Here is a 144,179-nt window from a genome sequence, read left to right on the forward strand (position 1 = left end):
CGCCCGCCTCAGATCGGCAAGGGGCTGTGGGTTGGAGATGGGACAGTGGATGAGCGAAGAGGTTAGGGAAACTGGAGAGTCTGCTGCCCTGCAGAGGGACGCACGAGGCAGCCCGTACATAACCCGTTTCCTCATTTCAGGTGCTTGCACGTGTACGATCTGGGAGATTCTTAACACAAACTTCCATAGGAAGACAAAAATGCTGCTCAGCCAAATTCCATCACCTAAACACAATCGTCCCCCACTTAATCTCATGCTCTCTGCCTGTGAAACAGTACGTTCTGACTCACACAATGGACCTGCACAGAGCAAGTGTGGGGACCTGATGAGTGCCTCTTACTGCCAGCACTGAATATAGGCTTTCAGTATGTGGCAACGTTCTAAAGTTCTAAGCTTCACGTTCTAAAATGAAAACCTTTAGAAGAGGAAAAAGCAAAACCTGAAATACAAACAAACCTATTCCTTTCAATTATTTGAAAAAAAAATTTTGAAATTTTTCTGATGTCGAAATGAACCCGTCAGCCATTATTTGACAAACTAGGTTTTTTTGGAGAACCGACGTATCACTGGACTTGGGGGAGTATGTTTGCCAAACCCCTGCGATCCGTGGAATAAAAGCTAAGGACACAGCGCTTCATTTCTCAGTAAAAAGGAGGACAGCAGGGAGCCGGCTCTGCGAGGCGGTGCAGGGGCCCTTGGGAAGCAGGTGAGCGCGTCCCGGGGAGGACGGCACCCAGGGCGGGCGCGGCCCAGGCGGCAGGCACGAGCCACAGAGGCGCCGGGTGTCTGCGCAGAGGCCGTGACTAAGCCTCCGCCACCGATGGCCGCGGCACCAGGCCCGCGGCGCCCACATGCGCTTGTGCTCCCTCCAGAGGGCCGGGCTGTGTCTCAGGCCCCTTCAGCTAGGTTCCAGATAACCCAAAGTCGGACCAAGCATATGTGAATCCAAACTGATGGAAAGAAATGACTGAATAAATGGGGGAGAGCAGACATTTCCTTGGAGACAGATTCCAAATTATACTCCCCCCTCTGGGAGATGCAACTTCCCTCCCTCCACCTCCACTCCTTGGGGACCGGCTAGACATAGCCAACTGCTTCCAAACAAGAGAACAGGGAAGGGGAAGAGGGTAACTGCGCGGTGAGAGGCGTGGCGAGCACTCCCCCAGCCAAGCGAGGGAGGGCCCCCTCACCAGGAGTGCCACCTGCTGTCATATACCCCTGATAAAAGTGACAAGAGAGGGACTTCACCTCTGTGGTATTTGTCCCACAGCCCATAACCCCAGTCTCATCCTGGGGAAAACATCAGATGACCCAGACTATCTGGATCCACAGCCGCCCCCTGGGGCTTGGAGGTCATGCAGATGAGAGACTCAGAACCCGTCACAGCGCAGAGAAGACTACACAGATATGAGGACTAAATGCAGTGCTGTCCCCGAACGGGAGCCTGGAAATTGGGTGACATCCCGCAGTTTACTTAGTAGTAATGTCCCAACTATTCAGGTCATGTTCTTAGTTTTGTAAAAGTTCCACGGCAGTGTTCAATGTTGATGGTGGGGGAAGGCGGGTGAGGGGGATCCAGAAACTCTGTACTGTCTTTGCAGACATTCTGCAAACCCCCAATTATTCCAAAATAAAACGTTGCGAAAAAAATTGCTCCCTAGGAAAGGAATAGGGAATTTGGGCTATGTTTTGTGTGTATATATATTCAATAATCTTACTCAAAAATTTTTTATTTTACTTTTGTTTACATTTTTGATTGAAGTATAGTCAGTTTACAATGTTGTGTCAGTTTCTGGTGTACAGTCATACATATACATACACATATTTGTTTCTGATTCAGATTTTGATTCCCCTTCCCCACACTTGATTGATTCATCGATTGATTGATTTTGCAATAGGGCATTTTGGCATCTAGAGTTTTCGTTCTTTGTATCCTTTTGAAATCAAGGTGCTCGTTCAGGCAAGTAGCGGTGGTAACCTTCAAGCAGCTGAAATATGCACAGGCATGAGACTGGGGCAAACCTAAGGAGCTGATGAAACTTTTGATTTTAAAGCATTTTAATGTGTTCTAGTTACAAATAGCTCTCCGCCTAGGCAAGTGATGCTTGCTGATAAAGGCGAGTGGCCATGAAGGCAAGAGCAGAACCTGTCCTGGCCAGAGGTCTCCCACCATCCTTCCAGAGACCCTCACAGGACAAAAAAATAGGCTGGGATGGCAGGAAGGAGAAGGAAGGAGGGATGGCAGACTGGTGTGCTCCAGCTTGGATCCCAGTCCTGCCCTGATATGCGCTTCTCAGCTTGCCTTCATCAGTCTTGAGCCTCCAGCTCCCTGGAGATCCGTGACCACTTTGCAGGCCTGCCCAGACTCTTCCCTTGAGAGTCGCTCCCCATGTCCTAGAGATGGAGGGAGCCAGGGGTCCCAACTTCTGCTGCCACGGAGGCTACTGGACAGAGTGTGATTCTGCAGCTGGAACTGGAGACACTTCTTCTCCAGAAACGATTGTAAACTTCACTTCTTGGGCACCTTACCATGGTGCTATACATTCTCATCCATTAACAGAGTAATCTATGTAGGTTCATTTGATTGCACCATTTCTCTGTGCAAATGCATTTCAAATTCTGAACCATCCATTTCTAAGATGATTGGAAACATTTAGAAGCTGAGAATTGCTTGATGAAATGAAATTATGGGCCCGAGCTATCGGAAGGTTAAAGATAAAGGCTTTGGTAAGAAAAATAAAAATCACCTCAATTTCAAAGAGGGAGGATTTAAGATGAAAAGAGAAAAGAAAATGGAATAATAAATAGGGCGATCCTTGTGAGATTAGCTCTTCCTAGCAGTAAGTTTGGCAGCAACACCAGGCAGTGGTTGAGTTATACGACATTTTAAGGTAAGGACACGGTTGGGCAGAGCATGCTTGTTTCATAGAAGTACTGGTATTGCGGGAGGTTGGAAAACGGGACTGAGGCATGGAATGATCTGGCACTCGCCTGTTGTGGTGCCTGCTTCCAAAACGGAAATTCCTGTCTTCATTTTCCTTCATGCGTTGCAACAAGAAGTCATACATTTTTCATGAGGACTGAATGGGTATGCAGATTAACATCTTCCTAGGGTTAAAGTAGGAGAATTCCAATCACATTATGAGTTTCTCTGTAGGAAATGCCTGTGAAATAGCGTCACATTCACAGTCTGATGGCGTTCATGTATGTTTGGGGATGTTAACAATCTTCATCTCGCTTTGCGGGGAGAAAGCAGCCGCAGCTGAGGAAGCCTTCTTCGTCCACCAGGCAGCTCCTTTTACATATATACTGCGCTTCGTGCTTCTGCAGCCTTCCTAGATGCCATCAGCTCAAGCTGATGGATAAAGGTCTACCCGCGTATCACGTGGAGGGAAGGTTAAAGTGCAACTTTGATTTCCTGCAAAGAAAACAGATAACAGCTATTGTCTAGGGACTGGGGACATTCGTCAGAAAGCCTCCACTGCAACCAGTTCTGTCTCAGAGCTGCCCTGGAGTTGGGCAGTGATTGAAAAATGGAGAGCTGTGAGGGGCCAATCTTCTGATCTGCTGTTTCCCCTGAGGCGGCATCGCTGCCTTCTGTATCGGAACATTGTGCTTGCCTTGCTGCTCACGCGCTATCGGGTCTGTGATGCAGTTAGCCCGCCTCCGCGCACAGCAGCTGGACCAGTATGCGTAAGAGAGAAAACCCTGCACCTCCTTTTCAGATAAGTGGGGAAACCAAATTCTCCAAACCCTTAACTCAGTCCCAGCGGGGCCCTTTAATGTGACTGCTCTGTAGCCTCACCTCTAATGGAATTAGGAAGTCCAGGGGAACAGTCCCTCGTACGTGTCTCTGCCCGGAACCTTCCGACCCACCAGGTAAACTGTTGACCCATAGCTGCTGCTCGTACAGGAGCTCCCTCCGCAGCCATGGTCTCTCCGAGATCCAGGGTAAAGGAGAAACGTTACAGGCCTGTTTCGATGCAAGAATCTGATCAGAACTTTCTGACATCATGATGCCTGCTTATATGTATTTGGGGACTGAAAGTCCTCAAAATCAGCTCACAGGCAAGCTTTTTCAAAATGTTACATGATCTGAGTCTCTCTGCACAATCGACAGGTATGCAGTGCCCTCTCCTCCTCCGTGCCTCACCACTAGCAGCCCGCCTCTGTGCAGTCACAGCGGAGCCCACTCACAGGGAAAGGAAAGGGGACGGCGTCTCTGACACTTAACGCTGGTGTTTACTCTGGGGATTACGTCCTCCTCTGAAGACACTGAAGAGATGATCATATGCATATATGCATAATTATTACATCATTTCTCAATGTCAAGGATTCTGTGAATCCTCAGCCAAATTGTGTGCAAGTAAAAGTTTTTTCTTCACGGAAGGTACATACTGTTCATCAGATTTTCAAAAGGGTCCTTTCACCAACGTTCAAGGACCATTATCGTAAGACACGCCTGTAGCTGTGATTTGTTTTGTGTCTATGGGATGTTTGTGACACACACACGTACATACCTACATGTGACATATTAGCACATATACACCTTAACTTTAGTCGTCAACACAAACTGCACGGGCCCAGCTCTCCAGCACTGCTTTCCTTCCTGATAATTCTCTCTTCTTCCCCGTCTGAAATTTTAAAGATCCACTTCACGTATGTTAGGGAGCAAACTCCACACGCATCCCTTCAGGAGACGCACGGAGGTTAAATCAGACGAGAGCCACTCAGGTGTCTGTCATCAGCTAGTTCATCGTGAAATGCTGGGCACAGTGCCTGTGCCGGGGAGTCGTGGGGATCAGAGGACGACACCGCAGGCCAGGCTGCGACGTTCTGATCCGGGAAGAGCAGGCCGGGAGGACACAGGCGTTGCTGGAATGGGTGGGGGGCGCAGCCCGCTTCCTTCTCCAGCCACCTGCAAGAGACACAGCTTTGCCTGTGCCCTTGAAAGGGGCTGTCTGCCTTTCGATAAATTCGTGTGAACCTAGGCAGGCCCTAGCCTGGTGTCGTGACAGAGTAAGTCCTCTGTGGGTCAGAGAGCAGGCTTTCTTACACTCCCTCCAAACCACGTGCGCGGCAGTAGAAGTCATTGATGGGGTATTCTTGAGAAAATAAAGTATAACTAAATAAAAAGTACTATCATTTCACAGCCTGACAGCCTTACAGACGGACTCAACACAAAAATACTTCACCGGGCCTTGTCTGTATTCCTCAGTCTTCAATTCCTTGCCTGCATGTATGGGAATGAGTGTTTTCTGCAAAGAATTGAAGAGAAACTTACTATGTAACATAAAATGGAATAATAGTCAAATTAACATGTAAATAAATAAATTCAAATTTAAGCCACATAAGTACATGAAAATACAGAACGAAACTGTGACGATTTTATAAAAGCTTCTAAGCTAAGCTTGGCTTCGGGTCTTCATGGGTGAAGTCTGCTGTAAATGGCACATACAGATATAATTAATGACACTTCAAAGAACACACTTCAAAATTTTGGACTGCAGTGTAGCAAATCTTTGTTTTTAAAATGTCGTTTAATCTCATTTTTTGAACTTGTTGAAAACTTCCTTAATTATTCAGTTACATTCAGAATCATTGATCCAAGCCCCCCCCCAAAAAGGAAGTCTTAATGAGAAATTAATAATGTAAGTGACCTTGACCACATCTGACATAACTTTGATGTCAACTGCTTTTGTGCAGGAGGGCATTCTAGTCAAAACACCTTTGAGGGAAAAATGTTCTTGGCCCAAAGCTAAACACGTAAGAGCAACTCTAATTATGTTTAATATTTTTGGCGTAGGGTCAAATTCCTGCAGTATTGAATAGCACAGCGGGGAAGCTTTTTGTCAGAGTGGTTTCTAAAACAAATGAAGTCCATACACAACAGACAGGCACACGTTGCCGTAACTTGATGTGGAGAAAAGGACTCCTCTGTCCAGGGAAGGAGGTGATGCCTCCTGCCCCAGCCCAGCAACCCGGGAGGGATCAGGAAAAAAGCCAGAGGCCCAGCCACAGGACAGTCACACCCAAAGGCAGCTGCCAAGCCAAGTGTGATGTAGGTGACCGTGGGCCCCAGGAGACCACAAACTGGTGCGACACCAGCAGCAGAAAACCCTCGTTGGCTGGTCGGTTGAGCCGTTCGCGCGTTCATTCATGGATGTCTCTCTGATTACCTCTTTTTCCTTGTCTCTTATGACATCTATTTCCCCAGTGTTCTCTCTTGCCATTTATCATTTGGCTATTTCCTGCCTTTATCTTTCACTTTCCGAAGCCCACCATTTGCCAGACCCTTACGCTCGGTGCTGGGAAACCCTAGCTGGGGGTGGAACCACCCTGCCTTATAGAGATTTCAGTTGAGTGGAAGAGGAAATGAGCCATTATAACTTAGGGTGATGAGCACTGTGATAAATTAATTGGCTCAAATCACAGCAGGGAGACCAAGATAGAAGCCTGGACAAGCACAGATCAGACACGTGACCATGAATGCCACCAGGTGGGGACCCAGCAGTGCTCACGCTCGTGCTTTATTGGCAGCCAGACTATTGGGAGCAACGTAGTAGCCTGGTGATCTTAGTGATCGTAACTCTTGACTCTGAACTCCACAAGGTCTCATTCTAAAGATGCAGTAAGAATCATGATGATCGCTACTTAGGGCATGCCAACCACAATAATTGCTAGTCATTAAGCACTAGTTATGTATCAGGAATTAGGTTAAATGCTCTAAATGCGTTATTTTACCTCATGGCTAGACACTGTGCTAGGAATTTTTTAATATATTATTTCTAAAACTTAGAAAGATTGTAAACTTGTAAGATTGTTATCATTGGCCCCCATTTCCTAGATGGGAAAACAAAGGATAAATGAGGTTTAATATCTTGTTCAAGCTTGTACATGAAAGATCCAGGATTTGCCCCTGGGCTTATAAATCCTAAATTCGTGTAAAATCCCAAATTTGTAAGGTCCCTTCACTAGACGGCATCATGTGTCAAACACGTCTGTCCCCAGCAGCGGGGGTCCGAGCCCAGAGCTGGAAAGCCAGCTGCAGGCAAATCCTGGAGAATTCAGAAGAAACGAAGCAAATGTGTGCACACATCCCTGATTCAACCAGTAGTAATGTTAACAACAAAAACAACCGTAATAGCAACTCTGATTTGGTGGGTGCGTCCTACGTACCAGTCATGGGTGACAGCAGACGTTCACACTACCAGCCTCTAGTCCCCTTTTCTCTGAGAACAGAACCTCTGAACGCCTCACCTTCTCTCAGTCCGCTGACTTCAGGCGGGGTGCACTGCCCACTGGGACTCCTGTCCCGGACTCTGGGCACAAGCCCACGACCTGGGTCTAGCCACACAATGTCATGACGGTTTTTGGAGGGTTGCCGTGTGACCAAGTTCAGGCCAGTTGAGAGCCATCTCCAGGACTTTTCCTGGTGTTATCTATGAAAGTACCCCTGCTGGACAAATAAAATACCCAACCTGGAGTTGTACTTGAGAACAGTCTGCTGGAGAAAGGCACACAGAACAAAACAGAGCTCAGAGATAGACAGACAAGGTCCCAAGGACAAATCCTGGATCATACCCACCCCACCCCTAGATTTTTTCAGTTAAGTGAGTCAGTACATTCCCAGCTTGGATCTTCGGTTGGGTTTCTGACCGTCACCGTTGAGAGCCCTTTCGAACACTCCGTTCTAACAGTGTGCGTGCACTAGTTTATGTCATCACAGCTAGTTGTTACAGGAGCCCTCGAAGGTAGTATAACCAGTACGGGTGGAGTTAGGGAACACCCGGTCCCACGTCAAAGTCAATGATCTGAACAGGTGTCTGCTACCACCATCTCTTCTATCTCCTTCTTCCTCTAGCGTCAGAATATTGTGTGATACTCACAGCTGGCATTGCTGCGCCAACTGTGTATCTTATATTTACCTCTTTGGGTTGAAAAAGGTATGATTTGATTTTAAAACAACAATGCTGTTGACTGAAGAACTGTCTCTAAATCAGGTATTTCCCTGGAGCGCTGGTCCCCTGACGTTAGCTCTTTGTAGAGGAACATGACTGTGAAATTAAGACAATGATAAGTAAGACTTGAATTAAGATCATTCATTTTAGAAATGATTGGCTTTAACAAGAAGGCAACTTCTTTTCTAAGTTTCTCCCGCCTGCTGTTCTTGTTCGTTGGGATCCGCTGCTGCAGCGTGTGTCACGTTGGAATGGGGTCCGGGCGGTCCTCAGAGCAGTCAGGAGTGAACAGAAGTCTTCGCAGTTGGAGTTTCCACACTAGCAGGTAACGGGAGCGAGCAAACTGTGTGGACCTGGGCATCTTGCAAATGTGCGCAGATGAGCAGCTTGGGGCCCCAGACCGCAAGTGCAACGCTGTCAAGGGGAACTAATGGAAACACTGGTTTGAATTCAAGAGCCCCACGGGATCTTGGTAAAAGTCACCATGAAACCACAACTGTAGGGCCGCTTGTAGGGCAAAAGTCACAGGGCAGCCTCCAGCATGCAGGGCGTTTGCAAGACTGCCAGGGAGTGTACGTATTGCCTGCTGAAGATGCAGCCACAGCTCCAAAGCACGACGCAGCTGAAAAGAAAGTCCAGAAACCTGTGATTGGGAAAAGTTGGCCCTCAGAACCAGAAATAAGTAAGCAAACAGAAAGGAACCTAAAGTGTGTGCAAAGTATTTAAAGACAGAAAAGTGACATATAAAAACAGGAAGTTCTAAAACAAGAATGAGCTGCTATGGGAAGGATGAAGTAAGGAAGCTAGGAAAAACATGGTCATTGAAATAAAAAGTTAATAAAAATAGATGGGTTAACCAATGAAGGGGACGAAGCTGGAAGGGAACCAGCTAACTGGAAGATAAACTCGAGGGATCGCCCAGGGCATAACCCAGGATGTAAATGGAAGGACAAAGGGAAGTAAAACAAACAAGATTAAAAAAGAAAGCAAGAGACAAGGCAGAGTGAGAAATTTTAACATCAAGTAGCAGTGCCCAAGGGTGAAAATAAATGGAAAGGTAATATTCAAAAAGATTCAGGCTGAGAATTTAATTCTTTCTTTGATTAATTAATTCTTTAATTAATCCTTTAATTTCCCAGAAATTAGGAAAGACAGACAGTACAGAAGGAAAAGATCTGTCTAGTAAGATACCTTTTAACCATCTACACTTAGCATAGTCGAAATGTCAGATTATCAAGGGCCAAGAGAAACTGGAAATTATCCACAGAGAAAAATCAAATCAGAAATAATTGATTAATTCAAAATTTATGAATAATTCAAATTAAGAGCATAACTTTCATCTACAGTGATATAGGCAACCGAATAGTGCCTTCAAGGTGCTAAAGAGAAATGACTGTGAACCTGGACAAAAGACTACTTACATCATGAGGGCAAAATAAAAACAACTTAGAAAAATGAAGGGACTTTAAAGTTTGCTGCCCACAGATATTTGCCGAGAAGACTACTAATAGTTGTGCCTACCCCGTAAGAAGGAAAAATAAACCAGAAAGGCAATGTGGGGTAGAGGAAGAAGAATCAAACATCATGCTCGTATTTTTAAAAATTTAAAAGAAGGGAGAAAGGAGAGACCAGATTTGGAATCAGGAGGTTGGCTGTGTGTCTCCGAGCCTTCGTTCCTCCATCTATAAAATGATGGGATTAGCTATTAACGTCACAACTTATTTGACAAACAATTGCAGTTTTCTGTGACCTGATTTTTAGTTCACTTAATGTCGCTATTTAGATTTCATATCCTCTTCCTCCCGCTGTATTTGATTGAATATTCTCTGCGTAAAATTCTTCCTGTTCGCCTAGCCTAGCCCAGCAAGCACTCATCCTCAGCATATGGTGACTTGATGGTTATGACACGGAGATGCATACACACTGGTACCCATGCCCGCATGCACACTGACAAGGGAGCTGTCCATCTCCTTGGCTGAGGCATCCAGCCTTCCAGAGTCTGTCAGTCACGACTGATTAGGTTATCCTGGGGTAGCAACCAAATGTCATTAGCTCAAAACTAGCAATGTTTATTTCTCACTCACACGTCACGTGCGTTGCTGAGAGCTCTGCTCTGCACGGTACCCCCATAGGACCTAACTTGCTTCCGCAGCCACCATCGTGGTGCAGATCCCACACCCGCTCACAACTCATTGGTCTAACAAGTCACATGACCACACCTGCCTCCACGGGACAGAGAGGGAGCCCTGCCTTACGCCTCCGAGGAGACTCAGAACTACCTGCGGAAAGCGCTAGTGACTACCGCGCGGGGTGGCGCCATTCCTCTCGTCAAATTTTGAAGCACATCCTGGGACAATCTAGCTTAATTTCCTCCTAGATGTATGTTTTCTTTCTCTCTCTCTTTTTTTTTTTTTTTGAACCTATGTTTTCTACAATAAAGGCTCTTATTTTCCATTTTCCAGGTAGTCCACTCTACCTAGAAATCTTTTTTTTTTTTCCATCCTAAAACATAGCAAAAGATAGCTCTCCTTGGCATTAAGGAAACAGACCATCTCTACCAGGAATTGGGGGCATCACCAGTGAGAAATACCTTTCATTTTCTCATGATTAACCTGTAAATTAGAAAGCAAATGTAAATAATGTCTTCATGGAATATTCTGCCTTATTAGATTCTCAGTAACCTTCTACACATTGCTATTTAAAAATCCATAAAACGCCGTATGAAAGTTTATTGGTTGTTATCAGTATCAGAACACATGACCAAGTTTTGATTAAAAAATAATTTTCATCTCATCAGTGAAATACAAAATGAACTTTATATTTTAGACTTCATTAACCCCTCATGCTTTATTTCTAAGTATTAGTGAAAATGTGTATGTATATTTTGTTTTGTCTGTGTTTTTTTTGCTTGCTAGAGGTAGTCTCTACTAGGGGTTTAGAGTCATGTAAATCTGATTTTAAACCCTGGTTTTGCGCATTAATAGCAAAGTTACGTGTGTAAGTTACAAGGCCCCACTGAACCTCATTTTCTTCACATAAACCATTGGGATAGTAATACTCTCCTAGGGGTTTTGAGAGGATTAGTTGAAGCAATGCTTGTGTGTGAAACGCCTGGCACGGTGCCTGGCTCAGTGCACAGTGACTATGAGGACTTCCGCTCTCACCTTCCATTCTGCTTGAGTAACTCTCTGCTGCCAGTTCAGATTTCATCCTGAAATAGGAGGCCTAAAACGTGCATTTCCTCTTTCAACTAATCATGGAGAAGAGTGGGTAATAAAGGAATGTAAGAGCAAAATAAATAAAATTCCTGAAGACAGTTGGTTTGCAGAATGGCAGTAAATTCAATCCAAAAAGTAATCCTTGTAAGTTCCCCTTGAGGACTGTCTGCAGAGCTCTTTAACTGCATTCCCCCCAGAAATGCACATAAATGGCAACCCACAGAGAGGTCGAGCTCCAGAACCAGGGATGTGCATCACCTACTCGGATTCCCACCGTCCCTGACGTGTGAGAGGTGACCGAGTGCCAGAAGTCACGGGGAGAAGTATCCGGAACAGGCTTCAGTTCCTTGTAGCCGCTGACTTTCCTGGCACCTCGTTCCAGGGGTGTCTTTTCTGTTTTCCACATATCGGTTCCTACTCATTCATTCTTTCTCTCTCTCCTTCCTCCCTTTTTCTAGGTCTTTGTCTCTCTGGTTGCCTCCTGTTGTCTCCTTGTCTCTTACTGCGTCTGTTTCCCCAGTTTTCTCTCTTGCCGTTTGCCATACTCCACGTCATCCCCTAACTGCCACTCTCCCCGCGATTCCCCGTTCATTACTTACTGGGAAGGGCAACACTTGGCTTAATGTGCAGTCCCAGAATCAGCGGCCATCTTTGTCCTCTGTGTGACCTACACAACGATCGTCTCTGCCGGAGCCCGCAAGTGGGGACAAGCTTCTTTCTTCAGGAGGCCCGTCAGGGAGCTCAAACACTTAGGGAGATCTTCCTCTATTTGCACTACATTTACCTCCTTGTTGCTTCTGACTGATCTCAGGTCAGTTATACCCAAGGCCTCTCCCTTGTGAGTCGTCTAAATATTTGAAGATACCAGTTATAGCTCCTTAAGTCTCCTGCTGCTGTACAAACACAGTCTCAATTTTTTTTACATTGATCCATGATTATATCCTGTGTGTATAAATGGGATGCTTTTCCTGGGCCCTGGAGCTTGGCCTAAGTTCATGCTCTGCCTCCCTCCCCCACCACGTCATGTGCTGAAAGCACGTTTTATTGCACCTGTCATCTGGGGAACTTAAAATGGTTTTGAACATCCCCAGCTCACTTCTCTCTGGCCAGTTCTCCAAAGATGCAACATCACCCTCTGCGTATGAAAGACTGAATATGCAAATGACAATGGCCAGACCATATAGAAAAACAAAGCTCTAATCAAAGTTTTCAACAACTGGATCAGGAAACCAACCCATTAATTAAAATATCAAGGCCAGGGAGCCAGCCTGCTCCCCACAAGTCAGACTTGCAGGAACAGACAACTATCTCTAGTCATACATAATCCAGGAAGCCAAACACTCACTCCTGTAACAATTGGCCCCAAATGGCCAACACCTGATTAATAATTGATATCCTCCACAATTGTTCCGATTGGTCCCAACATAGGACCAATCAGAAAAAACCAAATATGTACCCCAAACCGATCGCATAGGGTGCTCCGCGTCTCGTTAGCCTTCCTGCAACTTCCACCTGGGGCACACCTGAAGCCTTCCCGCCTTTCTGCTCTCAAGAGGACCCTCTCCTCTGCCTGCCTTTGCATCTCTGTGAAGTAGAGCTGTGGCTGACGCCCTTGCTACGGCAAACCCTGAATAAACAAGATGTGCTTGTTCTCAGTTACTTGGTCTTAGTTTATTTCCGCAGGTAGGAGCTTAATGGAACAAAGTGCCGATGTTTCCATGGGGGAAATACAGCTTTTTCACGTGGGGGAAACCCAGCAGAGAAATAAAAATAATTTTCAGATGAACACTGAGGGGCGTATGAGGGTTAATCTGGAAAGGACATGAGGCTCTTTAGCTGCAAGTCTGATTTTCTCTGCTTTGTACGAATCCCCGCTTACGGTCTTTGTATTCAGTTTCAGCCACCCCCACCTCTTCTGCCCGAGTCCGCATCTCAACTTAGGCCACGAGAAGAGACATTATAGAGAAAGTCAAACAAAAGAAGACATTCTTCTCTACTTTATTTTATAAATACTTTTTGAAAATGACTCTCTCACCCCATTTTATCCCAAAAGGTTACTGTTATTATGTGCTGAGAAAAATCTACATCAGTTTAATTTTCAGCTAAATGAGAAAGGACACTGTGAACTAGTTATTTAATCAGCTCTCTTTGACTTTTGGAAGGTTGGTAAAAAGCTCTTTTTCTTCCTGGTGATTTCTTCTGTATAAATTTATCATCACAAAGATGACTTGACAGTACAAGTAAGAGTCAATTTTATGCTCTTTATCTAGACTGCGAGCAAATCCAGAATAGCAGGGCAGGGCAGGTGGGACAGGGGAATCAAGACATGGAAGAGAGAGTAATTTTTAATCATTTTCAGACAAAAACACTGACAATGTGCATGTGGTGAGCAGGAGACAGTGATGGTGGGGTAGTTGAGGGGAGGTTCTTTCAAGGGATGCCGAGATGGGCAAGGTAGAGACGAGGAAGCTGGTCTCCACTCCCTGGGAACCTGTTGGACACGCCGCCTGGCAGGTGCCCGTCCACAGTCAGGAACCACTAGCTCTTAAGGTGCTTGCTGTTTGAGGCAGCAGTGGAAACAAGTGGGCAAGGGCTTTGATCTCTCCACACGCACGCTTATCAGTTATTTAACGTCTATCATAATCTAAACTCTGTGCTAGGGAACTTCCGCACATTATCTTATTTAATTCTTGTTTAATATCAACTCTGTGAGATCAGTACCATTAATTACTCTCATTTTATGGATGCAGAAACTGAGGCTCAAAGAGATTCCCAAACTTGCTCAAGGTTATAGGATTAGTTAATAAGAAGCAGGGCCACTGTCTGAACAGGGGTTAGCCTGGGTTCCTTGCCCTGGGGTCACTCCCAGGTGCCACTCTGCTCTGGGGAGGAGCGTCTGTGTAGGTCGGCCTTAGGGACTGATGTAAAACTGGACACCTGTCTGCAAACTAATAAAAAACAATAAAGCTGATCCTCATTTTTAACAGCATTTAAGAAAACCATTGGCATTTACATCATGGTTTTAAAGACACGACTTACAGAAAATGTACTGACATCAAGAATATCACCAACTGCGGAGTTGTTCTCTGTCTTTTGATTGCTGCCACCCCCACCGAGCAGAGAGCATCTCTGAGCGGCGGCAGTGACAGATCGATGCACAGCAGATAAAGAGCGTGCATTGTTTGTTGACAATTGCTACCCAACTTCTTTTTCAGATGCGTAGGCAGAAAGCGGTTAAGTGACTTACCAGTTTTCATTAAATAAGTCAGAGACAGAATAAGGAAGAGCGCTCGACGTTATATGTCGGGGCTGGCTTCACGTTTCCTAGGCTACACCACCTTTGTGACAGCAGATAGCAGAGTCAGCCAGAAGAGGAATATTAAATCTCTTTTAAATTTAAAAGGGAACCATCACAAATGGATCTTGGTGACAGAAACAAATTAAAGTTATTAAATAGGATGGCTTTTATCCCTCCACAGAATAAAACTGGCTGGCAGCTGTGTTTTGATTGACTTTTCCATTTGATTTTTGGTGGCTTAGTGGAATAAAGTCATGATTTCAGTCACAACAGTATATAGAAAAGATAATTTGAGAAGATAAATATGCAGACAATTGCAAGGCTGAAAAAGTGAAGCATAGTAACATTCCCATTAGATGAAACAAAGAATTATAAATACAGTGAGGCCACTTTTTTATTAATACCAATTGAAAGTACGTGTCAGATCCCTCATTGGAACAAGGGACATACATCCAGTGTCCAGGTTCCAACCTAAGAAAATGCCCCACCAGGAAGTCTCCAAGCATCAGCAGCACGTCCACTCACCTCTCCAGGAAACAGATAATATACAGATAGATGTAAATACACCATTTACAGGGAACAAAAATTCCATGGGAGAAAGAAGAGACAGTGGTGGCTGAGGAGGTCTCCTGTTCAGTTTTCCTTGTAGTGTCTGCAGGTGTGGGAAGCCCTAAGAACCTGGGGATTCGGTCTCCTTTTGAACTTTAAGCTGTAAACGCCTACATAAAACAGGTGTCATTAGCGACTTGTGTGTGTCTCTGCATCTCCAGCACGTGTAGGGACTTCCCAGACCTCAGTGTTTGAGAAGTTAAATCCTGGATGTAACGTCTGGGAGACAGGACTGAGATGTGATTATTAAAGAAGAGTTTAATTAATTAGACTCCACCCTCTTTGGAGAAAAACTGTACACATGGAAAGTACTTGGATAGAAACAGTATCCCAGGGACTCCATGCGAGCACAGGGCAGGGGAGAAGATGAGCTCCCAGGTCAACATGAGAATCCTAAACCGGTCCTCTCCGAGGGCCCGGCAGGCTTCCGGACCTGATGCTGGTTCTCCCGTGAGCCCCAAAACCACCAGGAAGAGGACCACAGTACGCCTTGTCGTGTACCTGGCAGGTCAAAGTAAGCCTCCACTTCTCTGGATGCCGATAATGCTCATCGGAAATTAACACATTACAGTCTGGTGAGTTTTAATGAAATTCTAAATCAGCTCATTGCTGGAAACGAGAAATATGTCTTCAGGCTGTGATGCTAAGGGCCAGGCTCTGGGCAGAGTTGAACTCACTAACTGAAAAGCCACCTTAGTTAGTACTCCTGGGGGTGGGGGAACAGGGAAACTCCCTAGGGACCCCCTGCCCAGTGCAAGTGCCACTAGGCTCTGTGTCAGCCTCCAGCCGCAGCTGCTCTTCAAGTTGGATGGAGAACTGGGGGCAAAGATATACAGAGAAAAGATGTGCACGGGTTAGGGGATGTTAGAGGAAATTCATAAATGGGACGCGGGGCTACTGGGAAGAGTCAGGTTTTTAAAAGTTCTCGAGTTCTTTCTCAGAAGTAGTCGTTTCAGCTCCGAGGCGCTCCTGACCTCAGCGTCTCAGAATCTAAACGATAAACAAGTGTCGCTCTTCAATCGTTTGTTATACAAATATTGATTATCTTCGTCAGGTTTTTTTCTTTTCTTTGAAGAATGTCTTTAGTGGCTTCTCCATGTTATTCCGAAGCTTCAGCTCTTTGTTAGCGCGTGGTTTTACCCTAGAACATACTGCGTTGATAATTTGTTTTTATCTTTGCTTTCTAAATTTTGGATTTATCCTTTTCATTGTTATAACCTACAAATTATTATAGATTAGCTAGTTTTCCCCTTTACCTAAAAAGGGTTTTAATCCCTTTTTACAGAGTTGGGTAAAAAACATGCAGAGTGTAGATCTGACTCGTGGAAAAATGGCTGCCTCCCTGCAAGCGTGTCCTCGTCTGTGTGATGGACCAGCCCTCAGTAAACTGTATTTGGTTTTAGTCTCAACTCCAAATTTGCCATTTCTAGTTCCTCGGAGTTAATCAGACCTCTCCGGATATTTATACCCTTAAGGGACAGATTAGAGGGCCTCACGCCTTCTAATATGTCCTAAGTAAATAGATTGTCATAATCTCTTGGGAAAGTTGTGCTCAGAGCTTTATCGAACAGACTGTGAGGACAAAAACCCAGGTAAATAAGGAGCGGAGTTCCGAGCCGCGTTCAGCAGATCCCGGACAGTGAGTGGTGACGGCAAGGCCACAGCAGAGACAGATTTATGAAGAGTCAGGAAGAGATGGACACACTTGCGTGCTTCCCCTTTGCTGGGCTTCTTTTTGGACCAGTGCCGGCCAGTTTTCTCTTCTTGACGGTGGCTCGAACGGGCACCCGGAGGAAGTGGGAGATGCATGTGGTTTCCTCATTAAGAAACCCACCGATTCCCAGCTGTTTCCTGTATTGGCACCGCCGCTTCCTGTGCTCCCGGCTCCGGGGCAGGGGATTTACCGCCCACCGTTCCGCGGGGTCTGTACAAGAGGCGCCAGCTGGGCCCTTTGTGGTGAAAAGACACAAGGTGGTCAAAATGGGTTGGTAAACAGCTAACGTGTCTGTCAGTGCGTTGGTCTTTTGATTAAGAACGTTAAAAAAACGTTCTTTGGAAGGTACTATGACATATCATAAAAGCAAGTATTGGATTTGGATTCCAATACCTCTTAAGAGGCAGTGTTTTTATGGAAATACCTTGAATGCACTGAGCTCTAATTTACTTACCAAAGACCTAGGCTTAGTAACTAGCTCAGACTGGTTTAAGTCAGTTGTATTTAATATGTAAACCATGGAACATAATCCCTCACATCAGTTAGTCCTCCAGTTAGTCCTTCAGTCTGTGTTATCTATTGTCATCACCCACAGGATACAACAATTTACCCCTCTAATTAATTCCGTCCGTCGTCACTGCCACCCTCGGTTTCAAGAACAGAGAGTGTCCTCTGTGGCTTGGAAGCCTCCTGCCCCTGGCCTGTTTTTCCCTTTCAGCCCTCGAGACTTGCTTGATCTCTATTTCCAGACCTTACTTACGTGGGACTCTACAAGAGGCATCATTTTTCATCCAATGAGTTCATTATTACTAACTCATTACTCAGAACATACCTCCTGTACGCCAGGCCCTGTGCGGGCTCTCTCTACAGCTGGTTCAAGGGCCAACCAAGGTGACCTGCCTTTCAGATTGCCATCCCCAAAGTCACTGTCACCACTGCCACCATCATCAAAGCTTAAGTGCAACAGTGTAGTTTGTAGGCGGCACCCTTTATATTAAAACTGTTGGCAATTTTATGTTGTATTCTTTTATCACATTTCTTATGATTAGGATTGCAATTGTAGCAAGTAATATTTTATCAAGTAGTGTAAGATCACAGGAAACCATAATGGGAAAAGCAAGTGCTGATTTTTACGGAAGGTGCAGAAAATATTGGTCAAAATTTGCTTCTTCCGACTATCAACAAAATAGATTTCTCATGGCTAAGTTTACATAAAACATTAGAAAGTACTCATAGTAGAGGCAAAGAGCAGCGAGTGGGAGCAAATCTGGAATTTGAGTTTCTGAGTTTGACTGATTCGGAAATTGGTTATTATTACAAAAACCGCCACTAGGCATTTCAGTATTTGGTAAACAATCTGATGGGTGGGGATAAAGGGAGGTAAATGTACGTAGTTTACACTGTGTCATTGTTGGGTTCAGTGACATGGCTCAGAATCCTCACTTCCCTTCCCAGAGAAGGTAAGAAGTTCCCCGTTACTCACGACGACCCGGGGCTCAGCTCTGCATGTATGAGAACAGGGCAACATACCGAACGCATCGCCATCCCCGGCCCCAGAGCTCTGCCTGTCGGAACGACACGGCCAGGTGTGGAATGCTAAGTGATTAAAATAAATAACATTATATATTCTGAGTGTTCAGTTGCTTTGAAACATTTTATAATCATCCAAAGCTAGGGCTAAATAGCACTGCTCCCTAGAGGCAGTGTGCCAAAGAAAGGACCCTGACAAGTGATGACGGAATTCCATTTTTATGATTTATGAACCCATCTTGTTCTCATTTAATGCACAATCATTTACTAATAACATCTTAAAACACAGTGGCCAGAATCGAAAAGAACTGAACCCTGATGTGGTCTCTCCAACATGTGGAACAGCACCAGCCTTGGAGTCAGACAGAATCTGGCTTCTAATAATTCAGGCTCCACTGCTTGAAGCTGAGTAACTTCGGCCAGACTGGATGTCTGAGCTTCAGCTTCTTTATCTGTTAAAAAAATAAGCAATAAATACTTACCTTAAGGAAATATTACCTTAACAACAAGTAATGTATAGCTGCATTAAGTGTATACCCAATTGTTTTTTTACATTTTTTATTGATTTATAATCATTTTACAATGTTGTGTCAAATTCCAGTGTAGAGCACAATTTTTCAGTTATACATGAACATATATATATTCATTATCACATTCCTTTCTCTGTGAGCTACCATAAGATCTTGTATATATTTCCCTGTGCTATACAGTATAATCTTGTTTATCTATCCCAATTGTTTTTTTGAACTACAGATTTTTTATTATGTTGTTGATGTTTTTATTTAAATTATTCACTTTTCTACTGAATGACCAAGGACCAAATACAACCCACTATCAGGTTAACATTGAATACTTAATCAACGTTTTTAAGTATGCTTGTTTAATTACTACTATTCCAACCTGATTTGATGATCATCCACCTTACCTATGTAGATAACAGGTAAATTAAAAAAAATACTATTTGAGTGTTTAAGCTCTTGAGTCAGACACGGCACGTTCAAATCCTGGCTCTGTCACCAGCTATGAGATGTAGGGAAGGGGTTTCCATGGCCCAAGGCTCAGGCTTCTCCTGGAGAAGGCAGACACGCCAGTGGTAGCAACCTGGGACCAACTAGATATTCAACAGGTACTAGGCGTTCAATATTAAAACGTCCTTAGTCTGTACCACACTGCACATCTGCCGTCAACTTGGTACGCATGCTGCCTCCCAGCACTCATATTCCTTTCAAGATGGCCATGAGCCATTTACATCTTTGAGCATAGTCATTACTGCAGCCTGGTGACCCTGAGCTAATGCAACCAAGATCGGTTGATTATCTCCTCTGCCTCTATTTATAATTCTACCCATACTGAAGCCTTGCTCACGATCTTTCATGACGTCACTTTACCCTGTTTTTACTTAGTTTGTGCTCTGGGATCGACACGTTCTCCCACACCCATCACTGCCTTGGGTAGGAGTCCCTTCACAGTCTCTGAATGAGGACACAGGCCCATAGAAACAGAAACTCCGTCATTTACGTTCATACCTCCGTCTTGCCCTGCTTATCATAGGGTCCTGAATACCTTCATGGAACAACTGAAGAACTGGATGAATGCATGTTCCAGAATTTTGTTAGAATATCTAAATCAAAATCACTGATCTAATTTTTTTAAATTCCTATCCCTTCTTAGCATTTTCCTAAAGTTTCAACTCCCTCCAAATTGCCTACTCGAGTCTATTTTTTAAAGTATATTTTATGCCAAATTTTGTATTTCTTTTTTTTTTCTTTTCACTTTCAGTTATGCAATTTTTCTTCCTACTTTTATACATGTATTTTAAATCTAAGATCGTCTGAGCGCTTCCTGTGAGGCTAAATGTGAGTTTCTTTGGCTGCCTCTACCTTCGCTTCCCAGTTGGGAACAAGTGTGATTGTGTCGTTTCATGTTCAGAACTTTACATTCCTCGTACGTGATATTTTCTGTTGAGTCTGTGCCTGGGAAGCAAACGGGATGGACCGTTGTTTGTGCTCTTTGGGAGACACCAGTGAGGGGTCCCATCACGACATGATACTCCCCTGGTGGAGAAGTCTTCCTGGGGGGAGCAGCCTCTGGATGCAGTGTGAGCCTGAGGGGGTAAGAATCGAGGGGCATCTGTCACCTGCTCTAGGCTCCCCCGACCTTCCATGGGAAGCCGGCACCACCTCCCAGCACCTCGTGATGGACCTAAGCTCACTGTCCGCTTCCCAAGTCCATCCCCCTCCTCCCCGGCTCTGTCTCCCTGCATCACTCTCTTCATCAGGCTCTGTTGACTCTCTCTCCTCTCTGTCTTTCTCTCTTTCCATCTCTGTCTCTGTTCCTATCCCTTTCTCTCTTGACTCCTTCATATCCGCACTTCTATTTCTAAATAGAAATTCTAAATAATATTTTTTCTGACTCTTTTTACTCTTGTATTTCCTTTCAGACTCTCTAGCCATGGAATCATGCCAGCCTTTTTATGAACTTCTGAAAAATCTGTTTTCCTAAAGTCTAGCGTGCACGTCTGCCGATACCCACTGCTTCCTTCCTTCACTGCTACGAATTCCAGCATGACTTGATTTCTCCCAAGGTCCGTATAACTTTTACTCCAACAATAAGCTCTTTCTTGCTGGCTAGAGTGGAATACAGAGTAGCAGTTTTGCTTGCTGCTTCCTCTACCCGCTACCAGATGGAATTGTCAATAAAGAATGTCGGGCGTCCTGCCTTCCACAGAAGGTTTCGAGTTGAACGCCTTCCACAGAAGGTTTCGAGTTGAACCCCTTCCACGCGGTTATTGCTTGCCTCTGAGCCAGTTTACAGTCTCAAATAAGACCCATCCTCCATACCTTCTACCTGGCCAGAAAGTGTGATTCAGACAATCATAACAGTGCCACTAGTTTCTCTCTCCCTTTTGTCCTCACCTGAACATTTTCTGCCATTCCTTGTGTTCATGGCATTTTATAAATTGTATGTATTCTTGGAGAAACACGATTACTCCAGTCTACTGGAGCTGTTTCTTTGGAGCAAAATTTACCTTTTCGTTGTCTTATTTCAGTCCTGAATCTCATGCCATCCATAGTTTGAGGTATTTAATTTCTGGGTTGAGAATTACTTGAGCTCAGAATCCACGTGATATTCATCTTTGTAAAATACAGAGGCTAGAGCCACCCTGGAACAGACCCAATGGGAATTCATTAAACTGAACTGATGCTTGTTTTAAAGTTACAGGTTTGTCTGACTTTCCCCCAGGCCCTGCGCATAGATACGTAAACACTTAAGTGAATTCCGCATCTCTAGATTTTTCCTGCAAATGACCTAATCTTTCTTCCACAAGTCCCCTGTGTGCTGTTCTTCATGGTATGTGGCATCAATGTTCTGTGGGCATTTTTCTCCCTGGCATTCATATTTTAATTTGAAGAGTTTTGGATCAGCCATTGATAGGTTATTACTGAGAAGCATCCTTGAGTCTGGAACTACATTAAATACTTTACATATAATATTTTAAACCTTTACAACAATCTTACCAAACAGATATTAGGGAATTAATTTTATCTGTTAGAGTATATACACATGTGTAAAAATGCTGAGACAGGTTGAGTGCCATACTCCAGCCAACATAGCTGTTAAGTAAAAGGACTCATCAAAATTAGGTCTGACTGGTTCCAAAGCCTCCGTATCTCTTCTTCTCGTACTGTCCACTCCACCTGGCTGATCGGTGAGACACTTGGCATTATTTTAGGCCACATTCGGGTGCCATGACTTTCTCAGCTTGTCTATGCAGATGAACAAATCTAACGTGAACATCAGCTTTTGGTTCTGCAATTGGATATTCTTAGAGTGACTAAAAGTACAGTGACTCCTGAAATACTGTTTTGGGAAAAGCCACGGCTGCCAGCAGGAGCGCCACGGTGGCTTTAGGAACCCATGCGTAGCTGCACACGTCACCTTCGGGCAGAAGACACAGTGACACGATGAAAAAGCAGAAGGCAGCTCACTGCATCCTCCTCCCTGTCCCAGGAAGCGGGTAGGAGACAGTGAGTCATTCGTCTCTTTGCTCCTTTGACCTTGCCTGGACTATATATAGTTCAAGGCTGTTGACACCAAGAGAAGTCCCAGCCTACTACTCAAGCATGCAAGAAAAATATGTTTGTTATTTTTATATAATTCAACCTAAGCATTCTTCTGACCTACTCTGTTGGAGGGACAAAAACTGAACTGTAGTTACGTTAAGAATTCTGATGTCACTTCCGCCCTTCTCTTAGGGCTGTGTCTAGCTTTCTGGGACGTAAATAGTACTGACATTGGCGTTGGGCAGCCTTGTGGTCCGTCTCTTCCTCCTTATCTTTTGGCCACATCAGACCTCGGTGACATGCCCCTCGCCCATCCGGTCCTCTGTCAGCAGTGACAGCTCAAAGGCCCGTGGCATCCTTCAGGTGTGGAAGTCTCTGGTAACTTTTGCTTTCCTCAGGCACTTGTGATTTACCCTGCTGCTCACACACCAGCACTGGGCGGCTTCTAAGGAACATTATGCAACCATTCCTCCTCTGGGGTCTTGCTGTCTCCCCAGGCCACACCTGGAAAATGGGTACAAAATCTCTCTGCTCTCAAACAAAAGTCATATCAGCCCGAGTGTTTCTGGAGAAGTGCCGTCTCAGGGACCCGCCAGTGCCCGGGTCTCCTCATCCCCTCCAGCTTCTCCCACCAATAATTTTTGGTTTTAAGGTCGGAAGAGGGGACGTTTGCTTATGTATACAATCCTCTCCCCCAAATCTTTATCTTCTCATTACCCGGGGTGCTTAGGTGTCTGAAACTCAAAATTCAAGGCCAACATTTCTTTTTCTCTACTCTCTGCTGTCACCTTTGCCTCCTAACGTAATCGATCCAGAATGAGCGACCTAACTGCGTGGTCGGGAGGAGAGGCTAAGCGGAAAGTGGGAAGACCTCGGGGCGAGCGGGTGCTAGATGAATGTTCTCAAAGCCATCCTCTCCCTTTCCCTTTCTTCATCTGCTCTGGGGCTGCAGGGCTGTGGGGAGAAATGTATTAACTAGCCCTGGATATCTCCAACCAAAGAGTAAGGAAAGCAGTGTTTGCTCCAGTCCTGGTAGACAAAAAGAGCAGTGAATTGGGCAACAAGACAGAAGGGACCCAAAGGAGGGAAGATTCATTCCCCCCCTGCCAAGCATCAGGCCTTGGGACTGGCGGCTTCGTTGCTCTATCTTATCTGATTGTCATGGAGTAGGTGCGCCACACCTCCTTTCCCGTATCGAAGGTGCTTAACCTCCAAGCTCACAGTTTTGAAAAACTAGCCATTTTAAAATGACACAAGCATCTTTTTAGTCCCTTTTCCATTAGCATTCACGGAGTGTCTACTGAGAGCAAAGCACAATGTGTACTCAGTCCTTTGCATAAGACATAAATGAGACAGAGGGGGCAGAGGAAGGCTGCCTTCTCCACACTGCGGGCCGGGCTCATGGGTGTTGGGGCCCAGGGGAGGGAGGCCAGTGCAGCTAGGAGAAAGCAGAGGGTGAGGAGGGAGGGGGCCCAGGCTGAGTCTGACATGTGAAGGGACAGAGCTGGTCAACAAAGAGAAAGTCAATCATCTTTACCCTAAGGCTAGCAAAGGCCACTGGGCGGTTTTACGCCTTGACTGATCTGTTCTGATTGAGATTTCTAAAACCTCCCTCTGGCTGCCTGCAGAAAATGGTCTGGAGCACAGGAAATGTTCTGGGAAAGATGGAGACCAGTCAGGAGTTCACTACAATCATCCAAGCAAGAGTGATGGTCTGTTACAGAGAAGGGAGAGAGTCAAGACATTTAGATAAAATACGCAGGCTGGATATTGATGGATACGGAGGAGGAAGGGTCCCTTTGGGAATCAGTCCTTTATTACATGCTTTTCTTTTCTGCAAGTCACGCCCAGGGCTGTGTATAACCAAACAAACAAGCCCAGGAAGTTAGTAGCCTACAATCCAGGAAGGATACATGTTCAAAGGTCGCCAACATGTATCAACACTTAATAAGTCCTAAGAGTTTGCATTTATTTACTCATCTGATCCTAAACATAATCCCAGAAGGATGATGCTAGGAAAATACATCAACTCATTTCATAAATGAGGAAACTGGGACAAAAGGAAGCGAGGTAACAGAGGCAGGTCTCACTTGAGAATTTAGCCACCATGATGAAGTATGGCTGGGGTGGTGTCACATAGGAAAGTGAATTCCCGCTGGAGCAAGAGGCTGAGCAACAGTGAGGAAGTTCTTCATAAGGTAAGAAACCTTGATTCCACTCCTGAAAGAGAAGGTAAGTGGGTCGGTGTTCCACGGGCTAGGACACAGGCATCTGAGCTGAAGAAATCACCCTTTTAGTTCACAGAACTATTGTTCTAAGCAACATTTTTGAGCAATTCAGCTGGAACAAACGAAAGGCCAAGCAGTAGGAGACAGATCCCAACTCAATTTACCTCTGATTGCTCTGTGTGTCTGCATGAGTCACGGAGTCCTTGGTAAATGAGAAAGTTCTTGAAGATTAATGAGGCTGCCTACAGTAACAGTGAAGCAAGAGCTAGGTGTCTAAATGATCTCTCTCACTGGGGTTTAAATAATACCAGAGGAAGGACGAGAAGAGGGAAATTATTTAGGTTGATGAGACATAAGACAGGGGCTGTCACATTAGGTCATGGCAGTACACCATCCTAAGGACTGGAAAAGTCCGAGAGGAGGGAGCAGTCTGCAAATTCATTTCGCTAGACCAGATTTGTTTACTAACCGTCTCCAGAACATTAGCAGACATTGGCTTTGGCTGTACAGAGCCCAGTGAACGCTGAAGTACCATTTGGGTAGGATTCAATTATTTATTAAATTCCACAGATTTCTCCCCTGACAATGGTAACAGCATTTAGTAATGTGGAAATCATGGTGCACAGAAGAAGTAAATCCGAAGGAATATTAACACAAAAGATATTCAACCAAGTTTCCTCCTCCATTGGCTATCCATCCCATCAAACTTTCCCCAATATTGTAGCTGTAAGGAAGTCTCCTAGCCTTTTCTTCCGTCCCCTCTAAACCCCTTGCTGTCTAGTTCTTCCTGCTCCCCTGTTGTCTGTTACTGAAGGACACCAGGGACCAGCAGACTACCGGACGAGATGGCCTCTCTCAGGCAGGCTCGCTGGGTTTGACTTCTCCTTCTATCCTTGCTCTAGACGTAACCGTCCTACTCTTCTGTTCTCCAGCTTTCTGTCTCTTCACATCCAAGTCATCCCCTCCGGAGACGGCCCCTGACCTTCACTCTGAAGCAGCCCCCGAGCTCTGTCCCCAGGGCTGTACCATGGCTTTCATGGGCACTATTGCCTTTGTGGTCCCTTCCCCGATAAAGGCACATTTAAACATTTTATTTTGCAACCTCATTGGTATAAAGACAAATATATATTAAACATTGTCTTTAACCTAGAAGTTTATGTTTTTCTTCTGATTTTAAAATAAATTAAAGCACTAGGTGTTCAGCCCCATGACGTCAGGGAATCCACTGCCTTATCCACGGCTGTACTCCCAGCATGCAGAAGAAAGCGTGGTGTCTTGTAAACTCTTAATTAACATTTGTTGGATGAATCAATGAATGAATGATTTTCTCTTTTTTCCTTGAGTTTCTTTCCTTGGCTTCTGTGACCACTCTTTTTCGGTCTTTCCTTTTTCTTCCTTGTTTTGCTCCTTCTTCTTCCATCTTCCCTTTACAGGTATGTTGATTTCCCTCCAGAGTTCCAGGCCAACACTTGCGGTTGCTGGGTATTTTCTCATGGTCCCCTCCCCCTCGCCATCCTCTGTGTGTAGCAGACAAACTCGCCAGCTCATCTTGTTTTCTTTAACACCACTATTAGCATCATCATCTTTGTCATTATCCGCATCTCCATAATGCTAATGCCACCATCATCTTTTGAATTTCTCATGCCTGGTAGATAGAAGTCATCTTCAGATTCCCTTTCTACTTTATAGCAGATCCAACCTGTGTCCAAAGTTTGCTGATCCTGCTCTTGCCACCTCAGGAACACCTGCTTCATCTTCCTGCTGCCGCTAGACCTTCAGTAAATCCTGGTACAAGCTCGCCCGCCTCCCAGCCGGTCTCTGTGTCTCTTGTCTTTCCCTTCCCTAGCCGAGCAGTCACACTTCTTTCTAAAAAACCCCCTTGGTTAAAGTATTCGGTTGATGCCCATTGAATACAAAGTAAATTCCAAACCCCTTAATTTGATAGTTAATGTCGTGGCTCCAGCTGAAATGGCCAGCTTTATTTCCACCACTCACACAGCCCCTAGGGCCCTCCCACAACTCTCAACCTGACAGTTCCTGAGAATGAATACTATGATCCTCTGCGTTCTTTTTTCAAACAGCTCTTTCTGTGTAGAAGGCCACCTCTTTCTCCAAATATCCGTGCATCTGAATGCGCCGCCTCAGCGCAGCACTCTGGCAGGTAGCAATTTCTCCTTGACTCCATGCCCCGCCCGCCCCCCGGGACCTACAGGGCTGTGTATGGAGGCGATACATCGGTAGATGTTTATTCAGTTGAACTTAAAATGAACAAAAGGAAAATAAACATAAAGCGCATTAACTTCTACCATGGTACCATATTTTATGTCAGAAGATGACAACTTTAACTTTTGAGGAAGAGTAAAAGCGATAACCAAACAGCAGTAGTCAATGCAGGTAAATCCACTTCCTACGTTAGCATAATTCTAAGCTTTCCAGCCATTCAGCAGGACAAACTCGGAGGCAAAGCTAATTTCAACCTGAATGAATCTTTCCATTTCAGAGCTGTAATCTAATCAGCTGGAGTAAATTAATCAGAAGCATCTGCCTTGTCTCAAGAACGGCCCTGATTACTAAACCAGCTTTAGTAACACAAACAGCTAATTACATTATGCCTCTAATACAAGACAGCGAAAGGTTAGGGTAAAGGAGGAAGAATGTGCTTTCGTGTAAGAAAACACAGGCAACGTGCAATGATAACTCCACCATCTGAGGCTTTAGAGAGGATCTTTGTAATAAAAAAGTTTTCCTCTTTTTTGCTAAATTTGAATTATTCTTATTTTGTTAAAAATCACGCATTTCCAGTAGAAATTTTGAATTGCTCAAGCAAGTTAAAGCTGTGAAAATGAGAATAGTAATCACCCCACCCCCCGGAGAGTGTCACTGTTCACAGTTTGTTGTGGAGGTTTCCAGTCCTGGCTTTTGTTTGCTCCGTGTGTGTGTGTGTGTGTGTGTGTGCACGCGCACGTGCACACACGCATGTGCACAAGTATAAGTTCATCTATTTTTTCTGTGTATAATAAAATAATTTAGATTATAGTGTATATAATATTTTTAACTTCTTTATTTTTTGACAATATGCCACACACATCTTCCCATGTCATTAAATATTTTTCTATAATGTTATTTTTCATAGTTGAATAGTAATCCATTTCATTATTATGCTATATACCCTTATACTTTATTTTATTTGTACACTATTTTTTTATTTCCTTAAAGTACATTGCTCTGTGTGAGGCTGCAAGACCAGAGACACACAAAACATTCAGTCGTTTAATAAGTATGGTCAAATGCTTCCCAAGATCTTTTTACCAAATTGCAGTGCTGCTGGCACTCCATGGGTATGTCCACATCCCCACAGTCTTATGAATAATGAATAATGACATATTTTACGGGTAAGACTGAGCTACTTAATATGCTTATTCATCATTTGCGTTTTTCTTTTGTGAACTCATTTGCAATCATTTGAAAATGTTTCAATGGGAATATTCTTCTTTGTTGATTGCAAAGAGCTTTTCTTTTTTTTATTATGAAACATTTCAAAGAAAGCATAATATAAAGCACATTTAAATCTACTATTTGCTTTATTAAATCTCAAGAATTTGAAATACTTACTCCAGTCTTTTATAATTCATTACTCATAAAGTCAAGCCCTTGTTCACCTCCGGTCTGAGACATAACTTCCTTCCTACCTGAAGGGAGTCATGTTACGTCCTCTGAACCCAAGTGCTTTTGATACTAATACTACAGTTATAGGAATTTATATACCTATAAATTATAAGGTTCAGACTGATGACATATAAATATAATCCTTGATGGATTTGCATCACTAGTGTTTAAGTTAAGACCTTGTATCTGTACTTGTAAATAAAGTTGGTTTACACAAATCTTTTCTTATGCCTTCACTTTCTGGTTTGGTGTTAAGCTTGCACTAGGTTTCATACGTCGCTTCGAATAATCGGCAGAAAGCATGGAGGGACCCTTGAATTCTTTCATGGTGTTAAGCCTAGCTTCGTGCAGCACGTTGACTACCATGAGAAACCTGGGAACCAGAGCATTTAAGGCCAGCTCGTGTGCTCACAGAAAGCACGCTGCACAAATATTGCCAGTGAACAACGGCGATAAAAATTAAAACACGTGGCCCCAGCCCGTTATGAAGAGTGCTTTTAATCATTTCTGAACAACTGGCATTCCGCTCCCAACTGCACTGTTTCCTCGTTGAACAAATAAGAATTGAGTTCTGTTTGTCTTCAAGGGGACCTAGTCCCACATTCACAAATGGCAAATTATACGCGGAAAGTCTCTTTTTCCTCAAAGGCTAATAGCCGAGTGAATCTGATTTGAATCCATTCTTTTTAAGACCACTGCTTCATAAGTATCGTATTTTAATGAGATTCACCAGGGCCTGACCTTTAAGGGCTTGAAGAACTAATCATTCTTTGAGAGAGAGAAAAGCTAAAATGACAAATCTATGAACGTAGAAGAAATTGATTTGGGAGAGTCATTTAATTTTTTCTTAATCAATTTCACATTTGGAGATATTATTCATGAAATTTTCAAATTAAAAAAGAAAACTAGTGCACATGGAGGAATAGGATCAGCCTATGTAATTTATTTTCTGGGGGTGGAAAGAGGTCTCCGGCTTTGAAAAAGAAAATCTTATCTACTCAGCTGTTCATAGCTGCTGTTTCCACCACTATGAAGTACTGCTGTGCGCCAGAGCCTTTCAGCCTGTCTTCTCTCATGAAACCTTCAGGGCCAAGCCTCGCACCCCCTGGTCTTGGTGAGGGAGAGGGAGAGAGACCTTGAGAACCAATCAGTCTACAATAGAGAAGCTACACCCTGTGTTCAAAAGTCATGCCCCTTTTCTAGACCCTACGGGACAGTGTAGGCTCTTGGTTCAAACCCAGCTGTACCAGGCGTGGTACAGAGAAGCCAGGCCTGAGAGGGAACCCCTGAGACTTCAGCCAGGGCTGGCTGTGCTCACACTGGGAGCCTGAGGTCCTGCCCCGTGGGAAGTTCAAAGTGAGGTGTGGACGTAGCAGATTATTCCCACGCTCACCCACACAGCCAGGAACCACCCTGAAGGCATCTTTTTGGAGGCAGCTAAGGAGAAGGGGGGGTTTGAGGAGGGGAGGTGGAGCCCGAGAGAGCTGTCCACACCTCCTGGACTCCCGAGGGATGAGGGGAGGAGCAGCCATTCTGCACGCTTCCCACGAGCCTGAGAAGCAGGGATGACGACTGAGAGCTGATGGCCAGAGACTCACCCACGAGAAACCTGTGTACCAGCCAAGCCCTGAAGCAGAAGCTACAGACCTGGGAGTCCCAGGTGGGGTCCAGACACAGGGTACAGTGGAGCCTTGGAAGGTCAGCACACAGCGCCGGCTGGGATGGGGCTGGGTGCAGAGACAGTCCAGGGGCCTCCCTGAGGGGCCGGACCCGCGGGAGACCTGGGATTCCTCCCCTAACACTGAGGTTCCACCGGGGGTGTGGGGGGAGGCGCCAGAGAGAGAGAGAGAGGGACTTTGGACTTAACTGAGTATTTAGATCCAGTTTAAACCAGAAGTGACTGAGTTATCTTTAGGTGGCAAGATTAAGAGGTTTTTTTTTTTTTTTGTTTTGTTTTTTTTTTTTTTGCCACCCAAGAAAATGGGAGCTTCTGAGTTAAGTTCAGAGACAAAGAAATAACAGACATTATCTGTTTGCTGTGACAGGTTTCCTCCATGAAATACTGTGTATATCACATCAGAAAGATCTTTCCCCAGTAGAAGCCGGTTTTATGGTCTTTGTAGCTCAGGAAAACCACATGGCAAGCCTCAAATATTTCTTTTATTCAGAAGTTTTTATTGAGCAGCTAATAAGTGTAATAGTTGGTGTCCTCAGGAAGATTAGTGACATGCGATTGGCAGAAGAATAAGCAGTGGGCAGCCATAGGTCCCACAGGAGCTGGTGCTATGTGAGCACAAAGGAAGGGTCGTTAAACTCTTATTAGCTAAAATAATAAAGCAGTGGGACAGATCTGTTAATTCAAATAGTGTCAAACACAAACAGAATTTAGGAAATAACAGACTGGCTTTTCAAATTAGTGGAGTAAAAATTTAATAATTACTGTTGGAACACTGGCAACCCATTTGGGAAGAAAGTTATTGGAGACCCTTATATTCCTATGTAAACTAAAAATTTCAAAACCTTTATGTATATTAAATGTTTAAACAATACAAAGATATATTGTACAACATGGGGAGTATAACCAATATTTTGTAGTAACTGTAAATGGAGTATAAACTTTAAAATTGTATTTAAAAATTAAAAAGGGAAAAATGCATCTGTAGTATTCAAGTAAAAAAATTAAAATACATAAATAAATAGTACCAAAGAATATATAAACAGTTAAAAGTGAACAAACATAAACAAAGATATAAATTTCAAAATCCTTCTTCCATATGAAAAGGTACCATAAACAAAACTGATGCTTGGATGACAAATTAGAAAAATGTTTGTAACATACAGGACAGGTCAAAAGAGAACATCACAAACAAGCTGGAAGAACATCTATTATCAAGAACCACAGAGAAAAAGTGGGTAAATCATACTTTGACTGATGGACAGCTGTGGCTACAGGTAAAACAGGGACAGTGTTATGGGCCCATTTTTGTCAGACCTTCAAAGGACAGATAACCCATTTCTTAAAGTATTTTATGGAGAAAAGGGGAGGAAGAGGAAGGAAAAGGTGAAGAGCAGCTACCCAGCCAGTGGGCGAGCAGTGGGGACTCGTGTCCACAGGAGGAAAGAGAAGATACAGGCCCCGAGAGGCAGCAAAGGGGAAGCAGAGGACACGGGGTGGGGGGTGGTGCGACAGACATAGGTCAGAGCCCAGGAAGCAAAGACAGAGGGTGCCAGCCTCAGGGGATGGAGACTTTAAATAGAGGAATGAGATGACCAGATACGTACGGAGCGGCGCAGAGAAGGAGCGGCTGGTAGGACTCCGCTCCAGGTGGGGCCCTTTGCAGCAAGTACCAGCCGCCTTGACCCGCCTTCTCCATCCCTGCCCCTTCATTTGTTTGGACGTAAATTCTTTGCAGAGAGACTTTGGTTTTTTGCTTGTTTGTTGTTTTTCTCAAAGTGACCTTTCTCGAGAACACTTAGTTAATTACAATTTATATTGAAAAAATGAAGCAGGGTTTTTTTGTGTGTGTGTGTTTTATTTTTGAGTATTTTTTAATTGCTTTTTGTTTTTTCTAGTGTGCAGCCTTAAGAGATTTCAACCTACTTCTTAGCCTTTGAGGGGCTTTGAGACGCGAAAGTTTTGCCTTCTGCATTCTTTACATAGTAGGGGAAGGATCCCGAATATTGGGTACACAGTGGATAGAGATGTCTAGTTTCTAAAATAGAGACCAGTTGGAAAATTGCCAAAAATGCTAGTGGAAAGTTTGTCCTGTTCTTGCATCTTATAAACAAGTATTTATGAACTGTGGTGCGTGTGCTACAAGGTGCCTGGAAACCCTTAGAATGTTTGGAGTTTTTCCTTCACGTCTATTTCCCTTGAGAAATATGCAGTATTAGCAAAAGGAAAGGAGGCCTGGGGCGGATGAGGGTTAAATAGAAAAACAAATGTTCTCAGTGCACCCAAAGTCTGGAAAAGGTGGTGGAAGGAAAGGATTTATCTTGCCCAGTTTGGCACAAAATCCAAGTAAAAATGTACCTTGGTTTCTCTTAAGTATGGCAGAAGCATCATTTTTTTAATTATTTTTTTTTATTGAAGTATAGTCATTTTATAATGTGTCAATTTCCGGTGTACAACATAATGTTTCAGTCATACATATACATACATATTCCTTTTCATGTTCTTTTTCGTTATAGGTTATACAATGTATTGAATATGGTTCCTTATGCTATACAGTAGAAACTTCTTGTTAACCTATTTTATTATTTTATCAAATTATTAAATTATAATCTACTTTATTTATTTTAGTAGTTAGAATCTATAAATCCTGAACTCCCAGTTTATCCCTTTCCACACCCTTCCCCCCCCGATAACCGTAAGTTTGTTTTCTGTGTCTGTGAGTCAGTTTCTGTTTTGTAGATAAGTTCATTTGGGTCTTTTTTTTTTAGATTCCACATGTAAGTGGTATCACATGGTACTTTTCTTTCTCTTTCTGGTTTACTCCACTTAGAATGAGATCCGTCTAAATCAAAACTTGAAGTAACTCTGGCTCACAGGGTTAAAGTGTGCCTTTGTCGTTTCTTTGGAGGAAGAGCTTACAAGGCAATCTGAACTGTGAGCAAGGGAAATGCTTAAGGCTCGATACCGCTTTAGGGCAATTTAGAAAACCATTTATATGTAAATTTTGTTCCTGAACACTAAACACACTCATAAATTATCCATTTATTAAAGTATTTACTTACATAGAGGTTCCCTTGCCCACCCGCCAGCATCTTCACAGAATGTACTTCATGTATTTCAAAGAAATTAAATAAAATGTCTTAATGTTCTAAAAATCAATTTTTTTCCCTTATCACATTGATGGTACCAAACTTTAATCTGCAAAGAATGTGCAGACGAGGCCACAAGAGAGATAGCGGTTGTCAGGTAAGTGAAAAAGTGCACAGCTCATCAAGGACCGTCCCGCGTGTGCAGGTCAGGGACACGCCAACCACAGCGAGGCCCGTGAGAGTCTTTTACAAAATTAACGCCACCCAGATATAAGCTGTTCTAGTCACTGGAAATAAAGACTCTTTTATTCTGTCCATAATTTTGAACTTCTGCTAAATAATAGCCCAGTTTCTGATGTCGTCAGTCTGTTGGTGAATCATCAGTTGCCAGCACTGAAAGGGACTGTGGGGAGCATGTGGTCCGAGTGTCCACCAGCCCATTGGTCATGGGTTGAAACGTGGCCCCCAAACGACCCGTCCCCAGAAACTGTGACTATTTCCCGGACATGGTAAAGGAGCGAAGACGGCCTTACATGGCCCGAAATATGTGATTCAGGACTCGGAAAGGGTTCTGCCTACGATGATCAGAGTGGGCCCTAAATCCAATGACAGACATCCTTACAAAAGGGAGGCAGAGGAAGATGACACAGACACAAGACGAGGAGGTGGTGGATGAGACCACCAGGCAGAGACTGGAGTGGCGTGGACACAAGCCAAGCACGGCCGGTGGGGGAGGTGCAGCTCGGGGGTGGGGCACGCGCCTAACCTGCACGAGGTCCTGGGTTCAATCCCCGGTACCTCCATCTAAGTAAATAATTAAACCCAATCACCCCCCCCCAAATAAAAGATGGATCCAGGATAGCCATGGCCCTCCCTTTCAGCGTAGCGGGTCGCCCCGCGGAGGCCGCAGGGTTAACTGGGGAGAAGCACCTTCCTGGAACCCCCGGTGGGCGGTGGATTTAGTGGGTCTGGGGTGAGCAGCTAAGTTGGGGCTGGCGACCAGAGGCTGCAGTGCCCTCTGCTGCGTGTCCCCTTGGCACTTGGTCCGGGGTGGGGGGGCTGTGTCCCCATTTTCACCCTGGTTGCAGGGCTGGGGCGCCTCACCCAGTCCCATACCCTGAGGCCAGGGGAGCCGGGATGGTGAGTCTTGTCTGAGTTAAGACTCCTGCTGGGAAGGCCATCATCACAGCGATTCAGTGACCAGGATCTGCTGTAAAAACCTTCTGACCTAAATGAAGGGGAGGAAGGGGTGCAGCCAGAACTCATGTCTTCCTTTAAAATCTGCCCATTTCTGTGTGTTGCGAGGCCACAGCTGAAGGACAGAATACTGAATTCACACGCGTGTATGTTTTATGGAATTTCAGATCATCACTCTTCTGCCTCACTTTCCACATGAGAACACAGGTGAGTAAGACCTTGTCAGTTTGTACAGAGACAAAGCAGAAGCACACCCCAAACTGCCTGCCTTCAAAGGCTCACCCCCCAGCACCAAATAAAAAGCAAAAACAAATCCTGTCACCCTCTGGAACCAGCTCAAATGATCCGAATGGTTTCCAAAATGATTCTTCTTGGTAAAGCTGTTTGTTTGTTTGTTTGTTTTAAGTGATTCTTCAAAACAGCCATCTGCTTTAGCTCTTTGGCCACAGACATCATCCAAATCAGTTTTATTCTCTTCAAGATTTCTTGTCTTTTTCCCCCCCCACTCTTCCTCTGCCTACTCTGTATTCTGCTAGAAACCGTGGTCACCGTGATAGCCTAGACTGGGATTAAATTAATCAGCACCTGCTCACGCTGCACCACTTCCATCCTCTTAACTGTCCCATGCACAGCTTGTAGGGCTGGAAACAATTACCCATGAAGGGATGAGCTGTTTCCCTTGGTAACAGAGCTTACTTAAAAGCAGGATTCTTCAAAGGAACTTTAAAAAGGTTATACCTGCCAAATTTCAGCCGAAGATAGAAGGTCATACCTGCGGAATTTCAACCAGCAGAAGAGGTTTATTACATTCTGTTATTTTCAGTTCTAACCTCAAGGTTTTGAAATTCAACCCCAAAAGAGGCTTGTCTAGTTGAGTACAGACAGCGATGCTCTGCTTCCCCCATGTGGTGGGGTTTGGTATTTCACGCTAAAGAAACCAGACGTGCAGCCAAAACCAAAGGAGGAAGCAAGCGAGGTCAAAAGGCTCTCTACCTACTTTACCTATCTATCTATCTATCTATCTATCTATCTATCTATCTATCTATCTATCTATCTATCTATCTATCTATCTATCTATCTATCTATCATCTGTCTATCTATCTATCTGTCATCTATCTGTCTATCATCATCTATCTATACTTTTTATTATTGTATTTTAAATTACCCGTATCATGATTTTCTTGAGCAAAAAGACTGGAGTAAAAAAGCCAATAGCTATTTTATAATATGCTTAGAGAATTTTTAAAAATTTTTCATCTACATTTCAAAAGTCAGCGCCTAGCCTACAGCTGCAGAAAAAGAGGGCAATATTTAAGGTTTCTTTTTAGCTCACGCAATGCTGAAGGGGGAGGCAGCGGTAAGTCCACACATCTTTCCAGAGATAATTGAAATAATAATAGCTATGTGAATAAAATTACATTCTTATTCATCAGAAAATGGTGTACAGGGCCTGCAGGAAATTGAAGTTTAGATAAGATCCTGGGTGTGGGGACAGCGCCACCTACCTGGGAAGTCTCTCTCCGGAGCCCCTGAGACTGAGGTCCCTTGGGGCTCTAACCCAAAATCTAGGCTGGTGGAGGGGGCAGCACTAATTGTGGGGATCCAGGGAGAACCACACAGAGATAACCCTTTCTCCTCTGAGTGTGTCTCCTGCACCTGAGGTCCCCTAGGAGCTTCTTGGAAATGTGGCGTCTCAGCCCCGCCCCAACCCTCCAGACCCAGAGTCTGCATTTTAGCAAGATCCCCGGGGAATTCATGCTCTCGAATGCTTGAGACCCACAGGGCTAGAATGACTGAACAGCCAGGACCCACTGCTGGGGAGAGAGGCGTGATGGTCAGAGAGAGCGTCTGGGGTTAAAACGTGAGCCCCAGACGAAAAGGACCAGAAACAGGGACCCCAGCTGCAGGTGGTGGCTTGCAGTCGGTTTCCCAGGGAACGCAGAAGCAGAGATTTTTACTTGATGGTGACTATTGGTTCTGCTGAGCTGCTGGACGGGCCAAGCAGGGAGGGAGGCGTCACCATGAAGAACAGCAGTGATGGGCTGATAATACCGGTGGTGCAAACCCTGGTGACACTGAGGGTTGCCAGGCCCTGTGCTGAGGGCCTGTGCATTGTTGTGCATTGCTTAACTGGATACTCAGCCATAGTTGAGGGAGTGACATTTGTGCCAGAGCGTCAATTAAGGTAAAGAGGCAATTCTCCAGCGTTAGTGTATCTAGGAAACATCTCAGAAGTGTGTTCAAATGCAGACTCCTGGGCCCCAGTGTGACACTGCTGAACTGGGGAGTCGACTGTAGGTCCACGAATCTACCTCTTAAAATGTTCTTTCCAGGTGGTTCTGAGGCAAAGGATGCAAGGATGACCCTCAAAGAAAGTCAGGGCAGAGACTCAGACCAGCCAGGGCTGTGGGTACAGGTTGCACGTGATGACTGAGGCCACTGAACTAAACAAAATCCTAATCTCTGAACAACAGAGAATAAAGGGGTACCTCCCTGGAACTTTTGATTCTAGACGTGAAGCCACTTTAAGATCGTAGAAATTGCAGATGCAGAAATCAGGAATATTAAATAGCCAAGTTCATAACTAGGTTTTTTAAAAATGCCTTTTTACCTTCTCATTATAATAGAGAATTCTTAGGATGTAGACCATTAATTTTTTTTTAAATTATTTCTAATTGTTAGTACTTTGAAAGCACAGCAACTTCGGTAGGGAGCCCAGCCCCCTGCATCTAACAGTAGTAATGGCTTTGTCTTTGAGTCCTGCGAATCTACAGAAGGAGGGTCGGGGGACTTGACAGGGATGTGGATTTCAAGCATAAAAACGGGGTGCAGTCCAACCTGTGGCTCTCCTGCCCCTCTCGACCCGATACCGCCCAGAGGAGCAAGACGCCGGGGAGTGCCGGGCGTGGCTTCAGGCAGCGGAGGGGGCCACCGCGGCTGCAGAGCTGGGGTGTTGCTGTGACCCGGGCCTCCAGTCGGGGGAGAACAGAAATGCGATGCGGCAGTGGGCGGCAGCTGCTCTTGACAGGCTCGCTGGGGATGCGCGGGCTCCCTCACCTCGTCCTCGCAGAGAAATCCTTCTTGATTGCTTTCTTTGCCCAAGCTTCCTCTTTCTTTTCTTAACAGACCCTGCCTTGCCCCTTGGACAGGGGACTTTAGGACAGGCAAGGACCTATGTCCCAACCAGATCAACCACAGCTCTTTCCAGGACTTTCTGTAAAGTGAGCGAGGAAGACTGTTGCGCATTGGGGGCTGCAGAAAGAGTGCAGGGCTCGCTAGGGGCCACGGTCCCCATTTTGTGGAAAAAGATGGGCTATCAAAGGAGGGAAATGAAACAGCACCCCAGCAGACAGAGTCCAGGGAGAGAGAGAAGCAGGAGGGAGAAAGAAGGAGAGCGGGAGGGAAAGGACCACATCATTTAAGCAGCCCGTCCTCTCTCCCTAACCTCATCTTTCTCAGGCATTTCAGCCAGTGAATCATTTTCTGTTTAGGTTCATTTGAGTTAACTGAACAAAAGCCTTCAGACCAGACAAACGTAACTGAGACTCAGAGGGGAGAGTGCACCCTTGAGGGCCATGTGACTGCTCGAAGGTCTTTCCCTATTTTGTCTCATTTCCTCCTCCTGGGCGCCCTAAGGTGGGTCCTGCTGCCACACGTCTTTACGGCGGAGAACCGTGCCCGAGACCGAGCAGCAAGCAAGACGCAGAAGGGTTTTCAAAGGGAGGCGCTGCTGCGCCCGGCCCTGGCGGTGATCTCTCTTGCTCCTTACTGTCCTCCTGGAGGAGCCCCACTCCCGTCTCTAACGCGACTCAGGCATCAGCTGTTCTTGAACAGTCGCCTGGAAGACAGCCCACCGGTTTAGCAGATCCACCTGCCACCCTCCAGGGGTCGGGGGCTGAGGGTGAGCTGTCACTGCCGGAAATTCAGCTCTTGCTTGGGGACCCAGCATCGCTCTGCTGTCTGACAGAGCACTCCATATTCAACGTTTCCTTTTGTTGCTGTATTTAATCCACTGAGGGTTCCGAGACTACTCGGCCTGCCGTCCCGAACAACTGTTTGACACACTGAAGGATGTTTTATCACTTCCCCAGAGACTGAGACGTGTATCTGAGAAAGATGGTTTTCCCCCTGCCCCGTGGAACTCCCCTGCTTACCTACCAACAGCTGCTTTAGACAAAATTACATCCACTTTTGAAAATATTTTCCATGACAATGTTCTCTTTGAAAAATCTGGTCTGGTCTTCTGCCAGTTGGAGATTTGATGTAACCGAAGATCTTAATCCAGCTAAAGAACTAAATTCACTGAAAACAGAAAGAGAAACTTTGGCCAAGCGTGCAGTTTGCATTTCCACTGCAAAATAAGCCCTAACCCAGGACGTATCTGGGAAGAACTCCCACCAGAGATGTGGAAATCTTGCTTCTCCATCGGAAATCTGGTTTGGGAAAGAAACCACTCTGCTTCCTGTCCAACAAGATGGAATCCTTTGTTTCCTGATGTTCTCAGCACGCCTGGCAGGCAGACAGCCCTGGCTGGGAGGAAGGCACAGACGTCCTAGGGAGTAGATGGAGACCGGACTCCGCCGGTGAGTTCCCTGTGGGTCCTGTTTCTCTCCACTTGCTCTGAGCTTCAAACTGTCTGAGCAAGATAAATTCAAATTTTTGCAAATGGCAAAAAACAAAACAAAACATCAGATGTGATCTCTGAAATATCGGGTGGTCACAGGGTCACCTCTTTTTAGGGAGAACTTGAATGCACTGTTGAAGCACTTTGGAAACTCTGAAATCATATTCCTGGTAGGAGCCACCCAAAAGAGGGAAAAGAGGGCAAGAAAAATTCCTGCTCATTGTTAAACAGTTGAGACATTTAAAGATGATTCTGTGCTTTCAAATACTCAAATTTTAGAAGTCTTTTTAAAATAACAGTCTACATCCCAATTTTTAAATTAGGATGCAGAATAGAATTCTCTATTATTTATTTATATGAAGAAATTAAATGCATTTTTTAAAACCCAATTATGAATTTATTTAATATGCTTGATTTCTGCATCAGCAGTTTCTAAGGTCATAAATCTCCAAAATGCAGAGACATACTGAGTTTCATGTCCATAACCAATAAATTCTTGGAGGCACCCCTTATTATCTGTTGCTTAGAAATAATTTTTTTCAGTTGGAGAGAGACTTTGTGGTCTCTGTTGCGGAGAATCCTAACCTTGGGGAGAGCCTGGCTTTGCATGTTTCACAGGACAGCCGCACACTGCTGAGATGAAAGGCCTCTGAGTATCTTCTTCCTGGTGTCTGGCACCCCCTTCCGGTGTACAGGTCTTGGTTTAGGATTCCCCGTCTGCCTGTAAGGCGCATGTCTCCACGCCAACATCTTCAAATCTCCTTGTTGACATGATACACAAACGAGAAGTCAGGGATGACCTTTTCCCACTATTTGAGTCAAATATTTAGTGCCACGACTTTTCAGGAACTCACTGTGTGTGGGGAAGGATCAGGAATCCCAGTGCCCAGACAGGTCACGTGTGAGCCATCCACACCTGAGCGCTGGACCAGGACCCGGAGCTGGGTCGCAGCTGGACACCAGGCCCCAGCACCCACGCGGCTGCCCCTGCCAGTGCCCACAGTGGGAAATTCATAAAACAGGCATCAGAGAAACATTCTTCAGCTGGTGTGCTGTAGGACTAAAGTTGCTTTAGAAGCTTCTCCCAGAAAAATGAGACGGTTGTGGACTTGATAACTTTCACAGTTCAGAAAACTTCCAGGTTAATTTTTATGTCCTCATTTTCACTTTCAACTCTACTATATGATTCTCCTAATTTATTCCTGGAGGAGGGTTCTACCACCGCCTGAGTTACCCACCCAAGCTCACAGACACATTAACAGACTGAGCCTTCAATTTACCATGCAAAATGAGAATGATTTTGAGAGAAAAAGGATGCTAAAATTGCTACAGTGATACATTTTCAAATATATTTATTGACAAATTGGTTTCATTATTATTGTGCTTATAAAAATGCTAGTCCCCAAAATGAAATCTCACATTAGTCAAACAGGAATTGCCTGATCAGCATTAGCCAGGTTTTCTGCCTGATGGACGCATGCTGTCCCCTTTAAGGAAAGTGTCCTTGCAATGACCAGTCCATGACAAAACCTGTTCCAAAGCAAGACGCTTGACTCTAAGGCGTGTCTCCTACTTCGGTAGGCGAAGAGGCGGGGAGGCGCTGCTGCTAGCTCATGCTCGCTTTCCAGAAACAGAAAATTTCTTTTTCATGTCAGGACATGTGACAGGTATAGCAACAGAAATACCAGAGCAGGGCCGCAGAGGTGATCTCTAACAGTCCATGAAATCGGAATGTACTGTGAAGATCACCAGCAACCGTGAAAACTCCTGGTGTGTTTCGGCTAGACGTCTTGGATTTGAAGTGGATGCCAGGGGTTTAAATTTCCTTCATCTCTCCAGTGATTTAATCAAAAACGGGGGGGGGGGGAGTTGTGAGGAGCTAGATAAACAAGTACACTCCTCTCTCACTGCCCTTTCCTGAGGCAACTGCTTAGAATAATAAATACGATTATTAAGGTCTATTTATGGAATATCTAATATGAACCAACACTGCCAAGGTCTCAGGCCATCTAAAATCATGTATCTCAGAATTCTAAGAAATATCAAGACATTATCTGCTTCTGTCAGTAGTCAAACAGGTATTTTCTGCCTCCTATGTATAGCTGCAGCCTAGAGAGACCAGCTGGGCGTGGAGGAAGCGGCAGAGGATTCCACAACAGCCGCCACCGGGAAATTCGCCGGGGGACAGGGCCCGCCAGGCGGAGAGCAAGCCCAGACACCTCCTCGGCCCCGCCGTCTCTGCGCCCAGCTTTGTCGGTTGTGAAATGCTGACCTGCAAATCTGACAAACACTTTTTCAAGAAATCCTCAGGAAATATAACAAGCAAAATTTCAGGAAAAAATCATGTTTTTCAGAGAAAAATCATACTTTCCAAAAAAAAAAAAAAAAGCATTTTAAAAGTGTTGATTTGTCTTTTAAAAGTGCAGCTAAAGAAATTAAAACAATACAACACAAAACAGCTACCAGCAGCGAGACAGGCAGTTCGCCAGTGGTGGAAAGGGCCACCCTCCCGACGCCTGCTTTGTTCGCCGCAGAGGAAACCAGATCGAAAACTAACATTGCAAAGCAGGTTCATAGCATCTGCTCATCATCCACAAGCCTTCAGGGAAACAGACGCCCCGGACACCCTCCTCATCGGGCTCTCCTTACTGCCTTTCTACAACTTTGTTCTTGTCTTTTCTTCTTTCGCTCTTTTCCTATCTCCCGTCTTAGTTACTTTAAAAAAATCTGATAAAGCATTCAAGTGACAGTTTTGTTAGAGCTGTTTGTCATGTACACCCATGCTCAAGCAGGTGATGCTTGGTATAAATGGTGAGAGAAGACAGGGCCCCATGAAATTAAGAGTTTAAAAGTGGATGTGTTCAGAGACAGAAAGCAGGATGGTTGTTACCAGGAGGGGGACTGGGGAGTGACTGTTGGATGAGTACAGTTTCTGTTTGGGGTGAACAGGTTTCAGATGGACAGGGGTGACAGCTGCACAACACTGTGAATGTAAATGCATGCATGCAATTGTACTCTTAAAAATGGTTGAAATGGTAAATTTGTTATGTATATTTTACGAGTTAAAACAAGAGAGGAAACACAGAAGACGCAGCACACCATCTTTCAGACGTGACCAATTTATTCAGAAAATTCAAATTTCAGTTTGGCAAGGTATATCCACGGGCAGAGTTCGGGATAATCACTTCATTGGAGGCAACCACATTTCCTAGAGCTACCTGGCCGTGGGGGGAGTATCTGAAGGAAAGAAAGCAAAACTTTAAAAAATAAAAATAATCTAGGGTGTGTGGGGTGATAATCGTGAATATTTGCAGAGGAAACAAAGCAAACAAGCAGCTTACGCAACAGGCACAGAGACGCTGATGCGCGTAGACACCCTTCATTCCATTTAGTTCGACAAGACATGCAACACCTGATTTGTTCCAGACGCTGGGCTGGCTGCCGGGGTTGAGGTGGAAACACAGCGATCACAAGGACGCAGTCCCTGTCCTCAGCAAGGTCGCATCAGCACACGTGGGAGAGTGCTGTAGGTGAGGCAGCAAAAACTGCTCTAAAAACATGGACGGAGGAGTTCCCTTTACTTCTCAGTAGAGGTGGAAGCTGGGAGCCTCTTTAACTTGGTGGTGTGGGTGAGGCGGGGGACGGCACACGGAGTAGAGAAAACCCTAGAGCCCGAGCGTGTCTTGGCAACGGGAGGTGGTCTAGTTCCTTCAGCTTTCCCTGTGCGAGGGGAGGAGAATTCAAAGGTACCGAGCCTTATTTCAGTCCCTCCCATCGTTAGCCCATTATAAGAAAGAGATCGACAAGGAAGTGAGAATGACAAAAACAAATGAACAAAAAACACGTTTGAGGAGGCAGGGACACACAGATGAAACACCATTTCATTGTTTTAGTGTAAACTCAGCCCCTTGTGTGTATCTATTTAGTAGCTTAAGTAAAACCATCGAATGGGGGAAAACCAAAACAAAACCACCCATTGGCTGCACCACAGTTCATCATGGTAGAATGGTCTCCTTAGACTACAAAGCTAGCTTTGGCTGCTGCCAGTGGTGAGTGGGAGGGTCCAACGGAAACTGAAGTCCGTATTTTACACATTAGTTAAAGTCTATAAACATTTCCACCTTCACTGATGAAGGGGGCTTGGAAGAGATAATTTGGGAAGAGAGAGGCAGTCTTCGTAGGCTGGCTGGTCTAATGATGACTTGGTACACTGTATTTCCTGTTTAAAAAAGTACAGGATGAGCAAGTCTGAATAGTTTACTACGTGTATAATAGAACTTAGACACAACATACTGCTAACCAATCATCACAGTTTCTGCTTTTGCAATTTATTCAAATTACCTGAATTTAATACTTCAGGGAACTCTTACAAACACAATGTGTAAGTTTTAATATTATTCATCATCCTTAACCTATGAGAGTTTGACTTATGCTATCTCAAAGAAAAACTAATATTTATAAACCTTGTTTTCCCACAGAATGAATTCATCAGCCAACTTTAAAAGCAATTTTTTAAAAAGAAGCTCCCCTGTAAGCCTTTATCAGTGGTAGATTGGAATGCAAACACCTGCCAGGCTGTGATGGAACAAAAATAAACAACTTACATGACAAGCACCTCATAAAACCAAAACCTGCTCTTGAAAGTACAAAGTTCAGCTCTTCGCGACCTCTTAGCAGCTGCTAACCCGAACCCTCCCACGTCTGGGAACTGTTCTGGTTTGATACATCACGTTCATACAGTAGTTTCTTAACAGTAAGAAATTCCTGATATGGTACCACAAATAAATAGCCATATTTTAAAATCAAAGTGACTCAGAGCACTCGAACAGACATAATAGCACACTGAAATGGTTTAAAAGTAAAATTAAAAAAAAACAAGAAATCTATCATGGTCTTATTAATTTAAATTAAAAACCAAAGGATGAAGTATCATTTCAGACCTTACATACACCAAGATGCCAGTTCTTATAAAAATGTACTTTAGTTGAAAATGCTAGATTATGCAAAAATAACTTTTTATTAATTTTTTAATGAATTTCCCCTAACTCTAATATTAAAAACATTAAAATAACATAAATTTTAATGGCAAAAAGTTCCTGTCTTCCCCATCTATTAAAAAAAACCTTTTTCCTTATTAACATACAATGCCCTATCATTAAGGCACAACTTTTTTTAGGACAAAAATGAAAACACAGATGTGTTTCACACAACAGGTACAAGGCAGTCTTTTTTTTAGGTATATGCTGAAATAATTAAGTAAGTCTTAAATTCAACCAAGATCTGAGATGAAACCTCATCACTTCTAACCAGGGCCAGTCAGCACACAGCCAAGGAAAGTCGTTGCAGCTAGATCCCAAACAGCTCCCGTTTTAAACCTGCCCCGTAGGGCCTCTTTCAAGCTGGCACCAAGGAGAGGCAAGCTGGGATCTCCTCTGCTGAGGAACAGGGGCGGCACCCCAGCTTCCTTTACTTATGTTCGGGCCGTGAGAGATCGCGGTCACCTTCCAAGCCCTGGCAAAACCAACCTTCAAATGAAACATCCGGGACAGGGCAGTGCCCGCTGACCAGAGGGGCCAGGCTTGCTTTGCTCCCTCCCTTGGCCACCCTGCCCTGGGCTGTCTTCCTTCCTCCCCGTCCTCTTCTTCGCCACTGTCCCTGACTTCAGTCTGCACAGTATTCAAAGGGAGCAACTAGCCAACGGGAAGAGTCTGCACAATTATTACTCAAAACACAGAAACCAAAACGCTTGTTGCTTCATCATACAGCCAAATAATTCATTTCAGTATTGATTTAAAATCAAGAAAAAAAAAAAAAAAAAAAAACACCTGACACTAAAATTGAGGAGAGGAAACCACTGAATAAAAGACAACTCTGACCCCCTTGTGGGCCCTTCTAACCCCGCCTGACACAGGGGTACAAGCGAGGGAGCTGACGGGAAGAGCGGGCTGATCCAGCCAGCTCTCTGTCTTTTCCACATTTTCATTCTTTGAAGGGTGGGTCAGAAGAAATGCTTTGTAGAAGACAGACGTGGTGGGATATACTGGACAATGCAAAGCTGTCTGGTTTTGAAGGTGATTTTCCTTTCCTTTTGGAGGGTCTTTGAGAAGCAGGGGTCAAGGAGGGCTCCACAGCCCTGTATACCAGAGACTCAGTTCTAACCAAAATGTCAGCAGCCCATCGTGGACAAGAAGGTCTATGAGAGAATTCGGGGGAGGAAAGAGGAGCAGGACAAGGGGAATGTGACTGACAGGCTGGGGACAAGGCAGAGGCGGGCCGAGCAAGGGGACAGCCGATGTGTCCTGAGGGTGCTGACGTTGGTAAATGTGATGTGGAAAAATCAGTCTTACAGGGAGACTGTCCTCTAAGTAAGGCAAAGATGAGGGAAAAGGAGACCAAGATTTGGGACGGGGAGGGTCACTAAGAGTAACCATTTGAGAAATAATTTTATTTAGGTAATTCTGGGAGATACACGTCTCACTTACTCATGACGCTGTTTCACTGGCGTGCTCTGGCACAATAGTGTCTTACATAAATAAATATAAACACTGTTCTTCGTACTTATATTAGTTCTCTATATTGACTTTTAGAAACAAAGTTTCTTTTAAATGAACTTTCTATAAAAGCACTTAAAAATCATTAGTACTATACTATACCTAGCAAATTATAAAAATAATGCATTTAACTGTCAGCCAAGATCTCAATTTTTCCACGCAACACAAGCCCTTCACAAAGTCATTATCTACGTGTGGATTAACGAAATTAAAACCAAAACCAAAGCAATCACGCTTGCTCACACGAACTGGTCCTATTTCTTAATACGCCAGCCCCATTCCCTAAGTTTGACACATTACCGTGAGAACAAATGTTACACACACGACTCTGGGGTCAGCATGTGCCTCTGCTGTCTCTCCTGAGAAAAAGGATTTCGCCATCTTACTGCAAAGTAAAAAGATGAAGTCCCTAATATTCTGACCATAATTCCTAAGTCCTGTTTAAATATCCAATATCCCAACTACCAAAACTTTGAATCTTCATGAGCAAAACCCTACCTGCTGAGGCCACTGCCCTCCCAGACTTGGGACCAGCTGCTAGAGATTGAGTTGGGATGTGTGCATCACACGACACCCAATTCTCCAGGGAGGAGTAAAGGCCTCTGGGCAGTGGAACATGCAAACCTGAAGCTAGATGCACACTCCACCAGCGCGGGGAACGCTCATTCTTTGGTCTGTTTTACTTCCGAAATAGGAAAATAAATGGAAATTTAACAGAGGGTTAAAAACTTCAGAGAAAAAAGAATAGAAAAGAAACCATGAAACCGTAAGAAATCCCTCTCCTTATCGGTGTGTTATGGAATACAAGAAGAGCAAAGTCGTACGAAATAATGCTGTTGTTCACATGAAGTTTCCAGATGTCACACTGAGAGACATCAGACGTCCCAATGGAAGCTCACAAGGCAAGGTTCCAATTACAGTGACACAGTGAACATGGCACAACCTTGCTTCCTGCCAGATTCCGCACACTTGAACAGGAAAAAATAATCAAAAAGTAACTTCAACCTTCATTTTTTTAATTTGAAGGGAAAATATAAAGTATCTCAAAAGTCACTACTTTGAAAGTTTGGTTAGGTTAGACCCATTTATTAATGGTAAAAGCAACCATGGCAAAAACAACTATAACTCATTCTTGAGGAGAGAATCTCTATATACAAACCCAGCAATTTTTTTTAAAAGCACTAAAACAAAGCTTTTGAAAAAAAACGGAAGCTAGCTCAATTCATGTAATGTCAAGTAACTTTCAGTTAATAATAGAATCATTTACATTTTTATAATGCCTTACAGCATATTTTATCCCTAATGAGAAAATTACCAAAATTTAATGCTAACCCTGAAACCGTAACCCAAACCTTACAAGTTAAAGACTAAACATTGGTCAAGAGGGAGAGGATGGAACCATGCACAGTCCTTGGGGCAAATGAGTCGTCAGCGAGATGGCAGAAACAGTGAGGCAGTGGGTACAGACACACTTTCCTTTATAAAAACAGAACACACACAGAAATTACAATTACAATGCAACCATCGTGTATCTATATTCTCTACTAGCTGGTGAACCTGTTATTAAAATTTCGAAGAAAGAAAAGCAATTTAAGTTTTTCTCTATTTTAATCCATAAGAAGTATTCAGTAACAGGTAAGTAGAGCATTTGTTGCATATTAATGAACGTGTAGCTTCTTGTGCTTTCCATCTGAATTAGGGGTAAAAACCCCCAATATTTTTATTTTCAATGAGAAATCATTGTAAAGTAATATCAAACATCTACATAAAATCAATCCTTTCTTCAGCCCAATTCTATATGAAAGTACTAACAAATAGTGAAGATTCATGATGTTGTGTGAAAATGGTGACTCACAACAATGTAGACTCAGCTATACTTTTTAATTCACAAATATATATATATATGCGCGTTGTGTATGACAATTGTACGAAAATAGTCTCAAAAATAAAGACAATACTTGAGACACGAAGCGACCCATTTCGCCTGATCCTGCATCCCCTCGCAGGGGAAGGACGTCTCTGATGCTTCATAAATACTGTAAGAAGTTTGGGGTGGCCTTAACCATGCAGAGTCTGCACTGATGCTCCGAAGCCTCCAGCGTGTCAGGCTGACCAGCCGGCCCTGCAGGAGCTGCGAGCGGCAGTCAGCTTTGCTCATTTATGTCCTGTCTTCTCCAGGTCTGGGAGTTTTCTGACCAGGGCCTGGTGGTTCATCCTGATGCTGGCAAGGAGCCCCCCTTCAATGCCGTCGGAGCCGGTGTAGCTGATCTCCTCCCCATTCAGGGTGGTCATATGCCCCCCAAGGGCTTTTAAGATGGCATTGCCAGCACATATGTCCCACTTTTTGATATATGTCACATGGATATACAGATCAGCCTTCTCTTGACTCTTGTCAGGCACATCCAGGAGTGCTAAAACTTTATAACCTACAAGACAAGCACAGAATTTAGGTTGCAGTTTGAAAGATTTAAAGAAAGGAGCGTACTGCTTTTAGTACATTGTTAAAACAACAGCACAGGGTATGCAGGAGCTCTCTGTACTATCTTTGCAATTGCTAAGTCTAAAATTATTTAAAAATAGTTTTTTTTAAAAAAGTAATAATATAGATATTAAACCCAAATGAGCAAAAAAATACTTAAAAGTAACTTACTAAGCTATTCTCAAGTATAAACAAATGCTCGTCTATAATTTTTCGAATTTAAATCTACTCTGTGGCTGCTTTCCGTGGGATGACACATTCAGTGTGAGTCGTTTCCTATGGAACACGATACTGAAGCTAAACACCCACAGGCTTCCTCGAGCGTCTATGAAGGCTGGATCCGAAAAAAGAGAGCACAAAATAATGCTACCTTAAGTCCTTTTTATAAAGAGGCAGAATATAAAAAATAAATAAATTATACAAAACAAACCCAGAAGAAACCAGGTCTAAAATCTAGTTTATCCTGCTCGTTCTGGGAATTTTGGACCTCACCTGTCCTAACCGACCTGACGCAGTACAGTTACTTTGAAAGCAGATCATATATATCTATATTCCAGCCATCAACGCAGGAATGGCTTCTGTAGTATCAGAGGAACAGAAATCACCACTGTGAGGCTGTTTCTACCAAGCAGGCCCTGGGACTGGAATCCCACTCTGGAGACGGCCAAGTAGGAGGCCACGCTTGCCTTGAAAGCCCACGGTCCAGTCTCACTTTCTTCCCAAGCAAGGGGCACCCAAAGCCGCTTCCTGACCCGGCCCTGGCCATGCCAGGGACACTGGACAGGCACCCCAGGGGAGGGGCAACGCACCAGCACCGCCAGCCGGGATGATTGTGGTCTGGTTTCCAAAAGTCTGAGAAGCCACCTGTTTCACCATTCCAGAATGCGAGCGAGACACGACGATCCTCGGGGTCTTCTCGTTGTAAGAAGTGCGTGCTTTCACATTTGACCCACCATCTACCATCGCCCAAGCTGGAAAGCAAATACAACAGCCAGTAAAGGCACTGAAGCTCTTAAAACTAGAACTTAAAAGTACCAAGAGTGACTGAAAAAAATCCTTTTCCAAAGAATGACTTGCGTGTTTCTCCAAAGCAGAAAGCACAGCTGCGTGTTCTCCTGCGCACAGGAGTAGTATGCGTATTGATTTTATAGGCACATATTAAGGCAAAACTGAAAAAAGGGTGCGCAGTCCTGTCCGGCCACAAACAGTTGCCCGTTAAACACTTGGCTTAAGAACCCCCAGCTCCAGCGCGCCCTGCAGGGGGGCTCCGAGTCTGCACGGGGACCGCACTGCCACTCAGCTGCTCCCTCCGCCTTCCCTCCCGTCCACGAATCCAGTCCCAAGAGCACTGGCCTACAGCTCAGTGGCAGAGCGCATGCTTAGCATGCACAAGGTCCTGGGTTCCATCCCCTCCAATAAACAAACAAACAAACCTCACTACCTCCTCCCTCCAAAACAAACACCCAGAGGCGCTCTCTAGTAACCCAGTAAGCGTCCTGCACGCCAACCCCCGCCCCAGGGTCCGCCTCCCGCACAGCCCAACCCGCGGCAACCAGGACATGAGCACGACTGATTACTCTGCATAATTCAAAATTTAAACCTAGTTTTCTTCTATACTTCTTCTTCTGAAATATTCACGGTTTCAATTACTGGCAAATTGGCTCAAACTCCTAAGGAGCTTTATAAACATTAAACAGTTAAAGAGGTAAGGGAGTTCGGTTTACAAACCTACTGTATCGGAAAGTATAAAAAGTACCAGATTTCAAAACAGAAGAGAAACTCTTTAGAAGGTGAGGAGGTCCCAGAGATGGCTTGCAATGTTCTTCTTGGTTTGGAAGTTCTCTTTACTGACGACCAAACTACACACGAAAACAAACGGACTTGGAATTACTCCAATTAGACTGCTGTTCCAGTAGTCACTCCCCATGGGATAAAATACAGTCCACGGGGCTAGCCATGAAGGCAGCTGCATTTTCACTTACTCCTGGCTTCAGAAAAAAATTTTTTAAAACTGTTATAACAGAGTCTGGGTTTCTGAGTTCCCCAAGTGGACAACAGTCTCTCAGACTCTTCTCACACTACTTTCCAAAAACCACACACAGCACCAAGGAGAACACACACAAACACCCCTACCTACAACAGTTGTCCAAAAGCACAGAAAGCAGTGAGAAAAGCAAAAAATAAATGAAACACATGAACAAAAGGGACCAGAGTAAAAGTGACCCATGTGGAAGCCAGTGGAAGAAGAGTCAACATACACACATTAGGAGTCCAGAAACAGGAAACAAAATGATGAAACAGAACTAATCTTTAAAATTATGATTTAAGAAAATGTCCTTCAAATTAAGAGGCCCTAAATGTCCACACTGAGACATAATATGTAGACTTCTGCCTCTCCACCAGGAGACTCTACAGGTAAGGTTCTCTGGACTTCCAGGCAGAAAGACCAAGCTACTTACACAGAAAAGAAAAGAAACGTGAATATTGGATCAATTATGGGAAACTGTTCATTTATGACGACATTAATAGCACCGTCCTTGTCCTCTTAGAGACGCACACTGAAGCACGCAGGGGTAAGTGCCACGATCCTTGTGGTTTCCTTTAGAGCCCACAGGCAAGTGAATAAACAAGCAAACAGATCAAAGCAAACATGCAGAAATGTTGTCATCTGTTAAATCTAGAGGGAGTATATGAAAATTCATTATATCTAAAAAGTATTCATAATAAAAGTAAAATAAGAAATGAGAAACAAAAAAACCCTTTAAAATTCTTTTTAGAAATGATCAAAAAAGTTTTATTAAGAAGTGAATTTACCATGTTGTATCTCTAGAGGTCAGTATTGTCTAAGAGAATAAAGGAAGCACACCTCGACAGAAGAGTGCCAGAGTAAGTTGAGATAAGAATTGCTAATTTAGTATTTAAAAAAACCACATTTCATGCCATATAAACTCAATAAATTCAGTCATAACATTTATATGGACAAAATTATTTCAAACACTTTAAAAAATACAATAGGTGCTTAAATAAACATAAATGATGATGATGGTGAGATAATTGTGATAAGCTAAAAGAACAACAGAATGTGTTTATTTTTATCTATAAGACACATTAAAAAAAAAGTCCAGTAGAAAATAAAAAGTGCTTGTACTTTGTTAGAAAGACTTCAGACATTATAGCAACTTTAATAGCTACATATCTCCACTGAGTGGACACACTACATTTACTTCTACGTTCACGCACTACTTCACTAAAAGATATACTATTCAAGTATCTCTTGCTCTGAAGATGTTCACTGATGAATTAATTCTAATTAAGTCTGACAGAATTCTGATCCGCTTTTTTCTAACTGCTGCCAACAGTAATACCTAGCCCATTCTAGTCGAGTGACGCTAAATTCTGGTAAACAAACAATACTTGACAGTCTGTACTCTGCCAACACCAATATGCAGTTTGGATCTGAAAACAACAGTCCCAAAAGAGGGCACAAGCCAAACCAACCTTGGACCCGGGAAGGGAGGGTCGACCCACATCTAATTAAGGATGTACTGACTCTTCTGAGTGTCTGCCGACCAGCAAGCACCTTACGTTCCGCACGCTGGGCAGGTCAGCTGCGTCACTGAAGTCCAGGGCATTTTATCACTAACATAGTGACATTTTTGGAGCACACTAAAGTTCCTAAGTTAGAGACTTCTGGCTTCTTTATTTTCAAGGAAGTAAGTCTATGGGGGGAAATTCAAGTTCTTATGGAACAAAGGTTTTAACAACGGGCACTTTATTATACCCATTCTTCCCTCCAACATGAACAGATGTGGAGATCAGGGCCTAAAGAATGGGACTCTGTCTGCCTCTCTGATACCAGTTTCCTCTGCATTGTCTTTACCCCAGCTCTCATTCTCTTCAGAGCCGCAGGCTCGCTATGCAGCTAAGTGTGCCACGTGACATCTGGACGGTGCCATGAAGCAGAAGGCTTCCAGTTACTCTTTCCTGACACAAAGAACATCTAAGATCTTTTGTTCCTCTTCTTCCCCCTTTCTTCCTGCCTAAAATCAAGCCATGGTAACCAGAAGCACCCATCTTTGTAAGCATGCAAACAAAATGCCACCTTCTAAGAAAAAAAGCAAAAAGAGGAGTCAGGTATTTAATAGTATCATAAAGCCACTGAATCGCCCCACCCTTTCGCCGTCTTACTAGGTGAGAAAAATAAAGCCCTTACTTGTTTAACCACTGTAATCAGATTTATTTTATATGCAGCTAAAGGCAGTCTTCCCTGACAGAAACAGGCATGAAGGACACTGTCAAAAGGAGAGAGGACTTCAAGACTCAAGCCCTGTACTTTAACCTTTACCTGCCTGTTTTCTCTTTTTCATTAAAAGAAAGTCACTGTAATTCCTAGTTTATATTCTTTCCAGGGTTATTTTGAGGCTGAAATGAGATATTTGTCTTTGTCACACAGAGTTATCAAAAGGTTCAAACGAGATAAGCATATTGCAAGTTGGTACCCAGGGTAGAAGTGGTAGGAACCACGGAGTCATCGTTATGATAGCGGGGTGATACAGCACCTGCACAAAACTGCCGGGGCGGCCACCGCCTCTGCTGTACCTGGATGACTTTGGGGCATGTATCAGATTCCTGAGTCACGTTCTCCCTGTAAGCAGGGCACTAACAGGAGCTGCATCAGGTGTAGCGGTACTGCCAAGTTACGTCGCAACATCCACTGTCCCTGCTGTCCCGAGCAGCAGAACCCCTGCATTTGAGCTTGGCTGGCCACTGAAAATACAAGACTACGTTTCTTAGCTTCCTTAGCATCTGGGTTCTGGCTACGTTTTGACCAATGGGATGTGAGCTGAAGTGATGCGTGCAACTTCCAGGTCAACCCTTGGTGGGAAATGCCCTCCATGACCCCCTTTCAGCCCCTCCACTGGTGGGGAGGGGACGGAGCGGGGAGCCGCCCTCAGTCGTGCAGACGAGGGCAACAAATTTTGGTACAGCAGAACAGCAATTCGTGAGAATCTGGTACCAGGGAACTGCCCTGGCCACCCTGGTCTGCTTACATATAGGCTGTTAGAGAAGAGAGAAATACACTGTCTTGTTCAACCTCCTGTGTTCTGGTGCATATATCACAGCAGCTTAAGTAAGTCTGATCTGCATCCTAATTCAGTAAGGATTAAAGGACATATGTGAAAGCGGGCCATCGCCCATCAAGCAACTACATGATTAACCTTAAGGCACACTACCACGACAATGGCATACAGCTTCTGCAACTCCTCTGTCAACTGAAAAAACAACCTGAATTATGAAAAGGAGTTAAAAGGTCAGATAGCACAAAGTAGATCTGGTTTTGAAATGCAGAGCAAATACTCATACATACGTTTAGCCTATCTCAGAGCAGCTAGAATGTGGGTACAAGGTTATTCTGCAAAGCAAATAAATCTAGAGTAATAAAAAATTAACCTTGTCTGCATTTCTCCCCACTTGACAGACAGCATTTTATGCAGTGTCAGCCACACCGATGAGACACAGTGGATAAGGCTGGAGTGAATGATAAAACCACATGGATGCCTGGTGTGTCAGCTTCCGAGGGCACCACAACACATCACCACAAATGCAGCGGCTTACAGTAAGAAATACTTCCTTTCTCACTTGCTGGAGGCCAGCAAGTCCAAAATCACGATGCTGGCAGGGTTTGTTCCTTCTGGAAGCTCCAAGGGAGAAGCCGATCCGTGCCTCCCTCCTAGCTTCCTGAGGCCGCCAGCAGTCCTTGGGGTTCCCTGGCCCACACACAGCACTCCAGCCTCTGCCTCCACCATCACATCCTCTCACATCCGTGTGACTGTGTACTCTGTTTCTTACAGGAAGCTCTCGTTGGTTTAAGGACCCTCCCTAATCCGGAATGATCTCATGTTAATACTTCTTTAATTGTGTCTGCAAAGACCTTATTTCCAAAGAAGGCCACACTCTGAAGTTCTGGGTTGTTAATGGGTTGAGTTGTGTTCCCCCAAAAGATATGCCGAAGTCCTAACCCCCAGCACATCAGAATCTGACTTTATTTGAAAATAGGACCATTAGTTATTAGCAGATATAATTAGGTACGAGGAGGTCATGCTGGAGTAGGCTGGACTCTTAACCCAGTATGACTGGTGTCTTTACACAGACACACAGGGAGAAGGCCATGAGATGACAGGGGCAGAGACTGGAGTGTAGTATTTACAGCCAAGGAATACCATGGATCGCTGGCAAACTGCCAGGAGCTAAGGGAAAAAAAAGGAAGGATTCTTCCCTGTAGGTTTCAGACAGCACGGCTCCGCCAACACCTTGATGTTGGACTTCTAGCCTCCAACAACTGTGACTGACTATATATCTGTTATTTAAAGACACACTGTTTGGCTTTTAATGGTAGCTCCAGGAACTAATACAGGGATGTACGTGAATTTGAAGGAGACATTATTCAACCCACTATACCTGGTCATGAGGGCTGCTTTCAATACTGGCAAAGTGGATACTGTCACCACCAAGAACTTATCGTCTTACAAGAACAATGAAGTCAAAGGGCCAGAATCCTAGCTGGTGTTTTCGATGGGAGTTACCAGTTAAAACTATGAAGATTTCCTTCAGACTGTCAGCATGGCTGCTCATACCAGTACCTGTTCCAGCTCTAGCAGGTTTCTCACCTGTATATTCAGAGAATGGCTTATGTATTACTCCTAGCACAGGTTTCCCATTTACAGCTACACACACCATAGTAGTGACATACTTTCGAAGATCCTCTGTAAGAAAACAAACAAACAAACAAAATCATTATTAAAATAATTACAGGGTTGAATTTAAAAATCAAGTTTCAAGCACTTAGAACAGTCCCTGCACAAGGCATGTGCTAACTAAATGTTATCACTGTTATGTATCAAGCCAATTTCAGTCTAAGAAAAACTTTATAAACAAACCTCTCAATATTCCATATTTCTGTTATCTGTTCCTGCAACATATTGTTTTTTAATTTCAGTTACTCTTAGATACACACATTTAGTGTCTTCTCCTTGTTTGTCAAGTAATTCCGTACTGAGTGTCTATTTTGGGTCAAATTCAGTGCTTTAAGCTCTAGAATACAAAGGTGCAAAAGCAGAAGTCCCCACATTCAGAGAACTTGCCATCTAGAAGGTCGACTACCTAAGCAATCAACTTTTACAAACATGCCAGGAGAACAAAGGGAAACAGAAATTGCCCATCCCCGGGCAAGAAACAAGGCCTGGGAGAGGACCGACGGAGACGAAATGGGAGCTGGGACAGGGTAGAAAGAGTAGAGGCAGGAGGTGGGGGAAGGAATTCTCTGTTCTGCTATTTCCTTGCTCTCTGGGTGCACAGGATTCATTATTTTGAATTCCAAGAATAGATAATTATGCAATAAACATAAATTCCTAAAATCACAAGTGAGTATTATATTCTGGCTATGTAAATAAATACCTCAAAAACACATACCTCAATATATAAACAAACACTTCAATAAACAGGTGTCCAATAAGAACCATTTTGTTGTGTGACTGCTAGAAACTTCCCTTCGCTAAAGAACCAGCGAGGCAGTGAGCCTCTACCACGGGGAGGAGCAAGCCATAACACGGGGGGCGGGACGGTACAGAATACACGACGCACTCTGGAAGTCTCATATGCGCTGCTTTAATCCAGCGCTCTGTCTTAAAACCTAACTGGAAAAGTCGTGTCAGGATGGTAAAACATTTACCACTGTGTATGTACCACCCGCCCTCTTCTGGTTCTCTGAGACATAATGGCAATCTGAAGTTTGAGATCAATTTTCACTTTAAAGTTACCCGTATATTCCTGTGTAGCATCAAGCGGGTCGATCCAGACAGTGACACTCTCTGCTGGCACTTCCTGAGGAGCGGCCACTTCCTTCAGGATGTCCTCGGGGATCTTACGGTCCCACAGGATAACCTCCTGATCAGCTGCATCTACATGCTCCTCAGTATTTATCTGCACCAAAGACAGTTGACAGTTAAAAAATTTTAAAGAAAATATCACTGCCTAGAAAAAACACAAAAGACAAAAACAATTCAGACAAAATCACATAAGCTGAAAGTAGATAAATTAATATTTTTATTTTAAGGAATTTCATTGCAAAATGAAAATACATTATAAAAGAAACTCCAGCTACATCAACTTCTGGTGCTTTCCAATTTAATATTCAAGCTTGGCATGTTTTGTAAGCAAGACAGAGAATCCAAATATAGAGAAATATAGAGAAACTAAACATCAAAGAAATAAGCTATTTAAAGTTTAATGATATTTAGGAAAAATAACAGATCTAAAATTGTGAAAACAGACTGACTATATTTTGGAACACTGAACCAAACACAAATAACTATGAGAGTTAGAAAGAGAAAAGTGACAATGGACTTGGACTTAAATAATACGCCTTAAAAACAATATGACTTAAAAAAATGATAAAGATGTCGATTCTCCCATCTGTAACTACAGATTTAAAGTAACTCCAATCAAAATCCCTACAGGATTTTTTTTTCCTAATCCCTTCTTGGGAACAGAGCAAGTCATTTTGGGGAAAGGGGAAAAAATTTATCTATCTATCTATCCATCTATCCATCCATCCAACTGTCTATCTATCAGTCATGGCAGGGTGACTTTCCTTACCAGAAATCAAGACTCATTTTGATGCTAGAACAATTAAGGCTGTGGCACTGGTGGTGTATTTTGGCCTTCTCCCTCAGCTTCACTGAAGTGTAATTGACAAAGCTGTATTTAAAATGCGCATTCTAAACTGTTTGGGTAATGAGATATAACAAACAAAACAGACCAATTATTGCCTTTATGAAGCTTCCCTTCCCAATCCAGCAACCTGCCATCATCCTAAATCAGATCATGTCACCCTATGCTTAAAACCTTCCAATGGTTTCTCATTACACAGAAATGAAACCCAGACTCCTTACCACCATCTACAAGGTAAGTCCTAGATGATCTGCTTCCAGTTCTTTCTCTATTTTCGCCCTTATTTACTCCATTCCAGACTTACCTGTATTCTTCTTACCCCTTGGCCTCAGGGCCTCTGTACCTGTACTCTTCTGCTCACACACTCCCCAGATCTCAGCCTGACGGTCTGTCTGCCTCTTATCATCCAGTTCTCAGCCCCTGTGACAGTGCCTTGGAGAGGCCCCGCCCCCATCACTTTTCCCACAAGGTCTTACTTACTCTTCTTCAAAACCCTTACTAGTATCTGAAATCAACGTACTTGTTTACATGTTTACTATCTATCCTGACCCACTAGAACATAAGTTCTGTGAGTTCAAGGGTGGTGTCCTTCACTACTATAGTTCTATCCCCACTGCCCAAACCAGTGCCTGGCACAGTGGGTGCTAAATAAGTGCTTCCTGACTGACAACATGATTCTTCATCAGTGGAGTTTCATTTCTTCCCTGTGATACTTTCCACTCAATCTACTCGCACAACTACTGCCTATCTGACTCAGTCCTCACCAGGAACTTGAAGAGTAAGAAATCAACACCCTAAAATACAACTAATCCTATCTGTAACAGTTCAGTTACTTTGGGGTCAGACAGGCTTTGGTTAATGCCGTAAGAAGATTTTGTTTACTGCTTTTCTCCATAAATCCTTACATCCCAGTAAGTTTTTGGATATAATGCCTCACGCTGTGCCTTCAGCAGGCATTCAAGAACTGTTTTCTAAATGGATACACACTGCTCTCTCGCTGTCTTCTCCCTACACTTTCAGAGTCAACTACTACCTGTCCAATATACCCCTACAAGTAATTAAACACGCTCGAGAGGCTCACAGACACTAACACAAACATATGAAACAAACATCCACAGAACCTTCTCTTAGTCCCACACAACACTCTAGCCAAGCTCCTCAGAAGCACAATTTCTTGAAAGACTTGTCTTGATTCAATGTTTCTATTTCTTTACCTCCTGTCTCTTTTCAATTTTCAATTTTGTTTCCTTCCCATCAAGCCACCAAGCAAACCCTCAGTTTACCAATGACCTGCATACAGAACCATGATTAAGAGTGTGTATCCATCACCAGAGTGCCTGGGTTAGATTCCAGCTCCTCCTCTTTCTGGGTATGTGACTCACCTAGGCTAGTCACTTGATCTTTCTGAGCTGCAGTTACCTTACTGCTAAAAGTAGGTGACAAATATATCTTCTTAATAGGGTTCTCTGGGTGAATCAATGAAACAGAAGAGGCAAGACAAACCGTACAGTGCTTAACACAGATGAAGCACTTAACAAAAGCTGGCTGTTAATATTCTTATTAAATGATCATTTTCAGTTTTTGTTATCCTTGGTCCCAGGCCCTGATCTCCCCTTTCACACTGTGCTCTCTCCCTAAGCAATCCTGTCCACAGCTGGACTGCTCAATTAATGTCGCGACACTGACGACTCACACATTTATATTTCCAACTCAGATGTCTCTTCAGACCCATATAGTCAACTACCTGCTCAGTAAGCCCCTCGGACATATCTGAGGCACCTCTAACTCGGCAAGTCTAAGGTGGCACTCACAATGTGCCTTCTTGTACTTGGCATCCTCCGCTGCCCTTCAGCACCAGAAAAACACCAACTGTGAAAGCCAGAAACAGGAGCCATTTTTGACACACATCCCTAGAAATTCTCTCTTATTTACACATATCTTCTCTACAACCATAACAAGTTCTATGAATTGAAATGTATTAGCTCTCATTTGAGAAAGTCTCCTAACTGCTCTAACCCCTCCCAACCACTCTCCAAGCATCTACACCCTGCGCCCATCCAACCTTTGAAAACCTGTAGTCAAGAGCACACTTTAGTTACACCTCCTATACTGCCTTATACACAGAATGAGGCAGACCTGAGATCATTCCTAGGCCATTAAATGAATCTCTGTGAGCCCAAGATGATTTTCTAGCTGTGTAACCTTTGGCAAACTACTTAGCCTCTCCAAGCCTCAATTTATTTATCGGCAAAATGGTGGCAACGGTACTTAACCTCCTATGTTGTCAAGAGTAAATTAATAATGGTAATAAAAAGCTTAATTCAGTGCTTGCCACTCACTGAGGACTAAATAAAAGTTAGCTAGTAAAACAAGCTGAGTACAGCTTCCCCACTGCCTGAGCTGGAGTCCTCCTCTCTCACAAAGTCTACTTCAACAACGTCCTAACTGGCCCCACTCACCTCCAAAGGTCCAAAGCTCAAACCAAGCACAGCATATTGCAGGTGTCAAGAAAAGTCAGGGAAACCTGGCTTTCTTTTAGTACTCCAGGAGTGAACTAAAGATCGGGCCCAAACTTCTCTGAGACTAGCATATGATCCAGCCCGTGTCTCCCTTCCTAATTTCTTCTACAGTAAGTCTCCAATGTGCATCTTATCCAAATTCATCAGGGTACTTGAATTTACTACAGTACTACTGTTAGGCCTGCTCCTTTGAATTTATTTTTTATCTGTCTGAAATGCTTATGCCTGCACTAATTATTAAATTGCTAGTTATCTCAATTTTACAGAAGAAACTGTAGCTCAGAGAAGCTGAGTGACTGGTCAGGATCACCCAGCCTGGTGCCTGGACAAGACGTTAAGCCAGGTGTTCTTTGCACTATGTTAGCACTTCTCAAACTTTTCCAGTGAGTATTTCTGTTGAGAGAGGAACTTCACTCTCACCCTAGAAATGAAGGAAGGCGCAGGACCCAACACTCCCACCAGCTTGGAGTATCATGCTTTTATCTTCAAATAAATCACTGTCAAGAACTTGTAACAAGCCCAGGACAGGAGCCCCTCAAAAAGAGAGTTCCTTGTAAGTTAAATCAAAACTATAAATCTAAATCTGTCTGTTCTGTGGCTGCCAATTCACTCCAAAAATAACTGTCTTCAGCCTTCATTTTCATCATTATCCACAAGGATATAATGAGACAGTGTCATACAAATGGCTGTCATTACTATTATCTTCACACAATGAAATCGATCATTGCGATTTCTGGGCATGAAAAAGTGTAGGAAAAGAAGAAAGGCTGCCCTGAGGATGCTCCCAAGATTTCAAACACGAGAAAGGCTGAAGACAAAAGGGAATCCAGAGATCTTAGGCTGAACTTGAGTTATCTTAGGATAACATGCACTTCTCTAGAGCTGGGGTTTCCAGCTTGGGCACCAACTGACAAATAGGGCCAGATAATTCATTATGGGGGACTGTCCTGTGCATTATGGCATGTCCACCCTAGACCTACTAGATGCCAATGGCATTCTGCCCCCAGCTGTGACAACCAAAAATCTTCAGACATTGCCCAATGTCCCTGGGGGGAGGGCCTGTCCCCAGCTGAGTACTCTAGCGTGATACCTGGAGCATCCTTTTACTGAGCAAACATGAGACAGGAGAGCTCAAGCCTCTGACTCTAGGGAATGTCGTGGGAGAAAGAGGCCTCTCTCCATGTGCACAGGGCACCAGGGCACCGGGGCACCGGGGCAAAGAAAGGCGCACCTGCGGCTTCTCAGTGCCAGTTTTCCATCAGGACGTAAACTGAGTGGGATCTGACTTAAGATCCTTATCAAAAAATTTCAGGTGAGGCTTCAAAATCACCAGACATTTAAGACTGTACTTCTGGGTGTTGGAGGAGGAAAGAAAAAGGGAAAGAATGTAGGGCTGAGTCTCGACTTAGATGGCTACAACATCTGGCCTCTAGTCTTTGCCTTTTGCAAAAATTCAACTCTGCTGCTATATTTCACTATTTTTGCTTTTAAGCTTCTACTATAAATTTTGTTTTAAGTGGCCTCCTTGGAAGTAGTTCATACAAACTGTGGAATGGAGTGTCATGAGCTTCAGGTTTCCCATCTGTAAAGTGGGAATAAAATTCACTTCTTAAAGTTGCTGTGAGGATTAATGAAAGTCCCCTGTAGCCAGGATCTGGGCACCTAAAATACAGTCAATAAATGATTACTATTATTACTGTTATAATTATCATATAGCAACTTCTCTGAAACTCCCGTTTTTCCAAACTCTTAAGGACAAATACATGCTTTGGAGAAATGAGAAAGATATTTTACAAGCACATCTTATGTTTAGATGCAAATGCAAAAGAAGTATTATTTGTGATGATAAGGCATAGCAGGGCAAAAGAAAAACCTGAGATGTTCTGTTTTGTTTGAGAATTATCGTGTCAATTACATCTGGTATCCAGCAGCTCATGACATGAGAGCCAAAGTTCCTTCCCACTGCAAAAAAATTTTTAAAAAGGAAAAAAAAAAAAAGAAAAAGACAGTAAGAAAAAAAAGAGACAAAGAAAGAAAAAGAAAGCAAGCCAAAACAATAGTAGGGTAGACTGGAGAGAGGGTTACACAAGACACGTAATTCTGCAACTACAATACTTTAAGTCTTACAAGAACAACAGTAAAAGGTCAGATACCTTCCAAAAAAGCCGCAGTTTACATTTCACTGTTTATCTAATTAATACAATTCCACTGGCAACAATTTTTCTTCCCCGTCGCCAAAATCTACTGTTAGGTGAGTCAGGACATACACTTATAAAGTACTGCCACTCTGTTAAGCTACTCCTCTGGAATTGTAATACCTTTCAGAAAGCTTTATTCATTCAGCAGCAGCTGCACTGAAATGATGACTTTTAATAGTATTAATAACAAAATGTATGGATTTCCCTAGAAACCTACCCAAGGAAAAAGCAAGTCTTCCTCAATTCTTATTCTTCGGAGTAAATATGGGACAGATGGCTGTAATAAAGTTGCTGGGAAATATACTTCCAACACTTCCTTGAAGGGCCCCCCAAATACACACTATGACCAGGGTCCTGAGAAGATCGGAGCTTAAGTTATCCAGGACGGAGCACACCACCGAAGCCCCGCGCACTAAATACTACCAGCTCCACAGCAGGCCTGCTCACAGTCCTGGCCACCAGCTGGCTCCCGGCAGGTCCACCAGGATAAGTGTATTTCACAGCCACGACCCTTCCAGCACTTAGACCAAAGAAGGCAAGAGGGCCTTGAGAGTTCTGGTTCAACCCCTTCATTTTACAAAAAAGCTTGCAGCAGGGAGTGAAGTTAACTTTCTCATCCTTTTGGTATCAGGGCCCACTCAGACCCAGAGCTGCAGATCCCAGGTACCAAGAGGGCACGCACACCAGGGGATGAGCCATAAGGGCAGGCGCCCAGGGTCAGAGGACCGGCAACCTCACCCAGCTCTTCCGGGAACTCTTTGTATGACCTTGAGCACCTAAACCTGGGTGTCTCAGTCTCCAAATCTTTAAAATGGGAGCCAGAGCCCTACCATCTGGGGCTGTTCGAGGCGTCAAGGCCCCGGGACCCCGGCTCCCACGCTGCGGAGCCTCAGCGCCCCCGGCCCGGCGCTCGCGGCACCCACCTGCACGTTGGGGAAGGCGGTCTTGAGCAGGTAGAACATCTTGCGGTTGGACAGCACGTCCCCGCTGGTCATCTTGTCGTCGGCCCCCTCGCGCGTCTTCCCCTTGGACTTCTCGTGGAGGACGTTGCTCTCGCGGACGCGCCGCACTTCGTCGCCGCCGCGCACGGCCGCCAGCACCGACACGGCCAGCATCTCGCGCAGGTCCACGGTGCCCCCGTCGGCCGAGGCCGCGGGCCCGGCCACACCGCCGCCCGGCTCGCCGGCCAGGCCGAAGAGGCTGAAGCGGCCGGCCAGGAAGCCCGAGTAGAGGTGGTAGAGCACGCCGAGCCCCAGCAGGCAGAACACGGCCACCCCCAGCGGGGACAGGCGGATGCCCATGGGGGCCATGGCGCGGCAGGCCGGGCGCTCGGGGCGGCGGCCCGCACAGGCCTCCCCGCGCTCCCGGGCCAGGCGCCGCGCGGACTACACCGGCGCCCGCTGCCCGGCGCCCGCGCGCCCCATCGCTCCCTCCCGGGAAAGGCCGAGCCGCGCCGAGAAGGCCCCGCCGCCGTTCCTCGCGCCCAGCTCCCCGGGCAGCGCGCTCCCGGCTCCCCAGCCGGCCAGCAGGTCTCGCTTCCACGTTAGCCAACGGCCGGGAGGTGAAAGGGGAGCGCGGGTGTGTATCCGGGTCACGCGGGGGGCGGGGCGGGGCGGGGCGACCGGGGCTCCTCCCAGGGCGGAGCGGCCTGGGGGCGGGGCTACCGGCTTGGCTCTCAGGGAGGCGGGGGTCCGCGCTGCCGCCGTCGGTCCTCTTGGTGGTGTTTGGGTTTGCAGACCATCGCTGGTCTGGATGTGGCGGAGCTGCTTCCCCCGCACGGAAGGATGCTGAATGCTTTGTAGCAATTTAAATTAAATGTCCCTGTCAGCGACAGGGTATGGCTGAAATAGAGCCACAGTGACAATGTAGACTTCCCATCACTCAGACTGTTGAGGAACGGAATACGTTACAAGCCTTTTTAAGAGAAATCTGTTTGCTTTTTTTTGTAGGCACGTGTGTAGACAGAACCTGTAACTTTAAATCGCCTCTCTGGGTTCTTCTAGGCAGAGAGGGAGTTGGGTGGAGACGGAGGACTTTTCCTGGCTCTTTATTCTTTGGCAGCCGCGTCTAAACGCTTACGCATTTAACTCTGTACGTATAGATTTTTACCTTTACCTCCACCTGCCAGAATGAACCATCCTCTATGCAGGTGAAGAACTTACCTTGATTAATGACTTTCACTTCCAAGTACACAGCCATTGCCTAAGCCCTGGATTCTTCACTGAGGCTTCTTTTCTCTTCCTATTCCTGTGGGTTTATAGAATAAGGATAAGCATTTCTCAGACACAAAACCTTATCAAAATCTAGCCAAAAGGTAACAGGAAGCAAGGTAGAGGTAGAGTGTTCTCCATGTGGTTTTAAATGCGCTTCTCTTTCGCGTTCAGCCTCTGATGAGATGTCATAGGGACATAGCTTTGGAAACATGAAGCAAACTTATCTTTGATATACGTGGGGCAAGGCAAGGGAAGTGATGAGTCCAGCTGGTGGCTCAGAATAAGTGGGCAAACAGTAGACAGATTTCCATGATTCCTGGTTCTCCATGATCTCAGTTAGGAAATGACCAGCAAAATGCCATTACTGTAAAGAACCAGAAGCCCTAGGGGGCATTTATAGGGCCATGCTCTTTTTAATTGCTCACATCCAGGGGCGGGGCTAAGAAGAGGAGGTTGACTGCAAGAAGCCCGGAGGGAACACCTGAGGTGACCCAAGTGTTCCATACTATGACTGTCGGAGTGGTTACCTGACTCTGTACATTTGTCCAAATTCAGCAAATCAAGTTCTTTTTTTAAAAAAAATACACCTTTATTGTGGTATGGCTCCTGTATAGTAAACTACACATATTTCAGATGTACACTTGGCTGAATTTTGATAGATGTAGATAGATACCCATGAAACCACCACCACAATCAAGACAGCTAAAATTTCCATCACTCCCTAAGAGGTGCAATTTTCAAATTCCCAATTTATCCTTTCCCACCCCCTTTAACCACTGGTAACCATAAGTTTGTCAAATTCTTAAAATTAATGAATTTTATTATATATAAATTATACCTTAAAAGCTGATTTTTTTTTTTTTTGGAAGGAAGGGAAGAAGGAAGTAGAGACCCATAAACCAAGTCAAGAAACAGTATGAGTGTCATGCTGTTGTGACTCTGGAGACTGTGCAGAGCAGGGCACAGAGCTGACATCTGCATTTCAGCCGTGACACTGCACATCCCGACAACACAGTCCTGGTGGGATACTTTAAGAAAGCAAGAAATACCTTCTACTCCTGTCTAGCGCAATCTGCAAGCTCATTCTCCCCCACAGACTTGTAAAGGTAGAAATAAACACAAAATCATCAAGGGAGAAAAGACCACTTTTCTTCTAGTCAAACTAGAATGCAGATAGCTGGGGAAATGGGTGACCCCCTATTCCTTTTGAAGGGGCACAGGGCAAATGAGAATAAATCATGCAGGTGATAAAAAGCCCCAGTCTGGCTGGATTTGTGGCCTGAGATCCTGCAGAGATGGACCTGGCTAAAAAAAACTAGGGCAGCATTTAAAAGTGAAGTCACTTGTCTACATCAATCACAGCAAGGCTGAGGCCAAAAAGGAGGAGACGCATGCATCCTAAAGAACTGGGGAAGATGCTCTGCTTGCGTTCTACCTGGAGCAGTTAAGGCCAACTTCAGTCAAAGCCGTGATGTTCAGAAAGTGCTTCTCAGGCTGAGGCAAAAGAGGGAACAAAGACACAAAAGAAAAGCACAGCGTTTGCTGTTGCAAAGTGGATCCCAGGTATGATGGTCTTTATCTTAGAGTCAGTAAAACGAATCTTTGAAGTCTGGCTCTGGTGCCGACTGAGTAGGAGCCCAGGCTCCACCACTTACTGGCTGTATGATCTTAGGCAAGACACCTGACCTCTCCAATCTAGGTGGGCAAACTCACACGTGTGCGCGCACGCACACACATGACACTAAGGAATCTTCAGAGACTGGTTTGGAGAGATAATTATAATCCAACTCATAAAAAGTGTGGCAGAGGTTAGAAGTAAAATCTTTCATTTGGTTGACTTGGCCCACGGATGCTGTACGTGTGTGCCCCGCAGGCAGCCCCCTCAACGCCCTCAGAATGCATTCATCTGACCCTCTTCCCCTCAGCCTTTCCCCCTGGGGCCAACTCTGCATTACCCATCTCCAGCACTTCCTCTTTCTTCCTTCCTAGAAGAGTCTAAGGTTTTGTGAGAGAAAATAGATGTGGGTCTAGCCCCATGTGATGTGATGGCTCAGGATTCATCTAAATAGTTGCGGTAACTCTGTTCTCTGTTGCCCCAGGCTTCTTTAAAGCTAGAATGTGGCCTTAAACCTAGTTCTAGCCAGTGATACTGAAAAGAACATCCCTGAAGAACAGACCTGAGGATAAAAGCCAGCGTCTTTGGCCTGGAGGAAGGGAAGACAGGAAGAGCCTGGGTACTTTACCATTGGACACTTATCGCAGTAGGACCACTGAACGCGGTTTTAAGATTTCTCTCCGTTCTTCTCGTCCTTAGAATGTATCCCACTTACCCTACTAGGGCTGGACTTTAGAGGCAAATTACTGTTTTAAAGTGACGTATCATTTTTCCCTGTGACATTAAACTAAGGATTTGATATACTGTTCAGTTTATTTTGACTTTCAATATTTAGAGATTTTTCCCCCCATTTGGAATAAAGTTTTTGTTTACATTTACATGGTTCCAAAGTCAAAAATATAAAACAAGGGACAGTGTAAGAAGCTGAAGTCCTGTCTCTGACTCAATCACTCTGTTCTCTCCCTCCAAACAAGTAACAGTTTTTATTAGTTTTTAAAAATTGATTTTTCAAAATATGAGCCAGAATGGATTCCATTTCTCAGATGAAAGGAAACATACTTTACACACTGCTGTGCAACTTGCCTTTTAGATTTTTATTTTATTTATTTATTTTATTGACGTATAGCTCACTTACAATGCTGTGTTAGTTCCTGGTGGACAGCACAGCGATTCCCTGCTGCCTTTTCATTTGCACCTTGGAGGCTACTCCGCAGCGAGCTCTCCCCCGTCCGTTTGAGGACGACTCCATTCTGTGACCATACAGTCGTGCTCTGTTGCTCTGCTGTGTGAACATACTACCATTTCTTCTCCCCTTTCCCTGAGGATGGAAACTAGGATTGTTTCCAGCATTTTACAAATAGTCTTCTAACAACAATAACAAAAGCACAGTTGCCTATACCTTTTCATGTGTTCCTCAAGTATTTTTAAGATACATGTCTAAAACTGGAATTGTTGTGTCAGAGGGTAAGTGCACATATGATTTTGCCAGACGTTGCTAAATTCTTCTCCAGTGGGGTTGGATCTTCTTGCATTGTAACCACCAAGGTGTTAAAAGAGTCTGTTTCCCCAGTCTTTTATTTTTACAGTCAGTTTACAATGCTGTGTTCAATATTATAAAGGTTTGATTAAACATGAATTGATGAATGAGCTCCTTGAATCCTCCCCCTGAATTCTGGAGTGCCTCTGAGGAAGAGTGGAGTGTTGTGATGGGAGGAGGAGGCAATCTGGAGCGCAGTGCTTTTGACATATGGCACTAGGAAGGCTATGATTGTGGTTCAAATGGGTTTTTAATTAAACCTAACAGGGAAAACAAGAATGTTGGATGGAATAAACAATCACTTATTAATGAGATTTGTTGTAGAAATATCATAAACCCCACTTCATGCTTGAATTGGATTCAAACATTAAGAAGTACATTTATAATCAGCCTTGATGACTGTTAAACCTTTCCACATAGAATAAAAGCAATTAGGAAAACCAATAAAATTTATCATTTATAATAGGCGATATCAATGGATGTAACTGAGCTTAGAGAGAAGCTATTAAAAGGCTGTAATTCTACTACTGTTATGTGAACAGCGCCATCTTCTTTTCTTCTGTATCCCTGTTTAATCTGGTGTTGCACAGAATATGGGGGCTACGTACCCAAGTCTAATATTACCCAATGTCACTCTCTTATGGAAGAATATTTCTTCTGGCTTTCTCTAACCTATGAAATTGTTACAGCACAGACATTTAATGCTTATCACACACTCAGGACCAGTCTTCCATTTCCGTTCTCCTTTGCAGTTGCGATGGTGTCATGAGCTGGTTCTGGCAAGCGGGATACGGGAAGAAGTGAGCTATGCCACCTCCTGGCCGCCAGATGTCTGAAAATCCCTGGGCCTTCCCCAGCTCCCACTCTCCCTTCCATGTTGATGGCGTTGGCCACCATCGAGAAGATATAGTCTCAGGTAAAATCAGCCTGAATCCCTGTGTCATTGCTGACAAAGCCTCTGCCCTAAAGAGCTACTAGACTCCCAGTGAACTGCAAATGATCAAAACTTTACGTGCTAAGCCCTGCCTGAGATGTCGGTAGCTTTTTTACTACAAATTCCTGGAGAACATATTTCCCCAGAGCCCCTGATTATTTTATTGGTCAGTTTAGAAAACTCTTTCTGCAACTGAGGGAGCGGCATTAACACCGCCTGTTTTCTAATACTGCATTGATCCAAACACTTCATCATTAAAGTGAATTGTCTTTAATTCCCCCAGCTGCTGGATGTAACACACGCAGAGGAGTGCAGTTCTCTTTCTATGTGTTGTCACACTCTACTCGTACTTGTTTTCCCGCAGATGGTCCCTGGGCATTACGCTGCATCATGGAAGTCTTCAGGTCTAAGTGGTTTGACTGCTCTGCCCACTCCAGAGTTCGCTTGGGGATAATATGGGAATTCTCTTTTATCTTCTTTTTCATCCCTAGGGCTCAGAAGGATTTACAGACTGCGAAGTAGAATCAAGGGTTAGAATTACAGGGGACTCTGAATCCCTTACCAGGGCTTCCATGGTTTATGAGCTTAGGTCATATAAATCTCATGGTTGTCAACATCCCAGCCCCATCCAGGTAACTTTCACCTTCCTCATCAGGATGTCTCCCTCCTCTGCCTTGGGAGGTCTACACCCAAGACAAGTTGTGTTTGCCTCATGCTGGGTACCACTGAGGGAGTGTTAGTGGAAGAAAGTGCCATGATATCACATTGCAAGGGAGCTCTAAAAAATGGGGCCATTTCTGAGCATACAGTCTGTCCCCATGAGCATTTACCCAGCTGTGGAGAGGACACAGCGACCCAGGCACAGCTGGATGCACCACGGGCTATAAAGATCTGGCAGTGGGACCTGGGAAGCTCCCAGGGCAGTCCCACAATAGAAAGCTCATATTCCCGATTTCACACCCACCACGTTGGTCAACACACTTCAGTTGAATAAGGACTATTTAACCAGGACCATCTAAATTGCATAAGTGTTAAAAGTTAAAAAAAAAAAATTTAAATATCTTGTCCTGGGTCAAATTCCCAGGCATCCAGAAGCTGGGGCTCCCATCTGTAATATGAGATTAATAATGATTACCATAGAGGGTTGTTGCCACATCAGATGAGATTCTGCAGTTAAACCTCTGGCGCAACTCTGCTGTAACAACTTCCTTTCCTCTCCCCTCTGCTGTCATCTTTTACTCCAGACTAAATTTAACTGGTCCTGTATTTTACATCCTCAGGGTTAGACATCTCACATACATGGCCTCATTTAATTCTTCCCAAGCCCCTTTCACTTGATATGACTCTGAAGGACAATTTTCAAAAAGGTTAAAATCATTACTCATAAAATGAACATGCTTCCAAAGTTGTATATAAATCGTTAAGAACAGAATTGCTAAAAGGCAAAAACTAGTTCAAATTCAGATTTAACTTAGAGACCTATACTCTCAACCAAACAGAGTTGATTTGTACGCCCCCAACCAAGAATAATACGTGTGTCTGTAGACAACTTAGCCATTTTCTATAAATTAGCTTGTATATGCCCCGAATCGTGAAGCAGCCGTGTCAGAGACATCAAAACCGTAGACTTTATACTAAACATTGAATATTTATTTGTGTGAATGAATGAATCATTCCTAATTTGACTTTGGCTTATCTTGTGTTGTTCCCTATTGTTTTGGGTCAAGTCGTCCATGATAAACCCTAAATTCCTTGAATCTAGAGATCAGGGACTTTAAACAGCCACCACAGTAGCTAGAAGAATGCTGAGTGCGCAGTGGTCATTGAGTAAATACTTAGTGATTGGTTTAACGTTCTTGAATTGAGCACTCTCCTGCAGCGCACCGGGAGACTGTCTTCACCGCTCTCTTATGTTTTGCACGTCTTACGAGCGAAGTCATTGACAGTTTTTGCTCTAGATTTCGTTTTCAAGGGTGTGTGTCGCATGAACAGCCTTGGAAAACAGAGACAGTGACCCCACTGGAGCAGAGGGCAGGTTGGTTTGCTGTCCTGTGTCATAAAGATAATATCTCTCTCCAGGGCGAGAGTTAGGTAAGCTTGCTTGGGGCCCATTATTAAAGAACGAAGGACTTTTAAGCTCAGGGTTTCTCAGCTGTGATGCAAACACACTGAGTTCTCAGCATCCGCGAGTGATGTTTACCTGGTCCCCTTGGGACGTGGACACAAGAGGAACGCGAGCTGCTTGCTGTGCCCTGGAGAGCAAGCCCCTTTGTCTCTGACCGAGGAAGCTTGTGTCTTCCGGCAGCATCCACGACACAGTGGCCGGCTCGCTTGTTAGCTGGCAAGTAAACACCTCAGACCCTTCACCGTTCCTGGCAGAACGTTAGAAAGAAAAGCACAGCTGTTTCGTTGCTGCGCCCCCGTACTGATCGACTCCAGTTAGCGATGCGGAGAACTGAACAAACCAGACGCCCAGTTTTCGACGCTCAAGACACTGCATCCTGCATTTTAGTCTCTTGTGCTGCCTTTTAACAATATTACTGTGATGTGGTTCTGACCCACAGAACAGAACCCAGTGAAACGATCAAATAATTTTGCTTTGAAATTTGCTCTTAAACCCTAAGGAGTAGGCCTGAGCACACATTCAGAATACTTTTACCCGGCTCCGCAGCCTGGTGAATTCATGTGGTTGTTCATTTGCCAGAGGGCAGAGTCCAGGGAAGGTGAGCTGTTTTAAAGAGAAAGCCCTTGTGTTGTACTTACTTACAGCACAGCAGGACGCGGGGCCAGGGTGCCGAACGCCCCGCAAGTCCTGCAGCGCGGTGCGGAGTCGGCGGAACCGGAGCGAACTGCAGGTGTTCCCAGCGAATGTCCTGAGACCCGTCCAGGGTGAGCGCTATTAGATTTGGCTCCAGAGTGCAGAACTTGGTCCAAAGGCCGTAAGCCCCAGAGAAATCATTTTCAGCTCAGTCTAGGGAAGAGTCTCACACTGAAACAGGTTGTCTCAAGGGCTGGTGTTTCCCTCATTATGGGAAGGACGGAAATGGGGACGACATGACTTAATCAGACAGGTGGTTGAACCGGGTAAATACTCAGCTTTCCCAGGAGTTCAAGAGCGCTTCCTGCAAAATGAGGTTTATGTGGACTTAAGTTAATACTTGTGATATTTTCTGTCCACGTAATTAATACATTTTACCCTGTGCCTTGACAAACAGAAGGGGCTCTTTCTGTTTGAATCTGCTTAATCCACAGACAGATGGTTCTGTTGACAATGACACGACTTGTCTCTGACACTGCTTCTACACGTTGTAACCATGCAGTCACTGTGTTTGCTATGACATCGAGACAGAAGTGGATGGTCTCATTGGACCGATCGTTCTCCAGCGACAATAACAACCCTTAATTATAGATGTCGACTGAAACAAAATGCACAGCCTAAAAGCTGAAAGTTATGTTTTATTCGGCAGACTTTCTGAGGACTCAGCCCAGGATGACAGCCTCTCAGATCGCTGGCTCTGAAGGACTGCTCCGAAGAGGTAGGGGAGGAGCCAGGATATACAGGAGTTTTTGCAATAAAAACCAGGTAGTTGGAATATCCAAATATTACTGTTAAAGAAAACCAGACACCTCAAGTTAAAGACTTTAGTGCTTTTCTACGCATGGGAAGGTGCACAGATCTGGGCTCACTGAGACCATCCCTTTGGGTGCACCTTAGCTGTCTGGGGCCAGTGTCCTGTTCTTTCTCACCCTGAGTCCCCTCGGGGGCACCACTGGAGGTGGCTGCAGAGGCCGCGCTGCCTGCTTGTCTGCACCTGAGTTCCCTCCGCTCACTGTCGGCGTGGGGACGGGTGGTACTGGTTGGTGACTTGATCGCCACAGCATCCTTTGTTTACTGATAAGACTTGCAATATTTCCATTCACATAGACAATGAGAGGTAGAATATTGGCCATTGTCTCCACTTTCCTTGTGGTGCTCCATTTAATTCTGACAATAATCCTATGAAGTAGGTACTATATGAGCCCATTTTACAGATAAGGAAACTGAGACAGAGCATCATATAATTTGCTTAAAGTCACGCAACTTAAGTAGCAGAGGGGAATTGGGATCCTGGGCTGTCTGAGTTCTAAGCCAGTGCTCTTACCAAAGACACATTTATGAAGCAGAATCCACTGTGCAGGGGAAAAAAAAAATCTAGCAAGTTGTTAAGAAGGCATGACATGTGGTGATTTTTCCTAAGGTGTTAGGAGAAAAGAGTCACGTGCTTTTCCTTGGATATCAAAATAGCCCAAGTGCTATTTGTTCATTGCTGTAAATTGTGATGTTAATGCTTTACGTCTGCAGGTTTTTTTTAAAAGATGAAGTATTTCACAACACGGACAATATGTGAACATTTTTTTTCTTTTAAAGAAAACTTTGTTTTTTTGCTGACACTTTTTGAACTTGGCTGCTCAAGGGGAAACAAACAAGTTTAAAAAGCTGAAGTCTTCGGTGTACAGATTACAGCTAAAAACTTGTACACTTTAAGCCTGGGGAACATTTTTTTCATGCTTAAGGATTTCAGTCATCTGATACAACCGTGCTACAGTTGTGCAACATTTAGGGTTCTTCAAAGCTGGATGCGTTGCAGCTCTTTTCCAGACTGGATTTCAGGGGTGCCAGCGTCATCCCTTCAGGCTCAGCAATCGGATTGTTAATTCCTGGATGGTCACTCTTGTCACAGGTAGAAGATGAAGGTCTGTAAAAAGTGGATTAAAAAAGAAATAATGCTGCTACTTTTCCAATGTGAAAAAGTCGTTAAAGAAAGCTGGCTTGAAAAGCGGCACAGTTTTCCATGAACTGAACAATATTTTCAAAGCCGTTGAAAAACTATTAGGTGCAGGTGGTTTCTACTTGGGGTTGGCAAACTGGGGCCAGAGACAAAATATTTGCTGCTTAGTAGGGCTTGCACGGTCTTTGTTAACCTGATTTGACTCCCTCACTGTAGTGGGGGACAGCCAGGCAAGACGTTCACAAATGAGAATGTTGTGTTGTGACGTAACCTCATTTATGAACAATGAAACTGAATTTTATGTAATTTTCAGGGTCACAAAATGTTATTCTTTCCTTTGATTTTTCTTCAATCATTTAAACATGTAAGACTAAGAATTCTTCGTGCGTAAAGCAGGCAGAGGGCGGGGCTTTACTTCTTTGCTCAAGCCCTGGGTTCCCTCCTCATGGACCTAAATGCCCTGACCTCCCCGGTTCTTTCTTGTACATCCACCTGCCTACTTGTCATGTCCTGTAATAGGCAACTCTTCCAAAGGAGAACCCCCGCTTCTGCCCCGTCACCAGTTCCCGCCCCAGTCTTCTCCGTCTCGGCAAACACCATCTTTTCTCATAGTTGTGCAGATCAGAGACTTAGAATTCACCCTCTCCCTCACCCTCCACAGCTAATCCAATAGCAAATTCTGTCGTCTCGGTTTTCAAAATATATTCCAACCCATCTAGTTTCCCCCGCCTCCACTGCTACCGTTGACCTAAATAAAAGGGTAAAATAAGGCAGGCTCAAAATTGTCAAAAGCTGAATTTATTTGAAACTAGCAGAGAAATTACATTTAATAACTGTAGCAAGCCACAGGCGAGTCTGCTGAGGCTTTGGGTGTAGGCAGTATTTACCGGCAGGGAATGGAAAGAAGGGAGAGTTCAGTTAGAGTCTATTAACATCAAAAACAAACAGAGGCCAGCTTTGGAAATTTCCCGAGCAGACAAAACCAGTCCAGTCATACACACAAGGCTCAATTCAGCTTATTTTGCAAGACCAGCCCTACCTGGGTCACTTCTTGTTCACGCCCCTGGAAACCAGAAGCAAAATTTCCCGAGGTTAATATGAGGCAATCCCTGATCAACTCCCTATCATTTAGGAAAATGTCCGTATTCTTAGTTTTCTATAAATCAGGCATTTACAGGAAATCAGATCCCAGTCCTTAAGTTCTGTTTTCCTAAGAGCATTCACATGAGATTTTCCATTTTATATCCTCCAGTTCCATTTCACATCGAAGTTCTTTCACGCTACCTCCCACCATCATTTTTAGCTTCGATTATGCACTGGCTTCTGAGCTGGTTCCCCCGCTTCTGCTCTTGCGTATCTTTGATACCATGTCCACGTGACTTTCCATTGAACTCAGAATGAAATCCAAAATGAGACCTGTGAGACCTGTGGGGCCTGGCCTCCGCCTGACTCTGCAAACTTACGTCTTGTATGTTTCCAGTTAACAAGTTTGTTCCAGATACCACGTTTCCTCCTTGTTGCTCACGTGAGCCACACTTGTTCAGTCTGTTTTTCCAGAATATTTTCTGTTCGCCTCGCCAGGGGTAACACGCTTCCAGCAGACCCTCTCCTCGCTTGCTCCCCACTTATGTCTGTAGGTCCAGAAGTCTGCAGTGGTCACAGCAGCGCCTCTCCCAGCCATTCCCACATCAGTTTCTGTATCCTTACTCTGCTGTATTTTTTCATGTCACATGTCTCTACCTGACATGATAGTAAATGTTTGTTTTTGTACATATATGATATGTACTTGTTTACTACAACGTATGCTCTGTAAGGGCAGACAGTTTTATAGCTGTATTTCTATCAACTAAAACAGTGCTAAAATGGGGAGGGGATTGGGGGGATGAGAGAAATGGGTAAGGGGGACTAAGGGGTACAGCTGCAAAATAAAGGAGTCACGGGTATCAAATGTACAGTGTGGGCAACAGACTCAGTAACTACAGGATATCTCTGGATGGGGACCAGATCATAACGAGACTTATCATGGTGGTCACTATAAAGTGTACACAACTATCAAATCGCCATGCTGTGCACCAGGAGCTAACACAGTGTTGCAGGCCAATTATACCTGAAAGCAAACAAACAAAGTACTAGAAGAAGATACCAGATTTGTCGTTACCAGAGGCAGGGGATGGGGAAGAGGGTCAAATGGTGGTCAAAAGGCACAAACTTCTAGTCGTTAAGGTAAGTAAGTACTACGGATATAATGTACAACATGATAAAATTAATTATTAACCCTGCTGTACATTATATACGAAAATTGTTAAGAGAGCAAATCTTAAGAGTTCTCATCACAAGGAAAAACAATTCTTTTCCTCTCATTTTGTATCTGTTTGAAAAGATGGATGTTCAGTAATCACTCCATGATGAACGTAAGTCAAATCATTATGCTGTACTCCTTAAACACATACAGTGCTGTGTGTCAACTGTATCTCAATGAAATTGGGAGAAAAAATACATACAAAATAAGATGGTGCTGACACATAGTATTTAGTTCTATATTTTTGTTGAACGAATGAATGAATAAATGAGAATCACCAAGTATTTCTTGTATACTTTACTCAATGGTTTTTCCTGATAAATACAGACTGAAATTAAATCAGGAAATATACAAATTTGAGTATAAAAAAGATCACATTACTTAAAAAAAAACTCATACTAAATCCAACTCTTGAACTCCACCGTGATAGGAAGTTCAATCTTAGGGATGACTTATGGGCCTCACGCCTCATTCCACAGGCATCTGGGGGATGCCCAGTAAATAGGGGTGAGGCTTTGGATTCATGCTTCTCCAGCCCTCTGGTCCTTTGAACGGTGGTGGCCCCATCCCAAGTGCTCAGCAAGGGACCAGGGGCCATCATTGCCCCTCCCACCAGCTCAGATCCTTCACCTCTTGCAGCTGCACGGAACGTGGCACTTTGAGCTTCTCCAGAGACCTGTTTCTCTCACCTCTTGCCCCCAGTCACTTGTTCCTTCCTCCCCGTCAGGGAAACTACTTCTGGTTTTAGGCTGATTTGGTCTCTTCGATCTCAAAGCCCTTGAACGGTTCAAGTTTTTTTGAAAGCAGAATTCCTCGATCTATCCTGCACTCGAAGCCTGCACACTTCATTCTGTCCAGTGCTTCTACAGCGAGGAGAATAATCTATTAATTCACAAATTAATTTCTCCATCAATTTTCCTGTCACATGGACAACTGTGTACTCTACCCTAGGACAAATATATAAAACCACACAGTCCTGGGGCACTGAGATTCTATAATGACTGAGGCATGGGCGGCAGCATGAAAGATGACTCAGGGCCAAGAAAGAACAATGGCGTTACTGTTACCATTGTTACCAAATAAGAAAGCTGGGATTATTGTAATGGCTACTTTGCAAGTCTGTCTAACACGTACAGCGCATCAACAGTTATTTAATTCTGAAGTTTCATGTTCCTGTTACTATGATTCCTGCTAATATGAATGTAAGTCATAAGAAGAGAAAGTCATCCTTTTCATAAAGTAAGAGGTTTTAATTAAATGATGATTGAACACTTATACACAGCAGGTTTGTACTGGTGGCCAAGGATATTGAAATGAATGGGACGTGGTCCCTTGTCAAAAGGATCGCAGCTTAGGACAATGTCCCTTTGATAGGAGGTGTGACGATTCACACATAACATTTTGCTCTTTGTGAAACACTTGGCACCACTTTCACCAAAGAAATATCTATTCTTGCTCATCCTTGGCCTTCCAGGCAATCAGCAAAGAAATAATTTATAAAATTCTATTCCAAGGAATTGGTAGCGAAAGAAGCAGCCATTGCCCATCACACCATTTCGGTCTGGGGTCTTTAGAATGCGATTATAATCGAATTTCCACATTGCTAGAATCTAAATTTCCATCTAAAATAAAAATTAATACACGGGTAATAGACATTCTTACTCCCAAAGCTTAGATTTTGCAACAGAAGTGGAAGGAAACTGTATCTTCCCATGAGGATACACTTAATATAACAAAAAATATGAAACGATTTCCTACATGGATTTCCCGTGGAAGTTCTTATGCTGTGTGTCCTGCTAGGAGAAAAACATGACCAGTCGAATACATTTTTTGTTTTTATTTTTTGGAGCCACAGCAGATTTGCTGGTAGGAGTGTTGTCTACCAGCTGATATAAGATAGGTATAGAGAGAGGTGCAAAGTCTGCAGGTTCTACCCAATTTCACAGAGCCTGCTGGAGGATCAGAGCAGAGCAGAAAACGGGGCTACATCTGGAACAGCTGGTGAAGGAAACCTCTTGACGCTGATCCAGCTGAAACAGAAGTTGTTATTTGAAAGCTATTTTTAAATACGTGCTATTTACCTGGTGCAAGTATAGACAGATATTTTTAGCTTTTTAAATATTTTCAGACTGACAATTTTTGTTCTGTTTGAAACACAAAATACTTCTGAGGCCAATGCCTGAACTTGAAATAACTCAAGTACTATTTTAATGGCATGTATTAGCTAAGGGATTTTTGTATGTGTGTGTGTGTGTGTGAAAATGCTCCTAGTAAACTCACAAGTAAGCCAGAGCTCTGGTTCTGATTCTTCAGCTATGTTGTTACTAATTTCAAAAATGGAAACATACAATCTATAAGCACTAGAAATATCATGTAAATATTGACCTTTCTGTGAGAATTTAGCAAAAAAGAGCATCATGTTTTTGCCTTGCTATTCTGTATCAGTAACTTTGGAAAAGTGCTGAGCACAGCGTTTGGCTGGATTTGGCGTAGGCAGTGCTGTGAGTAACAGGCATGTCGAGTTAACTGACCACTGGGCTTCGGAGTCTCTCCTGCAGAAGCTCACGGCGTCTCTGGACTTGCTGCAGAGGGCGGGACCCTGATTCGGCTGAGCAGCTCTGCTCTCGTCTATTTTAAACATCGACATTCCACATACAATTTGGTGCCAAATTAAAAAAAAAAAATTAAACCACTCTTTTGACTGTGAAATACCTATGGCTTGGTGAAGTGAAGCCGTGGATAGAACGCAGTGTGTGTGGGGGTCTGGAGCAGACTATTTGCTGAAACCAGACTGGTTCTCCTCTTAAGTGACAGTAAGTCCTGGGTCTCTTCTGGATCATCTGGTTGTTCAGTGAGGTTTCTGTATGTGGATTGGTTGGAACTCAAGCATCCCATCGCCCTGTGCAGTCTGTGGTCACGTTTCCCTTGTCACTCTCTGGAAGTCTCTCTACACATGTGAAACGTAGGCATCAGTCCAAAACTCTAGGGGACAATGCAGATATTTAGAACTGTTTTTCTACAGAGTCCCCTTTCCTTTGGGACTCTATGCAAATTCCTGTCACTTGAGCCTCCCTAATATGTGATTGCCCTCTCCCCAGCTGGGAAGACCGCCACACTCTTCTTGCTCAGGGCCAACCCTGCCTTGCAAGACCCTGCAAGTGAATGCCTCCTTAAATGTCACCCTGCGCAGCTAATCCCCTCCCCAGTCCTGGCCCTGCTCCTGCTCAACTGCTCCCCATGAAGGGATCCTCCGTCTACAGGCAGACAGCACAGAGGACTGTGAGCCTGACTCTGTTTATTTCTCTTCTGTAGGGGTCACTGTCCTGAGCGCCTGTCGTTCAATGTTTGAAAGAGTGTTTTTTTTTTCCTTCATACATTTCACCCGGATTTTAATTGTTTGAGGCTTGAGTGTGAAGCCAGTCCCTGTTCTTCCATTTTGGCCAGAGCGAAAATCCCCGAAACCCTCTTAAAAACCCAAGTGAATGGCTTGAAGATCTGGCAAATGATGTTTAAAAATCTATAAAAACGAGATACAAAAAAATCAATAAAAAAACCAACCAATTATTAAAAAATCTAAGTTGTTCAAACACATTCCCATTCAGTGATATATGACTTTCTTTCTTAAATCCTTAATATATTTAAAATATGTTTAGATTTTAGCAGAATGAAACAGATTTCAGATGTATGCCCTTCAGAACTGTAAGAGAAAAAATATATTATTTGAAGCATATAATATATATGCTTCATAGTATCAAAGACATAGTTCTATGTACTTTATAGTGTTATTTAATGTAGATGTTAAAGTGACAACTATGTTGTTTCTTGTGATTCTAATACAAAACCCGTGAGATATGCAGGGTATAAGCAGACTTAGAAGACACATGTCTTAATTCCAAGTCATTATCAGACCAAACAGATGCAAATACGTAAGTGGCTCTAACGTCCTTCTGGCTCATGTAAGTTACTACAGGTTGCAGAAGCTGCAATTAACAGTGAAGACCCGTTAGACAGAACGAGGAAGCCGAGAGTTTGCACTTAGATAATACTTAGGCATCCATAGTGTCTGGAGTTTGTCACTTTTCAAATATAAATATAAACGCAGGGCATGAAAGCAGACGGGGCTTTACAGGGAAAACCAAAGGCACCAGCTTGATTCAGCTTTTCCGACTTTCTAAGTCAGAAAAACATAACAAACATAAAAATAATGATAGCTTTTAATGAGATACTTACTTTATGATCAGCCCGGTGCTAAGTGCCTATTATAGAATTTAATCTTCACATCAAGGCCTGTGGTGTGTACAATTATTAACCGCTTTTACAGATGCACAAACTAAAGCTTAGAGAGATTAGGAAACTCACTCAAGTTTATGTCGGTTAATGAGTGACTGAGCCTGCACGTGATCGGACTTGAAATTCTGACTTTAAAGCCCACACTGTTCACCGTAATTACATCCCCGCCTCACCGAGGAACCCCTGTTCCCGCCCTTAGCATGTCGGGACAGAGGTTCCTTTTCTTCGCCACATTCCTGTGTGCTTCAGTTATCGCAGGCTTTATCATAAAACATATCTAACATTACCCAAGAATATTAAGTTGACTTTAAAACTACCTCATGTAAAACCTGGCAAAGAGGAGAGACCAAATCAAATACGTAAAGATGCTTATCACAGACGTGGAGACGTGGAAGTGACTTTTGGTTCCAGCAATTTCTAAGACCAGGCCAAGCCCCAAACCTTGGTGTCTTCAAGTCCCTAAAATGTTGAATAAAATATACTAATGGCTTTTAGTGTGTATCTGAGATAGTAGGAGGCAGTAAAAATACCCAAGTGTCAGAAATAAAGAACAGTAAACTAGATTATGGATTTCTATCAAGACATCAAACAGACACGGGCTGCTAGCTCTTTCTTCCAAAGTCAGACCAGAAAAAAATAAAAAGAAATGAGAAAGGTTTGAAGAATTGAAAAAAAAAACAAAAACTCAAAAAACAAAACCTCAAAACAGAAAAACAAGAAGGCTGAGGTCGGTCTGGGCTTGTGTGTAGACAGACGGGGAGCTGCACCCTGGTCAAGGCTTGCTGGAGGCAAAGTTTAGAACAAAACTTTAAGCAATTCTCTGGCGCCTTCCTGCACTTTCTTGGAGCAATCATTGCTCCTCGCTTGCAGGACGGAAATTATGGACAAAAGCACAGACTATTGTCATTCCTAGGGTAACAACGGGGCAGTGCCACGCCCTAGCGTCGGTGGCCAGTCACATCAGGCCTCTCCTCCGCCCGCTGCTCCCTCCAGACCCCCAGGGAGGACAGATTCAAACCTCTGGGTCCACCTTGTCTCAGTCCTTTTTCCTGATGTGTTGTCTATGGAGTGGCCACAAACAGAACAGCTAGACAGTGGTTCTCTGATGTGGGGGTCTCCTTGCCCTGGGACTCCTCCCCTCTTCTCTCCTCAGACTCAGTGGAGGGGTACAAACTGGGTCTGGCCTCCTTTCATTCCCCCCAAAACTGTGTAGGGTGGAGCAGTTGGTGCATCCATCAGAGTGTGAGTTCATGAGCTCAAGGATCTAAACCCAGATGAATGCAAACATCATAAAAGAAAGACAATGGACTGGACTGGAGTATACTGCGTGGTATAACCCACAAAGCCGAATGCTGATAACTTATAGTAAATGATCATCAATGTATTTGAGACCATAAAGAAAAGGTTAGCAACATGAAGCCAGAACGTGAGCCGTCAGTGCACAAACTCCTGCTGAGTCCGACGAGGATGATCAGACTAAGAAATGCTGGTGTCACCACCCACGTGGGTGCACACAGATGCCTCAGGAACTCTCCCTGAGGCCCTCTGACTTCAGTGGTCTAGAAAAACAATTTGTTCACTGACTCAAGGTAAATGTTCTCTTTCTGAGCTAGTGTGAAAAGGAGTTACCCTTGAAAAATTCCAAAAGTGGGTATCTCTATTCTATTTTTATTCTAACTGGTTGAATTCACATAATCCGTGTCACTTACCCAAGATGACATTTCCTGAAAATTATGCTGTTGGCTAACAAAGAGCAAATGGTGGTTTTTGCTTTTGAGTACATGGTGTTTTCCTAGTTATAATGCAGGTCCATGCAAGAACAAGTGCCACGTCAATAGTAAGATTAAACCAGAAGAATGTCAGGCATATGGCAAAACGGAAAGAAAAAAAAAATCACTTTGCAGAAGTTATTCAATCCATGCTTCTTTCAACTGTTCTGTCTTTTCTCAGTGGTCTCTGTCTTAAAAGTTTGCCCATCCTTCTATCTCTAGATCTTTCTGGGAAGGGATTGGAGTCTTTTTAAACCTTGTTTGACTGGTTATTCACTTATGATCATATTACTGTACCAAACTAGAACATTCAGTTCCCCTTGCTTCTGTGTTTGGAATATTCTAGAATTATCTTTTCCCTTCATATTTCCTATTATTTCCTTCCAGGTCAAACCAGATATTTAGCAGCGGCATTTAATAATAAACTCTGCCATGACTCACTTTTTTTAAATTTCACATTTAGTCTGTGTATTCTATCATATTGAACATTAAAAGTTATCCATTGAAACACTCTCAAAAGTGAGCTAGATGTAACTGAGCAAATTAGTAGTAGTAAATTTCCCAAAGGATGAGAAAGTCTTCAACAGGAGAATCTCGTTTCTGTCTACAGTTGTCTAGGTTGACTACTCCATCACTGCAGTATCTACCTCATCTCTCTTATCTCCATGTCTACATCCACATTTACAGCGACATCTGTATCTGTATCTGCATGTATATGACATAATGATTACCCAAACATAGTCAAGGGAGGACCAAAGAAGGAGGCTATGTGAGGAAGATTGACATTTGCTTCAGCAAATAGAAACGGAACTGAACAGGGTGGGGCTCATCTAAGAGTCCTGATTGATGTGAGATTAATACAGATCTGAGTGAAATAGTGACTCTAGTTTACAAAAGCTCATGGATAATTTAGATTTTAAAAAGAAAACTCTGATTTTCAACCAAATCAAGCAGCTGTATAACAGAACAATGCAAAAAAAAAAAAGGCAAGATTAATTACTCCAATAGAGATATTAAAAATCACTTTTTTGTAGCTATCATTAAACAAGATAGTTTTTCTTACATTCCTAACTCGGGTCTAGGTATAAAGTTAGTGCTCAGTAAATACTGGATGTTTTTTATAACTAGCTAAATGGTTTTCCTTCTTGCTTCTCCCTATTTAGTTTTTCAGGTTTTAAGATATATATTTATTTAGAAATTAATCTTAAAATTGTAAATATTTAAGAAGTATTAATGGACTCAGAGCATATAATTCCCATGATTCTTAGATGTCTCTACATAAACCTCTTGTACGACATTTTTAAAAAAAAGGATCCCGTTAATCACCTGATAGCCTAGTAACAGGAACCAAAGGTAAGGACAGAGCGAGAACCAACCTCTTGGAGAGATAACCAAAACCTAGGCCACAGCTGCCACGTCACACGCGATTAAAAAGTGTGGGGTGGTAGGAGTTTGGGTGATTTCTCCTTTCTGAGGAAACAGCCTCAAAGCAGAATATACAGATATGTAGAAGGTCTCACAAGGGATGAGCAACAAAACTCACAGAGCACAAGTCTGGAAAGCACCCTGAGAGGGCAGCTCAGCCAGCTCCCAGCCTCAGACTGGATTATACCTAAACCATTCATGGCAGAGGGAAATCGTTCTTTCCGAAGATGTTCAGAGAGGGGGGTCATAATGTGGCCCAAAGACAGATCCTCCTGAAGCCCCCCAATTCATTTATTTAGAGTCATTCTTGGTTATTTTGTTAATGGAAAGAGAGAGAGAGAGAACCTATGCAGAAAGTTCACTGAAAACGAAGGTTCAACTCTTCACCTAGTGAGGCTGTTTCATTCCTCTGAGGTAATGCGGGAATTTCACGTCAGAGACATTAAACGCCTTTGGGCACAACGAAAAGTGATGGGACACCTACTCGAAGGCTTGCAGGAAGCGCCAGAGTGAGTGTTAAGGCCCCATGATTTCACGAGTGAATTTTAGTCGACATCTTTGTTAATGACCTAAAGGCAGATAATCAGTGTGTCAAATTTCCAGATGCTACTCAGTTAGGAGCTAATTTCCTAAAAACCATGGAGGGCAGGGACGTGATGCTCCTGGATTAGGGAAGCCAAATCATCTGTCTAGAAGCATAAAGAAAGAACATACCTAAGTGGTCACCCTCTTTTTCTAATGAAGAAGATTGCAGAAAGAATTCCAAACATTTCAAATGTATTTGGTGTAAAATAAAATGTAGAGCGATAAGGACACTGTTTTGTGATTATCCCGTCATGGTTCACTCAAAACAGCTTCGTCGACTATCACGCACGGGATCAGGGAGGCGTGTGCACGGACGTGGAGAACTGCATTAAACAGGGATGCGGGCATGCACGGCAAGCCTGCCTCTCAGGCAAGCCACGAACATGAACTGATTTGTCGAGAGTCTTCTCCAATCCTAAACAATCCTACTTTAACGGAGCTCTGAAATTTCCTTGGATAGTAGCAACGATTTACTCTCCTTTAATTAATAGAATCACATCTATCTTTCTCTTTTCTATTCTCAATCTCGTTTACTCTGAAGCCTAATCATTTGGAAGCTCCACAAAATAGACCCCAACAAGTGAGTCTTCGGCAGATGGGCGACTGCAGTGACTTATTCAGAGTCTCTTAGCAGGTAGACGGTATCTGTGGTCCAACATTCTTAACCGCACTCCACGGTTCTGTTCACTCAACGGCACTGCTTTTTCTCGGGAATTTTTTTAAAAGAAGAGTTTCTGCTCTTAGAGGTGTACATGTCTTGTGAAACCCGTCTAGCTAAATGGGGACAGAGTCCTGGACTTTACAGCGTCCAGGCAGGGCTTTAAGACTGGGGGATGATGCCATGAAGATGATTATTCTTAACTCTGGCTGAACATTAAAATCATCCAAGAAAATTTTTTAAAATCTCAGTGTCTAAATTTTCAATGAACTGAAACCAAACATCTCACAGAGGAACGTGGACACCGGTCCTTCTAGAAAGCTCCCTAGAAGAGCGTTGCGCAGTGAAGGGGAGGAGCCCCTGCTGCGGGCGAGACCTGGGTTTGGTGAAGAGTGTGTTCTGTGTACAGTCAGTCACTGCCACCAGCAGAGGGCCTGCTATGTCTGACACAAAAACTTCAAGCTGATTTAGAGCTCAGCTCTCCATCAAAACCCTGTTCTGACACTATGGGTCAGAGGACAGCAGTCGGGCTAAACTGCCTTCTAATCAGAAAGTGTGCAGGAGCCACTGAACTGAGCTGAACCCCAAACAGCTGGCTGTTACAAATAATTTCACTTGAAAGCCATCTTACCTGGCAGTTTAGACAAGTTTTAGGGAAAGACCCTCAAAACAAAACTGATGGCTAATTAAGTGCTTTCTGAAGGACAAGGGCAAAGCTAACAGGCTCTAATTTTTTTCTTAACAAATCTGTGCATACATTTATCCCTTTCTAGTCAATTTTAACGTGCACCTTGTCTCCAAAAATTATGCTAAAGCAAAAGAGCCCAGAAAAAATAAAATGTTTGCCTGTGCATCACTTCTGATTCTGGTCTCATCTGTACCCGCGGTTTTTTCTTTTTTAAATGTACAGAGACGATTGTGTCACTTACACAGAGAGGTCAATGCCACTGAAAGAAGAATCTGTAACTTGTATTTCCCAAGAGGAGGGGGCATGTCATGCCAGGCAGGGCCACAGGAGAAGCACCAGGTTCTGGCCGGGAGCAGAAGCAGGAGCCTTTATCCAGGTTTCTGTGGGAAAGGCAGAGCAGGGCAGAGGTAACAGGTTAGGACTGGCTCCTTTGAATAATTATGTCGGGCTTTCTGCTGCAGGGGCGTTGCCCGGTACCTGGCTCTTGGATGATTTAGGACAGCGAATGTATAGGTTGGGTGTGCACATGGCAGACGGAGGGAGTCGTTGGGAGGATGGACTCCAGATCGGTTAGTTTGCTTATGAAAGGGGAACTCTTGGCCCAGCCCTTTGCTGCCTGCCTCTCAGAATTGGCTGGCCCTGGGAAAGCAATCTCTTCCCAGTATTTTTAAGATGTCAAAAATCAAAAGATACAGAAAATTTTGAAGTGTGAAGAATACAATACTTCCTTCTGGACAAAGAAGTCGTGTGAGCTGGAAGGTGCTGGGCTCCTTCAGCCTCCGTGCAGTGTCTGGGTCAGTGACGGAGGTCCGTGCGTGGCCACGGGGAGCAGGAACACAGCGGGAGGGTTTTCTGACAATATTCAGGCGAGTGAGAAGGTGAATCAATGATACAGTCTCAAAATCCGATTTTACGTGCTCTGAGAAACAGGAGGACGTTCTTTATTCATTAATCCTATTTACGCAGTGTCTCGTAGATATTTCTAAAACTTCAATTGTTACATGGTCTGAAATGAACAGAAAAGAATAAGAAAACATTTTTTTTTGCCTCCTCCTAAAACAGGAAACAGCTGAAATCTTTAAGGTTCTATACACTCTATGTAGTTTTAATATATTTGGTTGACCTACTAGTTCTTTTGAACTAAAAACATGTTCTTTTCCAGATTCTATGCTCCGCTATGCCCAGAATAGCTCTAGACTCAGAATTTTAGGGCAATATTTTCATTAGATATTTTACAGAAAATTTTAATTTTATATTTCATTGTCTCTGGACTTGGTAAATGAAAGTGCATTATAAGCAACGTCACTTACAATCAAATACTAAAAATTTGAGGAAAATGGTGAAAAAAGGCGAGAAAAGGGAAGAGTAGTTTTCTTTTTATGTCCACGTTTTTGTTATCAGCATAACAAAGCAGTTATAATGTTAACTTTGAGTAAAAATATACATTGACACAAATTAAGGGCTGCTCTGCAAAGGAGACTTGCACTCGCAGTGAGTCCAACTTTAATATTTAAAGCTAAAGAGATTCCTGGCTAGTGCGGTTCTCTTACACGGTTTCATTTATGCGACTCAGATCCTTCCTCTTGAGCGACTGGTATTCATACGCCACCGCAATGACAGGACTCCCGGATGGCTGAGAAGCCCGCCAGTAGGGGGCGGCGTAGAGCAGATCGGCTCATGGTGCGCAGCGTCCCCCCACCAGCCGCCGGGTCCTGTGTCCGTGGGGCCTGTCTAAGCAGAACAGGTAGAGGCTTCTACTCACTCAGTTTCCGGAAATTATCACTTCGTGCTCCAACTTTCCTTTTATGGCCTCACCTTAAGAAAGATACTTTTGGAAACTCACTTAATTATCTTTCTATTTATATTTCAGCAGTGCTCATCTCTATAAAAGTAGAAGAGGAAATTTGCTCTTTTTCTGATTCTTAAGTGTTTAAAAATGTAAAAGGCAGCACGTTGCCTCGTCTCTCTTCCAACGGAGAATTAAAGGAAGAATTTTATTGATTTGTTTTAAGGACAGTGAGTTTAGGTTTTATTAACTTAAATAACTTGCCTGATCAATTTCATGAATCATTCATTTCACATTTTATAGATCATCTATATTTCAAAGAGGCATCACCTATATTCCCTGAAACAGACTTTTCCAGGATCTGTGAATGAGTTATCGTTGCTATGTTTACTTTGTTTTACTTTATTGTTATATTTTTTGTGAGGCACAAGGTTGGAATGTGAGTGGGGACAGATGAAATCAAAAGAGATTTTTGGTTTAGTTTCTTCTTCTTCTTCTTTTGTTTTTTTCTTTTTGCAGGGTTCAGTCTTCACTTCAGGCTTTGTGAATAGAGAACTTCCAAACCACACGGTGATGTTCCTTGGCTTGGTTTTGCTGTGGTCTGTGGGAATCTTCAGGAGTCACGCTGAGGGTTGCCCCGTGCCCCACACTGTGGTGGGAATGTTGCATGTAGGTGGTTGATGTTCTCTGCTGTTTAGCAGCAGGAACAAAGGAAACTAGAATAAAGTATGCCACAAATGTTTTTTCATGGGTGACTCACACTCTAAATGGTTGCTCTTTAAAGCCACCGTTTAAATAATACCAACATGTTCTAGAAACATAACAACCAGCCCACATCGAGGTTGCAGTTGGATCATACACGCCTATTTTGGTCCTCTTCAGTGGAAGACTGTATTCAGCACTGTAGGGTAGAGGTGGGGAGATGGGCTGTAGACTGTGTTCAATTAGCATTTATTGAGGTTTACTCCGTGTTAGAAATTTTGCTGAGCACCAGTGATTCAGTTATGAGAAATCACCTTGCTTTCAATAAATATGTAGTCTGTGCAGATACCACATAAGAAGTAAATGTCATGTAGCGTAATATACACTAACCAGAAATAGAATGCAGAATACAAGTATCAGAAAAAGAATGGCTGAAGAAGTCTACTAGCTTAAAAATCTTGTTAGGAATTAATAAAAAAAATACATGTCAATAATTTAGAATGCAATGTGTCAGTGAGAATGAATGTTATAAAACAAGTAAGAGCCAAAGATGATTGTGTCTGGGACTACACTGAGTCACTTCCATGCATTGTTTAATTCCATTCACATAAAACCAGAGGAGATAGGCAGTGTAATGATGCCCCATTTCTGCGAGAGAAAACTGAGGCTTATTAACGCGAAATGTCTTGTTCCACATCAGTGCTACTCAAAGTGATGCGTGGAATGCTGCTGGTCCATGAACTGTTCACCATAGATCTGGTCTGGGGGTTTTACTCATTGGAACATTCTTGATCACTGATTAAATCTCTTTGCATGTTTTAGGCCTATTCAGATTTCCTATTTCTTCTTGAATAGGTCTTGACAGTTTTTGGTTTTGTTGTCATTCGTCTCAAGGCATTTTGTAATCTCCCTTGTGATTTCTTCTTTGACCTGAAGTTGTCTGAGTATGTCTTTTAATTTCCACATATTTGTAAGTTTTTCAGTTTTCCTTCTGTTATCAATTCTAGTTTCATCCCATTGTGGTCAGAAAAGAAGCTTTGTATGATTTCAATTTTCAGTCTTCGTAAATTTACTGAGATTTGTTTTGTGACCTAACATATGCTCTATCCTAGAGAGCGTTCCATGTGCACTTGAGAAAAGTGTGTATTCTGTTGCTGTTAAGTGGTGTGTTCTGCATGTGTCTGTTAGGTCTAAGTGGTCTAGGGTGTTATTCACGTCCTCTGTTTTCTGATTGCTCTCCTGTCTCGTTATTCTATGTATTAATAAAAGTGGGGCACTGAAGTCTCCAAGAGCTATTATAAAACTATCTCTCCCTGCAGGTCTGTCCTTCTTTGCCTTATGTATCTTGGGGCTCTGTCAGGTATGCACATGTTTCTAATTGCTGTATGGTCCTAATGTACCTGTTATCAATACATGTCCTTCTTTGACTCTTACAAGATTTTTTTTTGACTTGAGGTCGATTTTGCCTGGTAATAATACAGCCACCTCTGTTCTCTTCTGGTCACTATTTATATGGAATAGCTTTGTCCACCCTTTACTTTCAACCTCTTCATATTGATCTAATATGAAGCCCTTGCCAACATCTATTGGTCACTCATTTCGTCTCACTCTTCATCACAATTCTTTGTTCTTCTTCATGGCATCCTTCTTTCTATTTCCAGCACATCACATTTATCCCCAAATCCAGGTCTCTGTGTCATACTTCCCCTGTTTTCTTTCTCTCCTTTCTCCTTTTCCCCATTCAGGTTCTTACTTCTCACATTTATGAAGAGCTGCTCTCAAAAAACACTGGGAAATTCATTCACATTCAAATTGGCTTCAGATCACAGCAAAAGGTATTCTTCCCAGGGAGGGGTTTTTTTTTTTTTTAAACTGAGAACAAATGTCTAAATAAAATAAAAATGATTTAATATGTGATAATTATGCCCTCAGATTTTAGAAACTAAAAGTAGATTTTCTGTATCCCTAATCACAGGCCACCTGGTTCCTCTCTGAGGAGGAGGGGGTCAAATACTATTTTGGACCTTGGAAAACTGGGTAAAGATGAGGAGCATGACTCTAGAAAACTTCTGGATGATTCAGTGTTATGTCTAGAACTAGAGGAATAAGAAGACGCGACTGAAATGAGCAGGTCTTTCAATTAAATTTCACTTCAGGCAAAAATTGATACAGATACGCATAAGACAACGAAAAGAAACCACGAGGCACAAAGTTACTCTGATTTCAATTTTTTTAACCCAGAATTCTTGTGATTTCTCTTATGCTTCAGGTAAATGGACACCACAGTAGGCTGTGAAGGATGGTCAGAGGAGACAATGGACATTGTTTTCAGTCTTGAAAATAACCTGAACAAATGTGCAGTTCTTTTTACAGACCTACTGGCTCACCATAGCATTTTAATGATCTGGTGCTTCTTGAAATCCTAAAGGTATAAATGGGACATGCCTTATGCTTCCTAAGATTATTCAGAATCAACCACAGATCACCAGGAGGGAACAAGAGTGTCAGCACTGTGAGATGCTAGATATGAACACATCGCTTACAGTATAGTTTTCCTTCTTGCCCCTTGATTGATGAGTTTAATACATTCTCAGGTACACTGCCCGCTGCATAAGCCTGGAGGCTGCTGGGTGGGGGTAATAAGAATAATGCCATAATGTGAATCTCAAGGCAGTTTAAAGATTGGATTTGTACCGCTGTCGTACACCGAAAGTGCTCCTGTGTGAAATTCACATCCTTATGTGACACTTGGGGGAATGAAAAAGAAAAACAAAATGCACCCCAGGAGTCAACATGCCATTACATGGTTTGAATGTTCTCTTAAAAAACAATCTACCTGTTTTGGCTTCTGGAAAATCTGCCAAGAAAAGAAGACATTTGTAATTAATATGCCAACAGGAAATATCCCTGAGGTGAAGATATGGTCCTGGCGTTTTCCAGGAAGCATCCAGGGGAGGCAGGTGCACTCTGACGATCCTCTGGCTGGGTACACAGTGCCAGCTCTGGGACTGCGAACTTCTTTCAAGTCAGACTGAGAACCTTTGATTGACAGCTACATTCTTATCGTGTATCGCTAATAAAATAAACCAAATAGAGCAGAGTATTCTGCCCGAGGCATCTCAGTGGTGGAATCCTGGCTCTGTTCCCTATGAGCTGTGTGACTAGGGAAGTTATTTAGACTTTCTGAGGTTTAATATCCTCATCTGAGCAATGGGAACAGTAAGAGCCATCTTGGAGGATTTGTGAAGGTTGAGCAATTCACATCCAAGAAGGTAAAGACACTTTAAGTCTGTTTAGAAAACATTAGTTTCCTCTTCCTATGTGAGACTTTTTATGCTCACTTAACCATGCCACCAGATCAACACTTGCTGCAACCAAATAGTAATTTTTTGACAACAAGGAGTTAAAAGGGAGCATCACTCTCTCCCTCCTGGGCGGCCGGCTGCTCGGTGCTGCTACCGTGTAAACAGCTGCTAGAAACCACACAGAGCGGGTGCTGTGAGCTTTGTTATCATCGAAGGCAGAGAGCTGACCCCAGAGCTAAGTTTTCTGTTGTGAATAATGACTCGCCACATATTTAACAGCTTACAACGCTCATCTATTACCTTCCAGTTTCTTTGGGTCAGGAGTCCAGACATTGACTGGGTCAGGGTTGCAGTCAAGGGGTTGACCGCACTGCCGATCTTCCCTGGAGCTCAGGGTTCCCATCCAAAACCACTCAGGTGTCGGCAGAATTCAGTCCCTTGTGGTTGTTCAATTGAGGCTCTCAGCCCAGAGGCAGCCGCTCTCCAGAGCGGTTCATAGCATGGCCCTTTGCTTTCTTCCCTGAGGCCAGCAGGAGGGCCTCTCTCTGACAGTTCACCTTTAAAGGCTTCTGTCACTCTGTTAGGTCCACCCAGGATACCGCCTTTGATGAACTCAGTCAACTGACTAGTAACTAAGTCATGGTGCTGACATCCAGTGCCAGCCCCGGGTTCTGCTCACACTCGAGGGGTGGGATTCTACACGGTGCGTACAAAAGAAAGCACACGTCTTGCAATTCTGTGTACTGTAGTCAGGTGGCCCAGATCCAGAGGAACATCTTCAGAAGAAGGCAATCTTCAAACAGTTACCCGGCTCTGATTTTCAAACCAGATCCAAGCTTCCTGCTGATGAGCTGCATTTAATCTGAGACAGCCGTGGTCTTCTCAGCATTAGCTGGTTGGTGGCTACAGACGCTGGGAACACCAGACTGACCAGTGTGACGTGAAGCCCTCAAAAGACAAACAGTCACGTGGCACAAAGTTTAAGGAGCTGAGCTAGAGGTGGGAAATCTGCGTGCCAGCTGTGCTCAGGTGCTTGGCAGAAATTTTTAAGCTTCTTTTTAAGCTCGTTAATAATTCTGAGACTTTGGTTTCATGTCAGATGAGGAAGTGGCATCTCAGAGAGAATAAATGACTCATCCAAGGCCATACAGCTAGTTAGTCTACAGGAGAGCTGGGTCTTGAACATACACCCACCTTCCTTAGCCCAGGCTTTTCCAATATAGCATTCTGCTTTTCCTGTTACAAGTGGGGTCCATCACGCACAGAACTTTTCTTTTGTGTATGCCTTGGAGTATGGCATTGATTGTTCCTTGAGGTGTGCGAGGTGCATACAAGAATAAGAACACGGTCAGACTGAACCTTGGTATCTTGAAAGGACACAGGTATGATTTTTTTTGTTTTGATTATTAAAACAACTGGGGAAGATTTGGTTGTGGAGGATGAGATTGGATTGCGTTATTCAGAATTAACATTACAGAAGATGAAGAGGGTGGCAAGATGAAGTCCCCCTTCTTCAGACTGTGAGACTGTTGACTTGCTTCTCCAGGAGTTTGAGAGTTGAATTTACTGCCTGTGATCCACCAACATTCAACTCAATAAACTAAGGTAAAAATACACAGGCTGGTGACATGCCCAGACTTGTAAGCAAAACTCCTTGTGGGGTTGTTACGGGTTGAATTAGGCACCTTGCTCCAAAACCTGTGTTGAAGTCCTGACTCAGTACTTCAGGATGTGACTGTACTTGGGTACAGGGTCTTTTAAAAGGTCATTCATGTAAAAGGAGGTCTTCAGAGTGGGCAGTGATCTAATATGACTGGTGTCCTTACAAGAAGAAGGAAGCTGGACACAGACGGGCACAGAGGGAAGACCTTGTGAAGCGAAGGGACAAGGAGGCGTGCGCTGTCCAAGGACTTGACCTTGGACTCCCAGTCTCCAGGACTTCTGTTGTTCAAACTCCCCAATCTGCAGTGCTTTATTCCATCTGTCAACTAATCCAGGGGGGTTATTTCACAACCACAGCAGATTCTCACAGAAAAATACAGTCTTAGTAATGTTCATGTCTCAGTTTATAAAATGATAGCAAATGAGACAACAATCTACCGGGAATGAGAACATTATTAGACCTTCAGGAGGTCAAAAATTATGAGAGCAACATGAAGTAGAGAATAGCATAATATTTTAAATGGATGAAGATGTAAATGGAGGAACTGGCAACTTAAGAGAAGGTTAAATTCTTTGAAAAATAAATAACACAGTAATAGAAAAAAAAAGAATCTACAGAAATTAAAAATAAGTATTTTTTAAAATTAGAAAGAGAAATGGGCCAATTAAATAACAAATTAGAGACAGGTTAGGCTTTAATAACCTTAAAGACAGATATGAAGGATTTATATAGCATTCAGTAAAAAAGGATAATAAATGAAAATTAAGATGGTGAGAGACATAGACGATAGAGTGATAAAACCAACATATATCAGAAATATTAGAAAGCAAAGTAGGATGAAGAAGGAAAAAGGAGCAGAAGATGATGCGATAATACTGTTCCATTTTTGAGGAAAAATTACAAAATTAAACGCAAATTTGAATGAGGTTAAACTAAAACAATTCATTCAGGAATTTTGGCTTTCTTACTGACTTCATAAAATTAGGCATTCTATGACACCTCTAATTCTCTACTTTTTTCACGGAGCAAATCCCCCCAAGCTGCTTTGTGATTAACCTTCCACAGCTCACCTCTGCCACTAGGGTCGTGGTCACCTCTGCCTCGTGCCAGTTTGCGGGGCTGGCAACGTGGCGCAGCAGCGAGCGCTCAGCCCGGGAGCTCCGCTCCTTCGGACGCCGCGCGCGGCCGCCTGCAGGGGAAGGGCTGGCGGCGCTAGCGACGTCGCAGCGCGCAGGCGCCGCCGCAGCCCCGCCGCGCGGTCTGCGTGCTCGGGGACTCTTCGGGGAGAGAGTTGCTTGGTCTCTGTTACCTGGTCTGAGGCACGGACGTGGCATACCTGGCTCGGAGGCTGTGGGAGGATGGCTGCCCTGCTCTGTGTGACTCGCTAGCGTTGCGCTCCGCGCGGAGCGAGCGGTCGGACGGACACGGCTGTGCTTTTCACGTCTCCGAGGGCCCTTGCGGTTCTAACATGCTGAGCCCACGATTTGATTTCAGTAAGTGTAAAGCAATTTGTAGGGAATGTGGGAACTAAGCATTTTATATTGCAGTTTCATGGATCTTTGTTTGACAAATATATTGCAGTAAACTCATTATGTTTAACATGAAATGGAAGGTCCCCCTCCCTCTCCCCGGAAGCTTTTACTTTATTACAGTGGATGCAAAGGCTGCCCCCTCGTGGCAAAGAGCGAGCACTACAGGTTGTAACCCATTCCTGCTGCCCATCTCTCCTACCTGCACAGAACGCGTTTCTCTAAGTTGATACATTAGAACATCTGATTCCAGAGAGTCGCTGCGGTTTCTCGGTAGTGGCAGTTTCAGTGCAACTGTATTTTAAAAGTAGTCTATGAATAATGTAAGAACACTGCTGCTACACGGTAAGCGGTAAGCTTTCAATCAGTGCTAGCTCTCTCCCAGCTTCTCTTTCTGATGCTTTAGGTGACATTTCATGCCCTATTTTTCTAGTTAAAATAGCGCCATGAAAATGCAATGTGTCTGCCTGGCAGCTTAATTTTGCTTTTAGTTTTATTTCATAACAAAATCATGTTATGGATATTCCCTTTATGTTGCAAAAATGTATAGCACAAACCAAAATAAAAGAAATTATTTAATTTATCATTCTAATGGTGTAACAGAGGTTTCCTTATCGCTTCCTTAGTATGCCTCCTGTTTGGGATGGAAGGGTCACACGGGTAGTGGGGGTCGTCAGGGTGACCGGCTGCTTCAGGGCAGCTTCTCCAGACGCAGGTGCTGAGACTGAATTTGGGGTACAGGCTGTTTGATTGGAGCCAACATCTGTGAAGATGGGAAGGGCGAGGAAGCAGGGCTGGGCAGTGGGAGAAGACTGACAAAAGATGCAGAACCAAGAGAACCTCAGCCCACCCTGCCGAGCTCTGTGCACAGCGTGTATCCCGGGGGGACCACGATGGCTGGACCTTTGTTCTCTGCCTCGCTCAGCACCGCACATGGGCTGCTCCAGCCAGAGCACGACCCGAGGCTTGCGGGTGTCATGTCACCTATAATGGAGATTGTTTTACCTCTTCCTTTCCAATCTTGATGTCGTCTTTTCCTCTTTCTTGCATAACTGCTCTGGCCAGAACCTCCACTACAATATTGAATAGAATTGGCAAGGGTGGACATTCTTGTCTTGTTTTTGATCTTAAGAGGAAAAACATATTTTTTCACTATTAAGCATCATGCTAGTGGTGGGTTTTCATAAGTGCCCCCTTTTATGTTGAAGAAACTCCCTTCTATTGCTAGTTTTCTGCTTGTTTTTTATCATGAAAAAGTGTTGGATTTTGTCAGTCCTTTTTCCGCGTTTCTTGAAATGATTGTATGGTTTATTTTATTAATGCAGTATATATCGCATTGATTTTCAGAGGTAGAGTTGAGCCAACATTACAGTCTGGGAGAAACCCCACTTGATTGTAGTGTAAAACCCTTCTTATATGCTATTGGACTTGGATGGCTAGCATTTTGTTGAAAATGTTGATAACTGTATTCATAAAGGATATGGGTGTGCAGTTCTCTTGTGATGTCTTTGGCTCTGATGTAAAGGTAGCAATGGCCTTACAGGGTACGTGAGGAAGTGTGCCTTTCCCTTTTAGATGTTGGAAGAATTTGTGACAAATTGGTGTTGCTTCCTCTTTAACTCTTTGGTACAATTCACCAGTGAACCCTGGTCCTTGTTTTTGTTTTGTTTGTGGGAAGTTTTTTGATTACTAACTCAGTCTCTTTCCTGAGTTTTAAGGAGATTAATTTCCTCATTTTGTAAGTGGTAGCAGTAGGACATAAACTCAAGTCATTCTTACACCAAAATCTGTGTTTTAAGCCATATTGACTAAAATATATACTTTTATTTACATTTGACATAATCTCACCCTGAAGATAACACTGTATTAGTGTTCTCCAGAGAAACAGAACCAATGGAATCTATGTATATGTGTGTGGATAGATAGATAGATAGATAGATAGATAGATAGATAGATAGATATGATTTATTATAGGAATTGGCTCACACAGCTATGGAGGCCGAGAACTTCCATGATCTGCTGTCTGCAAGCTGGAGAACAGGAAAGCCAGTGGTGTAACCCAGTCCACGTCCAAAGGCCCAGGAACCAGGAGCACCAGTACCCAACGGCAGGAGAAGATGGGTGTCCCAGCTCCAGCAAAGACAGCAGATGGGCCCGTCCTCTGCCTCTTTGTTCTGTGCAGGCCCTCCAGGGACCAGACATCTCCAGGGATCGGACGTCTCCAGGGGTTGCGTGAAGCGGTGAGCGTGATCTCTGCTCAGTCTGTTGATTCCATTGCTCATCTCCTCCAGAAACACCCTCACAGACACAACCAGAAATAACATTTTACCAGCTATCTGGGCATCCCTTTGCCCAGTCAAGTTGATGCATAAAATGAACTGTCACAAATACGTTTAATTTTAAGCATTTTTTAGACTACAGAAAAGTGCAAAGAAGAAAATCAAAATAGTTCATAACTACTTTTCAATACATTAGTGTGTTTTTTCAGTCCCCTCTCTATTATCGATCTATATGCACGTATTTGACATATATATCAGAAATCATTGCAATCATACTTTTCACACAATTTTGCTTATTCATTCAGTTTTGTCTCGTGAGTTCCTGTGTCACTAGCAATTCTTCAGAAATATGACATTAATGTTATTGCCTAATATTTCACTGTGAAATCCCTTTAATCACAACAGATTTTTCCTTTTTCCTGTTTAATATTTAGATTATTGTAATGTTGCTGTTTTGCTATTATAAGTAATGGTTTCAGGGTCGTCTTGGCCTTGTTACACCTTTGAGTTCCCATGTATTTCTGGAAATGGAATACTGGATCAGAGGCTAGGAGTGTTTGAAGATTCTTTATCGGCTTGGTAAGCCATAAAGCTAACCAATGTATCCTTGTTTTAAGTGGAGTTTTGTTTATACCATCTCTAATACTGTTTTTGTTTTCAAAATATTTTCTATTTTGCCATCCAACTGGGAACAACCATGTTAGGTGGGATCGTGTCTAACATTTGGCTTAGAGGACGTATAAAAAGCCCTTGTTTTTCGGCACTCTATATCTCTAGTACCCGAGAGAATACAGTGCTTGCTCCCATTTGTTTTTTAAATCAAAAAGAACATGGATTGGTGACACTGAAGGAGATATTTTAAATTTAAGTCCATTTTCTAATAATTAAAAAAAGTAGCATCCTTAGATCAATTTCACCTAGCACATCACTGAGTTGCGATGGTAATTCATCTATAAAATGATGAGTTTATGAAGTGCAATGCTGACATCACTGAAAATCTGAGACTTAAAATACACTTCTGTTGTTTACTGGATTAAGCTGACCCATCAGGTTGAAATGAACTATTGCCTATTGTTACAACAATTTGCTATTTATGTGAAGCTTCCGGGGTAGATTACCCCTGCACTAACGCCACACAGCAGCCTCTCCCAAGCTGCACCACCCCGCCTCATCCCCAAAACCACACTTCCAAAAGATTCAGCCGGATGAGGATGTTTGCAAATATTTAGAGGGGCAAATAATTTTTTTAAGTTTTTAAAATTTTCCTCTGTAATTCCAGGATGCAAAGCCATTAACCTACTATCACCAAAAAACCATCCCCCCCCCCCAATTTGTTAGTTACAAAAAAAAAAAGAAGGCGTCTTCTCCATGTGGTATTCACAGTGGGCCGCTCCTCAGGGAGAACAGCAGAGGGCGCTCACACCGGCTTCCAGGGACATCAGAAACCAGCACCTTCCTCTTCGTCTGCTCCGGGCTTTATCTGCAGCGAAGTCTTCTCCCCGTTAAACTCCTTTCTGTGCTGGAAATAAGGGCAAAACCACCACACGAGCCCAGATTTACGACGGAGCTGCGTGCTTGCCAGGAAGTCCTTGAATTTTGCTTTCATTCTCAGCTTTATAATAAAAAGTAAAAGTGCTTGGGGCAGTCAGTTCAGCTCACGGGGTATTCTCAGCAAGCGGTAACTAAAGGATTTTAACAGAAAATTTTACCATTTTCAGACGGTTAATAATATTAAGATACTAATTTACCTTAAAAGAACCCATCACCCATGGTAGAGAAATGACCTGAAAAATTTATCCTAAACGAAGGCGTTCTTTGTATCTAACTACAATGGACGTAAATAATTTAAAATACCAGAAAATAGCAAAACAATTTTAATCAACATTTTCACATCCTTCACACCTCACCTTCTCGACCCCGCGTTCTTTACCCTGCGAAACACTGTCAACAACAACAAGAAACAAGCAAACAAGGAATTAAAACAGACAAAATACATCCTAGAACGTGAACAAATAGCGAACGAAGCTCATTTGTATTTTGTGGTTTGCGCTCTGCTCTGGCGCGATGGCGAACAAGTCCCACACTCTTAAGATGGCAAGATGCTTCCGACAGAAGAGGAAAAGGGCAGAGCAGAGGGCCCGGCTGGTCCGCAAGCTCAGAGAGCAGTGCTGTGTGAGAGAGAGCTGGCTGGGATGGGATGCAGGAGGGCAGGCAATGGCACTGCATCCGCCAGTAAACTGCCGGCCTTCAGGAGCTTCTTGAAACTGTGACCCTGTGCTGATGACTCCCTTGCAGAAAGGCATCTTCAAGGATGGAAGGGATGCAGGGAAGAGCAACAGAAGTAACTCTCTGCACGGGCTTCGGGAATAAGGATCCTTGTACCTCATCCGCACCACCTGCCAGAGGGGTGACTGCAGCGTCCCAACCTCCCCGCAGCAGCCGGGCTGCAGAGGGTCACCCCGTCTGTGGCGAGGCCTGGGAAGTCCCAGTCCCGATGAAGGGTCTTTTGATGAAAATCCCGCCGTCAGTAGGCGTTGGCATTAAACCTGAAAGAAGTATTTTAAAAATATTTTGCAATGACTAGAGGAATAAAAACACAATCTTGGCCTAGGGGCCAGTTAGCCCTGCCACTTGCTGATAATGTAATGCGATGTAAAGGCATAAACAGGACTGTTCATAGACAGTCCTGGCTTCGGTGTCCAAGCTGGACCTCATAGGAAATAAATGCTACTTAATCAGAAGTCATCTTAATTGTCAAGGGCTACCCAAGTGATTGACATCTTAGCTACAGTTTGGGTTGAGTGTTTATGTAGCCCATCGTCAGGGAATGGGAAAGAGTTAACAGTAAATGTGCAGGCTGCTCTACTGGGTGGGGGTTTGAATAAAAACAAGGTAAGTTTCAGAAACTCAACGCTGCTACCCCAGGGAGCAGACACCTTTGTTGGGGAGCTATTTTGTTCCTGCTAAAACCCACGTCTGTTTCATCACTGCTCACCATCAAAGCAGAAGAGGTTTTCATTAAGAGAGAAAGGAAACAGGTGGTGGTTATTTTGCAGAACATACTTTAAAAGAGTAAAGATGCCTCTATGAAGCAGCAAATTAACTAAAACTGGAGAAACGCTGTCAGTGGGGTCAGAAGAAAATCTGGCTTGATTTTCAGTCTAACTTCTGAGATGTCTCTGCAATTAATATAAATCCCTGGATGGAAGTGCCCTTTTATTTTATTTTAGTTTTCTATTTTGATATAATTGAAGTATAAGATTATGTTAGTTTCAGGTGTACAGCATAGTGATTCGATATCTATATATTGTGAAAGAAAGTGTCCTTTTAAACTAGGACAGACTGAGGAGGGTCCAGGGAGAATCAGAATATAGAACACATGGTTGGCAAAGGTAGAGGTTCTCCCCGCCCTTCAGTGAGGAGACGTTGCAAGTCACCACCGAAACGTCACATGCTGTTTGTGACTCGCTGTATTACTACACACAGATGTGCATGTGGAAACACATATACATATACACACACTGAGTTAAAGGTAATGTACGCGTTACATGCTTCCCATTCTTTCCGTTTTCAGAGTGCCCCTCAGAAGGGCTTTTTGTTGTCTGAGTGTGTCACCTGTAACACGTACCCTTCTGGCTAAGTAGTGACTTACACTTCACATTCAAGCCTCATGCCCGCCTCACTCATTCATTCATTCACTTGATAAACAACTATGAAGCCCTCACTATGCCCTAGGTACTGCGCTTGGCAAATGAAAATTAGTTAAGTGAAGCAGAACCTTGCTTCCAAGAAATTCAGCATCTTGTGAAGAAGGGAGAACTAGATGAAAATAGACAGGTCCCTGAGCAGTCACCACCCCTCTCTTTCCCAGCTGATTCTAGAAAACCTTCCCCTAACTCACTCACCCATGAAAATATATGAATCTCCATCAATCTGCCTGTTGTGTATCGAGTGTAAAATGCTGAGATGGCCTTGAAAACCTTGATAGGTCCAGCTACTCAATGTTCACCCCAGAGTCGAATGTCTCATATTTGGTTCTGTGTAAAATGAGCACGGCTGGGTCCGTTCTTTCTCCAAGGACCCGCTGGCCAGCTGCAGTGTAAGAGGTCTACGTTTAGGACAGCAGCAACAACTAAATTAGCCTATGGCAGCCAGGATGGTTAATTTGATTTAGTGAGGGAAATTATGAATAAATATTAAAGCCCAGAAGAAGCATGGCGCTTTCTGCATCATTAGTCATTACGTGCCAGCCGTAGCTTTTAATTATATTACGTGGCCTGTAATAAGGCAGTAAATTCAGGACAGCTTGGATTTTGGCTTCAAAAGCCTGGCATAATGAGTGTGACTTGTAAATACCCACAGTGGTACTTTCTTCCATTTTGCTATGGCAGCTGAATTGCCCTTCAACAGATCAACCCGTCTCTCACATTTGCACATACTGAGCTAAAGCAGAGGAAACAGGAGAAGCCAGCAGCCAGTGGCCCCTCCCTTCAGAACCTACGCGGCCCACTTCCTACCCTGTGAGTGCGAACCTCTCGCGTGGGCGACCTCAGCCCACCATCCCATCTGCTCCGAGCAGAGGGAAGTGAGGACAGTCCTATACTCGCAACAGGCTTCGAATCCTGCCAGATCGCTGTGGTGTTTGACCATATGTCGCACGTTATTAGAGAACAGATCTTTCTGTTTGCATGACCGGCTGTGGATTCTGGACAGCCCTCCAGGGCCACCTCCAGATAGAGCACCGCGCGTCCGCGGGATGTTTCCCCAACACCGATGACCAGCGCAGACTCTGGCTCTGTCAACACCAGGCTCGACCTGCGGAGCCTGCAGGGCGGGGTCTTGAGCAGGTGCCCCCTCCTCTGGGCTTCGATCCTCCCCTCTGGAAGCTGGAGGTGGCTGCAGGGGCAGGTGGCCTCACACAGGAGGCTGTGGGCCCTGTACAGCCGGGGATCAAACCTGCTCCGCCACCTGCTCATCACAGGACCACAGGCGGTTACTCTCTCTGCTTCACTCCGCTCATCCTTAAAGTGAAAGCTCTTACACCGCCTCCACTGTGGGTTCTCGTGGCAATGAAATGGGTTAATAAAGAACTTTCATTATAACTTTTTTTGGTAAAGATTGAGATGAATTGACTGTAAAAATTAGAGCAGTGCCTGGTGCATAGAAAACATAAAGATGGTGGCAGTTGGATGGTGGCAGTTATTTTTTTAGTGTTGTACCTTCAAATTATATTTTACACAAACTGTTTTACTCTGACCCAGCAGAGATTTACTGTCCCTTGATGACCGAGTGAAAGAATGCCGTATAACCCTTGCCACCTTGAATGTAAGTATGGACAGCTATTTAAACCAAGCACAAGAGTACTCAGCTGGATTTTTTTCCTTCCATCGGTCCAGATTTTAACACAGCAGGCAGTAACGTTCCTACATGTTTTTGTGACTCCCACATGTGACTGAAGTCTTTGGGGAGCATGAGATGCACTGTCCAGGCAACGAAGCACCTGTGTGGTGGGATCAGCTCTTCTCTGGGTTGAAAGATGAAGCTGACTGTTAAAGTGCTGATTTGTTTGTTTGTTTGTTTTGGAATGTTTTGTTTTATTTTAATAAATTACTATAGAAGTACTGGCCTCTTACCTCTGCTCAGGTTGGAGAGGAAGCATAAATGGCTACCAAATAGGGACTTTGGTTATACACCCCCCTGAAGGTTTCATACAGAGGGCCAGGGAAAGCAGTGTGCCGCTTTTTTCTGTAAACTGAAGAGGATTTGAAGTGAAAGAAAATGAATATGATTTTCTTATTTTTAAAGATACACCAAATCACAATCTAATGAGATTTCCAGGAATAAATTTCTAGTTTATTTCCTTTGTTACTGTAGAAGACGTGCAATAGATACATTCAATATTTTAAATAACCCCAAACAGAACTCTACCTTGTCACTTCTTAATGGGTCTCCAAGTTTAACAAGACGTATTTTGGCCATCCCAACAGAGACATTTCCTCAAATTTATTGGGCAATACATGCTTCCTTGTCCTCTATAGTTCTCAGGTAATGGAGGTAAAAGCAGATTTTGAAGGGGAAAGAAGGGCTAACTGAGATGCAAAAATGTTGTCATTTTGGTGTAATAACTTAAAAAAAATCACCTTTAAATACAACCTCCTTTTGTTTTCCTTACAATATCCTTGACTGTAGAAATATAAATCCTGTTTCCTTTTGTCCTCTTCTCAGAAAAATTCCCAGCAGATTGTCAATGTTTTCTGCATAATAACCATTGATTTTTCCAATACTAATGATTTGCTATGGTTGTTTTTCTTCCAGAGTCTGTATTTAACAAGAGATATTTGCTAGGAGTCAAGAGTGTTTCCAATACGTTCCCCTAATTAGCCTTTTAGACATCTGTGCTGATTACAGCCTGGAAGGGGCTGTGCAGCAAAGGCTGGGGCCCTGTCTCTGGACCCGCTCTCATCACCCTTATTCCCCAGGACTGTCAGCCTCGCCAGCCACGTGTCTCTGCAGGGGCCAGTCTTAGTCACTGGCCAACTGAGTAACTGATTAGGTGAGCCTCTAAAATGTCTCTTCGTAACAAAAAAACAACTTTGCATACGAGAAATGCAGTATTGATACACTACAACTAAATGACAAAAGTGAACATCAGTTAACGAGGGAGAGGGAAAAGCAGAGATACTGGAATTAAGTAGAATGAAGTTCGTATCATGCTTTCTTTGCAGGTTATTTAGTTTCCTAAATTTTGCTTTCTTACTTGTAAAATAGGACAATGATACCTCCTTGAAACATTATGAAAATTAAGTGACCCAATGTAGGTTCATAGTTAGAAAGACTGTATCCTGAAGACATCAGTTTCCTCCAAACTGGTCCACAGATTCAATGAAAATTCATTCCAAAATTCCCAGTGGTATTTTTGTGGAAATTGATAAGTTGATCCTAAAATCCTAAAAGTAAAGAGTCAAGAGTAGTTAGGATATTTTAAAGTAAAAGAAGTTGAGAAATTTCCATATCAGGTAAGGCTAGAGCAATCACTGTGGTGTGTGATAGACAAATGGAAGAGTGAGAGACTGGACTCATGTCTACCTGAAAACAGCAGTGGCGTTATGAGTCAGCGGGGAAAGGAGAGGACATTTGATAAATGGTTCTGGAACCATTGTTTATCTGTACAGAAAAAAAAAATCCCTTTAATATTCCAGACACAAAAATAAATTTGATATATTTTAAAGACCTAAATATTCTAGAAGAAAATATTAAAGAATATGTAATATCATAGAAGGAAAGAATTTTTTAAATGACACATACTAAGAAAACAATTACTTAAATTAAAATTTTCTGTTCAACCAATTTTACCATAAACAAATTTAAAGCAAACTGCAGACTGGGCAAATACATTTAAACGTCATATAACTGGAAGAGATGATTATTCAGAATTTGCAAAGAACTCTATGTGGTAATCACGCACAGATGAATCACCCAATAGAAAATGAACAAAGGAGATGAATGGGTAGTTTACAGAATGGAATGCTGAATATATTGTAAATATGTGACAATATCACCACCCTCCAAATAAATGCAAATTTATCAGGTGCAATTAGACACCCATTAGATTGACAATAATTAAAAAGGCAAATAATGCCACCTTTTGTGAAGTATGTGAAAAGTGAAGACATAATCATGCACTGCTCTTGGCAATGTAATTAAGTGCAACCACATTGGAAGCAAAATTTGAAGATATAAAGTTAGTTAGAATGCCCAAATCCTAAAACCAGAAAATCTGCTCATAGAAATATATAACAGGGAAAATCTCTCACATGTACTTGAGGAGACATACACACAAATATTTATGACAGCACTGTTTTTAATATTGAACAACCGGAAACAATCTGTGTTTATCAAATGAACAATAGATGATTTCATTGTGATGTGTTCAAAAAATGAAATACTGTACCAGAGTTAGTGAACTAGAAATATGAACATGGGTAAATCTAAAAAACATGACACTGAGTAAAAAATAAATTTTAGAACACATTTCTCAGAATATGTTTTAAAAAACCCCTCACATACTGTTTTTAGATACATTTGCAGAATAATGTAAAATCATATATGTTAAGGATAAAGTCTAGATTCAGAATGGGAATCAGCTCTGGAGGAGGAAGAATGAAAATGACATCAGAGAAAAATGAGAAGAGCATTGAAATGTATAATTGAAATCTTGTATCTTTTTTTTTTAGCCTAATATGGCAAAACATTTGTCAAAATACATTAAGATATCATCAAGCTGGCGGTTCACACCTGTTTTAAATTTCAGACATATATTTCAATTCCAGGATTCCCCGCCTTTTTTTGTTTCATATCGCTCCAGAAATTCTCCATCTCTTCACCTTTTTCTATAGATTTGCTTACATATTTATCCTGGTTATTTTTAAACTCTTTGCCAGGTAATTTTGCTGTTTGGCTTGTCTGTCAGACTGTTTCTATAAACCGATCATCAGCCTCACTGTCCTGTTTGTTCGTAAGTCTCATCATTTTTGAACGCATACCTCACATGATTGATAATACATTGTAGAAACTCTGAATTTTGTTATTTCCTCTGAAGAGTGTTGAGTTTTGCCTTAGCAGCAATTAAATGACTGGCATACATTATTCAATAACAGGAACCATAATTCCTTGGAGTAGTGAAAATAAAAATATGCTTAATAAAAAGGGGGTGGGGAACGAGGGAGCTTACTGAAAGGACCTAGGAGTCAGGAAGGAGGCGTTTCCAGTTGCCAAACCTGGAACACATTTAGTAGCAAAATAACGATCATGTTGGATTATAACTCATAAAGTAGAATAGTTATCTATGAGTCCATGCTGATATAAATAAATAATTGAATAAATAGATACAAGGAAAAGGAAAACTCCTCCTTACAGAGGAATTCTAATTAATACACGTGGAAGGTATGAAGGAAAAATAAAATTAACGTCAGGCAAATCCACAGGAATAATTTCTGCAGGTAAAGAGTCACCAGTTGTCACTAAAATTAACATTTTAGAGAAACAGGATGCATGGCCTCAAAGTATTACTCACAAAATATTCATTAATTATAAAAAGAAAAGCATTAACGTTCCGGTGGAGAACCCTGCAGACACCGCCGTAACCAAGTAAACAAGGTGAACAGCACCAGCAGTAAGACGCACTGACGTCACACATCACCGGATAGGATGCAGTAAAAATGGCACGTTATTTCTCTGCCACTCTTGCATAAAGTGCATACGCTCAATCTAATCATGAGACAAACCTAAACTGAGGAACATTCTACAAAATAAGAGGCCAGCACTTATCAAATGTGCCAAGGTCATAAAAAACAAGGAGAGACCGAAGATTGGAGGAGATTGTCACTGCTTGGAGGAGATTGGAAAAAAAAAATGTATCAAGGGATTTAGATGGGATCCTGGACCAGCAAAGGACATTAGTGGAAAAACTGGTGAAAGTTATATAATGTGTGGTTTGAAGTTCAGTTAAGAGTGTGGCACCAATGTTAATTATCTGGTTTCGATCATCATACTATGATTAAGTAAGATATTAGCACTAGGAGAAGGTGGGCAAAGAGCATATGGGAGCTCTCTGTACTGTATTTGCAAGTTTTCTGTAAACCTCAAATTATTTCAAAATAAAAAGTTAAAAAAAAATACCAGCATATCACTGATTATGTGGAGTCTTGCTGTAAGCTTTGTTAGGTGGATCTATTCTGGCTTTGCCCTTAGTTTTAAGAATCTGGTTCTTAGTTTGGGGATTAGCTGGCACAACTGGTTCCCAATATGTATGTGAACTGTGAGTGTGCAACAGCGAACCTGTCTTCACTCCTACCACGTGTTTCAGAGAAGCTCTGAGAGCTGCCAAGTCCTAACGCAGGGAGGTTTCATCTTGTCTCTGCAGCCCCAGGGTGGCACTGCCCCAGCTGGGCTCCTCGCTCCCTCCTCACATCCCCAGTTCAAGGACAGCAAAGAATTGGAGAAGAGATATTGGGGCTCCCCCTCGGCAGCTTCCTTTTTTCTGGGATTTCCTACTTCGATTTCTCACTGCTCTGACAACCCTGATTTCTGACCCAATTTCCTTCCACATATTTGATGTCTGCTTTCTTCTTGAGTTTTCCTCTGTGTGTCACGTGAACTGGCTCAGAGGAGAGCTGGGTATGTGTGTATTTCCTCCAGTCTCTGCCTAGGTTTGGTTACCTTCTAATTTCTTAAAACTGTTGTAATTTTATATTTTCTCCAGAGTTTAAAATTGACACAAACGACTCTGTCAGTACCAAGACATCAGTGTGTAATACATTTTTAATGCCTAAATAATTTTATATTTTAAAATATTAGAAAATAGAATGATTATTGGTATGTGTGGAAGTCTTAAAAATTGTTTTACAACCTTAATGGCTTTCCCAGGGCAAATGTAAGAAAGCCTTAATGTTTTCTTTGTCCTCTTCATCTGCCTAATGACACCTTTCTTCCAGCCTCAGAGATTTTTGGTCCTTACTTTTAGATACTCCTCCAGGACTCAGTTTGGCTTCAGTTGAATATCAGACTGTCGAGTGCCTGTCTCAATCCCAACACAGATAACTTTGTCTTCCAGTTTGACTGAGATAAAATTGACCTTCAGCCTGTTAAGTTACGGTGCAATGATCTGACTTGCATACATCATGGAATGATGACCACAGTAAGTTTAGTTAACATCCATCACCTCACAGAGACACAAACTTAAAGAAATAGAAAAAAATATTTTTCCTTGTACCTTTTGATCTCACTCAGTTGTATCTCTTCTGCCCCAACATCCCTCCCCTCTGGCAAACATCTGTTTGTTCTCTGTACCTATAATTCTGTTTTTGTTTTGTTCTGTTTGTTTTGTTCTTCAGATTCCAGGTATAAGTGAACTTACACAGTGTTTGTCTTTCTCTGACTTATTTCACTTAGCATAATGCCCTCTAGGTCCGTCCATGTTGTCACAAATGGCAAGATTTCATTCTTTTTTATAACTGAGAAATATTGGATTGTATATATATAATATCCACTGTATTCACTTATCCGTTGATGAGATGAGCACTTAGCTGGCTTTCGTGTTTTTGTGAAAAGGATGCTGCCGTGAACGTGGGAACGCTCGTTTCCTTTTCTAATGTCAAAGGACCAGCTCTCAGCCTCGTGGATCTTTTCTATTGTTTTTCAGTCACTGTGTCACAGATTTTTATGATTTTTTTCCTTCTACTAACTTTGGAATTGTTTCTTTAGTTGTAAGGTTAGGTTATTTATTTGAGATGGTTTTTTTTCCCTGAGATTGGCTGGTATCACTATCAACTTCCCTCTGAGAACTGCTTTTCTGGGCCACTGGTGTGTGGGGCCAGGTCCTCGGTTCTCTGGCTGCACGGCCCCGGGGGTCCCAGAGTTGGTAGGCCTGGCCAGGCCCCAAAGGCCGGGACCCTGAGGCTAGTGCTGGTGCGCTGGGATGCAGAACCGTCTTCCGGGCCCTCTGGTGGGTGGGGCCGGGTCCTGGGGCTGCTTCGGGCTCAGAGGGCTTAAGGCAGCTGGCTTGTTGCTGGGAAGGGCTGTGTCTCCTTGTGCCTGGCTGCTTGACCTAAGGCATCTCAGAACCAGTGCCGACAGGGCTGATGGGTGGGGCCACGCCCTGACAGTAGTAAGCTTGAGGGATGATGTGAAAAGGGCGCTTGCCAGCACCAGTGTCCTCAAGGCAGAACGAGCTCCCCAAATGGCTGCTGCCAGTGTTGGTGTCCCCAGGGTGAGGTCCAGCTGCCCCCTGCCTCTCCAGGAGGCTCTCCAAGATCAGCAGGTGCATCTTTCAAATCACTGCTTCTGCCCTGGTCCCTGACCACGTGAGACTTTGTTTGCACCCTTTGAGCCTGGAGCCTCTATTTCCCACGGCCCTCTGGCGCTCCCCAAAGTAAGCCCCACTGGCCTGCAAAGCCAGATGTTCCCAGAGCCTGTCCTCCTGGTGCAGCGCCCCCAGGCTGGGGAGCCTGATGTGGGCTCAGGCTGCTGCTCCTTGGGGAAAACACCTGCAATCGTAACTACCCCCCCATTTATGGGTCACGTACCCGGGGCTGTGGGACTTGGCTGGCTCATTGTGGGTCCTTCTTTATATCTTTAGTTGTGGAAGCTCTTTTCTGCTAGTCTTCTGGCTTTTCTTATCAATAATTTCTCCATCAGCAGTTGTAATTCTGGTGTGCCCATGGACAGAAATGAACTCTGGGTTTTCCTACTCTGCCATCTTGGCCACTCCTAACTGCCCCCAACACAAATATTAACTGAGTGAAAGAATACATGAAGGAAGGACAGAAGGAAGGAAGGGTCCCTGATAAAGCCGAGCTCTGGAGCAGAGCACCCAACCTGCTTAAAATTGCTTGTACAATGAATAACATTTTGATTTTTGAACTTCTGTCACTAGTCAGCTAATACGGTGGCTGCCCCATAATTCCTCTTTCCCTTGCTGTTCCTCTTTGTGGTTTACTCATTTGCTTATTCCTTCCTGTCTCTGACACAATGTCACCTCTTTTCTCTAAGAGACCAGGTGATCATCTTCCCAAAAGAGCACCCTCCCCCACCCCATCACTGTCGATCCTTTTCGTCTGCTTTATTATTTCCTTCATATTAGTTACCTCCATATTATATGTTATATATTGCAACATTATATTAAGTTAATGTTGTGTTATATTAGTATGATGTCTTCCCTGGAATATAAGCAACATAAGCCCAGAAACACTGAATTTTTTTCCACTGCTGTATTCCAGCATTTAGAACAGTACCTGGCACTCAGTAACAGCTCAATAGAGACTCATCGAACGAATAAATACATTTCATCACAGTCCTGCAGGATTATTGTTTTTACCCCCATTGAACAGAGAGCAAAACTGAAGATCAGGAAAATAAAAAACTGGCCCATCCTAAAACAAATCTGGATTAAAACCCAGGTGCTCCGACTCCATGCCCGTTGCTTCCTGCGGGATAGCGGACAGTGGGGTGAAGGGTGGGGAGCACAGACAGGGGCAAGGAGGAGGATGGAAGGTGGCAGTTTCGTTCCGCTCCTCCTCTGCATGCACTGAGTCGCCTCTTTTTGAGGTCAGCCCGGCCCTACGCTCTGGTTACGTCTCAGGTTTGCAGCATCCGTGTGGTGCCCCTCGTGGGGAAACGGAGCTGGGCTCAATGCCTTGTTTGGACCTGTCTCCTCTACCAGTGCCCCCTTTAAAATTTTCTTTGCTGAGATTCCAAATTCTGCGAGTGAAATAGTTAAGGAAAGTGCCTGAGAGGCTGGGAACTAAATGAGATCAGCCTGTTTGTGCTCATTTTTACTGTACAGAATTCCACAAATAAGAATGACTCATCTGGGGCAGGCTAGCCTCTAAATACCTACTTACTCTGTGACTGACTGCTGGGAGGCCCCACACCAGGGAGACATTTGGGAAGCAGTTCTGAATAGTCTCATTGGAAAGACCAACATAACTAACATGCAGTGCATTTCATGTGTTAACCCGGTAAACAGGGGCTAGAGGAGAAACCCTCCTGAAGGCATCTGAAGAAACTGCCCAGGAAAACGCTGTAAAGACACCTCAGCAATCTGAGCCAGATCACGTCCCACATGCAGACCTCCCAGGGTGATGTCTGGGTCTTTCTCACTAGGTACCATCTGGGGGTCAGTGCGGGGCTGGATGTGCTGGTGGGTAGGTGCTCATTCAGCGGGATGCTTCTGACCGGGGCCCCAGCAACACAGTTCCAAGTCGGCACAAAGCTGCAGTCTAGCTTTCGTGTGCAATTCGGGCAACTTCGAGAAGGATGTCTCTTCATCCTGCAGGGTCATCCAGGAGGCAAGCGTCAGATCAAACACACACGTACCTAAGGATAAGCAGTACTCCTCAAGGGGCGGTGTGGTCTACTCCACATGAGGGAAGAACAACTCTTTCCTAATTGGGATAAAGCTGTCCAGCTGGTTCCCCACCGCGGGGTGGGTAGGGCCTCCAAAGCTCGGAGCTGTGTTGCTTCACCTTCGTTCTTCTGCCAGCTCTTGGCTTCCTCCAGGTCTACTGGGGAATAAAGAATGGAATTCATTAAAGGCCGCCTATCCAGTAAGTCCTTAATGTCCATTACTTTGTTGGAAAGAAACCAGAAAAGCCTCTGAAATTAGTTTATTTTCTTCTCCAACTGGGTCAAATTTTTGAGAAGGGCTTTCTGTAATCTTTGTACATAGAGAAAGGCCATTTCTAAGTAAGCCTTAAGGGTTGAAGATGGGATGGGTGGGGGGTTTCTGGATTCAGTTACTCTGAAAAGCTAAATATGAGTTCTTCATTAATAGGAAAAAAATCAAGATTGTGAGTGGGAAATTCTGACTGTTTCATCTGCTTTCCTGCTTTTTTCCCCATCAGTTTTTGGGTCTGAATTTTTCAGCAATAGCAAGACAATAATTTATGGGAAACCATTGGTATACATTTTATTTGGAATTGAGATTAAAATGTATTCTATCACACATAGATGTATTTTGCAGCAAGAATAAAAATACAAAACATCGTGTCTTTTCACAAATGAATTATTTTCTTTGCAGTCAATGGGAATTATACTGAATAAGGCTTTCATTTTTAAATTGTGTATTTTATATTTTTATAGAGGTATTTTTAGTAAGTCAAGAACAGTTTTTGTTTTGGTTCTTTTAACACATTTCAGAGTTTTCTCTCCGGGATAATTGGGGAAAACACTGTGTTCCTACTGGTGGAGTACGCGTTAGGAATAAACAGTTACGATTCAGCAGAAGCGCAACAATGTTTTGCGCTGATGTCTTATCTACACTGTGGCCAGTGCGGAGGAGAGATGTACCTGCTTGGGGTCAGAAAGACTGATATAAATCCCAGCTCTGCCCATGCAGGCTGGAGGAACTTGGACAATCCAACGACGGGAGGTGGATTCCCCAGGAAACAGACTCTGCGACAGATGTTAGGTTCAGGTGTTTATCAGTGAGGACCGTTGGGATGAAGAGCTGTGGGAGGGAGGAGAAGGAAGCAGGAACGGCAGCAGAGAATCTGCGCCGCAGGGTTTACCTGATAGCTGAAGACTGAGTGCCAGCAGCACGCGCAACAGCTGGGCCAAGTCCTCGCTTAAGGACGGACCCGGGTGGGGAATCTTTGCTCATCTCACTTGGCGTCTCTGAGCTCCAGTTTCCTCCTAAGCAGTCCTTGTTGAGGACGGACTGCCGTGGTGACTGGAATCTACACGGCACGGCGCTGAGAACCCCTTACCTCACGGGAAACGTGAACTCTCCGTATTATCATCACTCACAGGGTTGTGGCTGAGACAGATACTTTCAAAGTACTTGTTGCTTCAGAAATGGGAACAGTCTTTCAATGCTTCAGCTTCAAAAAGTGTGTATTTCTGGCACATCTGAGAGAAACTGTAGATGCAACAACTTCTTGAATTTTATTTGGTTGGAGAACAACATTCCAAAGTATATTCGCTTCAGCAAAGTCGGGAAGACAGTGTTATATAAAGACACGAAGACACGGTGGAGCCTCACGGATCCTTTGGCAGGAGTACAGGTGGATGTTAGGATCCACTGGTGCAGGAAGACACGAGCGCTCACTCCACATCTTCATCTCTGCTCCCCAAGAAGCAGCAGCCACACGGAAAACACATTGGTGAAGCTTTATTCTCCCTCTGGTCCTGCAGATCTCCTCCCATCACTTCTTTGATCTCCCCAGGAGATAAACATGGTGGTGACAGCATCCTGGCTTCACTCGAATTAGTCTGACTCAAGTCAGGAGCCCATCCCTGGACCAGCCAAGAGCGACCAGGATCACATTGCCATGTGGCTTTTTCTGCTCCACCTGACGTATGGTTACATGTGTGGGAGCAGTGGAGTTTCAAGAAAAATACATGAAGGTGCCAGACAGATAAAAACAGTAGGTGGCCACTGAAACTACAAAGCTGGGAAAAATATTTTCTTGGATGTCACCTTAGTGGAATAAAGACAATGTGGATCACTGGGGAAAGGCAGATTATAGATCAGAGAGTAACAGGACTTTTATCTGCTGACAGAAAGAATCATTGCTACATTTTTTTTTTCTAAATAGACTGGGAGTGGAGGGCAGAGGAGCTGCAGGGGCCCATTGCTCTAGGAAACTCTAATTATTTCATGTTACAGGAATTTTCCAGTCAGAAACTGGCAGGGATTTCCTCATATTTTCATGTTGTTTTCATGGCACAAATTTTAGAGGGTGAAGTAAATAAAGCCAACATCCCCCTTTCAGTTCCCTTGACCTTGTACGCTGTCACTCTTCCCGGTGAAGAGACAGGAATTTGGGCAGAATATTAGACCTGGAACGGCATCATTTTATTCCAAGGGCTTCAGGGATAGAATGTTCCGATGCAGAAAATGTTTCATCAATTATATGCAGTATTTCAGAAAATGAACACTGAATGATGTGCATTAAGGACTGGGCACGTGCGTCGAGATGTTCCGCAGACTCTTTCTGCCAGAATAATCAGCCCTGATGAGAAATTTGATCTTCCTCTTGTCATTTTCATTCTGAACGTTTTCTTGCGGGAAGCATTCCAGTGCAACAACAGTTTATAAAAAGTGCTTCGTAAGCTTGAAAGTAGCATCTCTGTCTCAGTGGATGTAACATCTCTGCCAGCTCCAAACGGCCCACCGGAGTTGTTACGTTCGCATCGAGTTTCTGAGGCCACGTGGAGCTGCTGTATCTCCTGCGTTTTCTGGGACCACATAGCTGCTCTCTTGTCTCTGTTCCATTTTCAGATGTGGTGCCACTGTCACAGCCCTAATGTTCTCGAGTTGTCAGGATAAAAGAGGTGCACGAAAGAGTTTTGAAAATGCATTTCCCCACATCCAACCCCCGATTCACTAATATGTGTGCATTTCCTCTCTCTGATAAGCAGCGTGACTCGGCTTAGGGGTCAAGCACACTTGGGTCTGGACTCTGACAGAGCCCCCTTATTAGCTCCCTAGTCCTGGGTCAGGAAACGTCCCTCTGTCCTTAACAGCCTCTGCATCACCTTCATCTTCTGGGAACTTTAACTTTTTTGCCTGCAAGCCAGCTTTTTTTCTGATAACATTTTCCCTGAAGCCTTCTCAGGAAAGGCTGGTTTTCTTTTCTCATATCCCAGTTGCCTTAGGTACTGTCTTTGCCACCTCTCCCCACCACCATCATTTCCAGACCATTAGGTCTCCTATTCTCCTGAAAAAAAAAAAAAAAATGCTGCTTCTTTGAAGTTCACATCATCCACTCCTATGAGCTTCCGCTTCCTTCTAACAGGCGAAACCCATTCACATGCTCCCATGACTTCATTCACTGAACGCTTTAGTCTCTAGATGGCAGCCTTCTTTTTCCACCCAAACTTGCCAGCATCTTAGGTGACTTCAACATCCCTGAAGATGCCTTCAGATCTTAGCTTCTCAGTTCCTAGACTACGTCTTTCCAATGACCTTTTGACAACTGTACTGCGCCCGCCCACCCTTTTGTCATGTCTGGGACCATGTCATCACTAGAAACTCTACCACCTCTGAAATCTCCAGCTAACACCTCCCCATCCTAGCTTCCTGTCATTTCAGCTCACATGCTCAAGTGCTCTCGGGGTGATGATTTTTTAAACTCACTGCAAATTCTAGCCCATTAATCCCACAACTTCTTTCCACTGGCCCTCCTATTGTTGCCATTCTTCTCTGCTTAGTGTACCTCCTACGATTCATCATTGTGACCACTCTCTTGCAAACAGTGCCACCTCTGATGCCTTCCTCTGCTGATCCCACCCACCTGGTAAACCCCTAAGATTGAATGAACTCAGCTCCCCACAATCCCACTGCCTGCATCCAAGCAGCAGAGGGTTATTGGAGAAAACCCACCCATCAGGCTGGTATTACTCTAAATTAACATTCACCAGCCTCCACGGGGGTCTCACGCCTGCAATCCTAGGTGTTTAAATAGATTCCTTCCCACCTTCTCCCAGCCTCCAATGCTACTTCCCGCTGCTCCTCAGAAGCAGACTGCCCTTACTTTATCAAGAAAACAGAAACTTTCAGAGGTTTATTTCCCACTAAAAGAAGTGTGATAGGGACAAATACTTGATTAATTAATAGAAAAATCAGGCCAACATGGAGAAATAAAATAAAGATACCCCTACACACAGCTTACACACTTTATTTTGATTTTATACATAGAAAGGACATTTATCTATACGTTTTGAATGGCTGGTCGAGGCCATTGCTTAGCCCACGGCCCTGGGGGTCTCAGTTCCTCATTGTCTTTTTTGTGCAGGCTTAGGTTTTCTATTAAGCCATTGAAATCTGTGATTTCCAGCTTCAGTCGTTTTAAAGATGAATAACTACTTGCGTATTTTTGCAAACAAGCTGAATTTAGAAGAGAATGCATTTTATTTATTATACTTTTTTCTTCAAACTTGAAGAATGGTCTTGCCACACCACACTGAACATTTTTTAGTGACTGCCCTTCACTCAGTCTTTCCAATGCATTCAGTATAGCTTCATTAGAAACAACTCTCTTTCACCCTCATAGTTCATGGCTTATGTGATATTTTATTAGTTTATGCAATTATTATAACAAACATAACCAGCATCACCGTCTCTTGACACGCATACAGGTCAGCGGGGGACAGCATAAATGCACTTCTATGTCCTTTAACACATGCAAACCCTTTGATCATTATAATCTTTTTCCTTTCAAACAACAGCAGATACATTTATGTTTTAAAATGTAGACAATAGGCATTGGAATGAGGAGGAAAGTACAATTTGTAAGCAGTTGCACTAAATGAGTTATTTATTTCTAAAGGTAAATTTTAAATTGGTTTGAACTGAGATATCATCATTAAAAGTCAATTATCGAGTTAGTATTTTTCAAAAACTGATAATGAAAATCCCTAAAAGTGTAATGATGCCTATTATGACCTGTTTTAGTTACACATATAAATGGCTATTTGAAGTTTAACCAAATTAGAGTACTCCTTAAAGCTAAATGTTCAGATTCTCTTATTGCAGGCAGTGTATACATGACAAGGTTACTTTAGGCGTAATGTTCATTTAAACAGATGTTGCTTATGAATACTATTAGTCAAATTGTTAACATATGAACTAGTGGGAGGTGGAATATGGGATTCTTTGACACATAATACTGCTTACACTTTCAATTGTTTTGAAAGATACAAGACTTTAGAAGAAATTAAAATAAAAATCTTCAGCAGATTCTGCATATATTTAAACAATATGTTAATTTCATCAGTGAGCATATTTCTCCTTTAATATTAGAGAAGGCTTTCCTACTGTCTCTCTGCTGTCACTATTGTTAAAAAACAAAATCAACACTTATCAAAAGGTGATCAAATTCAACTACTGTCATGAAAGAGAAAGATTTTTTATGTTATTATTATTTTTATTGAAGTATAGTTGATGTACAATGTTACATGAGTTATAGGTGTACAATATAGTGATTCACAATTTTTAAAGATTAGACTCCAGTTTTAGTTATTATAAATCATTAGCTATATTCCCTGTGTTGTACAGTATATCTTTGTAGCTTATTTTACACAAAATGGTTTGTATCTCTTATCCCCTTATCCCTATATTGCACCCCTCTTCCCTCTCCCTACTGGTAACCACTAGTTTATTCTCTATATCTGTAATTTTGCTTCTTTTTTGTTATATTTACCAGTTTGTTGCATTGTTTAGATTCTACATATAAGTGATATCATGCAGTATTTGTCTTTCTCTGTCTGACTTATTTCACTTAGCATAATGCCCTCCAAGTAGATCTATGTTGTTACAAATGGCAACATTTCATTCTTTTTTATGGCTGAGTAGTATTCCATTGTATATGTACCATAACTTCTTTATCCGTTCATTTGTTAATGGAAACTTAGGTTGCTTCCATATCTTGGCTATTGTAAATAGTGCTGCTGTGAACACTGAGGTGCATGTATCTTTCCAAATTAGTTTTTGTTTCCTTCAGACATATACACAGGAGTGGAATTGCTGGGTCATATAGTAGTTCTATTTTCAGTTTTTTGAGAAACCTCCATACTTCCATAGTGGCTGCACCAATTTACATTCCTACCAACAGTGCACAAGGGTTCCTTTTTCTCCACGTGATTTTACATTTTTTTAAATACCTGCGTTCTTAAGGATTGTGAATTGTTAGCAGTGCACTTCCAAATAGAGAGTATTCTATCTCAGTATATGATGTTTAGAGAAAATATTATGTAACAGTAAAGAATACTAAGAATTCTAAAGCAATAAGAATTCTAGTCACTATTTCTAACTCTTAAGTTACTGCCACCTAAATAAAAGTAGTTGCAGGAAATTTAGTAAAATTTTATTTAACTTTTTATCTATGGGTACGAAGTTTTTGTACTGTGTCTTAAGAGTCATTAGCTAGACTCGAATTTAGTTACAATCTAAATTTAAATTTTAAGGTGAAAAGAAAATATTTGCATAGGCTTTTCCAACTTATCCCATGCTTATCCATGTGGTTCCCCCCGCCTCCAACCTCACCCAAGATACATTTATCCCTCTGCATCAGTGATCACTTCTTGGCTTGGCCTTTATCTTCTCTGAGAGTGAAGTCCTCAGGCAGATAAACAAAAAGCTGCTAGTAGCCCCATATTTCTATACTGACAATCTGGTATTTTTTTAGCCTTCATATTTTCCAGGATAAGGAGGTTGACAATACATCCTTCAGAATGAGGGCGAATGCCTCTGGATGTCTTCTACTGGCAGATTTACAGCACATGGAGAAAAGGACGGGCTCTCTGTTGCCATCAGCTTATCCAATGTGTGTCCAAAGTTGCATGTGGCAAAGTAGTGTGTACATGATGGGGCCCCTTCGGGGGGCCCATGACTCCGCCAAGAGGGTGTGCTCTCGGAAGCTGTAGGGTATTGAGAGGGCGCCCCGAAGGCATTTCTTCCCTCCCTTTCCCTTAACTCCACCTCTCTAGGGGGAGACCAGACACCTACTGAGAGAGAACATTGTGTCCTGAGGATGCCGCATTCTGCTCCTGATTGTTTTTCTTTCTTGACCCTGCTATCTGTTGGTTACAAAATCAGGGACGTCTAAAAGTTTGTGTGTGTGTGTGTGCGTGCACGCGCATGTGTGTGTGCATGAGGTGTTTTTCATTTACGGACATGTGGGGATTCTCAAGATTGGGTGACAGAAAAATAGTATTTGGAATAGATTGGTGCCAGACACCTCTAGATGTGAACTCTGGCTCCACACATGTATGTTACCTGTGCAAGTTTCTCAGCCACCCTGAAAGTTTCCTTAACTTTAAAATAGGGACAACACCATCCATCTATCAGGGTTGTTTTGGGGATTAAACCATAACACATACAACGTGTATAGTAAAATGTTTGACATATAGAAACAATTAAACAGCGGTGGTTCCTTTCCCTAAACAGTAACACCAGTGGATCCTCCACAAAAGTTCATCATCTGAACTGAAAACATGGTAAATAGGACAGAAGCTCTCGGCTAACTTAACAAGCTACCAAACTTCACAATCCAAGGTCACGGGAATCCATTGCCCCCAGGAGTGCACTACCCGCTGGTCGGCACCCACGTCCTGTAGGTCCCTGTGCCGAGCATGGCAGGGTTTACAATGAGAATTCCCCAAAGGGCCTTAGATTCAAGACTTGCTTGATGTTAGGAAACCACAAAACCTTCTGAGCAAAGAAGTGACATGCCAAAAGTGTCCTCTAAGAATTGTGACCTGCTGGTATGTGTGGGATGGTCTGGAGACTGGAGAAACCAGAGGTGCTGAGGAGGCAGGATGTCGCTGTGGCCGTCTAGAGCAGCGAGGTGGTTAGGTCCGAACAAGGTGGTTAAACCTGGGGCTTCCCTTCCAGGAATGATGGTCTCCTTTGACACAAGTGTTAGAGAGGCATTGCTCTTTGATGATAAATGCCCTCCCATCCTTGTGACAACATCTGGGGACTTGAGTCTGTGGATCTGACCCTAATGCAGAGGCCAGCTGGCAGGGGTGATGAGTGTCTAAGGGACACACGTCTCAGTCAGCAGGTTGGAAGTGATGGGCACAAAGAGGAAGCGAGAAAGAGAGGGTGACAAGTCAGTTATGGCCTAGTTTCAAGGGCTTGGTAGAAAGGCTCTTACAGCACAAGTTAAAGAACGTGAATTTACAGGGGACAGCGTAAATGATGCTTAAGTCAAAGATGCCTCAGCATCAGTGGGTACTGAGAGCGGAGTGAAAGTAACTGGCGTGTAGGAGGAGTTGATCTGTGACTGCCAGGTTAATTTGTTGGAAGAATCACCTAAGTCCAGGCTGATTTTCCGAGGAGGATGGCAAGGAAAGGGCCAGAAAATGAATGAAGAAAGTGAATCAGGCGCTGAAGTTAGTAGAAAAGCCAGCAGAACGTCTTAGAGATCAAAAGACGCTGTAGGAGGGCGAGAGGACGGCGCGGATTCGGCGCGGAGCGGGCGATGGCGAGCCGGCGGCAGGCCGGCGGAGGGATGGCTCTGGGAGCCGCGGCGGGCGGGGGCGCGGCGCCTCGTGCTGTGAGCCGGGCCCGCGGCAGCGCCTTCCCCGGAGGGCGTGACACGGGCACCGGCTCGTGCTGGCACCGCAGGAAGAGCAGGCTGGCGGGCACCGCAGACCGCCGCGAGCGTGTTCTGAGCACAGCCAGGGCTCCAAAAAGCCCAGCGTGAGAGGGGTCCTGACGGCGGAATAGCAAGGAGGGAGGGCATGTCTGCTGGTCTCCTATTTCTCTACGAGGGTTTTGGCCATGTCATAGAGATTAAGAATTATTTACTTAGAAAGACTAATTTTTTCCCCTCATACAAGACTGAAAAAATTATCTATTTCCCTCCTTCTCCACTTGTCATTCTCACTTTGCTTATTTTGTCCGCAGAGTACACATAATTTTTCTACGTGCAGAGATGCTGTGGGTATAATAGACCGTTGACATGGTCATAAATTTGAGTTAAACTGGAAGAATAATAAGCAATGTTGATATTTGCTCAGAATTGTAATAAATGTGTAGCCATGGTGCTCACCAGGTTAAAAGAGCATTTTGCTCCTGTTTTGGGGGAATCTGCTTAATGTGTTTGACATTTGAAATACGAGTAACTCAAGAGATCTTAGCGATAACACAGCAAAATAAGTTATTGAATTTTATCTATTTTTTAAATGTCAGCATTGGTTTGTAGTAAATTATTTGACATTGCAGCATTTCTTTTTAATCGACTATGCATTTTGCTTTTTTTTTTTTTGCTTTTTTATTTTTCTTCTTTGATTCTTCATATCTTATTAGGGACAGAAGTTTAAGAAAAAATATTATAAACATTTAATTCTGAAGGTGGTAACAGATACACTTAAATGTTGGGAACTGTGCACTGTGTGGAATGTCTCCGTTAATGGCACGTAATGAAATGAATGTCTGTGTTGGAGACTGGCTATGACTCAGTCTTCAGGGCTTGGCTTCAAAGGCAGGCTGCAAAATGTTTCAGAAAGGGTTTGATGATCCCAAAGTAGACTTAGAGAGATGAGTGTAATACAGCTGAGGACTCATGGACACCTCCCACCCAACACCCTCCACGTTAGAGAAGAAGGAAGAAGGAAGAGTCTGTGTTTCATATTTCCCAGACACCAGCTGGCATAAACGTTCAAGAGTGACAGCAGTGAACGTTGGCTAATAAAACAAACTGATGAAATGAAGAGACCAATAGAAATGAGCACTGTCGTTTCAAAGACTTATTGATGAAGTAGGGTGAAATTTTAACTTGTTTATTTAAATTAGGAGCTGCCTTGATGTTTGACTATCGCCTTGCTATTTGTTCATTCAACAACCATGTCTTGTCCAGGGCCTGTTATTCACCAGGCACCGTTCCAGGCCCTGGTGCTTCAGCAGTGAGCAACACACACTGCCCACACTCACGTGTGAATAAAGAGCACAGTTTCAGATGTCAGGTGTTCAAGGCATCTCCCCTTCCTCTGCCTGTTTGCCTGAAGGTGCGCAAATAACCTTGAGCTTGCATAGATCTGTGCTGGCTCTGGAAAAACGTCCACTCCACCCCTGGAGAAAAACCTGATCACTTTTAATAGAGAATGTATAGTATGTAGAGTAGGTCGGCTGAAAAAAATGCACAGCCCGAGAGTTGTGAGCTCAGTTTCATTCAGGGCCGACTGAGGACTATAACCTGGGAGACGGCCTCTCACGCAGCTCTGAAGACCTGCTCAGAGGAGGTAGGGGAGGGCAGCAGCTGTGGCGTTTTGGTGAAGGCAGGTTGTGGAGTCAGGCACACGGTTTGGCAGAGGGTTGCTGCTAGTCACCAGGAGCCAGCGTCTCCACTAACAATTTGAGTGCTTTTCTAGATATGAGAAAATGCGAGAAATTGGGCTCCTAAAACCTCCTCAAAATAGCTGACTATCTGAAGCCCTGATCTGTCAGTTTTCCCGGAGCACAGACTGTCTCATTCCTGCTCCCGGCCCTGAAGTCCCCTCAGGGTGTGTGGAAGGTCAGTGGCTGCAGTGGCTCCTGACGTCATTCCTGCGGAACCAGATGGTGAGCGACAATTTTTAGTTGGCTGGTGCACACAACCGAGTGCTCGTGTGCTCGTCCTCGTAACAACTCTCTCTCTCTTCCCACCCCGACCCTCACCCCCTCACCCACCCCATCACATTTCCTTTAGCCTGGTCAACCGATCATTCACTCCTAGGAAATTCTTTTTATTTGACAAGCAGTGTTGGAGGCAAACAGTTTGTTCGCACTTCTCTAGTTTCCAGAGGAGAGATTTTCCCAGGTCCTGCTCACCTCCAGCCGGGGCCCCGATTCCTTCTCCACGTGGCGATGGGGGAGAACGCGCTTGCGCAGCTCGGCCGCTCCGCCCGCCCTTCTTCGGACCCTGGGGCAGCCGTCGCGCAGGCGCGGCCGGGGAGCGGCGCAGACCCGGACGCCGGCGCGCGCTGAGGCCGCCCGCGTGGCCCCGGGTGCGCGCGCAGGCCCGTTGGGGCGGTGTGCTGCGCTGAATGGGCGAAGGGCTTGGCGCTAACTTCATGCTCACGACAAGTTTGATAGTGAGCATGTATTTCAGAAATGAGTGAATGCAGAAGAGGAGAAAATTAATTTAAAAAGAATTACCCAGCAAAGACACATTTATGTTCTCAACATGCAGCCATGGTCTCTGGTGGTCTGCGTATCAAACGAAGGGTTAACCTTGACCTAAATATTAAGCCATGTTCAGGAAAAGCAGGGGCAATGGGTCAGCTGAGACTGCTTAAGTCCGCACTCTTAGAACATCCTGGATTAAATTAGATCTTCTTTATTCAGTCTTAAGTTGATGGCTAGAATATTACTTTGAGAAAGAAGAAAATCACTTGGCATTCCGGCTTCTAGACTAGTTCTTGTCGCTGTTGTAACTAAGAATACTGCTTTTTAATGTCAGTCAGGCCTGAAAACTCAGACTAACCTTAGCGTCCTTGTAAGCAAATCTGCCCCAGTCCGTGTGCATTTCAGACACACTCGCTTTTACTTTCTACAGAAAGTAAAGCTTTCTTTATTTGTTCTTAACTCCCTTTCATGGAGGGACATGGTGCTGAGGGAACTAGTCATGAGGAGCTTATGTTCTAGAACTTTCTGTTCATAGCAGAGAACACTAGATTCACTGAACGGAACAGCTGTCATTTTTTGTAGAACCATGAGGCAATTTCAGTGAAGTATGGAAGCAAACTGAATTTGCATAATTCAGAGGCAGTGCGTTTCTCTCTCTCTCTCTTTTCATTGCAGTTAAAAAAATACACAACATAAAATTCATCATCTTAACTATTTTTAGATGTTCAGCAGTGTTGACTGTATTTATGTTGCTGTGCAACCATTGTTTTTTATCTTGCAAAAATGAATCTTTATACCCCCATTTCCGTCTTCCCCAAGACCCTGAAGGCCACCATTCTATTTTCTGTTTTTATGACACTTCGTATAAGTGGAATGATATAGTTTCTTTTTAGTGATTGGATCATTTCAATATAATGTCCTTAAGTTTCATGCATGTTGTAGTGTACATCAGAATTTCCCTTCTTTTTAGCCCTGAATAATATTCCATTTATGTGCATATGACATTTTCCTTATCCATCTTTAGCCATTCACCCATGGATGTTGAATTGCCCCCACCTCTTGGCTATTGTGAATAGTGCTGCAATGAACATTGGTGTGCAAAAATCTCTTTGAGATACTGCTATTAACTCCCTTGGATAGATACTCAGAAGCTGAATTGCTGGATCATATGGTAGTTCTATGTTTAATTTTTTTGAGGAGCCTCCATACTGTTTTCCATAGTGGCTGCACCAATTTATATGCCCACTGACAGTACACAGACGTTCCCTTTTCCCCACATCCTTTTGCCAGCTTTGTTGTCTCATGTCTTTTTGATAATAGCCACTCTAACAGGTTTGAGGCTGGATTTTATTATTATATTTATTGTGCTTATTAAGGTCCAACAGACCTCACCTTAGTGTCAGTAAAGTTAATATATACAGTCTTCCAGGTACCTTGACATTTCAGTTGCTTTGAGTAAATAAACTAACTGTAAGGCTCTTCTACATTTGGCCAGAGTTTGTCCTACTCGGTTGGAGAGCTGTATTGCTTAGAATCGGAAATGTTTCAATGTAGACACTTTCTTGTTATTACCGGAAATTCTCAACAGAGCATTTTCACAAAAGTGAATTCCCTTTGCTACTTAGCTAATAGCAATCATGCACTTGATTATAAGATATATTCCAACTTTAGAAAAGCTAAAATGTGACGTAGTGACATCACAAACCTAGGTGATGAAGAAAAGCTCTTCTTAATAAAACACTATGAGCTAATCAAGGTAGGACATGGTTATTCATAAAGAATGAAATCCATATACAATTAGCATTTTGCAACCCCCAACAAAATAACTGATTCAGGGAAGGATCAATAAAAGATGTTAAGACCATTAGTGATGGTTGTTGAAGAACAGGATACTGGCAAGGTGCCCAGCACATCACACCATAGATTTTTTTGATAACTGTGAAGGATAAACATACTTTTGCATTGATTCTGTCTACTTCAGTATAGTGATCCAGTTTAGCCTTAATAATGGGAGAGGGGGTCTATGTAAAGGTGTATACCTAACTATGACTCAGTGTGGAGTACCAGCATCATTTATGAAACGTTCTTGCCTAGATTGTTTTAACAAGCCTGAATAGTCTTTGGATTTAACTTCAGATTACAGGAAATAAAGAGGACAGAGGAACAACTAAACTACAGTTGGCTTTCCAGCCCCTGGTCCAGAAAAGATAGGTGATACCCTGCAGTTGACCTTGGTCCAGGAGGAAGAAAAATTACTATATATACTCTTGGCCACTTCGGTCAGGAAGGGAAGCCAACCTAGGAATCTCTCTCCCAAGAGCTTATTGGGGATGGCCACAAGTTAAATCTTTTCATTATTGACCCTACACCAAATACATGTTTTTTCCTTTAAGCTAATATTAAAAAAAATTATTTTCATTAAAACAGACATAGGTATTAGGAATAACATTGAAATGACTATAAATTCCTGGTGTTGGCCAACAAAACTCGTTTTGCAGCAGAAACTCCACCTAAGTTTTCTTAGGTGAGGCACAGGGACACTGAGAGGGTAAGTATCAGCTTTCTAGGCATTCAGTGGAGGTGGGAAAGGATATTGTGGGCAGAACAGGGTTGTCCATGGAAGCAGAGTTTGGTTTTTCAGGGGTGTGGAGGATATGGGGAGGGGAAATGTGGACAAATGCATCTGGCTTCGGCCAGACCATTCATGACCTTGCATGCATACTAAAGCATTTGGTCTTATACCTGGGTCTTTGAGTTTCCAATGAAATTTTCTATAGCTTGACGTGTTAATGTTTATGATAATCTAAACAAACTGATGCAAATATATCTGGGGACTTTTGGATGATTATCTGTATTAGTTACTGTAGGCTATTTGCTATACCAAAATATCCTAAAATCTGTAACTTTTTGGACATCACTCACCCATTTATGTGCACAGATTGTAAATTCTACTGACTGGTTTTGATGCACATGTATCATTTCCTTTTTCAGCCCCTTTTCTTGTCCTGATCAAAGCTGATTTCAGCTTTGTTAGTGATGTCTCAGACTTCTCGAATCGCATTTTTCCAATTTGATGTATTTCTATTCTTATTAAGACAGCTTTTGCCTGAAATATCTTATTTGGCCATCAGAATCGCTAAAGTCACTGAATAATGGCCAAATTAGAATGATCCGTCTCTGAACATTAAATAACTTTTGCAATTGCATGGAACTATCTAGAACTGCCCCAGCCAAACCATGTGTTAACTCCATTTACTCTACTTAATATTAATGTGACTTTTTTATGCCGTATCCAGTGGTACCATGTATGAATTTCACCCTCAGCTCCATTTGTACCAACACATACCTGATATGCAACTCATGCTGCTTCTTGTACTTTGGTTTTGGTTTGTCTTTGTTTCCCATTCATGTGTCCTGACTACGTGCACCCACCTCACTGTGTCTCCATTTAGATGCATCTGCCTGTGGAGCCAGGACTGGCAGTGTCTGTAACATCTCACTCCAACATTTGACCAGGTGAGCCTGGGCAAGTCTCCAGTTTCTCCTCCAAAGCACGTCACTCATTATTTTTGTTGTCTTTTTGTTTCCTTTTCATTCAAAAACGATCATAAGAAAATAGCTGAAATTTGCTTAGGTGAAGGGGAAACTACCGGTAACCATCAATGCTGTCCCTTCCAATTGGCTTGCACGGGAGCCAAAGCTTTATGCTAAAGGGACAAAGTTCTAGGGCAGGACTTGCAGGTGTTGGGGGACCCGGAAGGGTGGAGGGTATCCGGGTGAGTAAAAAGACTCCGAAAGCCTTGGATTCTTCCCACTTCACGCTGACTGTGATGTGGTCTCGGGCACGTTTCCTAACCGTTCTCAGACTCAGCTTACTGCGTGTATTGGAGACATGATCTCTTTCCCAGCTCGATATGAGAGCAAGCGTAAGAGGAAGGATCTTTGGATTTTCTAAGAGGAATCACATGCCTGTCTTTACCAACTCTTAGAACTAACATCATGACCACACACAGGATGATGGCAGGAAGCGAAGCCACTTAAAGCCCGTTTGCCAGGAAGGGTCACATTCTTCTTGGGGTGGGAACCGTGAATGGATCTTCAGTTTGTTCACCAGCTTGGCTTTGAATGTAAATACTCATACTATTACCTTGAAGTGTTGATCCATCACTTCATATGTAATATAACATGAATTATGGAAGCTGTGTGTAATGGGCATTGTAACAATCCCATTACCCTACGCTTGTTGTGGTGTTCTAATTCACAAAAGATTTTAAAAGCATCTATTTTCTAATTTGAATTTCAAAACAACCCGATAGAATTGCAATTTTGACTCCACTTGATCATTAGGAAATCGAGTTTTTCATATTTTGTCTACTATTCATTCAATAAATTTTGAAATAACTTTTTATTATGTTGCATAAGCAATGGCCACTTTGGAGTTTTATGAGTATTATTTTGATGAGACAAGTATGTCTTCCTAGTGCCTCTGTGATTCGACCTTCACCCAACTACTTACCCCTATCGTGGTCTAGCAGCTGTCGGCAATTTCTGGCTTGATTCTTTGTACAGCACTGCACATAATTGAGCAGTTTGGAAATGCTTCAATGACAGTTTGAAGGTGCTGTTTAAGAAGTCTGGAGTTACCTCCTTTGGTCCTCTGCATTTGCTAGATATATACAACTTCTTCCCCAGTGCCCATCCTCACTCAACACTTAACAAACAATTTATTTGGTGCTTTTGCTTTTCAATATGATTAGGAATTTATTTTTATAGTTTTAACTATGGGTACAGCTTTTTGTTGTTGTTGTTGCACTGCTACCAGCAATATTTGTTGTCAAGGAACTTCATGAAAGAGATCTGCCTTTTCTACTTGCAAATAAATCAGATGAATTTATGTGTGTGTCAATGCGAGGTGATTGTGGACACTAAAGATATGTGACTGCAAATTGTTTCACATGGGAAAAAATGCAGCTTCAGAAAAGCATGAAAAGACAACATTTACAAGCTTTTAGAAACAGCTGTATTTTGATCATTTATTCATATTTTAGCAAAGGCAATTATATTTCAAAGTGAAAATGTGATTTTTCATTTTGAAATATAATTACAGCTCATGGAAAATTCTGGGAGAATGTTTATTTTAAGGCTCATCTCTAGGTATTACATGATAATGGTGGTTATCAGACGTGAAAGAGAAATGGAAGACTCACTGCGCGCCAGTAGCTCTGAGTCAGGTGGCGCTCATTTTGCGTGATAGACAATTGTTTCCTGTGCAAAAGAGGCAAAAATATTCAGTGTCAGCCACTGAGAAGAAGGAGCTGAGGAGTGGGAACTGAAAACTGACAACGTCAAGAACGGAACGGAACTTATTTAAGATTAATGTAAAACATGAGCATATTGTTTCCAGGCAATTTCCTTACTTGTTTGACCCTCATGTTGGAAAGTAATTGAAGCACGTTCAGCAAAAGGTAACGATGGCACACGCCCTTGCGTTTTTACATCTCTCCTTCCAGGAAACCGGTACACATTTTGAGTTCAGTTTAAATAAGTGACTTTCATCCTGAGAAAAAAAATCTCCAAGAATATTCTCAGGGACACTACTAGTCATAGCATAGACTCACAGAACACATGAGCGAAAACTGGACCCAAAATAGGATCTAGTGCCATTCTATTGTTTCAGAGAAATGCAGAGAAGAAAGAGAAGCAAAAGGGGGAGAAGGAGAAGGTAGAGAATGAAGAGGAAGAGGGAGAGAGAGAGGAGGAGGGGAAAAGGGGAAAAGGGATGCAGGCAAAGAGGCACAAAGAGATAAGTCAAATTATTTTACTGAAAGCAAACAGCACATAGCAACACCTAGACTTCAAGTTTCCACAGCCAGGCAGAACCTCACAGTGGTAACAATCCTCACTTCTAAGCTTGTATCACTGTGTGACCTTGAGTCATTCCTAAACCTAACTCTACCTCGATTTCCCCATCTATAAAATGGGAGTACTTTGGTACCTACCTCATGGGATTGTTGAGAGGATTAAGTGAAACCACAGGTGTAGAGCATTTAACAGAGCGCACGTGTGTGCATTTGCATGTGTTAGCATGGGTTTTGTAGTACACTTTATTGCTACTATTTTATCTGATATACCAGCTCTCTTCATAGTTCACATCGCAGCTCTGTACTGAGGGCGCATGCCTCTGTTTTCCCAGTCTAGTCTTTGATCAGAGGTGATGCCTCAAGTGGGCTTCCAAGTCAGAATTCTCAGAGCAATGGCTGAGAATTTAAACTTAAAAAGAAATTAATTATCACACACACCATCACTGGGCGGGTTGATCTGCATGTTTGCAGTCTGTTTGAACTCTGACGAGAAAGGGAAATCAGAGTGATTGTTTTTGAACGTGAGCTTGCTTTTGAATAACAGACACAGTTAGAATTCTTGTAAAGTGAATCATCAGAGCCATCTCGGGGGGTCGCAAGGCTGACCCTACTTCTATTTTGAGACGAAGCTCATTATTTCTTATATTTGTCACACAGGGGGGCCTATTTCAGCTGATTACATGGAGGAACTTTCTGACAGAACGACTCAGAAGAGGACTGGTCTCCTCAGGAGGCTGAGTCTCGGCTGGAGTCTAAGCGGCTGAGCGAGCCAAGTGGGACGCTTAGCAGAGGGGACTGGAGCGCCAGGTAGGCGGGCTGGTGAACAGATGCTGAAATTCCTTCCAGAACTTAGATTTTTAGGTCTGGAATTCTTGAATTAAAACCACTAAAGTTAGGGAACCTTTCCTTCTGTATTTCCTGATTTCATATGAAATTTTATAATCTGTTACAATTATCAAATGCAAGCATAATCTTTTGTGTGTGTGTTTTTTTAAAGAGGTGAAATTCACATAAAAGTACCCATTTTAAAGTAGGCAGTTAATTCAGTGGTATTTAGTATATTCACAATGCTGTGCAACCAGCACTTCCATTTAAATCCAAAGCATTTTAATCTCCCCCAAAGGAAAACCCATACCCGTGAAGCAGTTCCTCCCCAGAACCCCTCCCCCCAGGACCTAAAAACCACTAATGTTCTTTCTGGATTTGCTAATTTGGGGTATTTCTTATTAATGGAGTCATACCATGTGTGATCTTGTGTCTGGCTTTTTCCACTTAGCATAATGTTTTCCAGTTTCATCCGTGTTGTAGCATGTGTCTGTAATTAATTCCTATTTACAGCTGAACAATATTTCACTGTGTGTATAAATCATCCACAATCTGTCCATTTACTCATCTATTGATGGACATTCGGCTGTGATAATAGCAAGTCTATGAACATGCATGTACATGTATTAGTTTGAGTACCTGCTTTCATTTCTTGCAAATAGATCCCTAGGAGTGGAATAATGGATAATATGGTAGTTCTGTGTTTAACCTTTTAAGGAATGGACAAGTTATATTCTACAGCAGCTGAACCGTTTTATGTTCCCATCACTAATGTACAAGGGCCCCAGTTTTTTGACATCTTCACCAACATTTGTCATTTTACAATTAAAAAAAAAACCGCAGCCGTTAGAGTGGGTGTGAAGTGCGGCGTCACTGTGGTTTTGATTTGTGTTTCCCTAGTGGCGAATGACGTCGAGCATCTTCTCATGTGCTTGTTGCTCATTTGAATGTCTTCCTTGGAGAAATGCCTGTTCAAGCTCTTTGCCCATCTTTAAACTGAATTTGGTCTTCTTGTTCTTGAGTTGGAAGAGTTCCTATATATTCTGGGTATTAGTCTTTTTTAGATACATAATTTACAGATTCCTTTTCCATTCTGTGGACTGTCTTTTCACTTGGTTTATGTCTAATGATGCACAGAGGTTTTAAATTTTGATAAAGTACCATCTATCTGTGTATTGTTTTCTTGCTTGTGTTTTTGGTAGTATGTCTAAGACTTCATTACCAAATCTACAGTCATGAAGATTTACTTCCATGCTTTCTTCTAAGAGTTTTATGGTTTTAGCCCTTATGTTTAAGTCATTGACACATTTTCAGTTGACTTTTTACATGGTGCAAGGTGGGCATTCATTCTTTTGCATGTTAATATTCAGTTGTCTCAACACCATTCATTGAAAAGACTATTTCCTCCTTGAAAGATTCTGGCTTTCTTGCCAATAATCAATGAACCATAGACGTATGGATTTATTTCTGGGCTCTTGATTCTTTTCCATCAATCTGTCTGTCTATCCATAATTCCTTGACTACTGTAGCTTTGTAGTAAGTGTTGAAACTAGAAGTGTGAGTCCTCCAAATATGTTGTTCTTTTTCAATATTGTTTTGACCATTCAGAGCCCCTTACAATTCCTTATGAATCTGAAGATCAGCTTTTCCGTATCTGCAAAAAAAGACCATGAGAATTTTGATAATGAATGCAATCAATGTTTAAGTCACTTTGGGTACTATTGCCATCTTAACAATAGTACGTTTTCCCATCCATGAACATAGGCTGTCTTTTCATTTATTTAAATCTTTGTTTAATTTTTTTTAGCAATGTTTTATAGTTTTCAATTGTGTCAGTATTTTACCTTTGGTTACATTCATACCTAGCTACTTTATTCTTTCAGATGCTCTTATAAATGGAATTGTTTTCTTAATATACTTTTTAGATTGTCCATTGCAGGTATATAGAGACACAGCTGATCTTTGTGTGTTGATCTTGAAGTGTATGATTTTGCTGAATTTATTAGCTTGAGTAATTTTTTCCTGTGAATTCTTTGGAATTTCTATATATAGAATTACGTCCTCTGTGAATAAAGAGAGTTCTACTTCTTCCTTTCCAATTTTGATGCCTTCTATTGACTTTTTATTTTTCTGCCTATTTGGTCTGGATATAGCTTTCAGTGCGACGTTAAACAGCAGTGGTGAAATTGGGCATCCTTGTCTTGTTCTTGATCTTAGAGGCAAAGTTTTCAGACTTTCACCACTGAGTGTGATGTTAGTTGCAAGTGTTTAATTAATGCCTTTTATCATGTTGAAAACATTCTCTTCTAGTCCTAGTTTTCTGGGTGTTTTTATCATGAAAGGATGTTAAATATTATCAAATGCTTTTTCTGTGTCAACTGCTATGCTCATGTGGTCTATTTCTTTATTCTATAAATGCAGTGTATTACACAGATTGATATTCTTATCTTTGCCTTCGTAGGATAGATCCCACTTGGTCATGGCAAATAATCCTTTTATTGTGTTGTCAGATTTCGTTTGCTAGTAATTTGTGGAGGATTTTCACATCAATATCCAGGAGGGAGATTGGTCCGTAGTATTATTTCTTGTGGTTTCTTCATCTGGCGTTGGTATCAGGGTAACACTGGCCTCATAGAATGAGTTGGTGTATCCTCTCTTCTATCTTTTGGAAGTGCTTGAGAAGGCTTGGCATTAATTCTTCAAACATTTGCTGGAATTTACCAGTGAGGCCATCTGGCCTGGGGTTTTGTTGAGATACTTTCTTCCTTCTATCCTGGAAAACTGTTTGGAAATACTCCTGAAGTATTCTCGTTCTCTGGGAAAAATAGCCCTTCATATTTTTCTGGATTAAACTTTGATGGTCAGCCAGTTCTTCTGAACTACCAACTCAAATCTTGGGGAATTTTTTGCATTTCATCTTTGTTCTTGTGGGAGAGATGGGGTCATGGTTCAAATTCCTTTATTCACACTCGTAATTTCTTTATCCTCGGGATTAGCAATCATCTTTTTTTTTTTTTCTTTGTGTTTGGTTTAATAGGATTTAAAAGTACTATTTTGGACCTTTTTCATTCAATGTTAGGTTTCACTAAGTAGACGCATCGTATAGAACTACTGACCACAGAAGTGATGCATAAATCCCCCGATATTGTTGCCTTTTGGTGGGGGCGGGGGTTATGACAAACAGCATATACAACGCTGCTTTGATCTGTTCCTATTGAGAAATGTGTTAATTTACACAGGCGAATCTCCAGATTTACAGATGCTTAGCATGTTAAAGAATAAAAATTCTTTTAAAAACATATGGTACATGAAATTTTTTCCCGCACTGTTCTTTGCCTTTGTTAAACGTCGGGTACAGGTTATAATTTGCCGTGCTTCTTGATTACTCAGGAGCACAATCATGAGCTCATTTATGGGACAGAACTATCCTCTAGGCGCTCAAGTGCACGGCCTGCCTACTGCATTACAACCCTCCTTTTTCTGCCTAAATCATAGCTGTGATTTCCCTTTTTGCTATCCTGTCTGTGCCTCTGACCTAAAAGCTTTCTACTCTTCTCAATAATAAATGACTATTAGTTTCCAAGCAGAAAGGAGAGAAACAAGTAGACTAAATACACTTTGTGTTCAAGCAGATATTAAGTGCTTTTTAGCAGGGCTGTTCTCCCGTTCTTAGACAAGTGAGCAAGAGCAGAGGCTTATGGAAAAATGACTCAAGGCTGATTCTGCCAGAAAAAAAGGGGAGAAAATCATGTCCCCTTGCAAATGCCTGCCATATGTCTTATTATTTACTCTTCAGCCTGATTCTGTTAGCCATGCATTACTGTTCCCATTACACTTCAAGAAATGGAGATTTAGGGAAGTTAAGAGACTTGGTCCAAGTTACATATCATAGTTAGGGACAAAATTGGGAGACTATTTAAATCCCTGAGTCCAGTGCCTGTGTTCCCAATCTTGCATCGTATGTCTACTTATTGCTGTAATCCCATGCTGGCTGGCCTGCCGCTTTGAAGAACTTTGTTTATAAGGGGCTGTGGCCTGTAGGTATCAAAGGGTAAGATGGTGGTATTTTGGGGGAGGAATTTTTTTTTTCATTTTCCAAACATGAATCTTACCCACTAAATGCCAGTAATGCTCCCTAGCGATCAGGACAACCAGGAAATTCTACTTCCCTCCAACACACACATGCATATTTTTATATGCCCTCATTGAGAGTCATTCAAAGGCATTTTAACACTTAATCACATAAAAATGAGTTTTCAACTTTGGAGCATACACAGAGATTGTCACCCTTCATAGACCCACAGTGCATTTGAGAAGAAGTCAAGCATTAATCACATTCCTTTGAGGACTTCTAAAAGGTATAAAAGGTCCTGTTTTCAACTGAAGAGATGCAGATATTATTATATAGTATTGAGTTTTTAAAGAATATTTTTAGGTAACAAAACATGAATATTTGGAAGTTCTTAACTAAATCAGTATGGAAAGCCCCCTGTCCCTACACCACCTCAGTGCAAAGCAAGCAGGTAGGAAAAAAATCCAAGCTCCCAGCTTCTCCCTGGAGAGGTAAGTACTTTAAGTCAAAACCTGTCACAAGAGACAAAAAATAACCCAACAAAAAACCCACATTATATCATGATAAAAGTGTAAATCTATCAATATATGGCAATTATAGATATACATGCACTCAACATCAAAGCACCTGAATAGATAAAGCAAACATTGATAGAACTGAAGGGAGAAATAGACAGCAATACAATAACAGGAAGAGACTTCAATATTGCACTATCAATAATGGATAGAAGTTTTAGACAGAAATCAGTAAGGAAACAGCAGACTTGAACAACACTATAGATCAAATGGACCTAACAGATATATATATATATAGAACCTTCCCCCTGACAGCAGCAGAATAAACATTCTTTTTAAATGTACACAGAATATTCTCCAGGATAGATTACATGTTAGGTCACAAAACAAATCTTAACAAACTTAAGAAGACTGAAATCAATGTTTTTAAAATTAAGATATATGCATTTGTTTTTTTAGACATAATACTCTTGTGCACTTAATAGACTACAGTATGGCATAAACATAACTTTTATATGCAACAGGAAACCAAAAAATTCATGTGACTTGCTTTATTGCACGATTCTCTTTATTGAGGTGGTCTGAAACCAAACCCACAGTATCTCTGAGGTCTGCCTATGTGTGGCTTAGGCTTTGGGGCACTTTCCCTCTTTTGGCTGTACTTTCTGTGAGGCATGGAGTCAAAGGAAAACTCACCAAGCTATATTCCTTGTAATATTTTCTCTGCCCAAGAAACATTTTGCAAATACTCTTTAGCAGACATGTGACATACCGAAACCAAATTCTGGTCCTGCTGCCAGCAAAGCTCGGCCAATGCTGCTTCACACAGACGCACGATGTTTACACAGAGCTTACCTGCTTTCTCTATCATCCACCCACAAAAGATACTGCTTCTTCCACATAGACTGTGGTTTCCAAGGCAACAAAGAGCTCCTCTTACAATAAAAGCACCCGGGAGTTGAGTTCCATTTCGGCATGCCAAGTCCTAACCACTTTCTCCAGCCATAGTGCTTATGTTTCCCAACAGGAGGGCAGAAATAAGGAGGAAGTACTAACGGTAGAAGACATGTTCTAATGTGTCAGCACAGATAGGTGCTACGGAGAAGAAACTTTTGTTTAACAGATTTGTAGAGCGAGTTTATGGGAATCATTTGGATAGAGGGTGAGGTCATGGAGAAGCTATAAATTATGGCTGACCTTGAAGGACACTAGTAATGTTGGGGGAAAGAAGCCCCACCATTCCTCTACTACTGAGGTCCCTTGATGAACTTAGTCTCCGGTTCTTCCTTAGTGACAAGTTTTGTTGAAACGGATCTTCACCTTCTCATTTTCCATTCACTCTAGAACCCATTGCAATCTAGAACCCAACATCGTAGAACTGCCCTTATAAGTCCAAAGTCCTTCTAGAGGCCAAGTCCAGGGGTCACTTGTCCATCCTTATACTCTTGTTAATTATCCTCTCATGTGGCCCCTCCCTTCTTCCTCTTCCAGGAAACCGCTCTTCCCTGATTTTCCTCTCACTTACCATTCTCTCGTCTCCTTTGCAGTCTACTCTTTCCCTGCCAGTGCTTTCACTGTGGTTCTTTCCACATCTCTTTTCTCCTCTAATTCTACATATCCCTCTAAGCAATGGTCCCTGAACTTGATTGCACAACAGAATCACCTGAGGTTCTTATAAAAATTCTAAATCTTAGGTCACAGTGCAGCCCGGTCTCTGAGAGTGAGATGTATCAGTATATTTTCAGATTCTCCCGGGAGATTCCAATGTGCAGACAAGTCTGGGAAACCACTGCCCTAGAGGGTTTCCTCTCCTCTTAATTAATTTCAGATTAGCCAGTACTCAGTATTCTAGGCTTGTGCCTTTTCCAGGACTAACCATGTCTGTGATATACAGTCAATTATCCTTTCTTGAAATTCTCATTATTTCAGGATAAAATTAAAAACTGTTACCAGGATATTCAAGGCTTCCTTAGTCTGGTCTCTGCTTACCTTCCAAGGTCCATCTCAGACCACTCTTCTGTCTTGCTGGAAGCTTTCAGACACATTTCTGCTCCTCTGCCCGGAAGAGCCTTCTTCATCTGGTCAATTCCAACCCGTCCTGCAACTCCCAGCCTGGACAGTTCCCGAATGCCTCCTCCTCCCACTGCGTGGTGAGTTCTGCTGAACATAGCTCTTATTCTATCTATATCTGTTTGCTGGTTTATCTTACAGTAGACCGGAATTTATTTGAGGACCAAGTCTTTGCTTTCCATTTGCCTACCAAGTGCAGAGTGCATCTTGAGCACACTGCATGTTCAATCTTCAATGAATGAGAAAACAGAAGCACATGATGGTGAAAAATGTTTTGCTTTGAAGGCGTATTCAGCAAAGTTTTCATCAGATTTATTTCTTCAGGGAGGGAGGAGGGCCACAGAGCCATAAAGCTCCACACAGCTTTCCTGCAGGTGCCAGAGTGTTCTTCCCCACCTCATGCTCCTTCTTGTTCATCTGGCAAGTGGAGCATCTGGAAACACAGTCGAGGTGGTGAAACCAGTTTTCATGATGCTTGCGAGTTACCCTGAACACCGTTTCCAGCAGCTAAAACTTCAGCAAAAGCTGTTGTGCCATCAAGGAGCTGTTTCAACAGCGGGATATTACAAGCAGCCACCTATTAGCAAGCCTCTTGGGTGACTTTTGGGTCAGAAAGGGATGTAGGGCATATATTTGGCACAGAATGTCTGAGCGTCCCCATCACTCACCAGAGAGGGGCAAGTTCATCTTAAAAATTTTTTTCTATTATGAGTAAGACAAAAAGTTTGAACTGTTCCTACAGCTATGAATTTCTACAAAATTGATCTTGAGAATATTCTTTGAATACTGGCATGAAAACTACAACTTAAAAAAATAATTTGTGGGTAAATTCTTCCCCCTTTTGCATTTGGTAGTCTGGAATCATGGAAGAAGAAAGTCTAATAGAGACATTTATAATTAGACTATGCACCTAATGGTGCCAATGGCAAGATGCAGCATCTGGGAGAAGCAGGGAGAAACCTCTGCCCCGTGGACTCTGTACTTGCTACTTTCCAAAGAAGTTGTGAGCATCACAAATCGGAACATTGGGTCTCATAAAACTGAAATGAAAGTCTCCTTATCACAACTACCTAATTAAAAACAAACAGATATAGACAAAGAATGAGAGAGAATAACATGATTTCCAGAAAGGCCAGGCATACTGTGATCCGAACACCGTATTCTTGGTTTGATTTTTGCACTGCTTTTCTCTGACAACATGCACTCCTCCCAGTCCGTCATAGCAGCTACTCAGCTGTCATCTGGGCTGCCAGCTCTAGTTCGTGATGTCTTTTCCCAAACTTTTCCTATTGTTGGTGGTGGGTAAAAAGTGATACTAATTAAATCAGGTTCATGTTGTTGTGCTCAAAGGCATCCAGAAATTCAGGAGCCTGTTGTCATGGTAAAGCCATCCACTGGAAGTGCTGTGCTCAAGTGACACTCACTGACCAGGGCTGGCTTCGTAGACATGTGACCTGGACAGGCACGCAGGACCTGGCATTTGCTTTAATGATCTACTTCGGCTATCTTGAAATTCTCAATTTTTGAACAAGTCTCCCTCCGTTTTCATTTTGCACTGGGCCCTGCAAATTGTGTAGCTGGTTCTGTCTGAGAGTCCTCACCAAGCGTTTCATAGTGGGTGCAATGTGCCTGAAATCAATAACAAAGTCAGCATTAAGAAGGAAAAGAATTTGTGAGCAGGCAGCCTATTGTCATACGGATATCAGTTGACCAGAGAGAAAGCCAGCCCATCCGCCTTACCTCCGATAATGGAAATCTTCACGTGTTATTCTATATGCATACGAGTCTCTGGTATTTTGACATCACCTCACAGTCTCCTTTCTTTCTCTCTGCATGCTGCTTTCTTGCTTGACAGAAGCACAGGACCCCTAGCTAGGATCCCCAGAGATTACTCCTCTTTTCAGAGGAATGATCACATCTTAGGGTAAGTCTTCTGACTCAAAATACTACCAGTATCATCAGTCTCAAGCAGTCTCATGCTTAAGACTCACATACTAGAACATATGCAGAAATAAACTCTACTCTTGCAGAGCCAGCCAAGACTGATGATGTGGTCCAGGAGACTAAATCATTTGTTGATGTCAAGGTCGACTGCAAACTGACAGGGTTGATGGATGCGTACAATTAGTACTTATGTGTGTTTTAATGTTTCCTTCTAAAAAAAATATTTAAACTGATTTACTGGAGGACACTGACATTTCTGGCTTGGAGTCATTAGTCTACTATGCTGACTATTACTCTTTCTCGGAATCTGCACCTGTTTGGTAAAAACAGAGATGAGGTGGAATATGGCTCTTCAGGTGACATAGCAAAGAAAGAGATGGGAACTTGATGCAGGTGAGACATTTGCTGAATTTTCATCCAGACTGAGACGGAAGGAGGTTGGATAATAGATGCTGAAATTTTGTTTTAGTTGAAGAGTCATTTTTGGCTCAAATTGATAGAAGAACAGAAGGTCATCCTTCTATCTTTTCTTTTTTCAAGTGATGTGTGAAACTGTTCTAAGCTGCAGAGTATACCTAACTTTAAGACCAGATATTCTCAAAATCACCTATATTTTGCTCTATGAGGTTGATGTCCTGAGAGACACGTGACTCAGCTGCTTGGGACCTGCATCTCGTCCTGGAGAACAGGGGGAAAGCGGTTACTGTGAGTCTTTCCTTTCTTTGCACACAATGAAGACAAAATTCAGAAAGTAAGGTGCTAGTGACCTATATTTTTTTAGCAACAAAATAAAGCAAACTTTAGGACTTTGTTTTGAAAAAATGTATTTATTTTAAGTAAAAATGACCAATCAGTATTGATTAATTATGAGTGAGTGGGTGATGCAGACATATGTGTTTTCTCAAGAAGGTGAAGATTCTCAAGAAGGAAAGGGGGCAGTGTCCTCAAGTGATCCTAACGCTAGAAACCAGCTGAAACATTTGGAGAAAGGCACATTTTCAGAGACTTCCTCGATTGTTGTGTTACGTCCAGGGTTTGTTTTTTTGTTTTTGTTTTTGTTTTTTTTTTTATATAAAGGAGCACCTTGGGGCAGTGGGGTTACTGTATCTTGGCCAGAACAGGAAGTTGTCTTTGGAAGGTCAAAATATGTACTAGTCTGTTAGATTGTAGGAAAATGATTACAGATAGAGGAATTTCCAGCAGGCATGTGTGTCTTTTTGAGTGTCTTTCATTCCTCCTCTCATCGGTTTGTTTGCTGACGTCCCAAAGCCGTTCTGTTTGGTCGTTACCTCTTCAGTGGTTGTTGCCTTTGTGCTGAAAGGTAGAATTTTTGTCTTCAACTCTTAGCTCAATGTCGCCTTCAACTTGTTTTATCTCAACTCATTAGAAGATAGAATTAGAGAGAAGGCAGTAGCCAAGCTGCAAATAGGGTTTTACTGTGTCTATTAATCCCATTGCTCTTCAGCAATGTTTCCACCAAACTAATGATCAAGGAGGAAGATAGAAGATTGGGTTTCTGTGAGGATAATATGTTTGGACAACCCATGCCTGGCCAAATGAAAGCCAGTAAATAAAAAATATGTATTTTATATATATATACACACACATGCATATGTATTTACATATAACATACATGTATATTTATATTTTAAAGTTTTAAAGTATATATATTTCTTTCTTTTAAATCTACTGACTTATAGACAAATCCTAGGAGACAATCACTAAAGATAATTAAGTTGATCCAACTGTGTAAAGCCATTGTACCCAGCATGGGAGAGCTTCCAACCTGGCTGCCTTATGTATTATGTATATATTATATGTATGTGTGTGTCTACACACACACACATAAGTATATAGATATATACACATACTATGCATTTTAATATATTTTTAAAATTCAAAAAGTTATCGTGACATCTGAAGCAAGATCTCATCATTTAGGTCATAACCCCAGAGCAAAGTTAAATTTGAGGGATGCATCTCTGGTCTTAGAAGAGCTTCTCTCTGTACCAGCTGGAAATGTTGGCTGATTTAGGCTTTCGTGCAAATCAGATCTCAAAAGAACACAAACTGTGCCCACTAGACTAGAGGCCAACAGATGAAACCCTGAAGCTAACAACAAAAAGAATCTCTGGAAGAAAAGTCATTTTTTTTTGATTCTGAGAATTATTTTCTTATTCCTTTGTGAGTGAGGCATCTCATTTTGAAATTTAAACCTTACATTCTTTGGTTTTCATATTTGAAAAGTCTCAATACACATCAGATTTTATCTGGGAGATACTTCTTTATGCTTCTGTGATAGAAATTTGTCTACTTTAGCACATATCATGAGATGAAAATGGGCTCATAGAAGCCACGCATACTAGATTCTCTTAGGGGATTTAGGAAAAAACACGTTGTTTGGTATTTGTGTCTTTGTGGTGCTGAAACAGAAATGCTTTAAGGCACTGGGGTGGAAGCTCTCCCATGCTGGGTACAACGGCTTTACACAGTTGGATCAACTTAATTATCTTTAATGGTTGTCTCCTAGGATTTGCCTTTAAATCAGTAGATTTACAAGAAAAAAATATTAGTGTGATTAGCCAGTAAAATAATCTGCAGTTTTCTGTAAACATAATTAAAGCAAAGCAGAGTGTTGCTGAGAAAATGCTGTCTGGAACTCATGCTTTCTGCCCCAACCCGCCTCCACCCTCGGGTCTCCCTCCCTCATCTCACACAGAGGGGGCTAGAAGCCCATACGCCTTTGGTGGGAACATTTTCTTATCTGTTCAGATTTGAGGAAGACGGTGAATTATTACATAACCCTGATCATGTTAGAAACTGGCTTTGTCACCAAAAATATAAAAACGCAACAAACTAGTGAGAATCGAAAAGGACGATGGCTACATACCATCGCAGAATTACGTTCTGGTTGAAAGCCCCGCGCTCCAGTATCACAGGGTATAAAGAGATCTCACGAGTGAGTGGTCCTGGGCACAGACTTAGCGTCGACCATCCACATTGGCATCCCAGCTCCGCCACTTCCTGGCCGGTGACCTCGGGCCAGCCACTGACGGACCGTCCAGAAGCTTCAGCTTCCTCACTCGTGAGATGGGCGAGTTCCTACTTGAGAGGCAGGGAGCCTCACTCCCAGCTCCACATGCAAATCACGTCGGCGTCTTGGGAGAACACCCAGGACCAGGCCCCCTCGCCCACAGTTCCAATTGCCTTGTTTCAGGTGAGACCCAGGCACCAGCAGACTCCGCTCTCCCCGCCCGCAGGAGAACCTAGCGTGTAGCTAAATGTGAGACCCTTGGTCCAAACACCGCTGTTCAAGGAGTGTCCAGGGATGCTCAGCATCTGCACCACAGGGTGCTTGTTAAAAATGTCGCCTCTCAGGCTCCGCACCCCTACCCGCCGTCCGGAGCTGCTGAGCACGAATCTGCAATTTAACAAAGTCCCCAGCTGATCTCTCTGTCTCCTGAAGTTAGAAAAGCGTTGGTCTAAATCACTGCGAGGGTTAAATGGGAGATTCCATCCAAGCTGCTGAGAGCAGTGCCTGGCAAACTCTGCATACAAAGGTTATGTTGGTGTCTTCTCTGTTGCTTTGCTGTGTGATATGTGTGCGCTCTCTTTTTAGCCTGTTTTCCCCACCGAAACCCTTTAGGGCAGCTCCTGTGTCTGGTTCATTTTTCTGTCCCTAGAGCCTAGGGTGCCGTCTGGAACGTGACGTAGGCGGACAGTAAACATCTGCAGAGAGGATGAGGGATGGCGGGTCTTGGGAACAGTTTCCTAGCCCTGGTTCTGCCGGCCACTCATTGTGGGATCCCAGCTGAGGTCTTCCAGCTCTGACCCCGTCTCGCCAGCACACCGAAGGGAGGCACACAGCCTCCAAACCACCTTCCAGTTCTGATCGTAAGTAATTTGCTTCTACACGTGCACGTGGCTGAGCTCTCTTTTGGGGAGGGTGCTTGCTTGTTCATTTTGCTATTACTTATAAGACTAACAGAATTTTATAATATTTTTAATTGAGTGGAGGGTGTGGAAAAGGCACAGCCTGGTGACTGCTGTGCAAATTTAATGCCCTTCACCAGGGGGAGTAACTTTCAACCATGACTGCATAATAGAGTCACCAGGAACCTTAAAACACTGATGCCCAGGCTGATCTTAAAAAATTCTGATTTATGTTCTTTTAGAAAAAGAAAAATAACAACAATGGATCTTGGCACAGGTATTTTTTTTAAGAAGCTCCCTAGTTGATTAAAAAGATCAGCCAGGGTTGAGATCCCTGCTGGAGATGTTGCCTTATTCCGCAGAGGTTTTGTTTTGCAACACAAACAGCTTTTTACTGAAGTGTAGTTGATGCAGAATCCTGCATAGTTTTAAAACAGTTTCGCTTCCCTTTTGATGGTCCCATGGCTGTGGAGAGACAGGACTGAGACGTGGTCCCTGGGTGATGGCCCCGGCCTGAGAGCCGAGAGCATTTCGCCGTCCAGTGACGTCCTCTGCCGTCGGGCTCCTCCTTGTCACTGAACCTGTCAGTTACATGTTCTCGTGCTTGTGGCACACGTGTGTGGTCCTGGGAGGACCCTGGCGCTATGTTAGTAACCATGTTTAGAAGACTAGCAAATTAGGACACTGGATGCGTATACACGTGTGAATGTATGTGCACATGCGTGGTCTGTATGTGAAGTACACATTCACATTCGTGTGAAATCATAGGTTGGCTTCCATTCTAAACCACAGGCATACTGGGTCCCTAACAACCCATGCTGATTCCGTTTCACAGGCGTTTTGTATTTATGGCTAGAGCAAACCTTGTTTACTTATTTCTGGTATTATATACTTTTTTTGAAAGAAAAGCCAAATACTGTACTATGTCTTTACAGTAGACATAAAGTGGCATTCTGTTCATATGCGTTCTTGTTTTGTTGACATCTTTGGAAACCCACATCTAACCTACTAAACTAAAAAAAATTTATTGATTCAAACATATTCATTTCAGTTGGTCAAACTGAATGACTATTTTGAATGCCTTATTTCTCCTTTTTTTCTTTCTTTCTAAGAAAATAAAGGTGAAAAGAAACTTGGCTCCTCTGTAGTAATGTGTGTTCATGCTAAAATCACCGGACACTTTATAGCAAGCCCCAGCATCTGAAAAAATGAAGCATGACAGTCTCTGTTTTTTTCTAACAGAACATAGATCGTATATGAACATTTTGCCTAACAGTTTCAATCCCAAGAGTAAGGGATCTATTTCTAGGTAATTATTTGTAGTATAATTTGTTCCATACAGGAAAATAGAGGGAACTTGAAGTCACAGCCATTTTTCCTTGCTATATGTGATTATATTACATGATTTTCATTTTCTGTTTTTGTGGGAAAAACTTCTTCCTTATTGGGACCGGAGGCAGATGGATTTGAATAGACCGGCTCTCAGGAAGGGGCCAGGATAGCGGGGGGTGAGCTCGGTGAGGTGGGCCTGGCGTGAAATGCCCAGCAGCTCCCAGCAGATGCCCTGAGTGAACGGGGTGGGGGGACAGGAAGGCCAAGGAGACTGGCCATCCCAGGACCAGTCTCTTTTAAAAGAAGTCACGTAAATCATTCTGGAAATGTTGGTTGGCTTTACTATTTCTTAGCATAATTTCTAATTTAGAAGTTACGGATGGACACAGCCACACAAAATCTGTGGGATGCGGCAAAAGCAGTCCTAAGAGGGACGTTCATAACCATTCAGGCCTTCCTCAGCAGGCAGGAACGGCCTCAAATAAACGACCTAACCTCCAACCTAAAAGAATTAGAAAAAGAAGGACAAACAAAATCTAAATTAACAGAAGGAGAGAAATAATAAAGATCAGGGAGGGACAAATAAAGAAGTTATGGATGGAGACAAAGGCAATACCTTGCATCTTACTGTTTTCTGTTTACACACCTGTCTGTAACCTGTCAGGCTCCCTCCTTCACCCTGTATATTTCCCTTAAATGACAACCCCGACCCTGGAGTTCTCTGCCTCCATTGATTACTGTCACTTTGAATATTCGCGGAAGACTGGGCTAGTTGGTGAAATCTAGTTGAAATATTATAGGATTTAGAATCAGTGCTGCTTACATAATTATTATAATCACAGATATACCAGTAATGGGATTCTGAGTAATGTCAGAAAAATTAATGAGCTGCCTAGAGTTCATTTCCACAAACAGGCAATCTCCCCTATAATTTATGTTTATGATATAGTCTTGGTAGGGTTTTAATGCAAGCCACTCAGATATAAATATCCTCTAAACATTGCCCTTCGCTGCTTAAGCATAATTCCAGGGCGTAATTATGTCCTCAAAGTCTTATGTTCACCATTCGTAAACTCCTTCACATGTCACTTACAATAAACCGAACAGAACTGAAAAATGCATCTAGTCATCCATCTTTTTATTCATTCACATATGAAATCAATTTAATTCTGTGTCTGGAGGAAAGCATGGTGAGTACCCTCCTTTGCTTTGCATGTGGCTGGAGGGTGGCCCATGAAGGTCTGGGAGCACGTGTCCAGCTCTACCCCAGATTGCTCCTCACTGAGAGAGCATCACGGGAATTCGTGCAGCCCCAGGGTGTGGGGGCATTTAGCTTTGAGAAAGTCCTAAAAAGGGGGAAACTTAGCCCTGCAGACACTGCCTCCTCCACCCCAACAAGCACGCCTTGCTCCCATCCCAGCCCACGGCCCGGTGCAGGCAAGACCGTAGAACTACCTCTTAGAGGTTACATATCTGTTGGCTTTTATCTGCAAGGAGGGCAAGGGGACAATAAAACTAAAGTAAAAGAAACTGAACAAGCATATTACACGAAATATGAAAAAAATCAACATAATTTTGAGTTCTGTTCAAAGCGATAGATTTTCCTAATCTTTTGAAGCTGGTCAGCCGTGTAGGTCATAAGCGATGTCCTCTCCCTTCGTGCATTTGCATCACTTCCTTGGAGTGAGTTCATCTCAGGGGAACTCTTCGTTCCCGTCCTCTGCGCCTCTCCTACTCCCCCTTCTTGTCTCTGCATTTCCTGCCCTTCCGTGTCTTTCTGTCTACTTCCTAGCTTCCATTTATCATTTAATTAAATCACCGAGGGACATGTCAGAAGTCCTCAGAGTTCACTTTGAGCTGGGGGAATGCCGAAGGCTCCCTCCTGACTATCAATAAATGTTCATTTAAATGAAGTTTGAGAAAAATTTTCTCTACAAGGCTCATTTCTGAATGGCTTGTAATATCATCTTTGGCATGTATATCCTAGAGGGACAAAATTACTTTGTAAAACATTTAATATATTTCCAACTTATTATTGTTGAGGCCTTAGCACCATTTTGAGTCGTATCTAATTAAATAGTGAGACAGTGTCTTTGGTTATGAAATCAGATGTTATTATCTATGATCCTGATTGTCTCAATAAATTCCAAGTCTGGGACCATGAGTGATGTTCAACTGTACCTAAAACAAAGGGCCAGACAAAGGTCCCTCTGGCCACCTGAGCTGCCTGTGTGAGGCAGTGAGATTAGACCGTGCTGAGGTTTCTTGTCTGAGCGTCTCACTACCCAGGCCGAAGCCGGACTAGACGCTCGGTGACCATGCATGACGCACACACCCTGAAGTGACCCTGTACTGGCCAGGATCACACTGGAGTGTGGGGAACTGGACCACTGCGAATGAGCCACTAGTGCCGTCATGCTAGCAATGGAGTACACTTTGGTTGAAGGCAGAGAACATCTCTTATTCATCTTTGTATAGAGAAATATGGGTGTAGATTTTTTTCACTAAGTAGCCTTGATATGTTTAGTCCTGGAAACGGAAGCAGTTTTGCAGTCACATTTCTGCAGGACATCCAGAGGGTTTTAAAAGACCTTCAGAGACTCTTGTGGTCTTCAAAGACTGAGTGTTAAGAGAACAGGTCATATCGTACTCTTAAATTTTTAAATTTTAATGTATGTATAAAAGTCTTCAATGAAAAGAGATCAGGCTTCAGGACCAAGCGGGGGGAGGACTCCGGCATTCAGTGACTGAAGGAAAAAGAGGCGGTGTTCCAGTCTGCGGGGCAGGAGGCGAGCTGGGCGCACTCGGCGCGGCCCCGCGCGTGGAACGCGACATGGCAGGGTTGCCCGTGCCCGGCGCCGCCTGCCGCGCGGCCCGCCTCGCCCGGGCGCAGCCAGCCGCAGTGTGCCGGCTGCCGCCGCGCAGAGCGCCCTCCCTCCCGAGGTGCCGTCGTGACCCCGGCACGCAGGGTACCGGGAGGCCCGGGAGCAGGCCTCACAGCGAGACCGGCCTTCGCACCGCAGCCCTGACCCTCTCCGGCCGCGTGGACCTGCCTGAGCTTCCTGGCACACCTGGGAGAACTGACGAGTTACAAGCACGGGGTCGCGAGGACAG

The 144,179-nt window shown here is 43.2% G+C and overlaps 1 protein-coding gene and 2 long non-coding RNA genes across 6 annotated transcripts; 1 reads left to right on the top strand and 2 right to left on the bottom strand.

Moving 5' to 3' along the window:
- Positions 1–46,481: 46,481 nt before the first annotated feature.
- Positions 46,482–62,914, bottom strand: BPNT2 (3'(2'), 5'-bisphosphate nucleotidase 2). The gene is made up of 5 exons (XM_010970677.3): positions 62,274–62,914; positions 55,721–55,883; positions 54,572–54,667; positions 48,713–48,874; positions 46,482–47,850 (listed from the first exon to the last, which is right to left on the bottom strand). Exons 1-5 carry the CDS (start codon positions 62,658–62,660, stop codon positions 47,579–47,581), a joined length of 1,080 nt encoding a protein of 359 aa, XP_010968979.1. The 5' UTR covers positions 62,661–62,914; the 3' UTR covers positions 46,482–47,578.
- A 7,487-nt stretch (positions 62,915–70,401) lies between these two features.
- LOC141575561 (uncharacterized) lies at positions 70,402–74,192 on the top strand. 2 transcript variants are annotated; one of them, XR_012503210.1, is made up of 3 exons: positions 70,402–70,538; positions 71,117–71,232; positions 71,992–74,192. It is a non-coding gene; the product is annotated as an uncharacterized LOC141575561 (long non-coding RNA). The 2 variants fall into 2 exon arrangements; XR_012503209.1 differs by having other exon boundaries at positions 71,117–71,185.
- Positions 74,193–76,539: 2,347 nt separating this feature from the next.
- LOC123613043 (uncharacterized) lies at positions 76,540–93,403 on the bottom strand. 3 transcript variants are annotated; one of them, XR_012503207.1, is made up of 3 exons: positions 92,659–93,397; positions 84,374–85,138; positions 76,540–77,699 (listed from the first exon to the last, which is right to left on the bottom strand). It is a non-coding gene; the product is annotated as an uncharacterized LOC123613043 (long non-coding RNA). The 3 variants fall into 3 exon arrangements; XR_012503208.1 differs by having other exon boundaries at positions 76,540–84,512; positions 84,610–85,138; positions 92,659–93,390; XR_012503206.1 differs by having other exon boundaries at positions 76,540–85,138; positions 92,659–93,403.
- Positions 93,404–144,179: the final 50,776 nt, after the last annotated feature.

Source organism: Camelus bactrianus, chromosome 29 (assembly GCF_048773025.1).
Source record: "Camelus bactrianus isolate YW-2024 breed Bactrian camel chromosome 29, ASM4877302v1, whole genome shotgun sequence".
In the NCBI taxonomy this organism is placed as follows: Eukaryota; Metazoa; Chordata; class Mammalia; order Artiodactyla; family Camelidae; genus Camelus; species Camelus bactrianus.

Bases quoted from the DNA above. Each gene is read 5' to 3' on its own strand.
- BPNT2 (XM_010970677.3), bottom strand. From the start codon at position 62,660: ATGGCCCCCATGGGCATCCGCCTGTCCCCGCTGGGGGTGGCCGTGTTC. The intron at 55,884-62,273 runs GTGGGTGCCGCG...TCTTTGGTGCAG, and splicing joins CCGCCTTCCCCAACGTGCAG to ATAAATACTGAGGAGCATGT. The intron at 48,875-54,571 runs GTGAGAAACCTG...TTTGCTTTCCAG, and splicing joins GCCATTCTCTGAATATACAG to CTTGGGCGATGGTAGATGGT.